The 144,179-nt window shown below is 38.8% G+C and overlaps 2 protein-coding genes across 4 annotated transcripts in view; both read right to left on the bottom strand.

Annotated features, from left to right (window-relative positions):
• Positions 1 to 4,098: 4,098 nt before the first annotated feature.
• rspo1 (R-spondin 1) lies at positions 4,099 to 66,172 on the bottom strand. Of its 3 annotated transcripts, none has more exons than XM_062064102.1 (7): positions 66,092 to 66,172; positions 65,899 to 66,014; positions 31,139 to 31,593; positions 22,945 to 23,139; positions 13,767 to 13,910; positions 11,343 to 11,552; positions 4,099 to 4,654 (listed from the first exon to the last, which is right to left on the bottom strand). In XM_062064102.1, the coding sequence occupies exons 3-7, from the start codon at positions 31,233 to 31,235 to the stop codon at positions 4,539 to 4,541; spliced, it is 762 nt and encodes a 253-aa protein (XP_061920086.1). In that variant the 5' UTR covers positions 31,236 to 31,593; positions 65,899 to 66,014; positions 66,092 to 66,172; the 3' UTR covers positions 4,099 to 4,538. The 3 variants fall into 3 exon arrangements, with proteins under 3 accessions (XP_061920086.1, XP_061920087.1, XP_061920088.1); XM_062064103.1 differs by lacking the exons at positions 65,899 to 66,014; positions 66,092 to 66,172 and adding an exon at positions 37,582 to 37,832 and having other exon boundaries at positions 31,139 to 31,311; positions 31,398 to 31,593; XM_062064104.1 differs by lacking the exons at positions 13,767 to 13,910; positions 65,899 to 66,014; positions 66,092 to 66,172 and adding an exon at positions 37,582 to 37,832.
• Positions 66,173 to 88,633: 22,461 nt separating this feature from the next.
• The window catches only part of fhl3a (four and a half LIM domains 3a), a 106,881-nt gene continuing 51,335 nt past the window's right edge, over positions 88,634 to 144,179 (bottom strand). Inside the window, exons 2-6 of the mRNA XM_062062405.1 lie at positions 101,365 to 101,541; positions 100,025 to 100,199; positions 95,383 to 95,552; positions 92,895 to 93,081; positions 88,634 to 90,882 (exon numbers count right to left, since the gene is read on the bottom strand). Coding sequence (XP_061918389.1) covers positions 90,731 to 90,882; positions 92,895 to 93,081; positions 95,383 to 95,552; positions 100,025 to 100,199; positions 101,365 to 101,520 — 840 coding nt within the window. The 5' untranslated portion in view covers positions 101,521 to 101,541 and the 3' untranslated portion in view covers positions 88,634 to 90,730. The remainder of the gene's footprint in view (positions 90,883 to 92,894; positions 93,082 to 95,382; positions 95,553 to 100,024; positions 100,200 to 101,364; positions 101,542 to 144,179) is intronic.

Consider the following 144,179-nt stretch of genomic DNA (forward strand, 5'->3'; position numbering starts at 1 on the left):
CAATTGAATAAAGGTTGAGAAGAAAATTGCATTCTGTTTTTATTTACCATTTACACAACGTGACAACTGCTTTTGGGGTTTGTACGTTTTCTTTCGAAGGAGTTCTCGCAAGCAAACGGCCGAACTCGGTTCTAAATGAGTGTGTGAGTGAAGTTGAACAATTCCTCTTTATTTGAGTTCACACTGGGAAAGAAATAGGATATACATAGTTTTGCTAATACTTATTGAAGTGTGGTCACAAGCCTTAGCATGAATGAATGAATGATGCAACCAGATACTTTAGAACAGTGGTCCCCAACCTTTTTGTACTTGAGGACCGGTCAACGCTTGAAAATGTGTCCCACGGACCAGGGGGGGTAGTAACATTTTTTTAATTGTTTTTTCTCATAAAGAAATACAATCATGTGTGCTTACGGACTGTATCCCTGCAGACTGTATTGATATATATCAGGGGTCACCAACGTGGTGCCCGCGGGCACCAGGTAGCCCGTAAGGACCAGATGAGTAGCCCGCTGGCCTGTTCTAAAAATAGCTCAAATAGCAGCACTTACCAGTGAGCTGCCTCTATTTTTTAAATTGTATTTATTTACTAGCAAGCTGGTCTCGCTTTGCCCGACATAATTCTAAGAGAGACAAAACTCAAATAGAATTTGAAAATCCAAGAAAATATTTTAAAGACTTGGTCTTCACTTGTTTAAATAAATTCATTAATTGTTTTACTTTGCTTCTTATAACTTTCAGAAAGACAATTTTAGAGAAAAAATACAACCTTAAAAATGATTTTAGGATTTTTAAACACATATACCTTTTTACCTTTTAAATTCCTTCCTCTTCTTTCCTGACAATTTAAATCAATGTTCAAGTAATTTTTTTTTTTTTTATTGTAAAGAATAATAAATACATTTTAATTTAATTCTTCATTTTAGCTTCTGTTTTTTCGACGAAGAATATTTGTGAAATATTTCTTCAAACTTATTATGATTAAAATTCCAAAAAATTATTCTGGCAAATCTAGAAAATCTGTAGAATCAAATTTAAATCTTATTTCAAAGTCTTTTGAATTTCTTTTAAAATTTTTGTTCTGGAAAATCTAGAAGAAATAATGATTTGTCTTTGTTAGAAATATAGCTTGGTCCAATTTGTTATATATTCTAACAAAGTGCAGATTGGATTTTAACCTATTTAAAAGATGTCATCAACATTCTAAAATTAATCTTAATCAGGAAAAATTACTAATGATGTTCCATAAATTCTTTTTTAAAGTTTTTCTCTTCTTTTTTTCGGTTGAATTTTGAATTTTAAAGAGTCAAAATTGAAGATAAACTATGTTTCAAAATTGAATTGTCATTTTTTTCGTGTTTTCTCCTCTTTTAAACCGTTCAATTAAGTGTAAATATCATTAATTATTAATAATAACATAGAGTTAAAGGTAAATTGAGCAAATTGGCTATTTCTGGCAATTTATTGAAGTGTGTATCAAACTGGTAGCCCTTCGCATTAATCACTACCCAAGAAGTAGCTCTTGCTTTCAAAAAGGTTGGTGACCCCTGCTCTATATTGATATATAACGTATATATTGTGGTTTTTATGTTGATTTTTTTTTTTTTTTTTTTTTTTTTTTAATTTTTTGTGCGGCCGCGGGCCGGTGGTTGGGGACCACTGCTTTAGAAAGACCACCAAGTATAAATGTTCATGACTGTGCAAAAACATCACAACCCTGTTGCCAACATGTAAGTGAGCAAAAATGTCCAGGGCCACCTAAATGAAGCCCCCGATTTTGACGGCAAAATGCAATGGTTGGTGTTCATAGTTGGTGTAGTGTTTGTGTACTCTCGCCCTCTTGGCTCTTCCCTTTTTCCTACTGCTCTGAGTGGGACTCGAACCCTGGTCGCTGGTGTGAGAGGCAAGCATGCCGACTACTGAGCTAAAAACACAGTAAATCGCACCAGAACTCTTCTTGAAGTGGGCTGGCCTCTGTTACACTCGGATAGATCTATGCATGCACAAAATTATAAAAAAAAGTGGATGATATTTTTGCATTGTTGCTATTCTGTTGGGTAAAAAGATGACTTTTTTTCCAAATGTGCTTTTTTGGGGTAGAGAGTAACAGGTCCGGTGGCCATGGATGAAGTGCTGGCTGTCCAGAGTCGGGACCCAGGGTGGACCACTCGCCTGTGCATCGGTTAGATCCACTGTGGACTGGACTCTCACTATTATGTTAGATCCACTATGGACTGGACTCTCACATTATTGTGTTAGATCCACTATGGACTGGACTCTCACACTATTATGTTAGATCCACTATGGACTGGACTCTCACTATTATGTTAGATCCACTATGGACTGGACTCTCACTATTATGTTAGATCCACTATGGACTGGACTCTCACACTATTATGATAGATCCACTATGGACTGGACTCTCACACTATTATGTTAGATCCACTATGGACTGGACTCTCACACTATTATGTTAGATCCACTATGGACTGGACTCTCACTATTATGTTAGATCTACTATGGACTGGACTCTCACTATTATGTTAGATCCACTATGGACTGGACTCTCACACTATTATGTTAGATCCACTATGGACTGGACTGTCACACTATTATGTTGGATCCACTATGGACTGGACTCTCATTAATATGTTAGATCCACTATGGACTGGACTTTCACACTATTATGTTAGATCCACTATGGACTGGACTCTCATTAATATGTTAGATCCACTATGGACTGGACTTTCACACTATTATGTCAGACACACTCAACATCCATTTCGGTCTCCCCTAGAGGGGTGGGAGGTTAGCCACATATGCGGTCCTCTCCAAGGTTTCTATTAGTCATTCACATCGCCGTCCCATTGGGGTTGTGAGTTTTTCCTTGCCCTTATGTGGGCTCTGTATCGCGGATGTCGTTGTGGCTTGTGCAGCCCTTTGAGACACTTGTGATTTAGGGCTATATAAATAAACCTTGACAAACTGTAGTTACTGACAGTGGTTCTCTGAAGTATTCCCGAGCCCACGTGGTGATATCCTTTACACACTGACGTCGCTTTTTGATGCAGTACCGGCTGAGGGATCGAATGTCACGGGCATTCTGTCAGAATAATTGTATCTAAGTTATCACAAAACTTTGTGTTTCAATGAGTTCCCGGCGAGCAGACAAAAGCTGTCTTTGATCCTACCAATCAAAAAGCTTGTAAAACTCCACTGTGTAGGATAGGAAGCGACATGAAGGTGTCGGTTTCTTTGATCTATTGTAATCCACAGGAAGATGTTGTCTTGACCCGAGATCTACAAAGCGGAGAGGAAGCAGGACCTGGCCCCCCTCCAGGCACATTTTCTTTGAACTGTTTTGTAACCAAAGGCGACGGCTGTTTATGACCCCCCGTCCTTTACAAACAGCTGTTGCCATGTAATCAGGGAAAGTCCAAATAAAAGAGGAGGCGTACAATCTATTGTCAGAGCGTGGTGGAGGACTGTACAAAGAGTACAGCCCAGAAGTTTCTCCTCAATGAGCCAAATTGAATTCTGTCTCTGTTTAATTCCTTGCTTCTTGTCTGTTTAATAGATGTCATCAGTGTTTAAACCTGACACATTCAATGTTGGTTTTCAGCCTCGTGCAGTGATTTCTCCACATTCTCTCAACCCTTTGATGATATTACGGAGCGTCGATGGTGAAATCCCTAAATTCCTTGCAATAGCTGCTTGAGAAATGTTGTTCTTAAACAATTTGCTCAGGCATTTGTTGACAAAGTGGTGACCCTCGCCCCATCCTTGTTTGTGAATGACTGAGCATTTCATGGAATCTACTTTTATACCCAATCATGGCACCCACCTGTTCCCAATTAGCCTGTTCACCTGTGGGATGTTCCAAATAAGTGTTTGGTGAGCATTCCTCAACTTTATCAGTCTTTTTTGCCACTCGTGCCAGCTTTTTCGAAACATGTCGCAGGCATCAAATTCCAAATGAGCAAATATTTGCAAAAAATAACAAAGTTTTCCAGTTCGAACATGAAATATCTTGTCTTTGCAGTCTATTCAGTTGAATATAAGTTAAAAAGGATTAGCAAATCATTGTATTCTGTTTTTATTGACCATTTACACAAGGTGACAACTTCACTGCTTTTGGGTGTTGTAGTTGTAGTATTTAGTGGCTCATTCAGCCCTTGTATCAGTATTATATTATTTAAATAATGAATATTGTAAATGTGACTGGGATGAATGGGAGTGCACCTTTAACAAATGAAGAACAATCACTAATGGTTTCCATTTCCTTTCCATTTGCTCCCACTAAAGACTTAAATGCTCTTTATGGTCTTTGCATCACCTTGAAGAGGAGAGAATCCATCCGTGGCCTCAGACGACACAAACAACGAGCGAGATTTGTTCAAATGAGACGGGAGCGCTGGGCTTCAGGTCTGCGATGCAAACACGCTGAGTCAGCATCGGCCATGGGGCTTTTGCTGTGAGTGTTTCTGTGTCGCCATCACCACGTCTGTAGGTTGACTTTGTCAAGCTTCCTCTGGAGTTTAAGTGACGGAGCTGCTTGTGATGTTAGGAATGACCGTGGTCCTGCTTTGGCCTTTTCTCACTCTTCCGCCTCTACTGCCTTTTTTGACGTCTCCTCCTGGAGAGTTCTTCTTGTCTAAAGGGGAATGGTAAAAAGAAGACAAGGTTGGACGCAAGAAAATAAGTTGCAAATCATATTTTTTATGATCATAATGATGCTTTACTTACGACTTGTCACATGTAAAAAACAAAGTGGCTACATTGGTTTGTTTATCAAAAAGTACTGACTTCCTGGGCAGTATATATATATATATATATATATATATATATATATATATATATATATATATATATATATATATATATATATATATATATATATATATGTACACTACCGTTCAAAAGTTTGGGGTCACCCAAACAATTTAGTGGAATAGCCTTCATTTCTAAGAACAAGAATAGACTGTGGAGTTTCAGATGAAAGTTCTCTTTTTCTGGCCATTTTGAGCGTTTAATTGAGCCCACAAATGTGATGCTCCAGAAAGTCAATCTGCAATGTAAATAGTCATGAACATAAAGAAAACGCATAGAATGAGAAGGTGTGTCCAAACTTTTGGCCTGTAAAAAAATATGAATAACACAGTATATATATATATATATATATATATATATATATATATATATATATATATATATATATATATATATATATATATATATATATATATATATATATATATATATATATATATATATATATATATATATATATATATGTCAGGTTCAAACACCGATGGCATCTATTAAACAGACAATAAGCAAGGAATCAGGCAGAGACAGAGTTAAATTTTACTCATGCGGAGAGTATATATTCACAAACCATGTCAGTATTAAAGCTAAAGAAATGTACAGACAAAACAGCATGTTCCCAGTAGCGATTTTCAACAGTCTAAATTCAATTTTCAAGGATGTATTCTGGACCACAATCTTCCAAAATATTATTGTTATTTACAGTGCTGACAACTGATAAATACTTGTATTTAATATTGAACAATTGTAATAATTAACACACATTTCGCTCGGACAAGGGTCGCCACATAACGACCCCGGGAGGAAACTGGAATCGAACATAAGTCTATTACTCAGGCTGCACTCATAAGTATTCCGCTTTGTTTATGCTAGGCGAAGCAGTTAGCTCCACTGACGGATGTTTGTTATGAACTTGGCTGAAGGAGCACACACGTGTGTAAGGGCTGGACAGTGTTCAGCATGTCGTCGACCACAACATGAAACTTTTGTTTACTGCTGTGCAATCATTTTTTATTGACTGTAGCCTTTGCAAAAACTTGAAACAATGAAAAAGGGACTCGACTGTCACCAAAAACGACATTGGCCATTGTTCAAACGAAGAAAACAGTAGTAGGTCCTTGCTAATGGGGGCTGGAGTTCATTACTTCTCCATCCATTTATGACAGCCCTGATTGCACCGCCTCTCCAAACAATTACGCCTGACAAATGCAAGGAGGTGTTCTCGCGTGAGACTCCTTCGAGGTACCTCACCAAAGGCGGTGCGGCACTAAATCACACATGGTTACACAAGCCCTGCCCTCTTGACTCCCACGGATCAATTCAGAGCTGCTCCACCGTCCCACCGTCACCGCGCAAGAACGATGACATACTGCTTTGCTCATCAGCAGACACCCCGCATCCCACTTGGAAGTTTTTATGAGATAGTTTATAATATTTCACTGCTAATTGTTCTGAATTCTTTCCGCGGTGAACGTTCTCATTTCTCAAAAAAACGGCGCCGTCCACTGAACAGCCGACTTCCATCCACAAAGAGTTGAATCATTTTAAACAGACAAATTCCCAAACTAAATGAAAAAGTTGTACCGATTTATAAAACTGGAGACAAACATCAGTTTATAAACTATAGACCTGTTTCCTTGTTTCCTGAATTTTCTAAAGTTATTGAAAAACTATTCAACAACAGATTGGACAATTCATTAAGAAAAGTGGAATACTCGCAGAGAACTAACACGAATACAGCACCAACATTTCAACATTGATGGCATTGAACCAGGGGTGTCAAACTCATTTTCATTGAGGGCTTTTAACAATGAGTAATATATGAATATACATGTATATATATATATATAATACATTAACAATATATTTTTTCACATAAGCTGCAAAAAAAATATTACATTTTACTTCAAAAACTGGCAGCTCAGTCACCAGAATTTTACAGTAAAAGCAGTATTTTTTTACAGCATATAAAAAAATTTCTTAAATGGAAAAACAATACTACTGTTTTTGGCAGTAAAATTTAAAAAAAAAGTTGAAAACAGAGCTACCGTTTTTTTTTTGTTTTTTTTTACCGTAAAATCTTGTTTTAATGTTTTTTTTGTTTGTTTTTTAATGTTTTAGTGTCTTACTGTATATGGAAAAAAACAGTACCAAAGTTGATTTTACGGTAAAAAAAACAAAACTCAGTCGGCGGAATTTGATTGATAATTTGTTTTGAAATCATAAGTCAAGCAGATATTTAAGTACACTATTTAGATTTATTTTAACAAAAAATATTTTTGGAATACATGATATCCATCCATCCATTTTCTACCGCTTATCCCCTTCGGGATACACCCTGGACAAGTCGCCACCTCATCGCCACCTCATCGCCACCTCAATACATGATAATATAATATTTAGATTTTGATAATATTGAATTTTAAAAGATATGCAATTGCATGCAGTGCATGATTTTTAATGTCAGAAAACATATTTAGTAAGAAAAGATTAAGTATTTTATTAACGCATATTATTTCCAGGCTTTCGTGGGCCACATAAAATAATGTGGTGGGCCAGATTTGGCCCCCGGGGCCTTGAGTTTGACACCTGTGCATTAAACAGTGTGCAGCTGCAGTGTTTATGGACTTAACAAAAGCATTTATATAATCTACATAAGAAGCTACTTAAACAGCAGAGAGGAATATACGAAGTTAGGCAAACACACGCTAAATATATCTTGCGGTGTACACCAGGGATCAACACTGGGACCAAAATTGTTCAATGACGTCACCTCCGGAACAGTCTGCTACCGCAAAAAAGCTAAGTACTATCTTTCTATCTGTGTGCTTCTAATTGTTTTACAGCTTTCTTTATCCTCTCTCAAACATATTTAGTCGTCTTATCAAACGTACAAAGCACCCACTCTCTGTCTCAAAGCCTCTCACTCAGCTAGCTAGCCGCTAAGCTAACAAAGCTAAGCGAGTCGCGGTCCAAAGCAACTACGCTCCGAAGGGGTCTGGTCCCTCACGCTGCTGCTACTCCTCGGAAGACAGCAAGAACTAGAGTCGGTGAAATAAACAACGTTAGTATGGCTCCCTGCTCTTTGTGCACCGTTCTCATGGATCGGTTGGCCCTACCAGAGGACCGTGTCCGCCAGTTAGAGCAGAGTCATTTCGTAACTTTAGATGCCACGGACATGTTTGCTAGCGTTGGCTGTGCGAGCTGACTAGCCTAGCTTGTAGCAGCCCTAAGCAGCCTACAAGCCACGGTGAACCGGTTGAGACGCATAGTAGCTTTAGCCCTTTAGCTAGACCTACACCCAAGTCTATCGGACACCACACCGTAGTCAAAGGGGGCTCCATCACCCGGAACATACAGCTTAGTAAACCAGCCACAATTAAGTGTATTCCCGGGGCCAGAGCACCTGACATTGAAGCTAGTCTTAGGGAGCTGACTCGCAACAGGCCAAGTAAACACGTACGACAGGCTAATCGCACCACTAGCTGCGCAAACATAGTTGTACACATCGGCTCCAATGACACTAGGATGAGACAGTCAAAGATTACAAAGAAGAACATAGCTCGGACTTGTAATTTCACTTTAAAGATGTCTCAAATCTCGAGTTGTATGTTGTAATATTTATATGTGCTTTGCTATGGAGTTTTTTCCCCACTCCAGACTGGGCCAGATTGTATTTTCTTACTCATCCTCCCCCAGCGTTTACCTTTCTCCCATCTTTTACGGGGCACCTTGTGGCGACCCGTCAAGGTTCCTGTTCTGTAACCCTGTACACTGTTTGTTTTTTCTAATCTTGAACGGGTTTGTGCTGAAAACTAAGTTTTGTTGTGCAATGACTATAAAGACCATACCATACCATACCATGTCTTGGCATCGAGTACTTGTCACTGACCCCTCCCTACCCCTATAACAACAAAATACTTAGTCTAGATGACTGAGCATATATTGAATTTGGATTTACTGGTAATTTACTGGTGATTTACAGGTAGGGGAGGAGACCCTGCCCCAAGTGGAGGAGTTCAAGTACCTCGGAGTCTTGTTCACGAGTGAGGGAAGAGTGGATGGTGAGATCGACAGGCGGATCGGTGCGGCGTCTTCAGTAATGCGGACGCTGTATCGATCCCTTGTGGTGAAGAAGGAGCTGAGCCGGAAGGCAAAGCTCTCAATGTAGCGGTCGATCTACGTTCCCATCCTCACCTATGGTCATGAGCTTTGGGTTATGATCGAAAGGACAAGATCACGGGTACAAGCGGCCCAAATGAGTTTCCTCCGCCGGGTGGCGGGTCTCTCCCTTAGAGATAGGGTGAGAAGCTCTGTCATCCGGGAGGAACTCAAAGTAAAGCCGCTGCTCCTCCACATGGAGAGGAGCCAGATGAGGTGGTTGGGGCATCTGGTCAGGATGCCACCCGAACGCCTCCCTAGGGAGGTGTTTAGGGCACGTCCGACTGGTAGGAGGCCACGGGGAAGACCCAGGACACGTTGGGAAGACTATGTCTCCCGGCTGGCCTGGGAACGCCTCGGGATCCCCCGGGAGGAGCTGGACGAAGTGGCTGGGGAGAGGGAAGTCTGGGCTTCCCTGCTTAGGCTGCTGCCCCCGCGACCCGACCTCGGATAAGCAGAGGAAGATGGATGGATGGATTTACTGGTAAAACCTGCCAGCAATTTGCAGTTTTTAACGTTTCATTTAGATCTTTAGTAAAGCCAAGCAGTTTTACAATTAGCATTTTCCTCCCTTACTGTCCCAAGAATGAACTGAACTGTGACCTTAAAAATTGAGGTACTGTACGTCCGAAACACTAAATGTTGCTGCTGGCCTTGCCAATTATGCAACCCCCTTGTTCTTCATGCATGTGAACAATTGCGACATCTTTCTCGTTGTTATCATTTGCACAATGTTAGATTCTTGACCCCAAATAGCTCAGATGAAAGTTTTAAAGCCTGTTTATGCCTCGCTCTGTTGAATGTCCACATTGGTGACGCGTAGTAAGTGTCGTGTCAAACAAATCTCCCAAAGCGTCATTCATTGGCTGTTGCAAAACAATAAGTTTATGATCCGAGCAGTTCCGCAGGTAACTACAAAGCAAAAGTAAATAAGCATCCAATAAATCCTGGACTGATTGTGTGGCGAATGAAGCCAAGAAGATAACCGGTGACAGAGGACTGGACGGTCCCTCGTGACAAAAGTCCATTTCCAGCCTAACTTCCTTCATCTGTTTGCCGCAATCTGCCAAGTTGATTGTTTACACGCAGAGAAGTCAAAAGCCTCGAAATTGTCTTGGCGAGCTCGGCCAAACCAAACCTAATCAGAACGCGGCCGGTCGCTGACTCAGCAGCAGGAATTCAAGCTCACTTCAGTGTACAACATGTTTATTATTGGCCTTGCAACTGCACGTACTCCATCATACCAAGAGGTGTTTCTTGGATGTTGCACCTCTCACGGAGCTAAATACAGGTAACTCCTCACCTGTTGAAAACTCATTAGACTTTGCAAGTATACTTCAGGTTGTGTCGACTCAGTGTACACAATGTTTTACAGTCCACAACATGTCTTTGGCTACCTTTATTGAGCCAACATTGGAAAAAAAACCAAGCATGCCATTATTTGTGTTGTATGAATGGCAGCAGGTGGATCCAGAGTTCCCAGCAGGCACAAGACATTGAAACAATGTTGACAACTTGTTGAATTACGTCCTGATGTTGATCAACTCAAAATGAATGTTTTTAAAGACGTTGAATCAATGTCAGGTTCTGACGTTGATTTGACCATTGAAATGTGGTCATTTTTCCAACCAATATTCTACAACACACAAACAACATTGAAACAACATACCTTTTGACAACGTTCATTCAATGTCAGGCTGTGACAGTGATTTGAGCATTGAAATTCGGTCATTTTTCTAACCAATATTCTACAACACATTGAATAAACGTTGTCAAAAAGCATGTTGTTCCAACGTTGCATTTGTGTTGTAGAATATTGGTTGGAAAAAATGACCAAATTTCAATGGTCAAACCAACGTCAGAACCCAACATTGATTAAACGTTGTAAAAAACCATGTTGTTTCAACGTTGTATTTGTGTTGTAGAATATTGGTTGGACAAATTGCCAAATTTCAATGGTCAAATCACTGTCACAGCCTGACATTGAATAAACATAACATGCTTTTTGACAACATTTATTCAATGTCAGGCTGTTACAGTGATTTGACCATTGAAATTTGGTCATTTTTCCAACCAATATTCCCCCACACAAATACAACATTGAAAAAACATGCTTTTTGATGACGTTTACGTAAACGTCGTCTCAATTTACAAATACAACTATTTTGCAACGTTGTTTGGAAGCCAGTTTTAAAGGATGTAAAATCAATGTTGTAATAACGTCACGTGCCTGCTGGGTTAATTAGGCGCCGTCTGCCAGCGAGTGGAAACGCATGTAATTGTTCTGCCCGTCACTTTGCATCACTAATGAAGTAAAATTGGACATTTTGTGTTGTAATGTAATGTGTGTTTACCTCTCACACAGGGTATCTTGGCCACCGTGCATTTTCTCCTCTCGGTCTGTGCTGCACACCTCTGAGAAGGACCCCCAGCCGAGGGGGTGGAGGACTTGCGGGGGTGCTGCCCTGGTAGCCGAACGCGAGACTGCGTCCCTTTTTTAAAGCCACACGTTTTGTTCTTCTTGGTGCACGATCCCCACTGGCTCCACTCGGCCAGTTCGCACTCTGCGTAGAAAAAACACAAATGACAATAAGTGTAAGAAATGTATTACGGAAAATAAACACAACTTTTTCAAATTCAGCCCGTCTAGCAAATACTTTCTTTTCCATGACCACAGCACTTGTTGCTAGGCAGAATTCACAAGATTCACCCGTCTGTGCCTCTAAGCCCAATCGAAAGGAATACGTTGGCATAGTCTACTGTTTCCTTGGCAACTGCCATACACAGTGGAGAATGGACAGGAGCAGTTGGCAGAGACAGGAAATGCGAAACACACACAAACACGACAAAAGTTGCTACCATTTATCTATCCGTAAAGAGATATGTTTATTCAAAGACACACTGCAAATACTGAAATCTAAGTAAGATGAAATACCTCAAATAAGGGTGATATTTGCTTATTTTCTGTCTGATAAGATCATTCTTCTCACTAAGCAGATTTTATGTTAGAGTGTTTTACTTGTTTGAAGTGTCCTAAATGATGTCAGTAAGATATTACAGCTTGTTGCTGAGATTTCATGAGCTATATTGAGTAAAACATGCTTGGAACTATTTTTGTCCAAATGTCCAAAACACACCCAGCAATGGTGCACAGGAAGGCGGGGAAGAAGAGGGGAAAAGGCGGCCAAAATGGTCAAAAGTCCCAATTCTGTCCAAAATACCTCCCCGGGTTTCAGTCCCACGAGACCCGCCGCTGGCCGCACAAGTCCCGGGATACAAAAAATGTCCAAAACGCACCCAGCAAAGTCCCACGGGAAGTGGGGGAGAAAAGTGAGAAAATTCAGCAAAAGTCCCCAAAAATGTTCAAAATACACCCAGCCGAGTCCCACAGGGAGGGGGGATGAAAGTGGGAAAAGTCGGCAAAAGTCCCAAAAATTTTCAAAATACCTACCCAGGTTGGAGTCCCACATGGAGTGCCACAAGTCTTAAGACTTGAACACTCCAACCCGGGTGTGATTTTTCAACATTTTACAGACTTTTCTCACTTTTCTCCCCGCCTTCCCGTGGGACTTTGCTGGGCGCGATTTGGACACTTTGGGCATTCTGGCCGGTGGCGGGACTTGTGGGACTCCAACCTGGGTAGGTATTTTGAACATTTTTGGGACTTTTGCCGACTTTTCCAACTTTTATCCCCCCCTCCCCTCCCCGTGGGACTCGGCTGGGTGTGTTATGGACATTTTGGGCATACATAAGATTTGATGTTAGAGTGTTTTACTTGTTTAAGGGTTTTGGTCCTAAATGATGTCAGTAAGATATTACAGCTTGTTGCTGAGATGTTATGAGCTATATTGAGTAAAACATGCTTGAAACTAGAATATCAAGTGTTGCAAAGCTGTGTCATCAACACTCACAAGTAGAAAACTACTTTTTTAAAGTCATCATTTCTTATTTCAAGCATGAAAAAAAATCATGACTTTAATTTAATTAAAACAGATGACAGCCAAATGGACTTTGCTGTTTTATTTTCAATGCAACAATAGAACATAGGTACTCATATAGTAGTACAGTTGGCACAGTACAGTAAACTGACAGTTAATATTTAAACATTTAACATTTCAAACAATTTTGAACAGAAATAGTTCATGCACATTCAGATAAATTCCTCATAATTACAATTAAAAACATTTTGTCCGGGGGCCGGGCTGTATATATGCACACTAATTGACTGAAAGAGCACGCACTTGACGCGATGATGTCATGTTATCCATGGAAAAATGCATTTTTAGAGCATATGCTTTGCCTGAGCGGCTAGGAGACCCCGAGAGTAACAAGCGCTTGCCTTATTGTCTTTCCATTAAGAACAATAAATTAGTTTTTAGTATAAGTTTGCTGCTTTCAAGAAATGTAATGCCGAGCGCATATCATTATGTCAAGATAATGGCACTAGCATTTACTTCATTTAAGAATATTTTTCAACATATTGAGCAAAAAGGTCTCTTATTTTTCTAGCAAGAAAAGTGCACTTGTTATTAGTGAGAATATACTTATTTTAAGCTATTTTTGGGTTCATTGAGGTTAGCTAATTTGACTTGTTTTGGAAAGTCTTGACAAGCCACATTTTCTTGTTCTATTGGCAGATAATTTTGCTTAGTTCAAATAAAATACCACTAATTTTTGTATTTTTTCTTGTTTTTGAACTCTGACTTTTTGCAGTGTCGTGTGGATGCATCTTGTGTAGCGAGTTTGATGATTAGGGTAAAAGGTCATAGGTCACTCACCCACACACTCCATGGTGTCGTTGGCGGTGCGCTGGCCAGCTGGGCAGCTGACGTAGCACCGGCCGCTGTTGGAGTACAAGCCCTCCTTGCATTTTGTGCAAAAATTGTGGCTGAAACAGGCGGCGCAGTTGTCCAGCTTACACTCTGGAAGACAGGAAGAGGAGGAAGTGGACCACGTGAACTCGCTCATCATTTTATGACTCAAAGGATGCAAATGTACACTGCAAAAAGTCAGTGTTCAAAAACAAGAAAAAAAGTACTAAAATGAGGGGTATTTTACTTGAACTACGAAAATTATCTACCAATAGAAGAAGAAAATGTGGCTTGTCAAGACTTTCCAAAACAAGTCAAATTAGCTAACCTCAATGAAGCCAAAAATAGCTTAAAATAAGTATATTCTCACTAATAAGTGCACTTTTCTTGGTAGACAAAAAAAGAGACCTTTTTTGCTCAATATGTTGAAAAATATTCTTAAATGAAGTAAATGCTAGTGCCATTATCTTGACATAATGATATGCACTCGGCATTACATTTCTTGAAAGCAGCAAACTTATACTAAAAACTAATTTATTGTTCTTAATGGAAAGGTAACAAGGCAAGCGCTTGTTACTCTCGGGGTCTCCTAGCCCAGTGGTTCTTAACCTTTTTTCAGTGATGTACCCCCTGTGAACATTTTTTAAATTCAAGTACCCCCTAATCAGAGCAAAGCATTTTTGGTTGAAAAAAAGAGATAAAGAAGTAAAATACAGCCCTATGTCATCAGTTTCTGATTTATTAAATTGTATAACAGTGCAAAATATTGCTCATTTGTAATGGTCTTTCTTGAACTATTTGGAAAAAAAGATAGGTTTATATTTATATTTATAAAGGATTTTTGAATTGTTGCTATTTTTAGGACATTAAAAAAAAATCTCACGTACCCCTTGGCATACCTTCAAGAACCCCCAGGGGTACGCGTACCCCCATTTGAGAACCACTGTCCTAGCCGCTCAGGCAAATCAGATGGTCTAAAAATGCATTTTTCCATCGATAACATGACATCATCGTGCCAAGTGCGTGCTCTTTCAGTCAATTAGTGCGCGAGGGATACATATATATATATATATATATATATATATATATATATATATATATATATATATATATATATATATATATATATATATATATATATATATATATATATATATATATATATATATATATATGTATATGTATATGTATATATATATATATATATATGTATATATATATATATATACATGTATATATATATATATATATATACATGTATATATATGTATATATATGTATATATATGTATATATATGTATATATATATATATATATGTATATGTATATATATATATATATATATATATATATATATATATATATATATATATATATATATATATATATATATATATATATATATATATATATATATATATATATATATATATATATATACACTACCGTTCAAAAGTTTGGGGTCACATGTAAATGTCCTTATTTTTGAAGGAAAAGCACTGTACTTTTCAATGAAGATAACTTTAAACTAGTCTTAACTTGAAAGAAATACACTCTATACATTGCTAATGTGGTAAATGACTATTCTAGCTGCAAATGTCTGCTTTTTGGTGCAATATCTACATAGGTGTATAGAGGCCCATTTCCAGCAACTATCACTCCAGTGTTCTAATGGTACAATGTGTTTGCTCATTGGCTCAGAAGGCTAATTGATGATTAGAAAACCCTTGTGCAATCATGTTCACACATCTGAAAACACTTTAGCTCGTTACAGAAGCTACAAAACTGACCTTCCTTTGAGCACATTGAGTTTCTGGAGCATCACATTTGTGGGGTCAATTAAACGCTCAAAATGGCCAGAAAAAGAGAACTTTCATCTGAAACTCCACAGTCTATTCTTGTTCTTAGAAATGAAGGCTATTCCACTAAATTGTTTGGGTGACCCCAAACTTTTGAACGGTAGTATATATATATATATATATATATATATATATATATATATATATATATATATATATATATATATATATATATATATATATATATATATATATATATATATATATATATATATATATATATATATATATATATATATACACACACACATATATATATACATCTACTGTAATTTCCGGACTATAAGCCGCACCAGCTAAATTCAGGGGAAAATACAGATCGCTCCATATATAAGCCGCACCCGACTATAAGCCGCAGAGTTTTGATGTGTAATTAGCGTAGTATATAGTGTAATTAGCATAGTATATAGTGTAATTAGCGTAGTATATAGGGGTTCCTGCTACCACGGAGGGGATTGTCGGGACAGAGATGACTGTTTGGGAACGCAAAGCGTCCCATTTATTAACAATAAATCTTTCAATCATTCAATCAAACTTTCACATCTTTGACATGGCGAACAGCATTCGTGCAGAGTACAAATAATACAACGCTGCAAAGTAATACAAAGTGCTCGCCTGTACGTTATCAAAATAAGCAGCCTACCGGTATATGAAAAGTCAGTCTTTAATCATTGTGTCATCGTCTTCCTCCTGCGTACTAAAACCACCCAAATCCTCTTCGTCGGTGTCGGAGAAGAACAGGCCGTAAATAAGCCGCACCCTTGTATAAGCCGCAGGGACCAGAACGAGGGGGAAAAGTAGCGGCTTATAGTCTGGAAATTACGGTATATATACAGCCCGGCCCCCAGCCAAATTTTTTTTTTTGGAGTTTTGAAGAATTTATCTGAATGTGCATGAACTATTTCTGTCCAAAGTAGTTTGAAAAGTCAAATGTTAAATGTTGAAATATTAAGTGTCAGTTTACTGTACTGTGCCAACTGTACTACTATATGAGTACCTATTTTCTATTGTTGCATTGAAAATAAAACAGCAAAGTCCATTTGGCTGTCATCTGTTTTAATTATGAGACACAATTGTGTCAAAGTCATGATTTTTTTTATTTTTAACGCTTGAAATAAGAAATGATGACTTTAAAAAAGTAGTTTTCTACTTGTGAGTGTTGATGACACAGCTTTGCAACACTTGATATTCTAGTTTCAAGCATGTTTTACTCAATATAGCTCATCACATCTCAGCAACAAGCTGTAATATCTTACTGACATCATTTAGGACCAAAACACTTAAAACAAGTAAAACACTCTAACATCAAATCTGCTTAGTGAGAGTAATTATCGTATCAGACAGAAAATAAGCAAATATCACCCTTATTTGAGATATTTCATCTTACTTAGATTTCAGTTGTTGCAGTGTAGTTTCAGGCATGTAGTTAGCCAGCAACATTTAAATGAGTCTCCTCAGAACACGTCAACAACTTGTTGACTTTAGTGTAATTAAAAACATCCCAAGAGTGGGGGGGGGGGGGGGGGGGGGGGGAATCACGTCTGTGTTATAGTGCCGATATGGGAACGTATTGTTGTTTTCCAGGAAAACGGCAGCGAAAGCTGGGAATCGATTGTCTTGTGTGTGCCAGTTGGCAGTTTTCCTGCCGTGGTTTTGTGTCCGCAGACCTTCCACTGCATCAGCTGCGTGTGCTTCCTTGCCAGAAGGACGGAGGATCTAAACACTGAGCCTTTCCTAAAAAAACATTTGTTTGAATTTAGATTCTGAACTCATTCCCATGTGAAAGTCGACCCTCGGCGTCGGCTCCGATGCACCAAGAAATATGACGTTAAATAAACACAATGGAGACATAAAATGTTAGAAATAATCCGCCTTTGTTTGCAGTCATAGTTTTCAAATTCCCTGTGATTATTTATTACAGACCAACAATATGTGTGATGTTGATGATAAACACCTGGCCAGTGTATGAAGGGACTTTTTACATGAGGGGCCTCCACAATGTTTAACGGGGCCACATTGAGTTGAAATAATCTGTATATTTAATACATATATTTATATATATTATATACATATATTTGTATATACATATACATATACATATATATATATATATATATATATATATATATATATATATATATATATATATATATATATATATATATATATATATAGGCCCTGAGATGGGTAGGTTGTGAGTTCAAACCCCGGCCGAGTCATACCAAAGACTATAAAAATGGGAGCCATTACCTCCCTGCTTGGCACTCAGCATCAAGGGTTGGATTTGGGGGTTGAATCACCAAAAATGATTCCTTGGGCGCAGCCACAGCTGCTGCCCACTGCTCCCCTCACCTGCCAGGGGGTGATCAAGGGTGATGGGTCAAATGCAGAGAATCATTTCTCCACACCTAGTGTGTGTGTGACAATCATTGCTACTTTAACTTTAACTTAATATATATATATATGTATACACACACATTAATATACATACACACATACAAATATACACACGTATACCAAGTAGATACACACACATACATATATGTGTGGGTATCTACTTGTGTATACGTGTGTATATATGTATGTGTGTATATATATGTATATATATATATATATATAAATGTATATATGCAAACATTATATATATATATATATATATATATATATATATATATATATATATATATATATATATATATATATATATATATATACATACACACACACACACATATACATATATATATATATACAGTATATATACATATATATACACACATACATATATACACACACGTATACATAAGTAGATACACACACACATTATATATATATATATATATATATATATATATATATATATATATATATATATATATATATATATATATATATATATATATATATATATATATATATATATATACACACATATACACATATATATGTATACACATATATATGTTCTGTGGTCTGACGAGTCCACATTTCCAAATTTTTTTGGAAACTGTGGACGTCGTGTCCTCCACACCAAAGAGGAAAAGAACCATCCGGATTGTTCTAGGCGCAAAGTGTAAAAGGCAGCATGTGTGATGGTATGGGGGTGTATTAGTGGCCAAGACATGGGTAACTTACACATCTGTGAAGGCACCATTAATGCTGAAAGGTACATACAGCTTTTGGAGCAACATATTTTGCCATCCAAGCAACGTTACCATGGACGCCCCTGCTTATTTCAGCAAGACAATGCCAAACCACATTCTGCACGCGTTACAACAGTGTGGCTTCATAGTAAAAGAGTGCGGGTACTAGACTGGCCTGCCTGTAGTCCAGACCTGTCTCCCATTGAAAAATGTGTTTGGCATTATGAAGCCTAAAATAGCAGAAGGGAGACCCCCGGACTGTTGAACAACTTAAGCTGTACATCAAGCAAGAATGGGAAAGAATTCCACTTCAAAAATGTGTCTCCTCACTTCCCAAACCTTTACTGAGTGTTGTTAAAAGGAAAGGCCATGTAACACAGTGGTGAACATGCCCCCGTGACAACTTTTTTGCAATGTGTTGCTGCCATTAAATTCTAAGTTAATGATTATTTGCAAAAGAAAAATTAAGTTTCTCAGTTTGAACATGAAATATCTTGTCTTTGCAGTCTATTCCATTGAATATAAGTTGAAAAGGATTTGTATTCTGTATTTATTTACGAATTACACAACGTGCCAACTTCACTGCTTTTGGGTTTTGTAATATTATGACATAAAAAAGTGCGATAAGAATTAACAGTACACGCTGCAAAAACTGAAATCTAAGTAAGATGAAATATTTCAAATAAGGCTGATATTTGCTTATTTTCTGTCTGATAAGATCATTCTTCTCACTAAGCAGATTTGATGTTAGAGTGTTTTACTTGTTTTAAGGGTTTTGGTCCTAAATGATGTCAGTAAGATATTACAGCTTGTTGCTGAGATGTTATGAGCTATATTGAGTAAAACATGCTTAAAACTAGAATATCAAGTGTTGCAAAGCTGTGTCATCAACACTCACAAGTAGAAAACTACTTTTTTAAAGTCATCATTTCTTACTTCAAGCATGAAAAAAAAAAAACATGACTTTGACACAATTGTGTCTCATAATTAAAACAGATGACAGCCAAATGGACTTTGCTGTTTTATTTTCAATGCAACAATAGAAGACACGTACTCATATAGTAGTACAGTTGGCACAGTACAGTAAACTGACAGTTAATATTTACATCTCTAACAATTTAACAGAAATAGTTCATGCACATTCAGATAAATTCTTCAAAATTACAATTAAAACATTTTTGGCTGGGCTGTGTATATATATATATATATATATATATATATATATATATATATATATATATATATATATATATATATATATATATATATATTCCTCGCTTACTAATTGACTGAAAGAGCACGCACTTGGCGCGATGATGTCATGTTATTGATGGAAAAATGCATTTTTAGAGCATCTGATTTGCCTGAGCGGCTAGGAGACCCCGAGAGTAACAAGATGTTGCCTTGTTGTCTTTCCATTAAGAACAATAAATTAGTTTTAGTATAAGTTTGCTGCTTTCAAGAAATGTAATGCCGAGTGCATATCATTATGTCAAGATAATGGCACTAGCGTTTACTTCATTTAAGAACATTTTTCAACATATTGAGCAAAAAGGTCTCTTTTTTTTCTACCAAGAAAAGTGCACTTGTTATTAGTGAGAATATACTTATTTTAAGCTATTTTTGGGTTCATTGAGGTTAGCTAATTTGACTTGTTTTGGAAAGTCTTGACAAGCCAAAAGTTCTTCTTCTATTGCGGGGGTCGGCAACCCGCGGCTCTAGAGCTGCATGCGGCTCTTTAGCGCCGCCCTAGTGGCTCTCTGGAGATTTTTCAAAAATGTATGAAGAATGGAAAAAGATGAGGGGAAAAAAAATCTATTTTTTTGTTTTAGTATGGTTTGTGTAGGAGGACAAACATGACACAAACCTCCCTAATTGTTATAAAGCACACTGTTTATATTAAACATGCTTCACCGATTCGAGTATTTGGCGAGCGCCGTTTTGTCCTACTAATTTTGTCGGTCCTTGAACTCACCGTATAGTTTGTTTACATGTATAACTTTCTCCGACTTTCTAGGACGTGTTTTATGCCACTTCTTTTTCTGTCTCATTTTGTCCACCACACTTTTAACGTTGTGCATGAGTGCACAAAGGTGAGTTTTGTTGATGTTATTGACTTGTGTGGAGTGCTAATCAGACATATTTGGTCACTGCATGACTGCAAGCTAATCGATGCTAACATGCTATTTAGGCTAGCTATATGTATATATTGCATCATTATGCCTCATTCGTAGCTATATTTGAGCTCATTTAGTTTACTTTAAGTCCTCTTAATTAAATGTATATCTCATGACACATGTAATATGGCTTTTAATTGTTTGCGGCTCCAGACAGATTTGTTTTTGTATTTTTGGTCCAATATGGCTCTTTCAACATTTTGGGTTGCCGACCCCTGTTCTACTGGCAGATAATTTTGCTTAGTTCAAATAAAATACCCCTCCTTTTTGTATTTTTTGTTTAGTTTTTGAACACTGACTTTTTGCAGTGCAACTTCACTGCTTTTGGGTTTTGTAATATTATGACATAAAAAAGTACGGTAAAAATTAACAGTACAGCCAACACGACTTGTGCCTTGGCACATTGGTGGAGGTGAAAGACACGAGACTATTTCCAACTCCAACATAAGTGCGTTTTGGGTCAGGGTGTTGTTCCAGTCCTCTGCTGCTTGCCCAGACATAAGCAGAACCAGACTACAGACTGATGATGCAGGATCTACTCTGCTACTAAGTACGGGAATGCTGCCTTCATAATAAAGTTTTTTTACAATAACAAAATGACATTTGATGAGTACATCAATTGGATGGACTTAAAGGCCTACTGAAAGCCACTACTAGCGACCACGCAGTCTGATAGTTTATATATCAATGATGACATCTTAACATTGCAACACATGCCAATACGGCCGGGTTAACTTAGAAAGTGACATTTTACATTTCCCGCTAAACTTCCGGTTGAAAACGTCTATGTATGATGACGTATGCGCGTGACGTCACGACGGCAACGGAAGTATTCGTACCCAATGTGTCACCATACAAACTGCTCTGTTTTCATTGAACAATTCCACAGTATTCTGGACATCTGTGCTGGTGAATCTTCTGCAATTTGTTTAATGGACAATGGAGGCTGCAAAGAAGAAAGTTGTAGGTGGGATCGGTGTATTAGCGGCAGACTACAGCAACACAATCAGGAGGTTGTGTTGTGTTTGAGCTGGATAGCAGACGCACTACCGTGAGTACAGCTTTGGCTTCCAAACATTTGATCGCTTGCCCGTACGTGTGTGTCGCTATGTGCATGTCACGTACGTAACTTTGGGGAAATATATGTTTCTTGCCGACTGATGGCGGCCGGGGTGTCGTCGAAAGCTACAACGCCCACCGCCGCTCCGTAGTTAGCTTCAATTGTTAAGCTTCGCCAAGCTGGAAATTATTAACCGTGTATTTACATGTCCATGGTTTAATAGTATTGTTGATCTTCTGTCTATCCTTCCAGTCAGGGTTTTTTTACATTTTGTTTCTATCTGCATTTGAGCCTGATGCTATCACGTTAGCTCCGTAGCTAAAGTGTGTCAACGATGTATTGTCGTGGAGATAAAAGTCACTGTGAATGTCCATTTCGCGTTCTCAACTCTCATTTTCAAGAGGATATAGTATCCCAGGTGGTTTAAAATACAAATCCGTGATCCACAATAGAAAAAGGAGAGAGTGTGGAATCCAATGAGCCAGCTTGTACCTAAGTTACGGTCAGAGCGAAAAAAGATACACCCTGCACTGCCTCTCTAGTCCTTCACTCTAACGTTCCTCATCCACGAATCTTTCATCCTCGCTCAAATTAATGGGGTAATCGTCGCTTTCTCGGTCCGAATCTCTCTCGCTCCATTGTAAACAACGGGGAATTGTGAGGAATACTAGCTCCTGTGACGTCACGCTACTTCCGCTACAGGCAAGGCTTTTTTTTATCAGCGACCAAAAGTTGCGAACTTTATCGTCGTTGTTCTCTACTAAATCCTTTCAGCAAAAATATGTCAATATCGCGAAATGATCAAGTATGACACATAGAATGGATCTGCTATCCCCGTTTAAATAAAAAAAATTCATTTCAGTAGGCCTTTAAGTCCTGGCAACACACAGTAAAGTAAAACCTCACGGTAACATCTGTTGTTGCCTCCCGGGTTCCTCATGCCAAAGTATCCCATGGGGCAGGAGGCCAGGCAAATGGCCACTTCGCTGATGTTGTTGCGCTGAAAGTAGATGAAGAGCTTGGGCCGACACTTCAGGCAGCCGTTGACCTCGGAGCAACGCTCGCAGCCTTTGGAGCAAGACGGCAGCCCCTCGCCGCTATCTGTGGAGGAACACGCAAATGACGTTTTTTTAACAACATCACATCAAGGGAGATAAATTGTTTCCAGAAAGATACTCCTTTTACGAGTAGATTTATTCACGTTAGTATTTTACTGGCATTCCCACAGACTGGGCTGTAAAAACACACGGATCAGCTCAGGGGTGTCTTTGCCACTCAACAGGGCCGTAGCTAAGGAATCTTTTTTAAACCGTACATCATATATTCTCCATCTAGTAGTTCACAGGGTTTTTGTGGCAACAACTGTGGCTGTAGGCAACCTCTGTGTTGATGCTGGGTGGCCGAATGTGCAAATGTACGAGGAAGTTAATCAGAATATCAGGAAGTTAGCCAAAAATACAAGGAAGTTAGCCAGAATACAAGGAAGTTAACCAGGCTACCAGGAAGTTAGCCAGGCAACCCGAAAGTTAACAATTAAGATGTTGTCTAAAGTTAAACAGACTACCAAGAAGTCAGACAGAACACTAGAAAGTTAGCTAAGGCTTTGGGAAGTTAGCCAAGCTACCAGGAAGTTAGCCAGGGTACCAGGGAGTTAGCCAGGCTACCACAAAGTTAACAATTAAGACTTTGTTTGAAGTTAAACAGACTATGAATAAGTCAGACAGAACACAAGAAAGTTAGCTAAGGCTTTGGGAAGTTAGCCAAGCTACCAGGAAGTTAGCCAGGGTACCAGGAAGTTAGCCAGGCTACCACAAAGTTAACAATTAAGACTTTGTTTAAAGTTAAACAGACTACCAAGAAGTCAGACAGAACACAAGAAAGTTGGATAGGGCTTTAGGAAGTTAGCCAAGCAACCTGGAAGTTAGCCAGGGTACCAGGAAGTTAGCCAGGCAACCTGAAAGCTAACAATTAAGACTTTGTTTAAAGTTAAACAGACTACCGAGAAGTGAGACAGAACACAAGAAAGTAAGTTAGGGCTTTAAGAAGTAAGCCAAGCAACCAGGAAGTTAGCTAGGGTACCAGGAAGTTAGCCAGGGTACCAGGAAGTTAGCCAGGCAACCCGAAAGCTAACAATTAAGACTTTGTTTAAAGTTAAACAGACTACAGAGAAGTGAGACGGAACACAAGAAAGTAAGTTAGGGCTTTAGGAAGTAAGCCAAGCAACCAGGAAGTTAGCCAGGGTACCAGGAAGTTAGCCAGGTTACCAGGAAGTTAGCCAGGCAACCCGAAAGCTGATTGATTGATTGATTGAGACTTTTATTAGTAGGTTGCACAGTGAAGTACATATTCCGTACAATTGACCACTAAATGGTAACACCCGAATAAGTTTTTCAACTTGTTTAAGTCGGGGTCCACTTAAATTGATTCAACTAACTAACAATTAAGACTTTGTTTAAAGTTAAACAGACTACCGAGAAGTGAGACGCAACACAAGAAAGTAAGCTAGGGCTTTAGGAAGTTAGCCAAGCAACCAGGAAGTTAGCCAGGGTACCAGGAAGTTAGCCAGGGTACCAGGAAGTTAGCCAGGCAACCCGAAAGCTAACAATTAAGACTTTGTTTAAAGTTAAAAAGACTACCGAGAAGTGAGACGGAACACAAGAAAGTTAGTTAGGGCTTTAGGAAGTTAGCCAAGCAACCAGGAATTTTTTAAACAACACAGAAATATTTTGGCAAATACTGCGTGAGGTCCTGGGATTGCTTTGAAAAAACACATTCTTCTTCCTCATTATCAGCCATTAAAAAAGAGCTCAAGAGGGAAGCACGACAATGTGAGTGACAGCATCTCGCCACAAATTAGACGAGCCGCAGAGCGCTAAACAAAGTCATGTCTTTTCTGTCTTTTTAAAAAAAACTATTATGTTCAAACAACACCCACCACTGTGGCTCGGACCGCAAAAATATTTGGCAGCTGACGGAGGACAACCAGGATCAAAACAAAGCCATTCACGCCACGTTTTACCAAGTACGACATCTTGGAGCCTGGAGGAGCACATTTTTCATTGACTCTCACTGTAAATAAACATCATGTTTAGCACTTGGATAACAATACTGCAAAATGGCACTTGTTATTGTGGTTTTCCTCATTTGTCCAAAAACCAAAGCGCCTTTTCCCCCAAAATGAATATTGTAAGTTCCAGACACCCACAAATATGAACAAAAAAACATTTTATAGATAATAATAATAGTTTTACATGTGGGAAACAATGTGAAATACAAACCCCGTTTCCATATGAGTTGGGAAATTGTGTTAGATGAAAATATAAACGGATATAGTATCCGAGGTGGTTTAAAATACAAATCCGTGATCCACAATAGAAAAAGGAGAGAGTGTGGAATCCAATGAGCCAGCTTGTACCTAAGTTACGGTCAGAGTGAAAAAAGATATGTCTTGCACTGCATTCTAGTCCGTCACTCTAACGTTCCTCATCCACAAATCTTTCATCCTCGCTCAAATTAATGGGGTAATCGTCACTTTCTCTGTCCGAATCGCTCTAGCTGCATTGAAAACAAAAGGAAAATATGAGGAGGTGATCAACTGACTACGTCACGCTACTTCCGGTACAGGCAAGGCTTTTTTTTTATCAGAGACCAAAAGTTGCGAACTTTATCGTCGTTGTTCTATACTAAATCCTTTCAGCAAAAATATGGCAATATCGCGAAATGATCAAGTATGACACATAGAATGGATCTGCTATCCCCGTTTAAATTTTAAAAAAATTATTTCAGTAGGCCTTTAATCACTGTAAGCTATATATAGTAGGTTGTCTGGAGCGGAGGACGTACTTTAATATATTGGAGATATACCCGCGGACACTGATCTCCACAATTTAAGATGACACTGGCGGCTTTTAATGAGAGAAAGACTCCCAGCAAGGCGAAGCAAGTGTGACGTCAGGCTCTCTGCAGCTTGCTTTTTGTCACGGACATGGCGCGACATAATCTAAACAGAGACTCTCAACACGAGTACAGTCTCCAATAACACCAAAAATAGATGCTAGATTTGTTGCCAAAGGAAAAAAAAAAAAGTTTTTTAAAATTCTCAACAAAGTACATTGTACAATAAGCAGCAACAATTTAAAAATAGAACAAAAACGATATTATGTAAGAGAAAAATATGTATGTTAATACTATAATAATAACAGATTTGTTTTGAATGCATACATACATTGTTTTGCCTTTTTAAAGAATATATGCATCATAGCAAATCATTTGATGATGTCATACTGACCACGCCCCTAACTACACCCCCATCACCTCAGGTATTTTGGCAATTTAGGGGAAACGCTGACATTAACAAAATGAAAATGTCTTACATTACGATCATGTTTTGTTAGAGATGTTTTGTAGTGTTAGTCTGTGATATTTGCACCTAAAGAAATGCTAGTACATCAGTTGAGGAATATGAGGGGGTGTGGGGTGGGGGGGTATTTTTCTTCATAAATTCTTTCATAACATGTTCTGGTCGAGTACCCAATTACAGAATGATTAGCAGGCTCAATATTACATTTTATTAATTAATAGGGAAGGTTAAAACATTGTCATGCAGCAATATGCAGACCATTAACTTGTACAACATGTAATTTATGGAATATCAGAAGCATTTATTCAGGTAAAAAAATTATCTGTCTAGGGTACACGTATTATTCATGAAAAATAATACGTATCTGCGATATTGCGATTAATTTTGAGTAAACTATGAACAAAATGCGATTAATCGCGATTAAATATTTTAATCGTCTGACAGCCCTAATATATGGATACACACACATATACTGTATACATACATATGTATCTGTATATATATATATATATATATATATATATATATATATATATATATATATATATATATATATATATATATATATATATATATATATATATATATATATACAGTCGCGGTCAAAGGTTTGCATACACTTGTAAAGAACATAATTATCTTAACCACAATGACCTGGAATCTGTGTGGGCGGAAATCAGATTTAAAAACGCTAAGCTGGTACTAATAGGGACTGTTTATAGACCCCCTAATCAGAGTGATTTCTATGGGGCTTTGGAGGAATGCTTGGCAGGGACAGACAACGTGGAGAAAATTATAACTGGGGATCTGAACACAGATATTCAACGCAAAGATGCGCCTGTCTTCAGATCCTTCAGCAAGTTTTGTAATCTGCACGGTCTTTCCCAGCTAATAGCGCTACCTACAAGGGTGTGTGATTCCACCCAATCAACCATAGATCATTCTCACTTCAGACCGGCCTAAAATAAAAAATAGTGGGGTCATGATCTGTGGTCTTAGCAACCACTATCTAACCTTCTGCACCCGCAAAGTAGCTAAACCTAAAGCCAATGGCCACATAACAGCCCAATCCAGATCCCTCAAAAAATACTCCAATGACAATTTCAATTTAAAATGAGATGAGTGGGACTGGTCCCCTGTGCTCGCGAGCAACCTGGTCGATGTCGCTTGGGATCGCTTCAAAACGGCGTTCCTAAAGATACTAAATGACATGGCTCCCGTGAAAACAGTCAGGATCAAAGCCCGCTCGGAACCATGGATGAATCCGGACCTATTAGCTGCCATAAAAGACAGAGACAGGAAATACTCTGAATACCAAAAATGTAAAACAGAAGTAGATAAACAACCCAATAATATCAACCTCAAATTACTCCTTTCAACTCTCAAAAAGCAATGCAATAAATTAAGAAATAAGTCAACCAACCTGACTAAATCCTTAAAAAAAAATTACATCAACAACAAAATAGAGGAAAACACGAATAAGACACGTGAGCTCTGGAAAATTCTCAACAAGCAGCTTCCTGGTTGCAGCCAGAAACTTAAAACAAGACTCACCAACATCAGCATCAAGGAGGGTGACTCGCTCATTACAGACAAAATGGAGGTAGCTAGCAGACTTAACATCTTTTTCACCAGCATAGCCGCAACTCTTGTCAACAAGCTGTCCCACCACTCTGGTCGCTTTGGTGTAGAACACATTAAAGCCTTCTACAGAAAGCTAGGAGTATCCAACGATGATTTCAAATTAGAAATGGTCACAGCTGATGAGGTGTTTAAAAAATTGAGCGCGCTCCACCCTAACAAGGCCACCGGCCTTGATAATATTCCCTCCAGATTCCTCAGGGACTCTGCCTCCATCATTGCCCCGATCATCACGCACATAATAAACCTATCAATTACACAAGGCCAAGTACCAAAAGATTTTAAGATCGCAAGAGTAACTCCCCTCTTTAAAAAAGGAAGCAAATTGGAACCTGGCAACTACCGACCTGTTTCTATTCTCAATTCCATTTCGAAAGTAATGGAGAAAATAGTTTATGAACAGGTCGATAGTTACCTTGCCACTAATAAACTCATGTACAAATTCCAATCCGGCTTCAGAACTAACCACTCCACTGACACATGCCTTCTCTATCTGAGCGCCCACATCAAACATGAGGTGGACGCGGGCAAATACTGCGGCATGGTCATGCTGGACCTTCAGAAGGCCTTTGACACCGTTAACCACGCTATACTGTTGGACAAGCTCAGAGCAATCGGATTTAACAAAACCTCATGGAGCTGGATGCAATCTTACTTGGAGGGGAGGGAGCAGGTGGTAGAGGTGAAAGGCATCGTGTGTGTCTCCCCCCCCCCCCCCCCCCTCTCTGTGAGCTGTGGAGTCCCCCAAGGCAGTATATTGGGACCTTTACTGTTCCTAATATACATAAATGACATGTCATCGGCATGCGACTGTGAATTGTTTTTGTTTGCTAATGACTCGGCCCTGCTGGTATCCGACAAGGACAAGTCACAGGTGGAGAAAATCCTCAGTGCTGAGCTCTGTAGAACTTGCACCTGGCTCGCTGACAACAAGCTATCCATACACTTGGGTAAAACTGAATCCATCCTGTTTGGGTCCCACATCAAACTTAAGAGAGTCAATGACTTCACTATAAAAGTGGGTGACATTGTTATCACCAGGAAAGATGAGGTCACCTACCTAGGTTCCATTCTCGAGGCTAATTTTTCCTGTGATAAAATGGCAACCAAGGTAATCAAAAAGGTCGACCAACGAACGAGATTTCTCTACAGAATCTCCTCTCTGGTCAACAAAAGCACCATGAGGATTCTAGCGGGAACTCTCGTTCAAACGTTTTTCGATTACGCATGCACCTCCTGGTACCCTAGCACCTCCAAAAGCCTCAAATCTAGACTCCAAACATCCCAGCACAAGCTAGTCAGATTACTTCTAGGCCTCCACCCCAGATCCCACCTCACTCCGACCCACTTCTCCAAAGTGGGCTGGCTCAGGGTGGAGGACAGAGTTAAACAACTTGCACTGAGCCTAGTCTATAAAATCTGATACCGAAGTACATGTCAAACTACTTCCTTAACGTAAATGACCGCCATAACAACACCAGGGGGAGCTCCACTAACCACGTTAAACCCAGATTCCGATCTAACAAAGGTCTTAACTCATTCTCTTTCTATGCCACATCAATGTGGAATGCACTCCCAACAGGTGTAAAAGAAAGGGCATCTCTATCCTCCTTCAAAACCGCAATAATAGTACACCTCCAGGCAACTTCAACCCTAAACTAACACCCTCCCCGGATTGTTAATAATCAAATGTAAATAATCAAATGTAGATACTTTTTCTTATGCTTTCTGATCTCTCTCTCTCTCTCTATGTCCACTACTTGCTGTACATATCCTACCAAGTCAGACCTACACTGTTTCAATGTCCATTTCTCTGTTCTCAATTGTTGATGACGGAAGCGATGATAACAACCAAACCTAACACCCCCGCCCCTCCACATCCCACACCCCTAATTGTAAATAATGTAAATAATTCAATGTGATTGTCTTGTGTGATGACTGTATTATGATGATAGTATATATGATAGTATATATCTGTATCATGAAACAATTTAAATGGACCTCGACTTAAACAAGTTGAAAAACTTATTCGGGTGTTACCATTTAGTGGTCAATTGTACGGAATATGTACTTCACTGTGCAACCTACTAATAAAAGTCTCAATCAATAAAAAAAAAAAAACCCAACCTCCGGGCTGATGGTTTTAGCTTGTCCTGAAGAATTTGGAGGTAATCCTCCTTTTTCATTGTCCCATTTACTCTCTGTAAAGCAGCAGTTCCATTGGCAGCAAAACAGGCCCAGATCTTAATACTACCACCACCATGCTTGACAGTAGGAGTGGTGTTCCTGGGATTAAAGGCCTCACCTTTTCTCCTCCAAACATATTGCTGGGTATTGTGGCCAAACAGCTACATTTTTGTTTCATCTGACCACAGAACTTTCCTCCAGAAGGTCTTATCTTTGTCCATGTGATGTCAGATGAAACAAAAATGGAACTCTTTGGCCACAATACCCAGCAATATGTTTGGAGGAGGAAAGGTGAGGCCTTTAATACCAGGAACACCACTCCTACCGTCAAGCATGGTGGTGGTAGTATTATGCTCTGGGCCTGTTTTGCCGCCAATGGAACTGGTGCTTTACAGAGAGTAAATGGGACAATGAAAAAAGGAAGATTACCTCCAAATTCTTCAGAACAACCTAAAATCAGCAGCCCGGAGGTTGGGTCTTGGGCGCAGTTGGGTGTTCCAACAGGACAATGACCCCAAACATGTTATGGTTTGACTAAGGGAGATGACGGCAACAGACACTAGCTCTAAGATTATTTTTATATATATAGCTAATATATATAATAATAATAATACAAAACCTTACAAACTAAACTAAGGAAATGGAGTGTGTGACAAAACCCAAAAGTGAGTGGTGTTAGACTATGTGTGTATTGCTCACATTTTCACTAGACCCATAATAAATTCATAAAAGAACCAAACTTCATGAATGTTTTTTGTGACCAACAAGTATGTGCTCCAATTACTACATCACAAAAGAGTAAGAGTTGTAGAAAATATATACCCAATGTGGCCCCCTAATCAAAAAGCTTGGGGACCTCTGGTCTAGAGAAGTGAGGAACTAATCTAGAGAAGGTTGGTCAAATCTGCTCACCTCGTCTATGCCGGCGGGCCTTGGAGGGCTTGACCACATCAGCATGACCCATGGAGCTTAGGAACAACATCGCCAGCACCACCACACCCAGCTGCATAGTCCCTGTTGACTTCCTGGCTGTACAGGGTCCGTTGTGGACTAGCTCGGGTGGTGGACAGGTGGCCAATCCTGTGCTACACAGGTGAATCAAACAATGGCCAGGATGCTTTTTCTCCCTGTCTTTGTGGTGGTCCTTCAGGCTAGATCTTGCTGCACCCACCAGTCTGAGCAGCGGCAGGTCCAGAGGGAAATGGAAATGGAGGTCGCCAAATCTCGGGCGCTTCAACCCATGAAGCTGCAGGGGAGGCTTCTCCGTTGTTGTCAAAGCTCATGAGCGCGTCTTTTTAACTCCAACAAAGACGTGCAGATGGACTGAAGGGTGAACACGCACTCGTGATGATAGTTTGTGCTAAAACCTGAATAGGAGGGAGAAAAGTGTCAAATAAAGAGATCGCGGACAAAAGTAAAAAATCATCATCAATGTACCTTAAATTATACACTGCAAAAAGTGAAATCTAAGTAAGATGAAATATGTCAAATAAGGGTGATATTTGCTTATTTTCTGTCTGATAAGATCATTCTTGTCACTAAGCAGATTTGATGTTAGAGTGTTTTACTTGTTTTAAGTGTTTTGGTCCTAAATGATGTCAGTAAGATATTACAGCTTGTTGCTGAGATGTTATGAGCTATATTGAGTAAAACATGCTTGAAACTAGAATATCAAGTGTTGCAAAGCTGTGTACGGAGCCCCTAAAGGGACATGGGGGAAATGTATTTTTTTCAATTGTATTTATTTTTTTAGACATGTATCTCGTGCGCATGAGATATGACAAACTTTCTCGTGCGCACGAGAAACTTTTTATAAAGTTATAAAAAAGATTTTAAAAGTTTATTTTTTTAAATTTTTTTTCATTATTTTTTAGACATGTATCTCGTGCACACGAGATACATGTCTAAAAAAAAACCCAAAAACAATTAAAAAAAAAATGTTTTTAATTCCCCCATGTCCCTTTAGGGGCTCCGTAGCTGTGTCATCAACACTCTCAAGTATAAAACTACTTTTTTAAAGTAATAATTTCTTATTTCAAGCATGAAAAAATAAAATCATGACTTTGACACAATTGTGTCTCATAATTAAAACAGATGACAGCCAAATGGACTTTGCTGTTTTATTTTCAATGCAACAATAGAAAATACGTACTCATATAGTAGTACAGTTGGCACAGTACAGTAAACTGACTATTTAAACATTTAACATGTGACATTTCAAACAATTTTGAACAGAAATAGTTCATGCACATTCAGATATATTCTTTAAAATTACAATAGTGTATTAGCGGCCGGCTGCAGCAACACCAACACGTGTTTCATTGTTTACATTCCCGAACGATGACAGTCAAGCTTTACCATAGGCCTGTGGAGAACTGGGACAACAGAGACTCTTACTAGGAGGACTTTGAGTTGGATACGCACTACCGTGAGTACGCAGCTGCGGCTTCCAAACATTTGATGGCTTGCCCGTACGTGCGTGCTGCTATGTGCATGTCACGTACGTAACTTTGGGGAAATATATGTGCTGTATGAACTTTGCGGAGGTGAACGGTACTTTGGGCTGTGGGATTGAGTGTGTTGTGCGGGTGTTTGAGTTGTATTGGCGGGTTATATGGACGGGAGGGGGGAGGTGTTTGTTATGTGGCATATTAAATATAAGCCTGGTTGTGTTGTGGCTAATAGAGTATATATATGTCTTGTGTTTATTTACTCTTGTAGTCATTCCCAGCTGAATATCAGGTCACCCCCGCCTCTCACGCTTCCACTGCCCTCTAGTCCTTCACTCTCACTTTCCTCATCCACGAATCTTTCATCCTCCCTCAAATTAATGGGGAAATCGTCGCTTTCTCGGTCCGAATCGCTCTCGCTGCTGGTGGCCATGATTGTAAACAATGTGCAGATGTGAGGAGCTCCACAACCTGTGACGTCACTCTACTTCCGCTACAGGCAAGGCTTTTTTATCAGCCACCAAAAGTTGCGAACTTTATCGTCAATGTTCTCTACTAAATCCTTTCAGCAAAAATATGGCAATATCGCAAAATGATCAAGTATGACACATAGAATGGATCTGCTATCCCCGTTTAAATAAGAAAATCTCATTTCAGTAGGCCTTTAAGACTCAAAATAAACACATCAATCAAAAGTCATCTGCGGTAAAGAGGTGAGTTTTAAGCTGTACTTTAAAAGAGTCCAGAGTGGTGGCGGACTTGATATTCAGAGGGAGCTTATTCCATAGCCTAGGTGCCATCACTGAGAAAGTACGCTCTCCCTTTGTCACCAGGTTTGACCGTGGGACCTTCAGGGTCATCTGGTTGTCAGATCTAAGGCAACGACCAAGCCTGGAGCTGGTAGGTTGGTCCAGGAGATCTTTGATGTAAGCTGGGGCGAGAGTCTTGAACCCATCCATCCATCCATTTTGTACCGCTTGTCCCTTTCGGGGTGGCGGGGGGGTGCTGGAGCCTATCTCAGCTGCATTCGGGCGGAAGGCGGGGTACACCCTGGACAAGTCGCCACCTCATCACAGGGCCAACACAGATCATTCACACATCAGGGACCATTTAGTGTTGCCAATCAACCTATCCCCAGGTGCATGTCTTTGGAGGTGGGAGGGGCCTATCCCCAGGTGCATGTCTTTGGAGGTGGGAGGAAGCCGGAGTACCCGCAGGGAACCCACGCAGTCACGGGGAGAACATGCACACTCCACACAGAAAGATCCCGAGCCAGGGATTGAACTCAGGACCTTCGTATTGTGAAGCACATGCACTAACCCCTGTGCCAAAGTCTTCAACTATACAAAGTATTTCAATGCTTGGAATCTGCGCTTTTGCAGCATATACTTGTTACTATGGTAATGTAATTAGTTACTATGGTCATCTAATTAGTTACTATGGTCATCTAATTAGTTACTATGTGTGGGGGGCGTGGCCTGAGGACCTGCAGCGAAGCGGGGTGTGCCAGGATCGGCTTCGAGATCAGTGACAGGTGTGTAGATGACACACCTGAGAGTGTTTGTCTGATCACCTGTCGCTCTGTTAAAGACAGCAGTCGGTAAGGAGAGGGGGAATGGTGGAGAGTTGACAGTCGGAGCACGAGTGAGAGTGAGAGCTGAGACTGAAGAAAACCATGCGTGTGCTCACTGGCCAGATTGAGACACGAAAGACATTTGCTGAAAAGCATGAAAGAACAGCTATTGAAAAATAAATCATTGTTCGCAAAGAAGACCCAGGCTGTCATGTCCGTCATTGGTGGTCCAGGGAACCCTGAGGAGTGAGACTTCCACACTATGGTAATCTAATTAGTTACTATGGTAATCTAAGTCACAGCAGCTCAGACGAGGCACAAAGCAGTGTGGGTGGGGAGAGTTTCCACAGAGTGTTTCCAGAGCCTGAAATGTGGGTGTCAGGGACAGACGTGGAAGGAGATTTTTACAACAAAGTTATAAACTTAGTGATATTTCAGATTAATCAGATTGTAGATGGGTTTTTTTTTACCCTTCGCGTTCATATATGACTGTTTGTTGCATTTTTGTTGCGTTTCGCTTGATTGTAAAATATGTCGATCGAGTGGGGGTGTGACATAAACTTTGTAATTGTGAAAAATGTAGACAATTGTCAAACAAATGTGCTCTGTTAAACCAGTAATGGTAACATAAGATAGCTGGTTGCGTTCATGTGATATTTTGTTGTTTTGATAAATGTTACTTTGAGTAAGTTGCAAACAGGACCCTTACTTTGAACTGCTTTGTGACCGAGGGCAACGGCTGTTTACGACCCCTCTCCCCTTAGAAACAGCTGCTGCCATGTAATCGGGGGAAGTCCAAATAAAAGAGGAGGTGTGCGACCTTTCGCCAGAGCGTGGTGGAAGACTGTACAAGGGTACAGGTCTACGCGTTTCTCCTCATTGAGCCAAATTGAATTCTGTCTCTGTTTAATTCCTTGCTTCTTGTCTGTTTAATAGATGTCATCGGTGTTTGAACCTGACACTCATAGTAAATGCTCATTTATGTAATGGAATTGCTGTCATGGGGGAAAGCAAAAGTAAACAACAAGTTTGAGTAATGTCAAGTTATAAAACCATGGCACATGGAATTAATTAAACATGGTTGTAATTATGACCTGATGGGGATATCTAGCTACTTTTAAAGGGTAATATTAGGTTAAAAAAACTAACCGAGTGGGCGTGACGCTCCTGACCGAGCCAAAACAAACAAGAACAAGATGCGGCACCTGTTTGTGACATGAAAGACAGACAATTGGCCCTCAGCGCACGCCTGGAACAAAGCTGCGAACAACAGTGAGTAACGCAACACGTGTGCCAGAAACTCTTTCATAACCTCGACGTTACTCTGCTGAGGGGCGGCTCGGGACGAGCGCTTCATTCCAGCGACCCGAGACCTCCGACTTCTTCAATGCATGAGGTCAACTTTCGTCTGTTTGTTTATTTGATTAAAAAAACAAACCTCTTTAGTGTTAATAGCCCGCTGTTGAACCTTTACGGCTCTATGAAACACAGCCCTGCAGATTAAATGGCCTCCTTTGCATGTGTGATCCATCAATTATTTAAGCCCTGAAAGGCAATCCATTGGTAACACATCCAACCTGTCTGTGACCTTCACACAGCTGCAGAACAAGGTGGTGGATGAACTCACTGGGGGTCTTCTAAGGCAGAGTTTTTCAACTAGTGTGCCGTGAGATACAGTCTGGTGTGCCGTGGGAGATAATGCAGGACGAGGACTAGCTAAACATGCTTCACTACACACCGTAGGAGGATACAATAGCTCACAATGTCAACAAACGCCATGGGTGGATCTACACCTGACATCCACTGTAATGATACCAAGTGCAGGAGATTATCTAGTCGATACTACCATATTTTTTATTGTTACAAAATATTTTTCATTTTAAAAAAAAAAAGTATATTATGTTTATAAACTCAGGAAACACGTCCCTGGACACATGAGAAATAAGAAATAAAAAAAGAAAAAAGAAATAAATTAAAAAAGAAAAAAAAAGAAAAAAGAAATATATATATATATATATATATATACATATATATATATATATACATATATATATATATATATATATATATATATATATATATATATTTCTTTTTTCTTTTTTTTTCTTTTTTAATTTATTTCTTTTTTTAAGAAATATATATATATATATATATATATATATATATATATATATATATATATATATATATATATATATATATATATATATATATATATATATATATCTTTTTTCTTTCTTTTTTTCTTTTTTAATTAATTAATTTATTTTTCTTTTTTTGTATTTATTAATTTTTTTTTTTTTTTAAATCTGCTGCAAAAATGTGAGTGTCTCAAAAGTTTAATGAAGTGAACTCACGGGCCACCAGTTGATTAGCCCAAATGATGAGTTATCCGTCAAATTGTACATTGTAAAAATAACAGTAGATTTTATGGATATATATATATATATATATATATATATATATATATATATATATATATATATATATATATATATATATATATATATATATATATATATATATATATATATATATATATATATATATATATATATATCCGTCAACTTGTACATTGTAAAAATAACAGTAGATATTATGGTAAAAAAAACCAAAAACTGGCAGCTCAGTCACCTATTTAATTTTTTTAAATATATTTTTTTTAATTTTATTTAACAGGAAAAACTCCCATTGAGATTAAAAATCTCAATGCTGTAAAAAACATTAAATTGTACAATAAAATTCTGGCGACTGAGCTGCCATTTTTTTTTTACCGTAAAATCTATATTTTTTTTACAGGGTACATAGAAAAAAAATACAATAATCAAATGCATACACAAATATGTAATATCATGAGGTGAATCCTTATACATTTTTATTCATATATATCCACTGTTACAAGTGGCCCCCTGAGGGCCCTCGATGAAAACAAGTTTGACACCCGTGAGCTACAGCAACACTTTAGTTATATAATTCACTAGCAAGCAACGCTCTTTTAGACCCCCAACCCTTGAAAGGCAATGGTCGCCTGTCGAATAATTCGGAATTTGACCAAAAGAACGGCGGAAAGGAGAAAAGAGGTGATGATAACCATAGAACCAGGAATGAACTGGATGAGAAGTTTCACACTGGTCCCTATCCTACCTGCTTTGTCTTTATTGCTATTGCACAGTGAGTCAAACCCATCAAAGATAAGGTGTTTACATACATTTTAAAGTCACAATAACAGGATATTCTCTAGGGTCGGACAAGTTACAGACCACCGATACTCCCAAACCTTCACTTCTTTTGGCCTCGCTAAAATAAACACTATTAAAAATGGATCAGCTCACCCGTGTGATAAAATCCACTCTTCAGATTCTCTCTTCACACTCTTCAGGTGTGGCTGGTTCAAGGAAAGAAAATACTTCCACTGATTACACAGCTTGCAGCAACTCTGCCATCACTGAAAATTGAACTGTTTTTTTATTTATTTTAAAGAAGCAGTATAAGGAAATAGTCCAATTGAAAAGAAAACAAAGCAATATATTCCAATTATGTCATGTCCTGCAGGGTTTGAATCCGAGTTGGAGCACTGCAGCCTCCCAACTGCTGCAAGTGGACTGTTAGCTGAGATATTTGCATCCAACGCTCTCTCAGCTGCAAAGGAAGCCACGCCCACAAAAACTCTGCACCCACATAGCAGAGAGCTGCACAAAAGCAGCAATATGTGCACTTAATGAGTCATGAGGGCGGAAAAAACAGCTTAATAACGCGTTCATGCATGTTTTTGTTGTTGTTGTTTGATCAAAAAATGCGTTTTCAGTTTTTAAGATGTGTAGCAAAGCCTGTTTTATTTATTTATTTAAATCCCCCCCACAAAACTTCATGATGTAGTGGCCACACACACAGGACTAGGGTTGTACGGTATACCGGTACTAGTATAGTATCTCGGTACTAACCAATCAAAAACGGTACTATACTCTGTTTGAAAAGCACCGGTTTGACATGACTTTGCTGGTTTTACAAGCAGAGGAGCATGTTCGGCAGCGCACAATCACAGAGTACTTACAAGCAGACACAGTGTGTAGAATGGACGCATTTTGGCTTACAAACTAACGATAAAGGTGAAGTTACAACACTGAAACGCCCTCAGGAAGAGATGCTTTAAAACATGGCTAATGTCCATCCGCAGTCGTAGCTACTTCTAAATCACCAATCCTCGTCTCCATGGCGACAAATAAAGTATTTTTTTTACAAGTAGCATTATCACTGCAGGACGAGGAATAGCTAAACATGCTTCACTACACAGCGTAGGAGGATACAATAGCTCACCGCCGTCACAATGTCAACAAACGCCTGACACCTGACATCCACTGTAATGATACCAAGTATAAGAGCGTATCTAGTCGATACTACTATGATTATATCCATATTTTTTATCGTTACAAAATATTTTTTCTTTTAAAAAAAAAAATCATATTATGTTTATAAACTCAGGAAATACGAGAACCTAAATTATGACCAATGTATGACCCTGTAACTACTTGGTATCGGATCGATACCCAAATTTGTGGTATCATCCAAAACTAATGTAAAGTATCAAACAACAGAATAATAAGTGATTATTACATTTGAACAGAAGTGTAGATAGAACATGTTGAAACAGTAAATAAGCAGATATTAACAGTAAATGAACAAGTAGATTAATAACCGATTTTTACAGCTTGTCTTTTATAATGTGTACAAAATAATAGGTGTATAAATGACACAATATGTTACTGCATACGTCCGCAGACTAATTAGGAGCCTTTGTTTGTTTACTTACTACTAAAAGACTATTTGTCTAGTATGTTCACTATTTTATTTAAGGACTAAACTTGTTCTTCAATTACAATAATAAACATATGTTTGATGTACCTGTGGAGGGGGGCGTGGCCTGCGGGCCTGCCGCGGAGCGGGTTGTGTAAGGACCGGCCTCGAAGTCAGCGGCAGGTGAGTAGACTGCCCAGCTGGGGTTTGTTATGTAATCATCTGTCGCCCTCATTAGCAGCAGCCGGAACGAGAGACGTTGTTGGAGTTGGAGCCAGAGAGAGACACACGCCCAGAGAGGAACGCATATTTCTGGAAAGCAGGCCACCCCCGGGGGTTTATGCAAAATAAAAAGACTTTGTTCAAACTGTCTACTGGGCTCCCGAAGATCTGTCGGCCAGGAGAACCCACCACAGGAGGGAAACCTCACAGTACCCTAAGATTTTTTGTTCAAATAAAGCCAATAATGACATTTTTTGTGGTTTATTTAGAAAAGTATCGAAATACATTTTGGTACCGGTACCAACATATTGGTATGGAGACAATCAGTCAAGGTTTATTTATATAGCCCTAAATCACAAGTGTCTCAAAGGGCTGCACAAGCCACAACGACATCCTCAATTCAGATCCCACATAAGGGCAAGGAAAAACTCAACCCAGTGGGATGTCAATGAGAATGACAATGAGAAACCTTGGAGAGGACTGCAGATGTGGGTGCCCCCGCCCCCCCCCCCTCACTCCCCCCCTAGGGGAGACCGGATGCAATGGACGTCGAGTGGGTCTAGCATAATATTGTGAGAGTCCAGTCCATAGTGGATCTAACATAATAGTGAGAGTCTAGTCCATAGTGGATCCAACATAATAGTGAGAGAGTCCAGTCCATAGTGGATCTAACATGATAGTGAGAGTCCAGTCCATAGTGGATCTAACATAATAGTGTGAGAGTCCAGTCCATAGTGGATCTAACATAATAGTGAGAGAGTCCAGTCCATAGTGGATCTAACATAATAGTGTGAGAGTCCAGTCCATAGTGGATCTAACATAATAGTGAGAGTCCAGTCCATAGTGGATCTAACATAATAGTGAGAGAGTCCAGTCCATAGTGGATCTAACATAATAGTGAGAGTCCAGTCCATAGTGGATCTAACATAATAGTGTGAGAGTCCAGTCCATAGTGGATCTAACATAATAGTGTGAGAGTCCAGTCCATAGTGGATCTAACATAATAGTGTGAGAGTCCAGTCCATAGTGGATCTAACATAATAGTGTGAGAGTCCAGTCCATAGTGGATCTAACATAATAGTGAGAGTCCAGTCCATAGTGGATCTAACATAATAGTGAGAGAGTCCAGTCCATAGTGGATCTAACATAATAGTGTGAGAGTCCAGTCCATAGTGGATCTAACATAATAGTGAGAGTCCAGTCCATAGTGGATCTAACATAATAGTGAGAGTCCAGTCCATAGTGGATCTAACATAATAGTGAGAGTCCAGTCCATAGTGGATCTAACATAATAGTGATAGTCCAGTCCATAGTGGATCTAACATAATAGTGAGAGTCCAGTCCATAGTGGATCTAACATAATAGTGAGAGTCCAGTCCATAGTGGATCTAACACATCAGTGAGAGTCCAGTCCATAGTGGATCTAACATAATAGTGAGTCCAGTCCATAGTGGATCTAACATAATAGTGAGAGTCCAGTCCATAGTGGATCTAACATAATAGTGTGAGAGTCCAGTCCATAGTGGATCTAACATAATAGTGTGAGAGTCCAGTCCATAGTGGATCTAACATAATAGTGTGAGAGTCCAGTCCATAGTGGATCTAACATAATAGTGAGAGGCCAGTCCATAGTGGATCTAACATAATAGTGTGAGAGTCCAGTCCATAGTGGATCTAACATAATAGTGTGAGAGTCCAGTCCATAGTGGATCTGACATAATAGTGAGTCCAGTCCATAGTGGATCTAACATAATAGTGAGAGTCCAGTCCATAGTGGATCTAACATAATAGTGTGAGAGTCCAGTCCATAGTGGATCTAACATAATAGTGAGTCCAGTCCATAGTGGATCTAACATAATAGTGAGAGTCCAGTCCATAGTGGATCTAACATAATAGTGAGAGTCCAGTCCATAGTGGATCTAACATAATAGTGAGAGTCCAGTCCATAGTGGATCTAACATAATAGTGTGAGAGTCTAGTCCATAGTGGATCTAACATAATAGTGTGAGAGTCCAGTCCATAGTGGATCTAACATAATAGTGAGTCCAGTCCATAGTGGATCTAACATAATAGTGAGAGTCCAGTCCATAGTGGATCTAACATAATAGTGTGAGAGTCCAGTCCATAGTGGATCTAACATAATAGTGTGAGAGTCCAGTCCATAGTGGATCTAACATAATAGTGAGAGTCCAGTCCATAGTGGATCTAACATAATAGTGTGAGAGTCCAGTCCATAGTGGATCTAACATAATAGTGAGAGTCCAGTCCATAGTGGATCTAACATAATAGTGTGAGAGTCCAGTCCATAGTGGATCTAACATAATAGTGTGAGAGTCCAGTCCATAGTGGATCTAACATAATAGTGAGAGTCCAGTCCATAGTGGATCTAACATAATAGTGAGAGTCCAGTCCATAGTGGATCTAACATAATAGTGTGAGAGTCCAGTCCGTAGTGGATCTAGCATAATAGTGTGAGAGTCCAGTCCATAGTGGATCTAACATAATAGTGAGAGTCCAGTCCATAGTGGATCTAACATAATAGTGAGAGAGTCCAGTCCGTAGTGGATCTAACATAATAGTGAGAGTCCAGTCCATAGTGGATCTAACATAATAGTGTGAGAGTCCAGTCCATAGTGGATCTAACATAATAGTGAGAGTCCAGTCCATAGTGGATCTAACATAATAGTGAGAGAGTCCAGTCCGTAGTGGATCTAACATAATAGTGAGAGTCCAGTCCATAGTGGATCTAACATAATAGTTTGAGAGTCCAGTCCATAGTGGATCTAACATAATAGTGAGAGTCCAGTCCATAGTGGATCTAACATAATAGTGTGAGAGTCCAGTCCATAGTGGATCTAACATAATAGTGAGAGTCCAGTCCATAGTGGATCTAACATAATAGTGAGAGAGTCCAGTCCGTAGTGGATCTAACATAATAGTGAGAGTCCAGTCCATAGTGGATCTAACATAATAGTGTGAGAGTCCAGTCCATAGTGGATCTAACATAATAGTGAGAGTCCAGTCCATAGTGGATCTAACATAATAGTGTGAGAGTCCAGTCCATAGTGGATCTAACATAATAGTGTGAGAGTCCAGTCCATAGTGGATCTAACATAATAGTGAGAGTCCAGTCCATAGTGGATCTAACATAATAGTGTGAGAGTCCAGTCCATAGTGGATCTAACATAATAGTGAGAGTCCAGTCCATAGTGGATCTAACATAATAGTGTGAGAGTCCAGTCCATAGTGGATCTAACATAATAGTGTGAGAGTCCAGTCCATAGTGGATCTAACATAATAGTGTGAGAGTCCAGTCCATAGTGGATCTAACATAATAGTGAGAGTCCAGTCCATAGTGGATCTAACATAATAGTGAGAGTACAGTCCATAGTGGATCTAACATAATAGTGAGAGTCCAGTCCATAGTGGATCTAACATAATAGTGTGAGAGTCCAGTCAATAGTGGATCTAACATAATAGTGAGAGTCCAGTCCATAGTGGATCTAACATAATAGTGAGAGAGTCCAGTCCGTAGTGGATCTAACATAATAGTGAGAGTCCAGTCCATAGTGGATCTAACATAATAGTGAGAGTCCAGTCCATAGTGGATCTAACATAATAGTGTGAGAGTCCAGTCCATAGTGGATCTAACATAATAGTGAGAGTCCAGTCCATAGTGGATCTAACATAATAGTGAGAGTCCAGTCCATAGTGGGGCCAGCATGAGACCATCCCGAGCGTAGACGGGTCAGCAACACAGAGATGTCCCCAACTGATGCACAGGTGAGTGGTCCACCCCGGGTACCGACTTTGGACAGCTATCACTTCATCCATGGCCACCGGATCTGTGCCCCCCCCTTCCACAAGGGGGAGGGGGCCAGAAAAGAAAAGAAACGGCAGATCAACTGGTCTAAAAGGGGGTCTATTTAAAGGCTAGAGTATACAAAGAGTTTTAAGATGGGACTTCTACTGAGGTAGCATCTCTAACTGCATTCCAGAGTACTGGAGCCCCAATAGAAAACGCTCTATAGCCTGCAGACTTCTTTTGGGCTCTGGGAATCACTAATCACTAGTTGTACAGGAGACAACACTACACAGGACTCATTGTAAATAAATAAAAAATATCCATCTCGGGGCGGATCAGAGGCGAAGGTTTTTCTTTCATGATGTCATCATCTCATCTGCGACTTCAAAAAGCCCCTCAAAAGCGAGCAAACAAGTGCGGGGGATGATGGATTCTTCTCTCGTTTATTGCTCATAAAGAAGCTCCGGGGACACATATTGTTGTTAGGACATCTTTCAAAAGTCACTCTTGCACAATCGGGGGACTTCAATGCCTTTTGTGGAGAATAGCAGCTTGTTTTTGGCAATAAATGAACAAGGAATCATTTGCAGCAGAGATGACGGAGCAGTCGGGGGTTAATTGTTCCACATTGTGACATTTATCAGCACCCTGCGTGAAACAACTACTGTTCCCGCTGAGACATTTATCTGGAGTATTCACTTACACCACCGCCTGTTTCTTATTCCTGCTCTTCTTGTCGCCAAGAAAAGGAAAAAAAACAACAAAAAACAAAACAAAAAAGAATCTTAAAGGCTCTTTTTGGCTGCCAGTCAAGTGTGGTGAGGCCTGCGATGACAGAAACATGGAGCAGGCAATGATGCACCAGGAGAAATGTACCAGGAGAAATGTACCAGGAGAAATGTACCAGGAGAAATGTACCAGGAGAAATGTACCAGGAGAAATGTTAATTTGTAGTCCCGCCTTCTTCTTCTGTTGTTGCTGCACTTTTGTCAAGCTTGAATGCACCTGAGATGCTGGAGATGTGTTGCTGGCAGCTGACACGCTCCAAGATGAAGGGTCTGATCTTCTGGAGGTTTGCGTGTCTTAAAACACGTGCAAACTTCATAGCTGAACTCGGGTTGTCCCGATACCAATATTTTGATATCCTGCCCCCATCATAACTGGGGGGAGGGATTTCATTAATTTTACGACACAAACATAGCGTACATCTGCTTGTGTGGGAGTGAGAGTACCAATGGCTTCGACTTTGTGGATACTTTTTGGAAAGTCTCTATTAATTTCAATTATGCAAGGTGGCCGTTATCATTAATAACTGGCGCCCGGCAGGAGGAACCGTTCTAATAACTGTATGACAGGTGCATAGCACATGTGCGATCGGTCCATGAGACTGTTTTCAGTCCCTTATTTTGCAAGGTTGTGGTTATTATTAATAACTGGTGGGAGGAGCAGGTGCATTAAGTACTATATAAACACACTGCATCAATGTGCTATTCGTTAGCAAGCGTACAGTGAGGTTTGACTTTTTGGATTATTTTGAGTAATTTTATTTTCATTCCGCGAAGAGGTGGTTATCATAAATAACTGGTGGGGGGAGAGTTAATTAACTTTACGACACAAACATAGCGTACATCTGCTTGTGTGGGAGTGAGCGTAACCAATGGCTTCGACTTTGTGGATACTTTTTGGAAAGTCTCTATTAATTTCAATTATGCAAGGGGGCGGTTATCATTAATAACTGGCACCCTGCAGGAGGACCTATTGCAATAATTATATGACAGGTGCATAGCACATGTGCGATCGGTCCATAAGACTGTTTTGATTGTATTTAGTCCTTTTATTTATTTTGCAAGGCTGCAGTTATTATCAATAACTGGTGGGAGGCGCTGGTGCATTAAGTACTATATAAACACACTGCATCAATGTGCTATTCGTTAGCAAGCGTACAGTGGGGTTTGACTTTTTGGTTTATTTTGAGTAATTTTATTTCCATTCCGCAAAGAGGTGGTTATCATAAATAACTGGTGGGGGGAGAGGGATTTCATTAATTTTACGACACAAACATAGTGTACATCTGCTTGTGCGGGAGTGAGCGTAACCATTGGCTTCGACTTTGTGGATACTTTTTGGAAAGTCTCTATTAATTTCAATTATGCAAGGTGGCGGTTATCATTAATAACTGGCGCCCGGCAGGAGGACCTATTGCAATAATTGTATGACAGGTGCATAGCACATGTGCGATCGGTCCATGAGACTGTTTTTAGTCCTTTATTTTGCAAGGTTGTGGTTATTATTAATAACTGGTGGGAGGCGCGGGTGCATTAAGTACTATATAAACACACTGCATCAATGTGCTATTCGTTAGCAAGCGTACAGTGGGGTTTGACTTTTTGGATTATTTTGAGTAATTTTGTATCCATTCCGCAAAGAGGTGGTTATCATAAATAACTGGTGGGGGGAGAGGGATTTCATTAATTTTACGACACAAACATAGCGTACATCTGCTTGTGTGGGAGTGAGCGTAACCAATGGCTTCGACTTTGTGGATACTTTTTGGAAAGTCTCTATTAATTTCTATTATGCAAGGTGGCGGTTATCATTAATAACTGGCGCCCGGCAGGAGGACCTATTGCAATAACTGTATGACAGGTGCATAGCAAATGTGCGATCAGTCCATGAGACTGTTTTTAGTCCTTTATTTTGCAAGGTTGTGGTTATTATTAATAACTGGTGGGAGGCGCGGGTGCATTAAGTACTATATAAACGCATTGCACCAATGTGCTATTCGTTAGCAAGCGTACAGTGAGGTTTGACTTTTTGGTTTATTTTGTGTAATTTTATTTCCATTCCGGAAAGAGGTGGTTATCATAAATAACTGGTGGGGGGGGAGGGATTTCATTAATTTTACGACACAAACATAGCGTGCATCTGCTTGTGCGGGAGTGAGCGTAACCAATGGCTTCGACTTTGTGGATCATTTTTGGAAGTCTCTATTAATTTCTATTATGCAAGGTGGCGGTTATCATTAATAACTGGCGCCCGGCAGGAGGACCTATTGCAATAATTGTATGACAGGTGCATAGCACATGTGCGATCGGTCCATGAGACTGTTTTTAGTACTTTATTTTGCAAGGTTGTGGTTATTATTAATAACTGGTGGGAGGAGCAGGTGCATTAAGTACTATATAAACACATTGCAACAATGTGCTATTTGTTAGCAAGCGTACAGTGAGGTTTGACTTTTTGGTTTATTTTGAGTAATTTTATTTCCATCCCGCAAAGAAGTGGTTATTCTCCCCTGAAAAAGCAGATCCATCCCATCCAACATGGCCAGAAGTGTTAGAAGCATGTTTGCCACAACCAGTAAACACAGTTTGGAGTGTCACCTTACTAGCAGCGCTGCTGGCCCTTTAAATGTGCCACTCGCTGTCAAAGCCACGTAAGCTTTATAGAAAAAGGATGCATCGTCCTCCACTTTCCACAAAACCACAAGATTTGATCTACAGACGTTGTAGTTGCTCTCCATGACTCATCTGCGGTTTAGTCCTCACGATCTGTACAAGGAAAGGTTTTATTTTCTCGGGCGTTCGCCAATGAAAGACAAATATAGAGTGCTTATGTAAAAGATCCCGATGGATATTAGAAATACCGTAAAATCCGGACGATAAGGCGCTATCTTTTTCCTATGCTTTGAAGCCTGCGGCTTATGAAATGGTGCAGCTAGTTTATGGATTTTTCTCGGCTAACCGCCATAATGTTTTTAATTTCGACTAGAGATGGCTGATAATATCGGCCGATAAATGTTTAAAATTATCGGTGTCGTTTTTTTATTATCGGTATTGTTTTATTAATTTTTTTATTTTTTTATTTTATTTTAAAAAAATTAAATCAACATAAAAAACACAAGATACACTTACAATTAGTACACCAACCCTAAAAACCTCCCTCCCCCCATTTACACTCATTCACACTAAAGTGTTGTTTCTTTCTGTTATTAATATTCTGCTTCCTACATTATATATCAATATATATCAATACAGTCTGCAAGGGATACAGTCCGTAAGCATGATATATCAATATATATCAATAGAGTCTGCAAGGGATACAGTCTGTGCTTCCTACATTATATATCAATATATATATCAATACAGCCTGCAAGGGATACAATCCGTAAGCATGATATATCAATATATATCAATACAGTCTGCAAGGGATACAGTCCGTAAGCATGATATATCAATATATATCAATACAGTCTGCAAGGGATACAGTCTGTGGTTCCTACATGATATATCAATATATATCAATACAGTCTGCAAGGGATACAGTCCGTAAGCACACATGATTGTGCGTGCTGCTGCTCCACTAATAGTACTAACCTTTAACAGTTCATTTGACTCATTTTCATTCATTACTAGTTTCTATGTAACTGTTTTTATATTGTTTTACTTTCTTTTTTAGTCAAGAAAATGTTTTTAATTTATTTCTCTTATTTTATTTTATTTTATTTTTTTTAAAAAAAGACCTTATCTTCACCATACCTGGTTGTCCAAATTAGGCATAATAATGTGTTAATTCCACAACTGTATATATCGGTATCGGTAATTAAGAGTTGGACAATATCGGAATATCGGTTATCGGCAAAGAAGACATTATCGGACATCCCTAATTTCAAGTAATAATTTTCAACGGACACTGAAGTGTGTTATTGTTTGTGCTATGGCTCCATCTTTTGGACGAGCTTACTTACATCTACAGTGGAGATGTCCGATAATGGCTTTTTTGCGGGCCGGGGTCCAGGTACTTTTTAGAGATGGTATAGTACCGAATATGCCTTATTAGTATCGCGGTACTATACTAGTACCGGTATACCGTACAACCCTAGTACACGCTAGTGCGGGGGTCGGCAACCCGCGGCTCTAGAGCCGCATGCGGCTCTTTAGCGCCGCCCTAGTGGCTCTCTGGAGATTTTTCAAAAATGTATGAAGAATGGAAAAAGATGAGGGGAAAAAAATCTATTTTTTTGTTTTAGTATGGTTTGTGTAGGAGGACAAACATGACACAAACCTCCCTAATTGTTATAAAGCACACTGTTTGTATTAAACATGCTTCACTGAGTCGAGTATTTGGCGAGCGCCGTTTTGTCGTACTAATTTTGGCGGTCCTTGAACTCACCGTATAGTTTGTTTACATGTATAACTTTCTCCGACTTTCTAGGACGTGTTTTATGCCACTTCTTTTTCTGTCTCATTTTGTCCACCAAACTTTTAACGTTGTACATGAAGGCACAAAGGTGAGTTTTGTTGATGTTATTGACTTGTGTGGAGTGCTAATCAGACATATTTGGTCACTGCATGACTGCAAGCTAATCGATGCTAACATGCTATTTAGGCTAGCTATATGTACATATTGCATCATTATGCCTCATCTGTAGCTATATTTGAGCTCATTTAGTTTACTTTAAGTCCTCTTAATTAAATGTATATCTCATGACACATGTAATATGGCTTTTAATTGTTTGCGGCTCCAGACAGATTTGTTTTTGTATTTTTGGTCCAATATGGCTCTTTCAACATTTTGGGTTGCCGACCCCTGCGCTAGTGTATACACTGCAACAACTGAAATCTAAGTAAGATGAAATATGTCAAATAAGGCTGATATTTGCTTATTTTCTGTCTGATAAGATAATTCTTCTCACTAAGCAGATTTGATGTTAGAGTGTTTTACTTGTTTTAAGTGTTTTGGTCCTAAATGATGTCAGTAAGATATTACAGCTTGTTGCTGAGGTTTGATGAGCTATATTGAGTAAAACATGCTTGAAACTAGAATATCAAGTGTTGCAAAGCTGTGTCATCAACACTCACAAGTAGAAAACTACTTTTTTAAAGTCATCATTTCTTACTTCAAGCATGGAAAAAAAAAATCAAGACTTTGACACAATTGCGTCTCATAATTAAAACAGATGACAGCCAAATGGACTTTGCTGTTTTATTTTCAATGCAACAATAGAAAATACATATTCATATAGTAGTACAGTTGGCACAGTACAGTAAACTGACAGTTAATATTTCAACATTTAACATTTGAAACAATTTTGAACAGAAATAGTTCATGCACATTCAGATAATTTCCTCAAAATGACAAAGTCCAAAACTTGTACTTGCCCTATGAGGCACTTGTGATTGTGATATATATATATATATATATATATATATATATATATATATATATATATATATATATATATATATATATATATATATATATATACATATATATATATATATATATATATATATATATATATATATTTCTTGCGCACTAATTGACTGAAAGAGCACGCACTTGGCGCGATGATGTCATGTTGTCGATGGAAAAATGCATTTTTAGAGCATATGATTTGCCTGAGCGGCTAGGAGACCCCGAGAGTAACAAGCGCTTGCCTTGTTGCCTTTCCATTAAGAACAATAAACTAGTTTTTAGTATAAGTTTGCTGCTTTTAAGAAATGTAATGCCGAGCGCATATCATTATGTCAAGATAATGGCACTAGCATTTACTTCATTTAAGAATATTTTTCAACATATTGAGCAAAAAAGGTCTCTTTTTTTTTTCTAGCAAGAAAAGTGCACTTGTTATTAGTGAGAATATACTTATTTTAAGCTATTTTTGGCTTCATTGAGGTTAGCTAATTTGACTTGTTTTGGAAAGTCTTGACAACCCAATTTTTCTTGTTCTATTGGCAGATAATTTTGCTTAGTTCAAATAAAATACCCCTCTAACTATTAACTGTTAATACTTAACATATAAATCCCATATCTTAATGCAAAGTGCTGATTTTGTAAATGCATGACAGGCCTATATTTGTGTCCAACGTGTTCTTTGGTCTTCTCCCTGAAGTCCAGCGGGGTGTAGCCGTCTTACCGTACCTGCCTGCAGCGTCAGGTGAATTGTGACATGGTTTCGCCGCTTGATGTTTGCAAGAGGTGATTTTTGTTGATGTCATACAATCTAGACAACTATTAAGGTAACAAATACATGTTTTAACAAAAAACGTAGGTTTGTATATTGTATTAAAAACATAGTAATAGATTGTGTTTGTAAAAAGTGCTACAGTGTATTAAAAAGTAAAAAATAAAATAAAAAGATAATAAAAATAAATACAAATAAAAACTAGAACGAGCACGCATATATCTAAAAAAAAGGCTCTTTTTTTAAAAAAAAGAAGGGCCTTTAAGCCTTCATCACAATTATGATGGGACAGATAATATTTTGATGCTCCATCAAACTACGAGACTGTTTCTACAACCTTTCTTCTACTTTTTTTTTTTTTTTTAACACCCAGAAATGCTTCTCCTCCCTGACAGATATTGTTTACGTTACTCACTACCACGATTGTCCTCCCACACACGCTTTGGAGCTGTCCAGGGTGTTAATCATCAGGAAACATCCTCGGCCGTGTGAAGCCATATTCTGCAAAATCAAGGTCCTCTATTTTTTGGTCTATTTCGTTAATTACGGGAGTGCTCTGCTGTTTTTAAAGACCTTCTGCAAAACAAGTAAGTCAAATATTTTTATGGCAGCAACAATGTGAGTCTTTCACTTTTTTTTAAACGACTTATATTCAATGGAATAGACTGCAAAGACAAAATATTTCATGTTTGAACTGAGAAACTGATTTTTTTTTGCAAATAATCATTAACTTAGAATTTAATGGCAGCAACACGTTGCAAAAAAGTTGTCACAGGGGCATTTTTACCACTGTGTTACATGGCCTTTCCTTTTAACAACACTCAGTAAATATTTGGGAACTGAGGAGACCACCAAATAAGCAGGGGCGTCCATGAAGAAGACATATGTTGCTCCAAAAGCTGTATGTACCTTTCAGCATTAATGGTGCCTTCACAGATGTGTAAGTTACCCATGTCTTGGCCACTAATACACCCCCATACCATCACACATGCTGCCTTTTACACTTTGCGCCTAGAACAATCCGGATGGTTCTTTTCCTCTTTGGTCCGGAGGACACGACGTCCACAGTTTGTGGACTCGTCAGACCACAGAACACTTTTCCACTTTGCATCAGTCCATCTTAGATGAGCTCGGGCCCAGCGACGCCGGCGGCGTTTCTGGGTGTTGTTGATAAAAGGCTTTGGCTTTGCATAGTAGAGTTTTAACTTGCACTTACAGATGTAGCGACCAACTGTAGTTACGGACAGTGGGTTTCTGAAGTGTTCCTGAGCCCATGTGGTGATATCCTTTACACACTGATGTCGCTTATATTTTTGTGGACTTTGAGCACTGTGGAGGAGCTAAGGATCAGCAGCAGGATGAGTTCATATTGGTGCCATTTGCGTCCACAGGAATAAGCAGTGAAGTTGTCACGTTGTGTAAATGGTAAATAAAAACTGAATACAATAATTTGCAAATCCTTTTCAACTTATATTCAATTGAATAGACTGCAAAGACAAGATACTTGACGTTTGAAATGGTAAAATGTGTTCATTTGGAATCTGTGGCCTGCAACATGTTTAAAAAAAGCTGGCACAAGTGGCAAAAAAGACTGATAAAGTTGAGGAATGCTCATCAAACACTTATTTGGAACATCCCACAGGTGAACAGGCTAATTGGGAACAGGTGGGTGCCATGATTGGCTATAAAAGTAGATTCCATGAAATGCTCAGTCATTCACAAACAAGGATGGGGCGAGGGTCACCACTTTGTCAACAAATGCCTGAGCAAATTGTTGAACAGTTTAAGAACAACCTTTCTCAACCAGCTATTGCAAGGAATTTAGGGATTTCACCATCTACACTCCGTAATATCACCAAAAGGTTCAGAGAATGTGGAGAAATCACTGCACGTAAGCAGCTAAGCCCGTGACCTTCCATCCCTCATCAACAAGTGACATCAGTGTGTAAAGGATATCACCACATTGGCTCAGGAACACTTCAGAAAACCACTGTCAGTAACTACAGTCGGTCGCTACATCTGTAAGTGCAAGTTAAAACTCTCCTGTGCAAATCCAAAGCCATGTATCAACAACACCCAGGGCTCGAGCTCATCTGTGAAGGCACCATTAATGCTGAAAGGTACATACAGCTTTTGGAGCAACATATGTTGCCATCCAAGCAACTTTTTCATGGACGCCCCTGCTTATTTCAGCAAGACAATGCCAAGCCACGTGTTACATCAACGTGGCTTCATAGTAAAAGAGTGCGGGTACTAGACTGGCCTGCCTGTAGTCCAGACCTGTCTCCCATTGAAAATGTGTGGTGCATTATGAAGCCTAAAATAGCACAAGGGAGACCCCCGGACTGTTGAACAACTTAAGCCAGGGGTGTCCAAAGTGCGGCCCGGGGGCCATTTGCGGCCCGCAGGTCATTTTTTAACGGCCCCACGGCACATTTTAAAAATACGATTGAAGAAAATAAAAAACATAAAAAGTGGTATTTAAAGAGCAAACAGGTGAAATGTAACAAGATAATGTAGCAATGTTTACTCTAATCACACAAAGCTGCCATGTTTCTTTCTTTCAAAAATAATAATGAATCAAAATCAATGTCATTATGAATTATTGACCTATTCAAGGCTCCAATTACGTCACATTAAATATTTTGAGATATTTTTGGGGGGGAAATGTTGCATATTTTGTGTTTGCCATGTAAAAAAACAAGCTGTTTTCTTTAAAGAAGGGCCTAAAACGAACAAACAAAAAACATAAACAACATTACAACTTATAAGTGACAGACAGATCTGAAGTTGATCTCCAGATTATTGTGTTAAAAGTAAACAGTCAAAAAATAAATAATTATACTTTATTTTGTAACACTTTAATGAGGAGGACCCTTTTGGATCCCCTACAATTTTAGTGTGATTAGTTTTTAAGTGTCATTGCTCAAAAAATAATAATGAATTAAAATCAATGGTGTTAGGAGTTATTGACCTTTTTAAGGCTACAATTATTATATAATCTCAAATATCCCACTTAAACATTTTATTGTGTGAAAATATTGCATATTTTGTGTTTTTTTCATTTTAAAAAAGGGTTTTCTTTGACAAAAAGAGCATACAATTTAAATCTTTAAAAAATGTTATATTGACAGACCTAATGTTGATCTGGAGAATTAAAAACTTGAATAATAACACAAATAATAATACTGAATAATGACACATTTTTTCTATTTTTTGGACCAAAACCCTTTGGGGTCTAGGATCAAGCCTGAGTGGAAGCCTAAATGTATATTTTTTATACATTATTGTATTGGTTTTTAAAATAAAAAACATCAAAATGGCCCCTGCTAGTTTTGGATTTTCAATGTGCGGCCCTCAGTGGAAAAAGTTTGGACACCCCTGACTTAAAGGCCTACTGAAATGAAATGTTTTTATTTAAACGGGGATAGCAGATCTATTCTATGTGTCATACTTGATCATTTCGCCATATTGCCATATTTTTGCTGAAAGGATTTAGTATAAAACAACGACGATAAAGATCGCAACTTTTGGTATCTGATAAAAAAAAGGCTTGCCCCTACCGGAAGTAGCGTGACGTAGTCAGTTGAACATATACGCAAAGTTCCCTATTGTTTACAATGATGGCCGCATGAAGTGAGAGAGATTCGGACCGAGAAAGCGACGATTTCCCCATTAATTTGAGCGAGGATGAAAGATTTGTGGATGAGGAAAGTGAGAGTGAAGGACTAGAGGGCAGTGGAAGCGTGAGAGGCGGGTGTGACCTGATATTCAGCTGGGAATGACTACAAGAGTAAATAAACACAAGACATATATATACTCTATTAGCCACAACACAACCAGGCTTATATTTCATATGCCACAAATTAATCCCACATTAAAACACCTAGGTGTTTGTTATGCTAGCTCCTAGCTACTAGCTACTAGCTCGAGCTAGTTATAGCTCGAGCGGGTAATATGGACGGGATCCCGTATATATAACCCGCCAATACAATTCAAACACCTGCACAACACACACACTCACTCAGCCCAAACAACCGTTCACCTAACCCAAGGTTCATAAAGCTTATATATTTAACCAAAGTTACACACGTGACACGCATGTACGGGCAAGCAATCAAATGTTTGGAAGCGCGCGGGGGTGACCTGATATTCAGTTGGGAATGACTACAACAGTAAATAAACACAAGACATATATATACTCTATTAGCCACAACACAACCAGGCTTATATTTAATATGCCACAAATTAATCCCACATAACAAACACCTAGGTGTTTGTTATGCTAGCTCCTAGCTACTAGCTCGAGCTAGTTATAGCAAGCGATCAAATGTTTGGAAGCGTACTCACGGTATCGCGTCTGCGTCTGTTAACGAAGTCAAAGTCCTCCTGGTTAGAGTCTCTGTTGTCCGAGTTCTTCGATCTTGACTGCATCTTTCGGGAATGTAAACAATGAAACACCGGCTGTGTTGTGTTGCGGACTTCCCTCGCAAAATACTCCCCTTCGCACCGACAACTTTCTTCTTTGCTTGCTCAGCTTCTTTCTCCATAATGCAATGAACAGATTGACCAACACAGATGTCCACAATACTGTGGAATAATGAGATGAAAACAGAGCTATTTCGTATTGGCTTCAATGGGGAAGCCATACCTGTGTTCTACTGGCTACGTCACGCGCATACGTCATCCTCCAAAGGCGTTTTGAACCGGAAGTTCCCCGGGAAATGTAAAATGTCACTTTATAAGTTAACCCGGCCGTATTGGCATGTGTTGCAATGTTAAGATGTCATCATTGATATATAAACTATCAGACTGCGTGGTCGCTAGTAGTGGCTTTCAGTAGGTCTTTAAACTGTACATCAAGCAAGAATGGGAAAGAATTCCACCTGGAAAGCTTAAAAAAAAAATTCTCAGTTCCCAAACGTTTACAGAGTGTTGTTAAAAGGAAAGGCCATGTAACACAGTGGTAAAAATGGCCCTCTGACAACTTTTTTGCAATGTGTTGCTGCCATTAAATTCTAAGTTCATGATTATTTGCAAAAAAAAAAAGAGTAAGTTTCTCAGTGTGAACATGAAATATGTTGTCTTTGCAGTGGAAAAAGGATTTGCAAATCATTGTATTCTGCTTTTATTGACCATTTACACAACGTGACAACTTCACTGCTTCTTCCTGTGGACGCAACTGGCACCGATATTAACTTCACTTTGCTGCAGCGCTCAAAGTCCACACAAAAAGAGTCAAAACACATGAAAGAGAAAACTAAAGAAGGAGCCAAACTTCCATTTTGATGGTCCATTTTTTTAAATGTACACTCCGGTGTATTCCCTCGAAAGAGTCGCCTGTCTTTTATTAATTGGCTGAACAAGACAGATGGAATAAACTGTCCTTTGCGAAGAAATTCTCGGGATTCCACGCTGCGGCCGACTGAATAATCGTCGCACAATGGCTTAACTAATCATCACAATGTACAAGTGGAAGATGCGTGAAGCGCCAAAGCACTTTGCATCCGAGCATGTCTTCCAAGTCGGAATAATACGTCCTCATTCGGGCTTTAAATTGCATTTCGGGGCGAGTTGGCAAGCAACTGAGCTGCGCTTTGACAACCACTCAAATCCAGTTGGATGTACTTCTTTTTTTTCTGTGCTCAAACTCGGAGCAGATGTCCAATCTGGCCCGGGGTTTTCTACACTGCAACAACTGACATCTAAGTAAGATGAAATATCTCAAATAAGGCGGATATTTGCTTATTTTCTGTCTGATAAATCTCACTAAGCAGATTTGATGTTAGAGTGTTTTACTTGTTTTAAGTGTCCTAAATGATGTCAGTAAGATATTACAGCTTGTTGCTGAGATGTTATGAGCTATATTGAGTAAAACATGCTTGAAACTAGAATATCAAGTGTTGTGTCATCAACACTCACAAGTAGAAAACTACTTTTTGAAAGTCATCATTTCTTATTTCAAGCATGAAAAAAAAAAATCATGACTTTGACACAATTGTGTCTCATAATTAAAACAGATTGTCGCCAAATGGACTGAAAATACGTACTCATTAGGGGTGTGGGAAAAAAATAGATTCGAATTTGAATCACGATTCTCACGTTGTGCGATTCAGAATCGATTCTCATTTTTAAAAAATAGATTTTTTTTTATTTTTTTTTATTTTTGTAATTATTTTTTAATTTATTTTTATTTTTTTAAATGAATGAATCCAACAAAACAATACACTGCAACACCATAACAATGCAATCCAATTCCAAAAGCAAAGCCGAGCCAGCAACACTCAGAAGTGCAATAAACACAACAATTGAGAGGAGACACAAACACCACACACAACAATTGAGAGGAGACACAAACACCACACACAACAATTGAGAGGAGACACAAACACCACACACAACAATTGAGAGGAGACACAAACACCACACACAACAATTGAGAGGAGACACAAACACCACACACAACAATTGAGAGGAGACACAAACACCACACACAACAATTGAGAGGAGACACAAACACCACACACAACAATTGAGAGGAGACACAAACACCACACACAACAATTGAGAGGAGACACAAACACCACACACAACAATTGAGAGGAGACACAAACACCACACACAACAATTGAGAGGAGACACAAACACCACACACAACAATTGAGAGGAGACACAAACACTACACACAACAATTGAGAGGAGACACAAACACCACACACAACAATTGAGAGGAGACACAAACACCACACACAACAATTGAGAGGAGACACAAACACCACACACAACAATTGAGAGGAGACACAAACACCACACACAACAATTGAGAGGAGACACAAACACCACACACAACAATTGAGAGGAGACACAAACACCACACACAACAATTGAGAGGAGACACAAACACCACACACAACAATTGAGAGGAGACACAAACACCACACACAACAATTGAGAGGAGACACAAACATGACACACAACAAAACAAAAGTAGTGACACAAAAATGAATATTATCAACAACAGTATCAATATTAGTTACAATTTCAACATAGCAGTGATTAAAAATCCCTCATTGACATTATCATTAGACATTAAAAATAAAAGAACAATAGTGTGACAGTGGCTTACACTTGCATCACATCTCATAAGCTTGACAACACACTGTGTCCAATATTTTCACAAATATAAAATAAGTCATATTTTTGCTTCATTTAATAGTTCAAACAAATGTACATTATTGCAATCAGTTGATAAAACATTGTCCTTTACAATTATAAAAGCTTTTTACAAAAATCTACTACTCAGCAGACTGGGGTAGATCCTGCTGACATCTATGTATTCCATGAATAGACAATCCTTTTGAATCGGGAAAAAAAATAGTTTTTGAATCGAGAATCGTGTTGAATTGAGAAAAAAAAAATCGATTTTGAATCGAATCGTGACCCCAAGAATCGATATTGAATCGAATCATGGGACACCCAAAGATTCACAGCCCTAGTACTCATATAGTAGTACAGTTGGCACAGTACAGTAAACTGACAGTTAATATTTAAACATTTAAGATATGACATTTCTAACAATTTTGAACAGAAATAGTTCATGCACATTCAGAGGAATTCTTCAAAATTACAATTAAAAATGTTTATTTTATATATGCGCACTAATTGACTGAAAGAGCACGCACTTGGCGCGATGATGTCATGTTGTCGATGGAAAAATGCATTTTTAGAGCATCTGATTTGCCTGAGCGGCTAGGAGACCCCGAGAGTAACAAGCACTTGCCTTGTTGTCTTTCCATTAAGAACAATAAATTAGTTTTTAGTATAAGTTTGCTGCTTTCAAGAAATGTAATGCCGAGTGCATATCATTATGCAAGATAATGGCACTAGCATTTACTTCATTTAAGAATATTTTTCAACATATTGAGCAAAAAGGTCTCCTTTTTTTTCCTACCAAGAAAAGTGCACTTGTTATTAGTGAGAATATACTGTATTTTTCCGGATAATAAGTCGCTCCGGAGTATAAGTCCCACTGGCCGAAAATGCATAATAAAGAAGGAAAAAAACATATATAAGTCACACTAGTGCAGAGGTCGGCAACCCAAAACGCTGAAAGAGCCACATTGGACCAAAAATACAAAAGACTAATCCGTCTGGAGCTGCAAAATATGAAAATCCGTATATAAGTCTTATAGTGAAGGCAACACATGACGTAAGTGTCTATATTAGCGATATTAGCCTACTATCAAAATGACTTTAAAAGTCTTATATAAGTCTTATAGTGAAGGCAACACATGACGTAAGTGTCTATATTAGCGATATTAGCCTACTATCAAAATGACTTTAAAAGTCTTATATAAGTCTTATAGTGAAGGCAACACATGACGTAAGTGTCTATATTAGCGATATTAGCCTACTATCAAAATGACTTTAAAAGTCTTATATAAGTGTTATAATGAAGGCAACACATGATGTAAGTGTCTATATTAGCTATATTAGCCTACTATCAAAATGACTATGTGTCGCAGGCTGAAGCAAATCTTCTTGACAGAAATGTAGAAATGTTATACATTTATTCTACACATTTTTACAACATTAGAAAACATTAGTAAATCAGAGGCTACTCAGAAGGTGAGATAACTCCTGGAAATGACTGGCTTAGAATGGCCTAAGGTCTAGATGTGTGGGTCCGAGTCTTGGAATCGGCAGGCTGTCTTCTTTTAATAGATTTTTACAATCTTTGGCAAGCTAGGTAATGTTTGCTGTGGTCTGGAACAACATGGCAAACAAACAACTGAAATGCAGCCAATATTACATACATATAATATGTGGTGAGACATGCAAAACTAAATTATATAGAAAGAAGATAAAAGTAAAGGATATTAAATGATCTCAAATATAGCTACAAATGAGGCATAATGATGTAATGTGTATAAACAGAGCCTAAATAGCATGTTAGCATCGATTAGCTTGCAGTCATGCAATTACCAAATATGCTTGATAAGCACTCCACCCAATTCAATAACACCAACAAAGCTTCACACACAATATAAAAGGTTTGGTGGACAAAATGAGACAAAGAATGAGTGGCATAAAATATGTCTTTCTCTGGCATCATTGAATAAAGTTATTCATGTTAACAAACTACGGTGAGTTCAAGGACCGCCAAAATTTGTAGGACAAAACGGTGCTCGCCAAATACTCTCATCAGAGAATCCTGTTTGATACAAACAGTGGGATTGATAACAATTAGGGAGGTTTGTGTCATGTTGTCCTCCTCCAGAAACCCTAATAAAAGGAAAATATTTGTTTCTATTTTCATACATTTGTGAAAAAGCTCCAGGGAGCCACAAGGATGGTGCTGAAGGTTGCAGACCCTCACACTGGAGTATCAATCACATTTTGGGGGGAATTGTTTTGGGATAAAATCCAACACCAAGAATAGACATTTGAAAGGCAATTTCAAATAAATAAAGAATAGTGAACAACGGGGCTGTTAAGTGTACGTTATATGAGGCAAATTAATTTATATTCATCTCCTTGGCAACTACATGTGCGTAATTTCACACATAAATGGCTCCAGAGTAGAAATCGCACCACACTATGAAAAAAATGCGATTCATAATCCGAAAAATACGGTACTTATTTTAAGCTATTTTTGGGTTTCATTGAGGTTAGCTAATTAGGGTCCGCCCTGTACCCTGTACAAAGGACTCCCTCAGGGAGTCCTTTGTACTGGTTACAAAGGAACCTATTGTATTTGTAAGGTTTTATTAGGGTCCGCACAGGACCTTTTCAAAAGGAATCCCAAAGGGAGTCCTTTTGCAATGGGACGAAAGGACCCTATTGAATTTGTAAGGTTTTATTATTATTATTATTATTCTTTATTATTATTCTTCCGCAGCTTTGCGCACTACTGCGCCCCCCTTAACATGCTTCAAAACTCACCAAATTTGACACACACATTCGAACTCGGGAACACTAGACTTTAGTTACAAAACCAAACCCAAAAAATCACAATTGCTCTCTAGCGCCCCCTAGAAAGAAAACTGCCTCTAACTCCCACTAGGAATGTCGTAGAGACATGAAACAAAAACCTGTATGTAGGTCTCGCTTAGACCTACTTTTCATCAATTAATTTCTTCGGGCTAAAATCTACAGGAAGTTGGCTATTTCCCCTTCAAGACAAAAAATGACTAAAAACACTCATTTTTGATTTTTGACCTCTAATTTGACCCCCTTAAAATACTTCAAAACTCACCAAACTTCTCACACACATCGGGACTGGTGGAAACTGCGATCTAAAAAAAAAACCGAACCCCAAAACTCAAAATTGTGCTCTACATAATTTTTGGAAAAAACTGACAAAAAACTGCTCCTCAGAGGAAAACTCTGACAAAACTGCTTGTAACTTCCGGTAGGAACGTCGTAGAGACATGAAAAAAATACCTCTACGTAGGTCTCATTTAGACCTACATTTCATACATTGACACCCTTCAGCAAAAATCAACAGGAAGTTTGTTATCTCCATTTCAAAACAACATTTTTGTACCAAACGGTCACCAAACATCAAACATTATCTCCTCTGAGCGCGTTTGTCGTTTCGGCTTCAAACTGCTACAGGAGAGAGATTGAACCCTTCTGATTAAAAGTTGACGACGGCGTTTTATTTAGTGCTACCGTTTTGATTTTACGAGCCTTCAAAGACCCGCAGCACTGATGCTGCTACGGTGCCAAAAATGACAACGAAACTGCGATTAGACCTTCTTTGGCCTCAATACACACAATAGCCTATAATGACAATGTGAAATGGATCCGCTGCTGTGATTTTACGCACCTTCAAAGAAAACAACCACTGTGCCGCAGCACCTAGGAAAAAAACACAGACACAACTTCCTCTAACTCCCAGTACCAATATCGTAGAGACACGAAACAAAAACCTCTATGTAGGTCTCACTCAGGACTACCACTGGACTAAAGTATTGGACACCTAGGACTAGCACCTGCCAAAAAGCGGACCCGACCAATGCTGCTTGCAGCTTTAATTATTATTATTATTATTTTACCGACCCCACAAAGAACGCTAATTTGACCCACTTAACATGCTCCAAAACTCACCAAATTTGACACACAAGTCAGAACCTGCGAAAAATTCAACAAAATAACAAAACCAAACCCCAAACATAAAAATTGAGCTCTAGCGCCCCCTAGGAAAAAAAAATAACAAACTGCCTCTAACTCCCACTAGGAAGGTCGTAGAGACATGAAACAAAAACCTGTATGTAGGACATACTTAGACCTACATTTCATAATTTTACATCCTCGGGCAAAAACCAACAGGAAGTTGGCAATTTCCCCTTCAAGACAAATTTGTACTAAAAAAACACGTTTTTGCCTCTTTGACCTCTAATTTGACCCCCTTAAAATACTTCAAAACTCACCAAAATTCGCACACACATCGGGACTGGTGGAAACTGTGATCTAAAAAAAAAACCAAATCCCAAAACTCAAAATTGTGCTCTACATAATTTTTGGAAAAAAAAGACAAAAAACTGCTCCTCAGAGGAAAAATCTGACAAAACTGCTTGTAACTTCCGGTAGGAACGTCGTAGAGACATGAAAAAAATACCTCTATGTAGGTCTCATTTAGACCTACATTTCATACATTGACACCCTTCAGCAAAAATCAACAGGAAGTTTGTTATCTCCATTTCAATACAACATTTTTGTACCAAACGGTCACCAAACATCAAACATTATCTCCTCTGAGCGCGTTTGTCGTTTCGGCTTCAAACTGCTACAGGAGAGAGATTGAACCCTTCTGATTAAAAGTTGACGACGGCGTTGTGATTAGTGCTACCGTTTTGATTTTACGCGCCTTCAAAGACCCGCAGCACAGATGCTGCTACGGTGCCAAAAATGACAACGAAACTGCGATTAGACCTTCTTTGGCCTCAATACACACAATAGCCTATAATGACAATGTGAACTCAGACACAACTTCCTCTAACTCCCAGTACCAATATCGTAGAGACACGAAACAAAAACCTCTATGTAGGTCTCACTCAGGACTACCACTGGACAAAAGTATTGGACACCTAGGACTAGCACCTGCCAGAAGGCGGACCCGACCAATGCTGCTTGCAGCTTTAATTTGACTTGTTTTGGAAAGTCTTGACAAGCCAAATTTTCTTGTTCTATTGGCAGATAATTTTGCTTAGTTCAAATAAAATAACCCTCATTTTTTTATTTTTTTGTTGTTGTTTTTGAACACTGACTTTTTGCAGTGTAGCGTCTGAAACGACTCCATTAGCCGCGATTCAATGAATACACTGCAAAAAGTCAGTGTTCAAAAACAAGAAAAAATAAATAAAAATGAGGGGTATTTTATTTGAACTAAGCAAAATGATCTGCCAATAGAAGAAGAACATTTGGCTTGTCAAGACTTTCCAAAACAAGTCAAATTAGCTAACCTCAAAGGACCCCAAAATACCTTAAAATAAGTATATTCTCACTAATAACAAGTGCACTACTATATTAGTGCGTATTTTCTATTGTTTCATTGAAAATAAAACAGCAAAGTCCATCTGTTTTAATTATGAGACACAATTGTGTCAAAGTCATGATTTTTTTTTTCATGCTTGAAATAAGAAATTATTACTTTAAAAAAGCAGTTTTAGTCTGTCCTTTGCCTTTATTTCTTTGTGGTGTACAGCTCTTTGTTTTTCAACTGTGGTTGTTTTTAAAGGGCTTTATAAATAAAGTTGGTATGGTATGGTTTTATACTTGTGAGTAGAGATGTTCGATAATGGCTTTTTTGCTGGTATCCAATATTCCGATATTGTCCAACTCCTAATTACCAATTCCGATATCAAGCGATACCGATATATACAACACATTATTATGCCTAATGTTGTTGTGATGCCCCGCTGGATGCATTAAACAATGTAACAAGGTTTTCCAAAATAAATCAACTCAAGTTATGTAAAAAAGTGCCAACATGGCACTGCCATATTTATTATTGAAGTCACAAAGTGCATTCTTTTCTTTAACATGCCTCAAAACAGTAGCTTGGAATTTGGGACATGCTCTCCCTGAGAGAGCATGAGGAGGTTGTGGTGGGCGGGGGGTGTATATTGTAGCGTCCCGGAAGAGTTAGTGCTGCAAGGGGTTCTGGGTATTTGTTGTGTTGTGTTTATGTTGTGTTACGGTGCGGATGTTCTCCCGAAATGTGTTTGTCATTCTTGTTTGGTGTGGGTTCACACATATTTGTAACAGTGTTAAAGTTGTTTATACGTCCACCCTCAGTGTGACCTGTATGGCTGTTGACCAAGTATGCCTTGCATTCACTTGTGTGTGTGAAAAGCCGTAGATATTATGTGACTGGGCCGGCACGCGAAGGCAGTGCCTTTAAGGTTTATTGGCGCTCTGTACTTCTCCCTACGGCCGTGTACACAGCGGCCTTTTAAAAAGTCATACATTTTACTTTTTGAAACCGATAATTTCCGTTACTACATTTTAAAGCATTTATCGGCTGATAATATCGGCAGTCCGATATTATCGGACATTTCTACTTGTGAGTGTTGATGACACAACACTTGATATTCTAGTTTCAAGCATGTTTTACTCAATATAGCTCATAACATCTCAGCAACAAGCTGTAATATCTTACTGACATCATTTAGGACCAAAACACTTAAAACAAGTAAAACACTCTAACATCAAATGTGCTTAGTGAGAAGAATGATCTTATCAGACAGAAAATAAGCAAATATCAGCCTTATTTGAGATATTTCATCTTACTTAGATTTCAGTTGTTGCCGTGAAGACTTGACTCTGCATGGAAGTGTTCCTCTCAACCCCAGATTGAAAAAAGGCAGGTTGTGTTGACCGCGAGCAGAGTTTGCATCAGGATTGGAAGATCAAAACGTGTGATTTGGGGAATCCGACATCCGGGCACAACAAGCTCAATGGCGCACATTTAGGGGTGTAACGGTACGTGTATTTGTATTGAACCGTGTCGGTGCGGGGGGTTCTGTTCCGTAGTGTACCGAACGAGATTCCACAGGAACATATTAAGCTAAGCTAAAGTCTTGACAAGCTGCGCCGCTTCCTTCCTTCAGCTATAGTTACATGAATCATTAGTAATGCAGCAGCCTAGTTTTGAATGGCAGGGTCCCTGCTAGCACATGTTGATAATAATACAACATTAACATCATAAATCAACTGCAGGCTTCCCAAATGCTGTAATAAATGAAGCATGAGGAGTTGACTTGAAACTGTTTAATGTTGCACTTTTTATATGTAGAAGAAAAATGTTGTCATTTTATTGAATCTGAGCAACAACTTGAGGCAGTTTAATGTTGATTAAGGTGGGCAGAATTATTATAGTGTTCCCAATGTTGAAAGGATAGAGCCATTGTTTACAAATTTGGTAAATAAATAACCAAAAAATTTATATTTTGTTGTTTTCTTACTGTACCGAAAATGAACCGAACCGTGACCTCTAAACCGAGGTACGTATCGAACCGAAATTTTTGTGTACCGTTACACCCCTATTTGACCGCAATGTCCCTTTGGGACAGAGGACCCTATTGAAATTGTAAGGTTTTATTATTATTACTTTTTTTTCTTTATTATTATTATTATACCGCTGCCTCTTTGAGCTGTAATTTGACCCCCTTAACATGCTTCAAAACTCACCATATTTGACACACACATCAGGACTGCCGAAAATTGCGATCTAATAAAAAAAACACACCCAAAACTCAAAATTGCGCTCTAGCGCCCCCTAGGAAAAACACAGACAAAACTGCCTGTAACTCCCACTAGGAATGTCGGAGAGACATGAAACAAAAACCTCTATGTAGGTCTCAATTAGACCTAGATTTCATACACTGACATCCTTCAGCAAAAATCAACAGGAAGTTTGCAATTCCCCCTTCAAAACAAAAGTTTTGTAAAAACACTCACTTTTGCCTCTTCGAGCTGTAATTTGACCCCCTTAACATGCTTCAAAACTCACCATATTTGACACACACATCAGGACTGGCAAAAATTGCGATCTAATCAAAAAACCAAACCCCAAAACTCAAAATTGCGCTCTAGCGCCCCCTAGGAAAAAACACAGACAAAACTGCCTGTAACTCCCACTAGGAATGTCGGAAAGACATTAAACAAAAACCTATATGTAGGTCTCACTTAGACCTACATTTCATAAATTGACAACCCCCAGCAAAAATCAACAGGAAGTTTGCAATTCCCCCTTCAAATCAAAAGTTTTGTAAAAACCAGTCACCTTTTTTCAAAAATGATCTCCTCTGAGCGCGTTTGTCGTGTCGGCTTCAAACTAGCACAGGAGAGAGATTGAACCCTCCTGATTAAAAGTTTTAATTACTGCTTCGGTTTGGATTTTATGTGCCGTCAAAGTCGGTCCCGTCCATCGCTGCTTGCAGCTTTAATTTAACGATTAACACAACAGTACGAGACCCGTGCCAGCGCCAGGCGGACATAGAAAGGACAGCAACAGCAAAATTTATGGGACCCTTCGGAGCCCGGGTTGCCAAATCCCCCTGCCCAGATAGTGAACGAGCACACAAAAAAGGGAGCTTGAGGGCAGCCAATCTAAAATTACATGTGCTCCGGCCCACCGTGGAGAGTGTTGTAGTTGGCGCGGGACGCAGTTGTTGTTCTTCTCCTCAGCTTAGGTCCAGCTCAAAGAGGAGCCTCATATCTCATTTTATCCCGTGTTCTTTCCATCAGAACATCAGGAAGGATAACGACAACGGAAAAGCTCATTGACACGCATTTGGCTCTCATAGCCCCTTAGCAAGGTCCTAAGTTGGTCTGAAATGACTTAAAGCTCACCTTCACAACATTTGCCAGGCCAGGTTTTCGCCATTAGTCAGTTTTCCATGGAAGGGACGGACATTCCCAGCCAGGTGGCACAAAAGTCGGTAACGTCTTCCAGCTTTCGGTCCACTCTGAAAAGACATGGCGCACCGATTGGCCTCAAAGTGCGTCTAGCGTGGGATCTCGGAAGGCACTCAAAAGTACCTACCTCAGAATAGGTCGTGAAAGTGAAATTGCCGTGAAAAGTGGTCCGCGGGGGGCAGTTGGAGTATGCGGGCTGGACTGGAATCACATTTGTAAGATGGAAAGTCATAAAAAACCTTGTCAGAGTGGTTTCTGCTAGAATAGATGTGGAGGCTGGGAAAATAACCTGATTGATTCTGACGCTGGCACACGACAAACATCAGGGTAAAAATATAGTAATTCATGAATAGCAGTAATAGTAGTTAGCGATAGCAATAATTGTTCTATTATTTTCAAACTTAGGCCATAAATAAACTTTTTGCTACATAATTACACTGCAAAAAGTCAGTGTTCAAAAACAAGAAAAAAAAATACAAAAATGAGGGGTATTTTATTTGAACTAAGCAAAATTATCTGCCAATAGAACAAGAACATTTGGCTTGTCAAGATTTTCCAAAACAAGTAAAATTAGCTAACCTCAATGAACCCAAAAATAGCTTAAAATAAGTATATTCTCACTAATAACAAGTGCACTTTTCTTGGTAGAAAAAAAAGAGACTTTTTTGCTCAATATGTTGAAAAATATTCTTAAATGAAGTACCGTAATTTCCGGACTATAAGCCGCACCTGACTATAAGCCGCACCAGCTAAATTTAGGGGAAAATACAGATTGCTCCATATATAAGCCGCACCCGACTATAAGCCGCAGGGTTTTGATGTGTAATTAGCGTAGTATATAGTGTAATTAGCGTAGTATATAGTGTAATTAGCGTAGTATATAGGGGTTCCTGCTACCACGGAGGGGATTGTCGGGACAGAGATGACAGTTTGGGAACGCAAAGCGTCCCATTTATTAACAATAAATCTTTCAATCATTCAATCAAACTTTCACATCTTTGACATGGCGAACAGCATTCGTGCAGAGTACAAATAATACAACGCTGCAAAGTAATACAAAGTGCTCGCTTGTACGTTATCAAAATAACCAGCCTACCGGTATATGAAAAGTCAGTCTTTAATCATTGTGTCATCGTCTTCCTCCTGCGTACTAAAACCACCGAAATCCTCTTCGTCGGTGTCGGAGAAGAACAGGCCGTAAATAAGCCGCACCCTTGTATAAGCCGCAGGGACCAGAACGAGGGGAAAAAGTAGCGGCTTATAGTCCGGAAATTACGGTAAATGCTAGTGCCATTATCTTGACATAATGATATGCACTCGGCATTACATTTCTTGAAAGCAGCAAACTTATACTAAAACTAATTTATTGTTCTTAATGGAAAGACAACAAGGCAAGCGCTTGTTACTCTCGGGGTCTCCTAGCCGCTCAGGCAAATCATATGCTCTAAAAATGCATTTTTCCATGGATAACATGACATCATCACGCCAAGTGCGTGCTCTTTCAGTCAATTAGTGTGCATATATACAGCCCGGCCAAAAAAATTTTAATTGTAATTTTGAGGAATTTATCTGAATGTGCATGAACTATTTCTGTTTAAAATTGTTTGAAATGTCAAATGTTTAAATATTAACTGTCAGTTTACTGTACTGTGCCAACTGTACTACTATATGAGTACCGGTTTTCTATTGTTGCATGGAAAATAAAACAGCAAAGTCCATTTGGCTGTCATCTGTTTTAATTATGAGACACAATTGTGTCAAAGTCATGATTTTTTTTTTCATGCTTGAAATAAGAAATGATGACTTTAAAAAAGTAGTTTTCTACTTGTGAGTGTTGATGACACAGCTTTGCAACACTTGATATTCTAGTTTTAAGCATGTTTTACTCAATATAGCTCATAACATCTCAGCAACAAGCTGTAATATCTTACTGACATCATTTAGGACCAAAGCACTTAAAACAAGTAAAACACTCCAACATAAAATCTGCTTAGTGAGAAGAATGATCTTATCAGACAGAAAATAAGCAAACATCACCCTTATTTGAGATATTTCATCTTACTTAGATTTCAGTTTTTGCAGTGTAGAGCCTTCTAAACATGAAATGACACCCATTTCTTGTCAATTCTGGACTTTTCCCTACACTTTGAATCCTGCAGCTTATAGAACCGTGCGGCCATAATGCAAATAGTTTTGATAAAACACAGGCAAAGGACTGGATTCTCACACTATTATGTTAGATCCACTATGGACTGGACTCTCACACTATTATGTTAGATCCACTATGGACTGGACTCTCACTATTATGTTAGATCCACTATGGACTGGACTCTCACACTATCATGTAAGATCCACTATGGACTGGACTCTCACTATTATGTTAGATCCACTATGGACTGGACTCTCACTATTATGTTAGATCCACTATGGACTGGACTCTCACTATTATGTTAGATCCACTATGGACTGGACTCTCACTATTATGTTAGATCCACTATGGACTGGACTCTCACTATTATGTTAGATCCACTATGGACTGGACTCTCACTATTATGTTAGATCCACTATGGACTGGACTCTCACTATTATGTTAGATCCACTATGGACTGGACTCTCTCACTATTTTGTTAGATCCACTATGGACTGGACTCTCACTATTATGTTAGATCCACTATGGACTGGACTCTCACACTATTATGTTAGATCTACTATGGACTGGACTCTCACACTATTATGTTAGATCCACTATGGACTGGACTCTCACTATTATGTTAGATACACTATGGATTGGACTCTCACTATTATGTTAGATCCACTATGGACTGGACTCTTACTATCATGTTAGATCCACTATGGACTGGACTCTCACTATTATGTTAGATCCACTATGGATTGGACTCTCACTATCATGTTAGATCCACTATGGACTGGACTCTCACTATTATGTTAGATCCACTATGGACTGGACTCTCACTATTATGTTAGATCCACTAAGGATTGGACTCCTTTGAGACACTTGTGATTTAGGGCTATATAAATAAACATTGATTGATTGATTGACTCTCACTATCATGTTAGATCCACTATGGACTGGACTCTCACTATCATGTTGGATCCACTATGGACTGGACTCTCACTATTATGTTGGATCCACTATGGACTGGACTCTCACTATTATGTTAGATCCACTATGGACTGGACTCTCACACTATTATGTTAGATCCACTATGGACTGGACTCTCACACTATTATGTTAGAACCACTATGGACTGGACTCTCACTATTATGTTAGATCCACTATGGACTGGACTCTCACTATTATGTTAGATCCACTATGGACTGGACTCTCACACTATTATGTTAGATCCACTATGGACTGGACTCTCACTATTATGTTAGATCCACTATGGACTGGACTCTCACACTATCATGTAAGATCCACTATGGACTGGACTCTCACTATTATGTTAGATCCACTATGGACTGGACTCTCACTATTATGTTAGATCCACTATGGACTGGACTCTCACTATTATGTTAGATCCACTATGGACTGGACTCTCACTATTATGTTAGATCCACTATGGACTGGACTCTCACTATTATGTTAGATCCACTATGGACTGGACTCTCACTATTATGTTAGATCCACTATGGACTGGACTCTCACTATTATGTTAGATCCACTATGGACTGGACTCTCACTATTATGTTAGATCCACTATGGACTGGACTCTCTCACTATTATGTTAGATCCACTATGGACTGGACTCTCACACTATTATGTTAGATCCACTATGGACTGGACTCTCACTATTATGTTAGATCCACTATGGACTGGACTCTCACTATCATCTTAGATCCATTATGGACTGGACTCCCACTATTAGACATAGCCTCAGTCACAGAAGCGCAAAAAGTATAACTAAAGTCAAAATCTTTGTGACCGACACATGGTTTCAGATCGTTTGACAAGGTTGTAAACTGTAATTAGGTTAGCTATAATTATTGAATATGATTAAAATAAGATGACTAATTCAGTGTTAATATTTGAGTGGGCCCTGGCTCTTCTCTAGTGGAAAAGTTGGACCCCGAGGTCAAAAAGGTTACGAACCCCCGGACCAGAAGACCAACCAAGACCCTTGGTGTTTGCCAACCCTCCGCCAAGATGTCCCCATCCCCGGTGGCTCGTCTTCCCATGAAAAGGAGAGTTCTCACAGAGATGAGGCGCACTGGCTTTTCCCAGAGCCCCTAGACCCTCCGCAGGCCGCCTCGGCTGCCAAGAGAGGTTCCAGGTGGTCTCCCGGCCGCGTTTGATCCTCGCTCGCCCGTGAACCTTAGACAAACCAGCCGGCCCAAATGGCCTGTGCTCGTGGGTGCTCGGGCAGGAAACAGCCGCGTCTCACTTCCCTTACGAGGCATGACCTCAGCGGTGGCAGCTGGCAGCCTCGCCGTGACACGCACCTCGCTGCCAAAGCGCCGCTCTGTTGTGCTTATCTAATTGAAGGGGCAGCAGATAGAAGACAAGCCGATGTAGAAGAGAGGACCGAGGGGCCGGTGAACACTGGCTCCATTCAAGAGAGCGCTTGGCGAGAGGCCCCAACTTTAACTTGCTGTTTACATGATTGACAATGAACACACACCATGCAGGCTTGTTAAGATGTCATTTAACCCCTCAAGCACGGGGTACCTCGGTACCGGGGGCCACAAGGCTCTGGCTAGGGATGGGGTCCGAATTCTGTACCGTATCTTTCGGGCTATAATGCGCACCTAAAATCCTTTAATTTTCTCAAAAATTGACTGTGTGCGTAATGTACAGAATAATTCTGGTTGTGCTTACCGACCTCAAGCGGACGTGACGACAGGCTGTCCTCACTCTGGTCCGCACGGACCTGTAGGGGGCGTGCCTTAAGTCCGGCTGGAAATCGGGAGAAATTTGGGAGAATGGTTGTCCCGGGAGATTTTCGGGAGAGGCACTGAAATTCGGGAGTCTCCCGGAAAATTCGGGAGGGTTGGCAAGTATGGCAGTAAATGACACCAAAACTTGAAATGTTCCATTGAGAATATAGAACATTACACACGTCGCTCCAAAATCCGTCAAAATGTTTTAGTACGACTTTGGTAAGCTATGAAGCCACACCGCTTGATGGGTTGTGGGAGCATTACGGCTATCGTAGCAAAATGGCACCCATTAGCAGACACTATCTGGCATTTTGTTTGGCAATATTATGCAAAAGCAACTTTTCTTACCTTCTGGTACCTGCTGATGTATATTTGGGATCTGCATAAGTCCTGAAAATGTGTAGTCCGTGGCAAAACCATAGTCGATAATCTTCTTTTTCTCTATCTTCTTGTTACGTGACATTCATCCTCCGCTGTTGCCATTTCTGATATAAAGTAGTGTAAAGTTCTTACTTATATCTGTCAGTAAACTCACCATGAAAGCGCTAAAACATACCGGTGTAGTGAGTTTACTGTCAGGTTCAAACACTGATGACATCTATTAAACAGACAAGAAGCAAGGAATCATGCAGAGACGGAGTTCAATTTTGCTTAATGAGGGGAGACGTATTGGGCTGCACACTCAGTTCCAGTTCCAACCTACGCTCTTAGGTACAGCCCACGTGCTCCACTATTTATTTGGGATGTCCCTGGTTACATCACTGAGGCTGTTTCTGAAGGTAATTTCAGCAGCCCCAGTTAGACACAATATATGATTATTCAGAAATGGAAATCGAATCAAATGTGTTGACACTCGTGATATCGCCCTGTCTCTGCTTTGTCTGCGTCAAAGTACTCGATGTTCGCCCTTGGCAGTCAGCAGGCCGGGTCTGGACACAAACACTGATACGAGACGACTCGCAATCCAAGATTGCAAGTTGTCCCTTTGCACAGATAGAAAAGTACAACTTCAGCACAATTGATAATAACTATAGCAACGGCCTTTAAGCATAAGAGTTGTGTGATAACTTATACATAATTATTCCAACATTTACATTATTCACCCAAGGAACTTTAGTTATTAGAGAGTTCCGGTCGGACGGTTTTTCACGGGACACATTTCCGGCCTTGTTGTTGTTGCACTAGTGAGCCACGGATGAGGAGATGATTCTCCGTTATTGACTTAATTAAAGTATGAATGTCATTAAAACAGTTAGCTCCATCTTTTGACACTTCTTCCACTCCCGTCCTTGCACACACAGGAAGACAACTTCAAAATAAGACATTTTGATTTCCATTTCTAAACACAGTGTAAAAGTCAAGTGATGTAGTTTGAATTGTTAAAATATCCATCCATCCATCCATCCATCCATCCATCTATCCATCCATTTTCTTCCGCTTATCCGAGATGGCAGCAGCCTAAGCAGGGAAGCCCAGACTTCCCTCTCCCCAGCCACTTGGTCCAGCTTCTCCCGGGGGATCCCGAGGCGTTCCCAGGCCAGCCGGGAGACGTAGTCTTCCCAACGTGTCCTGGGTCTTCCCCGTGGCCTCCTGCCGGTCGGACATGCCCTAAACACCTCCCTAGGGAGGCGTTCGGGTGGCATCCTGACCAGATGCCCCAACCACCTCATCTGGCTCCTTTCAATGCTCCAGCGGCTTTACTTTGATCTCCTCCCGGATGACAGAGCTTCTCACCCTATCTCTAAGGGAGAGACCCGCCACCCGGCGGAGGAAACTCATTTGGGCCGCTTGTACCCGTGATCTTGTCCTTTCGGTCATAACCCAAAGCTCATGACCATAGGTGAGGATGGGAACGTAGATCGACCGCTAAATTGAGAGCTTTGCCTTCCGGCTCAGCTCCTTCTTCACCACAACGGATCGATACAGCGTCCGCATTACTGAAGACGCCGCACCGATCCGCCTGACGATCTCACCATCCACTCTTCCCTCACTCGTGAACAAGACTCCTAGGTACTTGAACTCCTCCCCAACCTGGAGACGGCACTCCACCCTTTCCCGGGCGAGAACCATGGACTCGGACTTGGAGGTGCTGACTCTCATCCCAGTCGCTTCACACTCGGCTGCGAACCGATCCAGTGAGAGCTGAAGATCCTGGCCAGATGAAGCCATCAGGACCACATCGTCTGCAAAAAGCAGAGACCTAATCCTGCAGCCACCAAACCAGATCCCCTCAACGCTCTGACTGCGCCTAGAAATTCTGTACATAAAAGTTCAGAACAGAATGGGTGACAAAGGGCAGCCTTGGCGGAGTCCAACCCTCACTGGAAACGGGTCCGACTTACTGCCGGCAATGCGGACCAAGTTCTGACACTGATCATACAGGGAGTGGACCGCCACAATCAGACAGTCCGATACCCCATACTCTCTGAGCACTCCCCACACGGTCGAATGCCTTCTCCAAGTCCACAAAGCACATGTAGACTGGTTGGGCAAACTCCCATGCACCCTCCAGGACCCTGCGGATAGTATAGAGCTGGTCCACTGTTCCATGACCAGGGCGTAAACCACACTGTTCCTCCTGGATCCGAGGTTCGACTATCCAGCGTAGCCTCCTCTCCAGTACACCCGAATAGAATATGACTTTGAAAAAATGACCTGGAGCATAAATAAAGGTCATCGTGTATCAGATCTATTCTTTTTCCATACTATCACAATTAAAAAACATGCAGGTGTCCTTTTATGATCTTATTATCATCGATTGTCAGCCTCCAGATTCACTTTTCAAGCAGTTCAAGTGTTGATGCTTGGTTGCCGTGGCGATGAGCTATTGTGACACAGACCTGTAGCTTTGTTCCATTAACGTCACTTGAAGTCACGGATGTTTACACTATTCATGCAATCATTTCCTCATGCTTTTTTAAAATCATTTATCAAGCAAAAAAATAAAATAAAAAATCCAAATCCAAGTTCACCTGGAAGGACTCTCCAAGGGACTTTTCCATAATGACATGTTTTGGTTTTACTAACACCAGACCTGGCTCGCAGTGTGATGAAGTTCATGCGCGCTGCAAGCCATTAAGCACACACTCCCTCTTGCCCAAGAAACAGTCTGCGCATTCATTATTTGGAATACATTTGGTGGTCTGCTTTTGTTATCAACACTTTTGGTGATCTCACTTGTCAACGCTGGCTTCATTGAAACACTGTGAGATGATAAATACTCTGGATCCTGCACCAGGCCCTCAGAACCTACCGAAGTCTGTGAGCAGGAACTGAAAAAGCCTGCTCGGATGACAACATGTCTTCTACAAAACCCAAAAGCAGGGAAGTTGTCACCTTGTGTAAATGCTAAATAAAAACACAATACAATGATTCGCAAATCCTTTTCAACTTATATTCAATAGAATAGACTGCAAAGACAAGATATTTCATGTTCACACTGAGAAACTTTGTTCTTTTTTGTGCAAATTATCGTAACTTAGAATTTAATGGCAGCAACACATTGCAAAAAAGTTGTCACAGGGGCATGTTCACCACTGTGTTACATGGCCTTTCCTTTTAACAACACTCAGTTTTGGTTTGGGAAGTGAGGAGACACATTTTTGAAGTGGAATTCTTTCCCATTCTTGCTTGATGTACAGCTTAAGTTGTTCAACAGTCCGGGGGTCTCCCTTCTGCTATTGCAGGTGCCACACATTTTCAATGTCTGGACTACAGGCAGGCCAGTCTAGTACCCGCACTCTTTTACTATGAAGCCACGTTGATGTAACACATGGCTTGGCATTGTCTTGCTGAAATAAGCAGGGGCGTCCATGGTAACGTTGCTTGGATGGCAACATATGTTGCTCCAAAAGCTGTATGTACCTTTCAGCATTAATGGTGCCTTCACAGATGTGTAAGTTACCCATGTCTTGGCCACTAATACACCCCCATACCATCACACATGCTGCCTTTTACACTTTGCGCCTAGAACAATCCGGATGATTCGTTTCCTCTTTGGTCCGGAGGACACCACGTCCACAGTTTCCAAAAACAATTTGAAATGTGGACTCGTCAGACCACAGAACACTTTTCCACTTTGCATCAGTCCATCTTAGATGAGCTCGGGTCCAGCAAAGCTGGCGGCGTTTCTGGGTGTTGTTGATAAATGGCTTTCGCTTTGCGTAGTAGAGTTTTAACTTGCACTTACAGATGTAGCAACCAACTGTTGTTACTGACAGTGGGTTTCTGAAGTGTTCTTGAGCACATGCGGTGATATCCTTTACACACTGATGTCGCTTTTTGATGCAGTACAGCCTCAGGGATCCAAGGTCCGTAATATCATCGCTTACGTGCAGTGATTTCTCCAGATTCTCTGAACCTTTTGACGATATTACGGAGCGTAGATGGTGAAATCCCTAAATTCCTTGCAATAGCTGCTTGAGAAATGTTGTTCTTCAACTGTTCAACAATTTGCTCAGGCATTTGCTGACAAAGTGGTGACCCTCGCCCCATCCTTGTTTGTGAATGACTGAGCATTTCATGGAAGCTGCTTTTAGACCCAATCATGGCACCCACCTGTTCCCAATTAGCCTGCACACCTGTGGGATGTTCCAAATAAGTGTTTGGTGAGCATTCCTCAACTTTCTCAGTCTTTTTTGCCACTCGTGCCAGCTTTTTCGAAACATGTCGCAGGCATCAAATTCCCAATGAGCTAATATTTGCAAAAAATAACAAAGTTTTCCAGTTTCAACGTTAAATATCTTGTCTTTGCAGTCTATTCAGTTGAATGTAGGTTGAAAAGGATTATCAAATCGTTGTATTTACCACTGCTTTTGGATTTTGTACTTTGTAAACTGTTTAAGTTTGAAAGGTTTCTTGAAGTGGATCATATTAGTACATTGTTTGATTTCTTTGCTTCATCCATTCCATCATTTAATTCCACATACTGATATACTGTAGGTGTTAGGTGTTGTACGTGCGTACAAATGTTTTAAATTACATTTTTCTCTAAATCATATTTCTCAATTTCTAAATGGAACCTCAATTTACAAACTTGATGGTTGGTGGTTTATGTTATATTTAATTTATATGTTAATTAAAACTGATATTTTGGGGAAAACTTGTTGGGAAATCTTGTTGTCGTATGAACCGATAACTATAACCAATACTTATGTAGGCAGGCGGAAAACATTGATACAATGTTGATTGTACGTAGATGTCCTTTAAAACTGACTTTGAAACAACATTGCAAAATAGTTGTATTTGTATATATAGACAAGGTTGTCTAACGTTGGATCCACGTTGTTGGTTGGGGAATGACCAAAATTCAATGATAAAATCAACTTCACAACCTGACATTGAATAAATGTCGTCAACCAATATGTTGTTTCAACGTTGTATTTGTGTTGTAGAATATCGGTTAGGTTAGGATATGACCAAAATTCAATGTTCAAATCAACGTAACAACCTGACATTGAATAAACGTTGTCGGAAATCATGTTTCAACGTTGTATTTGTGTTGTAGAATATTTGTTGGGAAATGACCAAAATTCAATGGTCAAATCAACGTAACAACCTGACATTAAATAAATGTTGTCAACAAGCATGTTATTTCAACGTTGTATTTGTGTTGCTCAACATCAGGACCTCATTCAACAAGTCCTCAGCGTTGTTTTCATGTCTTGTGCCTGCTGGCATATACAGTATATACAGTATTTTACAAGATTTGTGAGGGAAAAAATGGGAAAAAGCCATAAACAACATAGGTGTCTTTTTAAAAAAAAAAAGATTCATGTTTACATTGTTTCTTATTGAGGAATGTGCTTCAATATACAAACTTTTCTATTTAAGAACCAATGAAGTTTGCAAATGGAGAGTCCGTGTGAGTATTGGCAATACTCACCTGCTATTGGATCAATACCAGCATGTGTATTGGCAATACTGACCTGCTATTGGATCAATACCAGCATGTGCCGTCTTGTCCACCACTCGTTTTAGCACATGACACTAAAGTGACAATGGAAGAAGGAAATATGCCAAAGTTTTAGATCACCTCAGTGCTTTGTTAACTTTGGTTCCTTCAGCCAGGAGAACATTAGTAAGTCAGGTCAGAGACTGGCTCATCTTCTCTTAGCCCAAAGGTGTTAGACTTACCTTCTATGTCGTTAAGTCGTGTCCATACCCATTGCAAGGTTTTTTTTCCCAGTCAAGTACAGAAAAGGACGGAGGAAATCACATTTGTTTGGAACAAAACTGAAAAACAGACAGATAAACAAACAGTTCTGTCTGTGGTGGTGCCTCAATTTTGGCGGGTTTACGTTCCGGATCGACCACAATGGTGGGGGAATTTTCATGGTGGGACTGAAAATATTGCCAAAAACTCAACACACACAAAAATGTTTTTACTATTGCGCAACCATTTGCAAGAGAAAAAACGGTTTTCTTCATTTGAAAAAACTTTTCGCAAGAAAACATACTAATTTTTGCAAGTAACAAAATAATAAAAAAAACACATTTTAATTTGAAAAAACTATTTGCAAGAAAATAAACTAATTTCTGCAAGTAAAAAATAATACTAAAAACACATTTTAATTTGAAAAAAACAATTCGCAAGAAAATAAACTAATTTCTGCAAGTAAAAAATAACACTAAAAACACAATTTCATTTGAAAAAACTATTTGCAAGAAAATAAACTAATTTCTGCAAGTAACAAAATAATACTAAAACACATTTTAATTTGAAAAAAACAATTCACAAGAAAATAAACTAATTTATGCAAGTAACAAAATAATAAAAAAAACATTTTAATTTGAAAAAACTATTTGCAAGAAAATGAACTAATTTCTGCAAGTAACAAAATAATACTAAAACACATTTTAATTTGAAAAAAACAATTCGCAAGAAAATAAACTAATTTATGCAAGTAACAAAATAATAAAAAAAACACATTTTAATTTGAAAAAACTATTTGCAAGAAAATAAACTAATTTCTGCAAGTAAAAAATAATACTAAAAACACATTTTAATTTGAAAAAACTATTTGCAAGAAAATAAACTAACTTCTGCTAGTAACAAAATAATACTAAAACACATTTTAATTTGAAAAAAAACAATTAGCAAGAAAATAAACTAATTTCTGCAAGTAACAAAATAATAAAAAAAACACATTTTAATTTGAAAAAACTATTTGCAAGAAAATAAACTAATTTCTGCAAGTAAAAAATAATACTAAAAACACATTTTCATTTGAAAAAACAATTCACAAGAAAATAAACTAATTTCTGCAAGTAACAAAATAATAAAAAAAACACATTTTAATTTGAAAAAACTATTTGCAAGAAAATAAACTAATTTCTGCAAGTAAAAAATAATACTAAAAACACATTTTCATTTGAAAAAACTATTTGCAAGAAAATAAACTAATTTATGCAAGTAATAAAATAAAAAAAAAAACGTATTTTAATTTGAAAAAAATATTTGCAAGAAAATAAACTAATTTCTGCAAGTAAAAAATAATACTAAAAACACATTTTAATTTGAAAAAACTATTTGCAAGAAAATAAACTAATTTCTGCAAGTAAAAAATAATACTAAAACACATTTTCATTTGAAAAAAACGATTCGCAAGTACTGCGATGAGGTGGCGACTTGTCCAGGGTGTACCCCGCCTTCCGCCCGAATGCAGCTGAGATAGGCTCCAGCACCCCCCCCCCCCCCCCCAAAAGGGACAAGCGGTAAGAAATGGATGGCTGGATGGATTCGCAAGTAAAATAACAAGTATCTATTTTCAAGTAGAGAAATGATCCGCAGGTATAAAAACTATTTTCCTCAATTAAAAAAAAACAATTGGCAAGTAAAAAGAAAAAACAACTATTTTCTTATGGTAGAAAAATTATTTGCAAGTATAAAAAAACAGTTTTCTTGAATTGAAAAAAGGGTTCACAAGTAAAAAAAAAACAATGTTCTGCAAAAAAAACAAAAACTATTGGCAAGTACAAAAACTATTTTGTTCAAGTAAAAAAACACACGGAGCCCCTAAAGGGACATGGGGGGAAAAATGTTTTGGGGGAGGGGGGGAATTTTAGATATGTATAGATAGTTACTCGTGCGCATGAGAAACTTTTGCGTGCGCATGAGATACATATCTAAAAAAATTTAAAAATGAGTTCCCCCCCTAAAAAATGTTCCCCCCCCCCCCCCCCCCATGTCCCTTTAGGGGCTCCGTAGTACAGAGGTTGGTATCTCGTGCGCACCACATATATATCTAAAAATAAAATTTAAAAAAAAATTCCCCCCCCCCAAATTTTTTTCCCCCCCTTGTCCCTTTAGGGGCTCCGTAAAAACAAGTCAAAAAACAAAAACAAAAAAAATAAATACTTTTCTCCAAGTAGAAAAAATATTTGCAAGTATCAAAACTTTTTTTTCTTCAACACAAGTGAAAACTTTTGGCGGTAAAGTTCCACCCTGTGCGATACACACACTTGCCATCCATCCGTCCATTTCTACCGCTTGTCCCTTATGGGGTCGCGGGGGGTGCTGGAGCCTATCCCAGCTGCACAAGAAAAACTCTTCTTCAAGTAATAAAACGATTCGCAAGTATAAAACAATTTTCTTCAAGTATAAAAAAAAACAATTTGCAGGTATATACACTATTTTCCTCAATTAAAAAAAAACGATTGGCAAGTAAAAAGAAAAAACTTTTTTTTTTCTTACGGTAAAAATAGTTTGCAAGTATAAAAAAACAGTTTTCTTGGATTGAAAAAAGGATTCGCAAGAAAAAAAAACAATTTCTGCTAATAAAAAGAGTATTAAAAAAATCAAAAACAAAACAATTTTCTGCAAGTACAATAAATATTTGCAAGTATACATTTTTTTTTCTGGAATTAAAAAATATATTTGCAAATATAAAAACTTTTTCTTCAAGTTAAAACAAGTGAACATTTTTGGCAGTAAAATTCCACCCTGTGCGATCGTCACACCTGCACTCAGAGCACCTGGAATTTGCACTCTACAGCCACAGGTGAGACAAATGCAGTGAAATTACTGCCAACACACAAACATGTTGTTACTCACGCTCAACTATTTGTAAGTAAAAAAAACACGGTTTTCTTCTATTAATAAAACGATTCTCACGTAAAAAAAACAATAACAAATCTGCAGGTAAAGAAACATTTTTTTTTTGCAAGTATCAAAACAATTTTCTTCAAGTAAGAAAACGTTTCACAAGTAAAAAAAAATAAAAACAATTCTGCAAGTAGAAAATCAATTCTCTGGAAGTAAAAACTATTTTTTTGCAAATATAAAAGCTTTTGCTTCAACACACCACACACCTGCACTCAGAGCACCTGGAATTTGCACTCTCTAATGACAGATGGGACATAAATATGGAGTGAAATTACTGCCAAAACTCCACAAACATGTTTTTACTCACGCTCAACGATTATCCATTTTCTTTAATTGCCAAAATGATTTGCAAGTTTAAAAAAAAGTCAACAATTTTATTCAATTAAAATGATAAAGTTATTGCAAGTAAAACACAAGTTTCTACAAGTAAATACATTATTTACAAATATGAAAATAATTTTCTTCAATTAAAATGACAAAGTTATTGCAAGTAAAAAATAAGTTTCGACAAGTAAATACATTATTTACAAATATAAAAATAATTTTCTTCAATTACAATGATAAAGTTATTGCAAGTAAAAAAATACGTTTCTGCAAGTAAATACATTATATACAAATATAAAGATTATTTTCTTCAATTAAAAAAACGATTCGCAAGTAAAAAAAAAAACAAAACTATTTCCTGCAAGTAAAACAATTAATTGCAACTATAAAAACAAATTTATTGCAAGTAAAAAAACGATTTGCAAGTAAAAAAAAACAAAAACAAAACAATCTTCTGCGATTAAAAAAAATATTTGCAAGTATACAAATAATCACAAAAAACAAAACATTATGAAAATAAGATACATAGCCTATAAACTAAATAAAAAACGTATAAATACATGATTTCATTACAAACAAAAAAAAGTGTTGTGAACATAAATAATTTCCTAAATTGCATGGATTTATTTTGGGATTATTATAACATTTGTTTTTAGATACTTTTTTACTGGCATATATAAACATGAGGTGTGTTTAGGCTGCCCTCCTCTGGACACATTCTGTACTGCACGCACTGAAATCCTCTCCAAGTTGACATCATGCCATACTTTTTGAATTTTATTATCTTCCAACCCTAACCTAACACCTTCCCCCCACCACATCCCACCTCCCCGGATTGTAAATAATCAAATGTATATAATTGTATAACTTGTATGATGACTGTATTATGCTGAGTATATATTTGTATCATCAATTGATTAACGTGTGAATAACATAAATACAGTCTATTATACAGCATTATTCACACGTGAATAATATAAATACAGTCTATTATACAGCATTATTCACATGTGAATAATATAAATACAGTCTATTATACAGCATTATTCACATGTGAATAATATAAATACAGTCTATTATACAGCATTATTCACACGTGAATAATATAAATACAGTATTATACAGCATTATTCACATGTGAATAAGTTGAAATACTTATTCGGATGTTACCATTTAGTGGTCAATTGTACGGAATATGTACTGTACTGTTTCATATCATGTATTCTCTTCCTTTGCAATCTACCAGAGGTGTGGACTCGAGTCACATGACTTGGACTCGAGTCAGACTCGAGTCATGAATTTGATGACTGGACTTGACAAAATGTAAAGAGACTTGCAACTCGACTTCGACTTTAACATCAATGACTTGTGACTTCACTTGGACTTGAGCCTTTTGACTTGACAAGACTTGCTACTTTCCCCAAAACCTAAAGCTTAAAAAGTTATTTGGGAGCGCTCCGTAGCTTTCATTTTGTACGTGTCTGTCTATCAGCGTGTGTGTGCCTATCAGCGTGTGTGTGTCTATCAGCGTGTGTGTGTGTCTATCAGCGTGTGTGTGTCTATCAGCGTGTGTGTGTCTATCAGCGTGTGTGTGCCTATCAGCGTGTGTGTGTCTATCAGCGTGTGTGCTGCCTGTCAGCGTGTGTGTGTCTATCAGCGTGTTGTGTCTATCAGCGTGTGTGTGTCTATCAGCGTGTGTGTGTCTATCAGCGTGTTGTGTCTATCAGCGTGTGTGTGTCTATCAGCGTGTGTGTGTCTATCAGCGTGTTGTGTCTATCAGCGTGTGTGTGTCTATCAGCGTGTGTGTGTCTATCAGCGTGTGTGCTGCGTGTCAGCGTGTGTGCTCTCAGTACAACAGCCAATCAAATGAGATCTACCTTGTTTTCATCCCACAGCATTCAGCCAATCAAATTGCAGGACAACCAATGAACAAGAGTTGTCAAACAACGCGCCAGTGAGAAAGATTTATACCAAAGTTGGTTTCGTTCGGGTATAAAAACTACGACTTGGTCAACGAATAGCCGTATGCAAATCACGCAGTTGGAATATTACAGACGGAGACGCAACAACTTCCAACTTCGTTCGACATTTGAAGTTGCACAAAGAAGGGTAAGTTTTGAATGTAAGATAACGTTTATTGGCTAAGTAACATGACTTTTATTTGCTGTGTAGTTAAATGAGTGAGGCTGTAAACTCACTGCTAACGTCATAACCATAGACATCTTATAAGTAGACGCAGCATGGAGCGCTACTGCCTACTGGCGCAGACGAGACGCGGGGCCGCCATCTTGGAGTGGTGATCCGCTCCACTCAGTGCAATTCATTTAGCAGGAGCAATGAACTGTCAACGCATTTAATTCATTTGACCTCACTGAATACCACTCATTTTCACGAGCTTTTTTGTCATACGTGTAGCTATGATAACGGACACATGTTTTATTATTCATAGTTTGCTTAACAGTAATAGAATATTCTATACGCTATAAGTGATCAGACGTCCGAGATTAAAACTGGGAATATAATCCCAGAGAAGGGGGGAAAAACGGTCAGCTATTTTTAAATTGAAGAAACAATATGACGAGGTTATATATACATGCTACATAAACAATGTATGAATACATTAGATATCTATATATCTTACAGACTGTATCTCTGTTGCTGCAGCAGCAGAGAGTTTATTCTGTCTTGACACTTTGTATTGATATTTTGTATTACATTCTTCCCTTAAATTATCATGTTTACAGTGATTGTTTTATATGTATTTTTTATGTATGTCACTTTGGATAAAAGCGTCTGCCAAATACTTAAACATAAACAAATATATAAACACCTAAAAGTCTTTATATCAGCTAAAACCACCAATCTGTTTCACTAGATTCAGAATAAAACCAAATTCTGTTTTACCCAACAATGTTAGTATTTGAATATTGTTACTTGAAGACTTATTCTTGGTTACAATTATACTGTTAAGAAAGTATTGTCTTATGTTTTGCCTAAAATGAGAATGCATCATAATCAGTGGTGGCTGGTGAATTTTGTTTTAGGTGGAGCTGAAAGTTTGTAAACCAAACCCCTGTAGGGGCGTCATCCTCCCCCAGAAGATTTATTTGTGATTTTCACATACAAATATTGAAGATCTTTGGTCCTTTTCAACTCTGTGGTAATGTTATTTTCATAAAATACAACCAATAGTACATTAATGTTAAATCTTACTTGTGAAAAGTAATCTCCCGATTCCTATTTTCAACAGTCCGCTCATTTGAGCAGGAAAACGCTGAACACCATCTTTGTTTTCTACCTGTCAACTGTCAGTTTAGGCTGCTCGCCGGCTCCTCATCACCACTTCAAGATGCAAATTGCTCGCGTCACAGCAACCAATATTGCATCTACTTATAAGATGTTTATGGTTATAACGTCATTTCAAACACGGCAATCTGTTGCGACCACTGCAGTTCGCTACCTTATTCATACTTTTTGTCAAGTGATTTTTTAAGCAGGGTTGCATGAGGTACCTACACTTAACGTTCTGTTAGTCAATGTATCACACAGAGTAACGTAATGTTAGACAGCGGTCAGCAGCACCGCGTATTTTAGCCACCTACAAAAAGACAAACATAGTCAAATAAAGGTCAGTTAAAATGTATACTATATTAAGAATATGTGTACATATTGCATAGGGCCCTGACATCTAAAAAGTACAACTCTGTTCATTGTTATGTTCATGTATTTGTTATGTTTTTCATGTGTACGCACACATCAACACACATACAGTATGAGATGAGATCAATGAGATCAGGTAAGAACAGGATATAAACTGCAGTGGAACAAGTTACAATGCAATATGCCATGGAGATACAATGTTAACACTTTTGTACAAATAAGTACAGTTGCACTTGTTTTTGCAAATGTGTTTATTCTGTAAAGGAATGAGTTAAATGTTTAAAATGACTGGTTAATAGTGCTATTATGAATTGCAATGTCAGTACTATTTTCTTTCCTGCTATTTCAAATGCACTTGTTTTAATAAATAAATACAGCGGTTTAAAAGCATACACAATCTGTGTAAATATATTAGTCTGTGGTCAAAAGGACTTGAAAGGACTCGAAACTCAAAATGCAGGACTTGGGACTTGACTTGAGACTTTCCAGTCTTGACTTTGGACTTGACTCGGGACTTGCCTGTCTTGACTCGGGACTTGACTCGAGACTTGAGGGCAAAGACTTGAGACTTACTTGTGACTTGCAAAGCAATGACTTGGTCCCACCTCTGCAATCTACTAATAAAAGTTTCAATCAGTCAAAGTTCACAGCATCCATGCAGACTGGGGATGCAGTGCGGGGTCGTGTAATAAAACATTTGACCACAAGAGGGAGCCATACATACATTATTAAACAGTCCCCAGTGTTACTTTATCAGAAAAGTGTGCGTTAAACCAACACAAAACATAAACATGTAGATATTAGAGACACTTGTAATAATTAAAACATCATTTCTGAAAAAAAAATAAAAAATACATAGTTAGCTGAAGGTTTTACATTTGAAGTCATACTCAACTTGAACTATATAGGAATGTTCACAATGATGATAAAAGTATAGAATAGAATAGAATAGAAAGTACTTTATTGATCCTTCAATTCAGCACCACAGTTCACTCACAATAGACAATAAACACTTGGGTATTTTTTACATGTGAATAATATAAATACAGTCTATTATACAGCATTATTCACATGTGAATAACATAAATACAGTCTATTATACAGCATTATTCACATGTGAATAATATAAATACAGTCTATTATTCAGCATTATTCACATGTGAATAACATAAATACAGTCTATTATACAGCATTATTCACATGTGAATAATATAAATACCGTCTATTATACAGCATTATTCACATGTGAATAATATAAATACCGTCTATTATACAGCATTATTCACATGTGAATAATATAAATACCGTCTATTATACAGTATTATTCACATGTGAATAACATAAATACAGTCTATTATACAGCATTAATCACATGTGAATAATATAAATACAGTCTATTATACAGCATTATTCACATGTGAATAATATAAATACCGTCTATTATACAGCATTATTCACATGTGAATAATATAAATACAGTCTATTATACAGCATTATTCACATGTGAATAATATAAATACAGTCTATTATACAGCATTATTCACATGTGAATAACATAAATACAGTCTATTATACAGCATTATTCACATGTGAATAACATAAATACAGTCTATTATACAGCATTATTCACATGTGAATAATATAAATACAGTCTATTATTCAGCATTATTCACATGTGAATAACATAAATACAGTCTATTATACAGCATTATTCACATGTGAATAATATAAATACAGTCTATTATACAGCATTATTCACATGTGAATAACATAAATACAGTCTATTGTACAGCATTATTCACATGTGAATATTATAAATACAGTCTATTATGTCATTTAAAATAAATATAATCCTTTGCTATGGAATAATACACTTTGGAAAATTGCCCTATGATGTTTTAATTTCGTAAATTTTTTGGATATTCTCTTTTTTTTGTTTTGTTTCTTTTATGACAAATGCTTCCACATTAGACTGTTAGGGTTGTGTAGCGCCACCTGTTGGTTTGTGTTTGCACACACACGCCAGCCTGCAAGTGTCACTGTCACTGCAAAGCACAAGGTACTAAAATGTTAGCTCCATGCTAATGTTAGCATCCGACCCTGCTGACCTCTGGTCAATAATGCTGCGATTGCTAAACCCCCAGACCCCCCCAGACCCCCCAAGACCCCCCAAGACCCCCCCAAGACCCACCCAGCCAGCCAGCCAGCAGACCCCTTTTGCTGAACGTGTGGTGGAGCAACTCCAGATGTGAACATCCTCCTTCCTCTCTCCCACACTTCCTCCTCCTCCTCCTCCTCCTCCTCCTCCCCCCAAGCAGCTTTGACTTTTCCATTTCCTTTTTTGGTGAAAAAATCCAAACGAGCAGCAGGGAGTTTCACCAACAGGAGTGTGCATCTGTTATTCTATGTGTGTGTGTGTGTGTGTGTGTGTGTGTGTGTGTGTGTGTGTGTGTGTGTGTGTGTGTGTGTGTGTGTGTGTGTGTGTGTGTGTGTGTGTGTGTGTGCTCCATCAAAGTGGTGAAACTGTCGACTCAGCATAAACACGACAGTATGTGTGTGTGTGTGTGTTTGGACACTTGAGTGAGTTTGTTGTGGCTTTAACTCCACAACACTCACACACACACACACACACACACACACACACACACACACACACACACACACACACACACACACACACACACACACACACACACACACACACACACACACACACACACACACACACACACACACACACACACACACTCACACACACACACTCACACACACACACACACACACATAAACATAATCTTGTATTTCTTACCTTCTTGAGACCACACTCTTTCTTATTTTACGGGAATTTAGTAATGCTTTTTGAAGCAGCACATTTTCAACACAGAATTTTTACACACCGAATTTTTTTTACACTGAATTTATATACACGGAAATTTTCAGCACTGAATTTTTTAGCACTGATTTTTTTTTACACAGAATTTTTCAGCAATGATTTTTTTTTTTACACTGAATTGTTATGGTGACTTTTTTTTACAGTGAATTTTTGCCCAATTCATTTTTACACTGACTTATTTTGCAGTGAATTTTTTTACACTGAATTTGTACACACTGAATTGTTTTACCGTGAATTTCTTACACTGAATTTATATACACTGAATTTTTTAGCACTAAATTTCTTTACACAGAATTTTTCAGCAATGATTTTTTTTTTTACACTGAATTGTTTTATGGTGACTTTTTTTTTACAGTGAATTTTTGCACAGTTAATTTTTACACTGACTTATTTTGCAGTGAATTTTTTTACACTGAATTGTTTTATGGCGAACATTTTTACGGTGAATTTTTATACAATTACTTTTTACACACACTTATTTTGGGGTGAATTTTTATACAATTATTTTTTTTTTACCATGAATGTTTTTACACTGAATTTTTACACACTGAATTGTTTTACTGTGAATTTTTTTGCACTGAATTTTTTACACTGAATTTTTATGAACTGAATTTTTTTTTTTACACTGAATTTTTTAGCACTGGATTTTTCAGCAATTATTTTTTTTACACCGAAATTTTACACTGAATTGTTTTATGGTGACTTGTTTTTACAGTGAATGTTTGTACAATTTATTTTTAAACACTGACTTATTTTGCAGTGACTTTTTTTTACGCTGAATTTTTACACATTCATTACTCATTGGTTTAAAAAAAAGTAACTTAGATATTGGGTTTCACTATGTAAAGCGCTTTGAGTCACTAGAGAAAAGCGCTATATAAATATAATTCACTTCACTTCACTTCACTTCACTTCACTTACACACTGAATTGTTTTATGGTGAATTTTTTTACAGTGAATTTTTATACAATTACTATTTACACACATTTATTTTGCGGTGAATTTTTATACTTTTTTTTTTTTTTTTACAGTGAATTTTTTTACACTGAAATTTTTACACTGAATTTTTAAACACTGAATTGTTTTACCGTGATATTTATTTTTTGCACGGAATTTTTTTAACACTGAATTGTTTTATGGTGACTTATTTTACAGTTAATTTTTATACAATTACTATTTACACAGTTATTTTGTGGTGAATTTGTATACAATTTTTTTTTTTTACAGTACATCTTTTTACACTGAATTTTTATACACTGAATTGTTTTACCGTGAATTTTTTTACACTGAAATTTTACATTGAATTGTTTTATGGTGACTTTTTTTTTTTTTACAGTGAATTTTTGTACAATTAATTTTTACACACTGACTTATTTTGCAGTGAATTTTTTTGCAGTGATTTTTTTTACACTGAATTATTTTATGCTGAATTTTTTTACAGTGAATTTTTATACAATTAATATTTACACACACTTATTTTGCGGTGAATTTTTATACAATTTTTTTTTTTACAGTGAATTTTTTTACACTGAAGTTTTTACACTGAATTGTTTTACCGTGATTTTTTTGCACTGAATTTTTTACATTGAATTGTTTTATGGTGACTTTTTTTTTTTTTTTTTTAAATAATTTTTATACAATTAATTTTTTTACACTGAATTTTTTTTACAGTGACTTTTCATACATTGAATTTTAAAACATTATTTTCTTTTAACATAAAAATTCAGTTACATAAATTCAGTGTAAAAAAAAAAAAAAGCTTTTGTAATAAAGACCCAAATTAACCTCCATAAATTTGAACTTAGGAGGCGTATTTTCACAGGAAAATGAGTTAAAGTTTCACTTTCCACCACTTCAGGGTTTTTGTACGTTTTATTCAAAAGACTAGAAGACTTTTTCCTTCCCAACGTGAAAATCAGTTCTGACCTCCTGAAAGATATTTCAGTTGAAGAACACAAGACAGACGGCAATAATCTTTTCCTCCCTTTATTATCCACCGACACACAAAACTCGCCATCATTGAAGCATGAACATTTACAATAACATCAAACCCTTAAAACGGCTCCATGGCGTTTCTCTCTTCTTCTTCTTTATTTAAAAAAGCACATTTGCCAACTCTGACTCACCAGCATCAAAGCTGAAATGATGAAATACATACATACATATATATATATATGTATATATATATTGTAATACTTTTGTCACATTTGTTACAGTAAAATATGAAAAAAGAGAGACAAAAATAGGACAAATACACAAAAAGAAAGTAAAACATGCATACTCTGACATAACAAATTAAAAGGAGCATATTTAGGATTATACTTGCTGTAGAAAATTGTAGAAAAGGCTCCGGACCAACAGGGGGCAGCATAGTACCAGCATGTGTTTTTAAGTATAAGAGCAAGCTAACTGGACCTGAAATTTGACGAACAGAACTTGGCCACTTATATGTAGAATCAACAAATATGAATAGTCGTCCATTCGCACGTTTCAGTGTTTTGTTTTGCACTCTTTTGACTCCCCAGCACCTCTAGAGGGACACACTGGTATTGCAGGGCGAGCGCCAGCATGCTTCAAAAGGTTCCCAAAGCAAAAACGGTGATAAGAGCGAGTTGAATTAATAAGGCAGAATAATTTAAATGAAAAAAAAGGAAAGATAAATGACAAAAAAAGTGGTTTTGTGCCGTGTTTTTTTTTTTTTTTTGTATTTTGTGAATTTTATGTGCATGCAACTTGTTAGCATCTTAATAGTCCAAAAGTGCAAATTTACTTTAATGATCATGACAATAATATCTTATAAAGGGTTTACAAATGGTAAAAAAAAACATTTTATGTTACAGCTTTATTCTAAAATGGAATAATTAATTTTTGTCCTCAAAATTCTACACACAATACCCCATAATGACAGTGTTGGGGGAGGGGTGGGGAAAAAAATGTTCACAGATTTTTGCAAATTAATTACAAATATTTAAAAGTAATCCAAAAACGTTTTGGCATTGTCATTATGGGGTATTGTGTGTCGAATTTTGAGGACAAAAAGGAATTATTCCATTTTGGAATAAGGCTGTAACATAAGATGTAACAAAACATTACTAACCTAGTTATTAACCCATTTGGAAACCATTTATAAAGGTACGCGTATAACGGGTTTAGAGATAGTTTATAAGTAGGTTTGTAATGCTGTTAAACACTTTTAAAAAGATTAATAAATATTATTAACTACTTATTAAAAGTAGCTATTTTATTTGAGCTATATGGTAATATAAACCTGATCATAAGGCTAATAGCAATATACAGTGAATCCAGAAAATGGAATAATTAATTGTTGTCCTCAAAATTGGACGCACAATACCCCATGACAGTGTGAAAAAAAAAAAGGTTTTCTTTTTCAGAGATTTTTGCAAATTTATGAACATTTAAAAGTAATCCAAAAACTACACTTTTTTTTTACACATTTTATGTTACAGCCTTATTCCACAATGGAATAATTCATTTTTGTCCTCCAAATTCGACACACAATACCCCATATTGACAGTGTGACGCATTAACAAGTAAGTTAATAAACAACTTATACACCCTTTATAAGGCTAATTATTATAAAGCTGGTAATATTTGTTTTCTCCCCTACAAAATAGTAACATTTGGGTGTGTTGCTATAATGTAAACGCCTTGGTCAAGATGCACGTATAAAGATGATGGTGGCGATGTGTGACAGAATGCAATTGCCAAAACAAAAATAAAAACAATGATGATGATGATGATGATGAAAGCTTGGTCCAAACAGCACAAGGAAGTTTGTGTGGTTTTTGCGTGAGTTTTCCCGTGTTACCTCCAAGACTTTGGCTCCTGCAGGAGAAAAAAGTCTGACGGGAGGCGGATGTTTATAGGCTGTTGTGGCAGTCGCGGCACAGGATGCGCTCGCCGTCGGGGAAGAAGCCGGCGCCCACCAGCGACACGGAGCACTGGGAGCAGGTGAAGCACGGCTGATGCCACTGGCGCTCCTCGAAGGAGATGTACTTGCCCCCCCCCAAACCTGCCAATAAAGAAGAGAAGAGAAGAGTAGCACTGGTAATTAATTATAATAGTAATAATGATGACACAGATTATCTTTATTGCTAATAATAACATTGATAGTCTTGTTATTCACATATATGAAACAAGAAGCTAATGCAATTGATCTTTAACGCACCTATAATTACTGAATATGTAAATAATATTTGTCATGATTTTTATGGGCCTGCTCGCGATACGAGCGCCCACTCACCAACGCTGTGGGGACACCTCAAGGTAGTATCTTGCCTGTTATCTGTATCGAGCATGCTAATAGGACCCTTGCAGTTCTCTGCTCCGGCCCTAATAAAATAAAATATATTAAAATAAATAAATAAAATAAATACAATTAAATAAAAAAAAGTACAATGAAATGAAATAATAAATAAAATAAAACACAATAAAATTAAATTAAAAGAAATACAATGAATACAAATAAATACAATGAAATGAAAAAACAATTTTAAAAAAAGAAATAAATAAAATGACGTCAAATAAAATACAATAAATAAAATACAATTAAAATAAATAAAATGAAATAAAAATAAATAAAATGAAATGAAATGAAAATTTTTTTTTAAAAATAAAATAAATTAAATACAATAAATTAAATTGAAATAAATACAATTAAATAAAAAATAAATACAATGAAATTAAATAACACTTTTTAATTAACAAAAAAATAAATAAAATGACGTCAAATTAAATACAATAAATATAATTAAATTAAAAGAAATAAAAAGAAATAAAATTAAATGAAATAAAAAATTTAAAAAAGAAATAATGAAATTAAGTAAAATAAAAAAAATAAAAAATTAAATTAAATTAAAAGAAATACAATTAAATAAAAATAAATACAATGAAATGAAAGAAAAAAATTTGAATAAGAAAAAAATAAATAAAATGAAGTAAAAATAATAATAAAATACAATAAAATAAAAATAAATACAATTAAATAAAAAATAAATTGTTGAAATGAAATAAAAAAATTAAAAAGAAAGAAAGAAAGAAATGAAATTAAGTAAAATAAAAAATAAAATACAATTAAAAGAAATACAATTAAATAAAAATAAATACAATGAAATGAAATAAACATTTTAAAAAAGAACAAATAAATAAATACAATCAAGTAAAATAAAATAAAATTAAACTAAATTAAATTAAAAGAAAAACTCTTTCACATTGCCATGATGATAGCTGAAATGTTGGAACCCATTTCCTTAGTGTATCAGCATATTGAGAAGGAAATAAGCACTGACACTTCCCATATACACATACCTGTAGGTCTTATTTGTCTGAAATATATTTTGCCCGTTAGCCTGTATGTCGATGTGTCATTGACTGTAATGCTAAGCATTACACGAGGAGCTAAACACCATCACACTAAGCATTGGTTGCAGGAACATACTAGCTTTGTTAGACAAGATCATACACTGTATTGGACAATATAGTTTACACACCAAATGTCCATTTCCATTTATTACAAGTAATAAGAACACCTAAATGCCTGACTTACCTATCAAGGAAGAAATTAGCAAGTTTGGCGTCAGATGAAAAAATCTTCTCCATCTTTCAAAGGCTGGTTTTGTTCCTGGCTTTGTCATGAATACGTTGAGAATGGTAACTTTTAGATTGACTAAGGTCTGACATGTTTAGTAACTTTACCGGTGGCAGTAGCTAGACGAAGATGGCGGTGTGTAACTGGCAACCTGGACACTCAGACTTTCTAATTGGTCAAAAGGTGAAGGGCGGGGCATCGAAATGAAAACCAGATTTCGGGGCTGTAAATCTGATTTTGAAATGAGCATATCCTGGCTGAACTACTGTTATGAGTTATAGAGGTATTGGAAAATAACATGCTTTATTAATGCCTTTTGACATATCAGGGCCATTTAATGATGACTTGACATGACATTATTACATATGGCTCCTTTAATCTAGACCCACCGCATTCCTTCTCCCCTGAATTGAGAAAATGTGTTGTTTGTTCCTTGCCTGTGATTGGTTTGCTGCAGGCCTCGCACTTCTTGGCGTAGAGGCTGCCGAAGCACTTGAGGCAGTACGGGTTCTCGTCCCGCGAGGTGAAGTGTTGGCCGGCCAGCTGCGTTTTACAGCTGCTGCACACGAAACACTCCTTGTGCCACGGCTCGTCCCGGTAGGTCACGCCACCTTTGGCCAGGGTCTGCAAGGAGGAGGGCAAACCTTTCCTGAGCGGCCAAATCAAGCAATGGGCCACATTTATTCTGGCAAACAGATACATTGTTCAAATTCATCTTCCAGTTAAAAGATACTTTATAAAATTAGTGCGTAGGGTTGTACGGTATACCGGTACTAGTATAGTATCGTAGTACTAATCAATCAAAAACGGTACTATACTCTATTTAAAAAGTACCGGGTTCCAATTTTTTAATTTTTTTTATTTTTTAACGGGCGTGACGGCGCGTCGTCACGTCGTGACATTGCTGGTTTTACGAGCAGAGGAGCATGTTCGGCAGCGCACAAACACAGAGTACTTACAAGCAGACACAGTGTATAGACAGAAAAGCGCCGACCTCAGCGCCTCGACCGGCAGCGCCGACCTCAGCGCCTCGACCGGCAGCGCCGACCTCAGCACCTCGGCGGGCAGCGCCGGCCTCAGCACTTTTGCCAGCAGCGCCAGCTTCAGCACTTTAGCCAGCACATGCTTCTGCACCTCAGCCACCTCCTCGTCTCCGGCTCTGACGACATCGCCCTCTTCGTCTCCGGCTTCGACGACATCATCCTCCTCGTCTCCTGCATTGTCGCTCCCGCGACTTCCGGCACAGGCGCGCACACGGTGGCCAGTGCATAGACAATTTTGGAGCCAACAGCAGCGACGCCCAGGTCATGGGCGTGGTACTCGCGTCCGCCTTTCCGTCGGCCTAGAGGGTGGCTATTCATTGACTGTTCGACTCGCCGGCTGCAGTGGTTTGGACGCCACTCGCGTCCGCCTTTCCGTCGGCCTAGAGGGTGGCTATTCATTGACTGTTCGACTCGCCGGCTGCAGCGGCGGTCTACTCGCCGCCGCCACCAGACTCGTCCCCGATAGTTTCGGGGACACTTGGGCCGGCGACCCACCACCACCAGTTCTCCCCTCCGCCCTCCCTTGTCTCTTGATTTTGTTGTTCTGTTGTCAGTCTTGGGACATATGGAATCTGTCCATAAGGGGGGGTTGTGTCACGGCGCGGGCTCGAACCCACTTTTCCCCGGCAGCTGGGACTGCCAGCACCTCCACTGGCAGCGCACCGAGACACGCCCCTGCTCGTGCTGGCCGCGTCAGGCCACATGCCGGCAAGGCTGTGGGCGATCGGCAATCTGCACACCTGGGACTGATGAGGGCGAGCTGTATAAGGACCAGTGGACCCAAGGATCCTGGCGGGAACTTAGTTATCTTTTGTGTATCGTAAGCCGACACCAGCTTTATGCTCTCTGTTTCTCTCTGATGTCCTTGTTGTCCTCCTGCAGTGTTTTCCCAAGTGTTACCCGTTGTGATCTCTTGTCGTTCCCCTGTGGATTTGGACTGCCTTCCTCGTTCCTCGACCCCCTTGCCTGGACACGGACCTTGTCGCTTCTCTCCTGCCCTCGACCGCTTGCCTGCTCACGGACTGCCCTCCTGCTTTGTCCCTTCTCTCGCTCTACTCAACACTTGGTAACACTTCAGCTAACCATCATCGGCGGTCACTCGAACGAGTATGACGATCCTCCTAGTAGGGGTGTATCCCTTTGTGGAGGATGCCTGTGCGTGACTTTGTATTATGTGGGGAGACTGGTGCACAGACAGTCACCACACGATCCTTGACAGAATCGGGTCAGGGTCCAGTGGCATGGAGTCCAAGACGACCGGGGACCCTTTTCTGCTGCAGCCTTCTCCCGCCATCGCAGTCGTTGTGGTAGTTCTTACATCTACTGTCTTCCGCCTGCTCCGCCGTTGAGGTCTTCACCGTATCCCTGGCTCGGGGGCAGTCAAGTACTAGGCCTTTGCCAATGGCCACCTGGGGTGACGGTAGTAAAGGGGTTAACCTCCTAGTGCCCCAAGACCCCATAGAGGAGCCTCCACTGCCCGATGCACTTTAACGTCATACCCAGGACACCCATGGACTAACCATACACATAGCCACACACACACACACACACACACACAAACACACACACACACACACACACACACTCTTGGGTTTTGTCACACACTCTATTCTGTAGTTTTAGTTAGTATTGTTTATTATTATGATATATATTGGCTATATGTATAATAAATCATAGAACTTTACTGCCCCCTGGTGTCTGTGCCGTCAACTCCTCCTCTGTCAAACATAACACACACACACTAGGTGTGGTGAAATTTGTCCTCTGCATTTGAACACTCCTTGATGATACACGCGCACACTTTATGCGAAATGTTTGGAACCGGAGTGACACCAGATTGGACCGAGCCCCTTTGTGTCTTCCTGCGGATGCGTTCACTGACCTTTTTACAGCGAGTGCAGCGCGGCGCAAACTTGTCCTCGTAGCACGGCACGCAGTAGTGCTCGTCCTTCTCGGGGATGAAGGACTTGGAGCCGATGGGCTGCTCGCAGGCGTGGCAGGTGAAGCAGCCCTCGTGCCACGTGGACCCCGCGTACTCCAGCTTCCTGCTACCTGTGGCGGTAGCACAAAAATCTTATTTGTCTTGCGGTGCTTTTACAGGACCGTTTGCATAGCGCACAAATGCATAAAAAGCCATTTTCGATTTATTGCTCATTTATGTGAAGTCCTAACACCACAAGCCCCACATTGGGTTACCGCTGTTGGAAACTGGCGACAGTCCGCACAGGATGGATTCATGCCTTTTTCCCTCGCCGTGTCACTGAACAATCCATCTTCTCACACTTTTTTTTTCACTTTACAGTACTTGCCGGTTTGCTCGGTGATGACGCTGCGGTTTTAGGGCCAGGTCTACTTTTTTGTGCAAATCAGGACTATTATGTATGGAAGATGTACCAGCAGTTCAGTACTGCAGCAGTGGAAAGAAGAACATGCAGCACCACAAACATGAGGTACACATAATGTGTACTAGGGGTCAGCGACCCAATGTGTTGAAAGAGCCATATTGGACCAAAATTACAAAAAAATACTTTAAAAGCCTTACATAAGTGTTATAATGAAGGCAACACATGATGTAAGTGTCTATATTAGCTATATTAGCCTACTATCAAAATGACTTTAAAAGTATTATATAAGTGTTATAATGAAGACAACACATGATGTAAGTGTCTATATTAGTTATATTAGCCTATTATCAAAATGACTTTAAAAGCCGTGTATAAGTCTATAATGAAGGCAACACATGATGTAAGTGTCTATATTAGCCTACTATCAAAAGGAATTTAAAAGTCTTATATAAGTGTTATAATGAAAACAACACATGGTGTAAGTGTCTATATTAGCCTACTATCATAATGACTTTAAAAGTCTAATATAAGTGTTATAATGAAGGCAACACATGATGTAAGTGTCTATATTAGCTATATTAGCCTACTATCAAAATGAATTTAAAAGTCTAATATAAGTGTTATAATGAAGGCAACACATGATGTAAGTGTCTATATTAGCTATATTAGCCTACTATCAAAATGACTTTAAAAGCCGTGTATAAGTCTATAATGAAGGCAACACATGATGTAAGTGTCTATATTAGCTATATTAGCCTACTATCAAAATGACTTTAAAAGTATTATATAAGTGTTATAATGAAGGCAACACATGATGTAAGTGTCTATATTAGTTATATTAGCCTATTATCAAAATGACTTTAAAAGCCGTGTATAAGTCTATAATGAAGGCAACACATGATGTAAGTGTCTATATTAGCCTACTATCAAAAGGAATTTAAAAGTCTTATATAAGTGTTATAATGAAAACAACACATGGTGTAAGTGTCTATATTAGCCTACTATCATAATGAATTTAAAAGTCTTATATAAGTGTTATAATGAAAACAACACATGGTGTAAGTGTCTATATTAGCCTACTATCAAAATGAATTTAAAAGTCTAATATAAGTGTTATAATGAAGGCAACACATGATGTAAGTGTCTATATTAGCTATATTAGCCTACTATCAAAATGACTTTAAAAGCCGTGTATAAGTCTATAATGAAGGCAACACATGATGTAAGTGTCTATATTAGTTATATTAGCCTACTATCAAAAGGAATTTAAAAGTCATATATAAGTGTTATAATGAAAACAACACATGGTGTAAGTGTCTATATTAGCCTACTATCAAAATGAATTTAAAAGTCTTATATAAGTGTTATAATGAAGGCAACACATGATGTAAGTGTCTGTATTAGCTATATTAGCCTACTATCATAATGACTTTAAAAGTCTTATATAAGTGTTATAATGAAGACAACACATGATGTAAGTGTCTATATTAGCTACATTAGCCTACTATCAAAATGAATTTAAAAATGTTACATAAGTGTTATAATGAAGACAACACATGATGTAAGTGTCTATATTAGCTATATTAGCCTACTATCAAAATGACTTTAAAAGTCTTATATAAGTGTTATAATGAAGACAACACATGATGTAAGTGTCTATATTAGCTATATTAGCCTACTATCAAAATGACTTTAAAAGTCTTATATAAGTGTTATAATGAAGACAACACATGATGTAAGTGTCTATATTAGCTATATTAGCCTACTATCAAAATGAATTTAAAAATGTTACATAAGTGTTATAATGAAGACAACACATGATGTAAGTGTCTATATTAGCTATATTAGCCTACTATCAAAATGACTTTAAAAGTCTTATATAAGTGTTATAATGAAGACAACACATGATGTAAGTGTCTATATTAGCTACATTAGCCTGCTATCAAAATGAATTTAAAAATGTTATATAAGTGTTATAATGAAGACAACACATGATGTAAGTGTCTATATTAGCTACATTAGCCTACTATCAAAATGACTTTAAAAGTCTTATATAAGTGTTATAATGAAGACAACACATGATGTAAGTGTCTATATTAGCTACATTAGCCTACTATCAAAATGAATTTAAAAATGTTATATAAGTGTTATAATGAAGACAACACATGATGTAAGTGTCTATATTAGCTACATTAGCCTACTATCAAAATGACTTTAAAAGTCTTATATAAGTGTTATAATGAAGACAACACATGATGTAAGTGTCTATATTAGCTATATTAGCCTACTATCAAAATGAATTTAAAAATGTTATATAAGTGTTATAATGAAGACAACACATGATGTAAGTGTCTATATTAGCTACATTAGCCTACTATCAAAATGACTTTAAAAGTCTTATATAAGTGTTATAATGAAGACAACACATGATGTAAGTGTCTATATTAGCTACATTAGCCTACTATCAAAATGAATTTAAAAATGTTATATAAGTGTTATAATGAAGACAACACATGATGTAAGTGTCTATATTAGCTACATTAGCCTACTATCAAAATGACTTTAAAAGTCTTATATAAGTGTTATAATGAAGACAACACATGATGTAAGTGTCTATATTAGCTATATTAGCCTACTATCAAAATGAATTTAAAAATGTTATATAAGTGTTATAATGAAGACAACACATGATGTAAGTGTCTATATTAGCTACATTAGCCTACTATCAAAATGACTTTAAAAGTCTTATATAAGTGTTATAATGAAGACAACACATGATGTAAGTGTCTATATTAGCTATATTAGCCTACTATCAAAATGAATTTAAAAGTCTTATATAAGTGTTATAATGAAGACAACACATGATGTAAGTGTCTATATTAGCTACATTAGCCTACTATCAAAATGAATTTAAAAATGTTATATAAGTGTTATAATGAAGACAACACATGATGTAAGTGTCTATATTAGCTACATTAGCCTACTATCAAAATGAATTTAAAAATGTTATATAAGTGTTATAATGAAGACAACACATGATGTAAGTGTCTATATTAGCTACATTAGCCTACTATCAAAATGACTTTAAAAGTCTTATATAAGTGTTATAATGAAGACAACACATGATGTAAGTGTCTATATTAGCTACATTAGCCTACTATCAAAATGAATTTAAAAATGTTATATAAGTGTTATAATGAAGACAACACATGATGTAAGTGTCTATATTAGCTACATTAGCCTACTATCAAAATGAATTTAAAAATGTTATATAAGTGTTATAATGAAGACAACACATGATGTAAGTGTTTATATTAGCTACATTAGCCTACTATCAAAATGACTTTAAAAGTCTTATATAAGTGTTATAATGAAGACAACACATGATGTAAGTGTCTATATTAGCTACATTAGCCTACTATTAAAATGACTTTAAAAGTCTTATATAAGTGTTATAATGAAGACAACACATGATGTAAGTGTCTATATTAGCTATATTAGCCTACTATCAAAATGACTTTAAAAGTCTTATATAAGTGTTATAATGAAGACAACACATGATGTAAGTGTCTATATTAGCTACATTAGCCTACTATCAAAATGAATTTAAAAATGTTATATAAGTGTTATAATGAAGACAACACATGACGTAAGTGTCTATATTAGCTACATTAGCCTACTATCAAAATGACTTTAAAAGTCTTATATAAGTGTTATAATGAAGACAACACATGATGTAAGTGTCTATATTAGCTATATTAGCCTACTATCAAAATGACTTTAAAAGTCTTATATAAGTGTTATAATGAAGGCAACACATGATGTAAGTGTCTATATTAGCTACATTAGCCTACTATCAAAATGACTTTAAAAGTCTTATATAAGTGTTATAATGAAGACAACACATAATGTAAGTGTCTATATTAGCTATATTATCCTACTATCAAAATGACTTTAAAAGTCTTATATAAGTGTTATAATGAAGGCAACACATGATGTCAGTGTCTATATTAGCCTACTATCAAAAGGACTTTAAAAGTCTTATAATGAAGGCAACACATGACGTAAGTGTCTATATTAGCTATATTAGCCTACTATTATTTGTAATATTTTGGGATATGTCATGCATGAAAAGCAGAGCAGAAGATGATGGCGTCCCAGGATCAAAGGACCACTCACCCGGCATGACGATCTTGTCGCAGGCGACACATTTGGAGGAGAACTCGTTGCAGTAGCAGTCGTTACAGAGCAGCGCCTCCTCCTGGTTGGTGAAGGGCTCGTCCGCCAGGGAGCGGTCGCAGCGGAAACAGCGGAAACAGTGCTCGTGGTAGTGGCGGTCCTCGTAGAACAGCTCCTGGTGGAACAGGAACAGGATGCTCGGTTCCACTTTATAACGAGGGTAGTCACCTCATAAAAATCCTCATAATCTTTCCAGAGCTGCTAGCATTTATTGGTGGCATTATTGTGCACGTTCATGTTTCCTGCTACTGTTGTTCAAAGGGCTCACAACTTCTCTTGTTGCCTTATTTGTATTTGACCACTACTGTTTTCTGTTTATTTGTTACTGACTGTGGCAGGACACCTCTGCCTCTGTTTCACTTTATGTTGCTGGTAAATAATATGCTTGTAGTAGTAGGCTAAAGTTAAATGATTTAGTATGCACTAATTAAAGGGGCAGAGCTTTAAGAGACATTTTAGCTTTTATATTTTATAAGATATATTTTTTGTAAGAACCACAATTAATAAATATATTTCAGGGAATAACTTATTGTTCAAATTTGTATATAAATATGTACATAAAGTGTTGTAATTATATTGTAAAATGGATGGATGGATGGACGTTTAAAACAAAACTGTTATTATTAATTAGTAAGTATACATTTTTTGAGCCTTTTTAGAGAAAATCATATCATTGTAGTAAATTATGCAAATTACTGGATGATGTCGTGGTGGCCACGCCCATAGCCACGCCCCCACCGGTATCTTGGCAGTTTATGGGAAACACTGCACTTATATATACATATATATGCATGTACATATATACATATACATATATACACACACACACATACACACACCTACACATATACATATAAATATGTATATACATATATATACACATACATATGTATGCTTGTATACATACAAATACACACACACACACATATATACACATAAATTCACCTACATACATATACACATACATACACACATATAAAAAAAACATAAAATTAAAATAAAATAAATAAAAATAAACAAGAGGCCTGGTCGCCAACACTGCCCAACGCCACCAAACCCCGCAACCCATCCCGCACCCCCCCGCCCCCCAATATCGCCAAATGATCAAGTATGACACATAGAATGGATCTGCTATTCCCGTTTGAATAAAAAAATGTCATTTCAGTAGGCCTTTAAGATGCCGGGGGATGATGGCTGCGTTATGTTACATTCATGCATTTCAGGCGCCATCATCCGGGAGTACATTTTTGGGGGGCGTGCAAATGAAAACAAACTCCTACCCTGGCGTCATGGCCAATCAGCTCCTTGCACTCGTCACAGGTGTTGGAGAAGAGGCTGTCGTAACAGGGGATGCAGTAGGGGCTGCTGTCCGACTGGATGTACTTGCGGCCGTACAAGGACTCCTTGCAATTGTCGCAGTCGAAGCGGTCGGCCATGGTCTTGCTGTGCTTGTCAGCCTGCAGGTGCCAAAAAGGAGAGTCTTTTAAAGTGCTGACCACTTTTGCTTTGGCTTATTAGTGATTCCCAGAGACCCCCCAAACAAGTCTGCGGGTTATAGAGCGTTTTCTATTGGGGCTCCAGTACTCTGGAATGTTCTAGCAGTAACAGTTAGAGATGCTACCTCAGTAGAAGTCCCATCTTAAAACTCATTTGTATACTCTAGCCTTTAAATAGACCCCCTTTTTAGACCAGTTGATCTGCCGTTTCTTTTCTGCTCTGCCCCCCTCTCCTTCATGGAGAGGGGGGCCACAGATTCGGTGACCACAGATGAGGAGCTAGCTGTCCAGGGTCGGGACCCAGCGTGGACCACTCATCTGTGCATTGGTTGGGGACGTCGCTGTGCTGCTGACCTGTCTCCTCTCGGGATGGTCTCCTGCGGGCCCCACTATGGACTGGACTCTCACTATTATGTTAGATCCACTATGGACTGGACTCTCACTATTATGTTAGATCCACTATGGACTGGACTCTCACTATTATGTTAGATCCACTATGGACTGGACTCTTACACTATTATGTTAGATCCACTATGGACTGGACTCTCACACTATTATGTTAGATCCACTATGGACTGGACTCTCACACTATTATGTTAGATCCACTATGGACTGGACTCTCACTATTATGTTAGATCCACTATGGACTGGACTCTCACTATTATGTTAGATCCACTATGGACTGGACTCTCACACTATTATGTTAGATCCACTATGGACTGGACTCTCACACTATTATGTTAGATCCACTATGGACTGGACTCTCACTATTATGTTAGATCCACTATGGACTGGACTCTTACACTATTATGTTAGATCCACTATGGACTGGACTCTCACTATTATGTTAGATCCACTATGGACTGGACTCTCACTATTATGTTAGATCCACTATGGACTGGACTCTCACTATTATGTTAGATCCACTATGGACTGGACTCTCACTATTATGTTAGATCCACTATGGACTGGACTCTCACTATTATGTTAGATCCACTATGGACTGGACTCTCACTATTATGTTAGATCCACTATGGACTGGACTCTCACTATTATGTTAGATCCACTATGGACTGGACTCTCTCACTATTATGTTAGATCCACTATGGACTGGACTCTCACACTATTAAGGTTTCTCATGGTTATCCCATTGGGTTGAGTTTTTCCTTGCCCTGATGTGGGATCTGAGCCGATGATGTCGTTGTGGCTTGTATAGCCCTTTGAGTCTCGTGATTTAGGGCTATATAAGTAAACTTTGATTGATTGATTTAGTAGAAAAAGGGAAGACAAAAGGATGAATGCAAGCCTAGTCCAGTAGGTACTGGTAGAAATAAATTCTCATTTTTTTTTTCCTTGAAAACAGGTTACAGTTTTATTTGTGTTACATACATGTTTGTGTGTGAGTAACAACACTTGGGAGGTCAACATAGACTCCATTCATTTTGAAGAGGGTTTAAAGACACGTTTTTTTTCATTGATTCAGCAACTAAATGAAAAACAGAAATTTATGGAGGAAACTTATTGGTTTGAATAAATAAAGTTTTATTCACGGAACACTTTTGCACTTTGCGTCAATTCATCTTAGATGAGCTCGGGCCCAGCGAAGCCGGCGGCGTTTCTGGGTGTTGTTGATAAATGGCTCTCGCTTTGCATAGTAGAGTTTTAACTTGCACTTGCAGATGTAGCGACCAACTGTAGTTACTGACAGCGGTGTTCTGAAGTGTTCCTGAGCCCATGTGGTGATATCCTTTACACACTGATGTCGCTTTTTGATGCAGTACTGCCTGAGGGATGGAAGGTCATAGGCATTGCCGCTTAATTGCAGTGATTTTTCCAGATTCTCTGAAAGTTTTGATGATATTACGGAGCGTAGATGGTGAAATCCCTCAATTCCTTGCAATAGCTGCTTGAGAAATGTTGTTCTTAAACAATTTGCTCAGGCATTTGTTGACAAAGTGGTGACCCTCACCCGTCCTTGTTTGTGAATGACTGAGCATTTCACGGAAGCTGCTTTTATACCCAATCATGGCACCCACCCGTTCCCAATTAGCCTGTTCACCTGTGGAAGTCTTTGATGAGCATTCCTCGACTTTCTCAGTCTTTTTTGCCACTTGTGCCAGTTTTTTTGAAACACGTTGCAGGCATCAAATTCCAAATGAGCTAATATTTGCAAAAAATGAGCAAAGTTGACCAGTTTGAACGTTAAATATCTTGTCTTTGCAGTCTATTCAATTGAATATAAGTTGAAAAGGATTTGTTGTATTCTCTTTTTATTTACCATTTACACAACGTGACAACTTCACTGCTTTTGGGGTTTGTACTTATTCTACGAATTTCTCCCTCCTCAGTGACATAGATATGGTCTGCAAAACATTGTAATCATATTGTTTTTGAAGTTATTCTGTGATTCCCGCTCCGAAAAAGAAAGGTTTTAGATGTGCTGAAATGAAAAGAGAGTGGGAAAGAGACAGAGGAGGACGCAGAACTCAGCGATGTTATCAGAGCCCGGACCTCCGAGCAGATCCACCACAAAGCCCGTCCTGTCAAGTGGAAGTGCTTACACACAAGCGGCGTGTGTTAGGTCTAAAAACACAGTAATTGTGCACTTGGCGCACTACCACCGTGCCGAACAATGGTGTAAGAAGAGTGTGGCGACAGTATCGGCTTGACTAAACATTACGGCACCACTGGAGCACAGCCCGGCGATAAGTGACAAAAGGAAGTCATGGCCTGCTCGCTCCTTCCCACAGCAGCAGTGACGATAACCACTTAGAGGGCTTTAGGATCAAGAGAGCACACACACACACACACACACACACACACACACACACACACACACACACACACACACACACACACACACACACACACACACACACACACACACACACACACACACACACACACACACACACACACACACACACGCACACACACAGGCAGCCTACCTGAACATGTCACATTGTCTATGCAATCACTCTTCCTGCCGGTTACTAATAAGAACCGGAAATATGCAAAATAATCCACAAAGTCAAAGTCAAAGCACGCGTGTTCATGCACGACGTTTCATGTAATCAATGTGTTTCTTCCTCTTGTCAGTCATTAAAAAACAAAAACAAAACAAAAACGCCATTTTGCACAGTAGAGATAAGTGGAAAGATGCAAAATAATCCACAAAGTCAAAGTCAAAGCACGCTCGCTCATGCACGACGTTTCATGTAATCAATGTGTTTCTTCCTCTTGTCAGTTATTTAAAAAAAACAACAACAACAAAAAACGCCATTTTGCACAGTAGAAATAAATGGAAAGATGCAAAATAATCCACAAAGGCAAAGCACGCTTGTTCATTCACAAGCACCTCTGCGCGGCTGTAGACGTTTCATGTAATCAACGTGTTTCTTCCTCTTGTCAGTTATTTAAAAAAACGAACAAAAAAACAAACAAACACCATTTTGTTCAGAAGAAATAAGCAGAAAGATGCAAAATAATCCACAAAAACAAAGCACGCTTGTTCATGCACGAGCACCTCTGCGTGGATGTAGTTGTTTCATGTAATCAATGTGTTTCTTCCTCTCGTCAGTTATTTAAAAAAAACAAGAACAAAAAAAACGCCATTTTGCACACAAGAAATAGGCAGAAAGATGCAAAATAATCCACAAAGGCAAAGCACGCTTGTTCATGCACGAGCACCTCTGTGCGAATGTAGACGTTTCATGTATTCAATGTGTTTCGTCCTCTTGTCAGTTATTTTTAAAAAAAAACGCCATTTTGCACAATAGAAATAAGGAGAAAGATGCAAAATAATCTACAAAGTCAAAGTCAAAGCACACTTGCTCATGCACGATCACCTGTGTGCGGATGTAGACGTTTCATGTATTCAATGTGTTTCTTCCTCTCGTCAGTTATTAAAAAAAACAAAAAAACAACGCCATTTGGAAGAATAAATAAGCAGAAAGATGCAAAATAATCCACAAAGTCAAAGCACGCTTGTTCATGCACAAGCACCTCTGTGCGAATGTAGACGTTTCATGTAATCAATGTGTTTCTTCCTCTCATCTGTTATAAAAAAAACCCCACCATTTTGCACAGTAGAAATAAGCAGAAAAAAGCAAAATAATCCACAAAGTCAAAGCACGCTTGTTCATGCACAAGCACCAGTGTGCGGAGGTAGACGTTTCATGTAATCAATGTGTTACTTCCTCTTGTCAGTTATTTTAAAAAAAATAACTGTGCCATTTTGCACAGTAGAAATAAGCAGAAAGATGCAAAATAATCCACAAAGTCAAAATCAAAGCACACTTGCTCATGTACGAGCACCTGTGTGCTGATGTAGATGTTTCATTTAATCAATGTGTTTCTTCCTCTTGTCAGTTATTTTAAAAAAAACAAAAAAAAACACCATTTTGCTCAGTAGAAATAAGGAGAAAGATGCAAAATAATCCACAAAGGCAAAGCACGCTTGTTCATGTACGAGCACCTGTGTGCGAATGTAGACGTTTCATCTAATCAATGTGTTTCTTCCTCTCGTCAGTTATAAAAAAAAAAACAAAAAAAACAACAACACCATTTTGCACAGTACAAATAAGCAGAAAGATGCAAAATAATCCACAAAGTCAAAGCACGCTTGTTCATGCACGAACACCTCAGTGCGAATGTAGACATTTCTCATCCGGAAAAAACAACAACGCCAAACAAACAAAACTGTCCCGTGAAAAAGTGTCCGACCGGAACTCTCTAATAACTAAAGTTCCTTGGGTGAATAATGTAAAGTCACTACACCGGTATGTTTTAGTGCTTTCATGGCGAGTTTACTGACAGATATAAGTAAGAACTTGACACTACTTTATATCAGAAATGGCAACAGTGGAGGATGAATGTCACATAACAAGAAGATAGAGAAAAAGAAGAAGCTTATCGACGACGGACTACAAAGGCGGACACGCGCAACTTTTTCTGGACTTATGCGGATCCCAAATACAGATCAGCAGGTACCAGAATGTAAGAAAAGTTGCTTTTGCATAATATTAGAAAAGAATAGAATAGCATAGAAAGTACTTTGTTGATCCCTGGGGGAAATTCAGCACCACAGTTCGCTCACAATAGACAATAAACACTTAGGTATTTTTTACATGTGAATACAGCTCGGTTGGTAGAGCGGCCGTGCCAGCAACTTGAGGGTTCCAGGTTCGATCCCCGCTTCCGCCATCCTGGTCACTGCCGTTGTGTCCTTGGGCAAGACACTTTACCCACCTGCTCCCAGTGCCACCCACACTGGTTTAAATGTAACTTAGATATTGGGTTTCACGATGTAAAGCGCTTTGAGTCACTAGAGAAAAAGCGCTGTATAAATATAATTCACTTCACTTCACTTCACATGTGAATAACATAAATACAGTCTATTATACAGCATTATTCACATATGAATAATATAAATACAGTCTATTATACAGCATTATTCACATGTGAATAACATAAATACAGTCTATTATACAACATTATTCACATGTGAATAACATAAATGCAGTCTATTATACAGCATTATTCACATGTGAATAACATAAATAAAGTGTATTATACAGTATTATTCACATGTGAACAATATAAATACAGTCTATTATACAGCATTATTCACATGTGAATAACATAAATACAGTCTATTATACAGCATTATTCACACGTGAATAATATAAATACAGTCTATTATACAGCATTATTCACATGTGAGTAATATAAATACAGTCTATTATACAGTATTATTCACATGTGAATAACATAAATACAGTCTATTATACAGCATTATTCACATGTAAACAATATAAATACAGTCTATTACACAGCATTATTCACATGTGAATAACATAAATACAGTCTATTATACAGCATTATTCACATATGAATAATATAAATACAGTCTATTATACAGCATTATTCACATGTGAATAACATAAATACAGTCTATTATACAACATTATTCACATGTGAATAACATAAATGCAGTCTATTATACAGCATTATTCACATGTGAATAACATAAATAAAGTGTATTATACAGTATTATTCACATGTGAACAATATAAATACAGTCTATTATACAGCATTATTCACATGTGAATAACATAAATACAGTCTATTATACAGCATTATTCACACGTGAATAATATAAATACAGTCTATTATACAGCATTATTCACATGTAAACAATATAAATACAGTCTATTACACAGCATTATTCACATGTGAATAATATAAATACAGTCTATTATACAGCATTATTCACATGTGAACAATATAAATACAGTCTATTACACAGCATTATTCACATGTGAATAATATAAATACAGTCTATTACACAGCATTATTCACATGTGAATAATATAAATACAGTCTATTATACAGCATTATTCACATGTGAATAACATAAATACAGTCTATTATACAGCATTATTCACATGTGAACAATATAAATACAGTCTATTGTACATCATTACTCAAATGTGAACCATATAAATACATTATACATTTACAGTACATGTATTGCGAAACAAAACGCCGGATAATATGTCTTATCTTATACACACACCATAATAATACTCCTAAGTTGAAGCACAGAACAATCCATCAAGTGGTGTGGCTTCATAGCTTACCAAAGTCGTACCGAAACATTTTGATACATTTTTTATATGTTCTATATTTTCAATGGAACATATCAAATGTTGGCGTTGTTTACTTGAGTCATATTGTGAGTCTGCACGTATCTCTTATGTGTGGCTGCCATCTACTGGTCACACTTATCATTTCACCATGTGCCAAATAAAATAGCTTCGAGGTCGGTGAGCACAACCAAAATGATTCCGTACATTAGGCGCGGCGGGTTATAAGGCCCACTTTGAGAAAATGAACGGATTTGATGTGCGCCTTATAGTCTGAAAAATAGGGTATTCATTAAGAGCGACATCGCAGTGGGCACCTGGAGCTTCGGTATTCAGCTTTTGTTTTTGAAACACTCAAGTCATGCACATTGGACACTCCATCCATCAGGACACATCCCAGCTGCTCAGTCGCAGACGCACGTAATCGTGACGTCAACATGAGCTCAACACAACATTAGGGCCAAATGGAACACTGTGTTGGCGGCGCCGCCAGCTGCAGCAGGTACGTGTTCGCCAGGTAAAGATGAGCTCAACACAACATTGGGGCCAAATGGAACACTGTGTTGGCAGCGCCGCCAGCTGCAGCAGGTACGTGCTCGCCAGGTAAAGATGAGCTCAACACAACATTAGGGCCAAATGGAACACTGTGTTGGCAGCGCCGCCAGCTGCAGCAGGTACGTGCTCGCCAGGTAAACATGAGCTCAACACAACATTGGGGCCAAATGGAACACTGTGTTGGCAGCGCCGCCAGCTGCAGCAGGTACGTGCTCGCCAGGTAAAGATGAGCTCAACACAACATTGGGGCCAAATGGAACACTGTGTTGGCAGCGCCACCAGCTGCAGCAGGTACGTGCTCGCCAGGTAAAGATGAGCTCAACACAACATTAGGGCCAAATGGAACACTGTGTTGGCAGCGCCGCCAGCTGCAGCAGGTACGTGCTCGCCAGGTAAAGATGAGCTCAACACAACATTGGGGCCAAATGGAACACTGTGTTGGCAGCGCCGCCAGCTGCAGCAGGTACGTGCTCGCCAGGTAAAGATGAGCTCAACACAACATTGGGGCCAAATGGAACACTGTGTTGGCAGCGCCGCCAGCTGCAGCAGGTACGTGCTCGCCAGGTAAAGATGAGCTCAACACAACATTGGGGCCAAATGGAACACTGTGTTGGCAGCGCCGCCAGCTGCAGCAGGTACGTGCTCGCCAGGTAAAGATGAGCTCAACACAACATTGGGGCCAAATGGAACACTGTGTTGGCAGCGCCGCCAGCTGCAGCAGGTACGTGCTCGCCAGGTAAAGATGAGCTCAACACAACATTAGGGCCAAATGGAACACTGTGTTGGCAGCGCCGCCAGCTGCAGCAGGTACGTGCTCGCCAGGTAAACATGAGCTCAACACAACATTGGGGCCAAATGGAACACTGTGTTGGCAGCGCCGCCAGCTGCAGCAGGTACGTGCTCGCCAGGTAAAGATGAGCTCAACACAACATTGGGGCCAAATGGAACACTGTGTTGGCAGCGCCGCCAGCTGCAGCAGGTACGTGCTCGCCAGGTAAAGATGAGCTCAACACAACATTAGGGCCAAATGGAACACTGTGTTGGCAGCGCCGCCAGCTGCAGCAGGTACGTGCTCGCCAGGTAAAGATGAGCTCAACACAACATTGGGGCCAAATGGAACACTGTGTTGGCAGCGCCGCCAGCTGCAGCAGGTACGTGCTCGCCAGGTGTGGAAACAACACAGAATTGCACGAGTGTGTAAAATATGTGCTGACAAATCATGTTGGCTGTCAATTTTTAAAAAGCTATCACTGCAAAAACTGAAATATGTCAAATAAGGCTGATATTTGCTTATTTTCTGTCTGATAAGATCATTCTTCTCACAAGCAGATTTGATGTTAGAGTGTTTTACTTGTTTTAAGGGGTTTGGTCCAAAATCAGGGGTGTCCAAACTTTTTCCATTGAGGGCCACACGGAAAAATTAAAGCATGCGGCGGCCATTTTGATATTTTTCATTTTCAAATCATAACAAAATATATAAATATAAAGGGTCTCAGTCATAAAATGTTAAAAATAAGTCACATTATTATTATTTTTTTTTATTTAACGCTTACAGTTAGGGATGTCCGATAATGGCTTTTTGCCGATATCCGATATTCCGATATTGTCCAACTCTTTAATTACCGATACCGATATCAACCGATATATGCAGTCGTGGAATTAACACATTATTATGCCTAATTTGGACAACCAGGTATGGTGAAGATAAGGTACTTTTAAAAAAAATAAAATAAAATAAGATAACTAAATTAAAAACATTTTCTTGACTAAAAAAGAAAGTACAACAATATAAAAACAGTTACATAGAAACTAGTAATTAATGACAAGGAGTAAAATGAAGTGTTAAAGGTTAGTACTATTAGTGGAGCAGCAGCACGCACAATCATGTGTGCTTACGGACTGTATCCCTTGCAGACTGTATTGATATATATTGATATATAATGTAGGAAGCAGAATATTAATAACAGAAAGAAATGGGGGGAGGGAGGTTTTTTGGGTTGGTGCACTAATTCTAAGTGTATCTTGTGTTTTTTATGTTGATTTAATTTAAAAAAAAAAAAAAAAAAAATAAAAAAAAAATAAACGATACAGATAATAAAAAAAACCGATACCGATAATTTCCGATATTACATTTTAACGCATTTATCGTCCAATAATATCGGCAGGCCGATATTATCGGACATCCCTACTTACGGTAAATCTCTATATCAACTTCAGGTTGATATAACATTAAAAAAAAGGTTTTATGCTTTTTCTGTCAAAGACAACAATAAAAGTGAAATATGCAGTATTTTCCCCACCGCCCAAAACATTCAGAAAGCAATGTTTGATGGGAAGTCATTGAAGCCCTAAAAAGATCAATAATGCAGGACACCTTTGATTTTAATTAATTATTATTTTTGATTAATCACAGTGAAAAGATCAATAAAATCCCATTAAATATATTTGGGATCCAAAAGGTCCCCCACTCAGAACGTGATACATTTTTATCATATTTTTTTTTACTTTCAACACTTAAATTACGAGATCAACTTCAGATATATCTGTCCATTTTACGTTCGAACTATTATTTTGTTTGTTTTATGCTCTTAGGTCAAAGAAAACATTCTTTTTATATGGCAACCACACAATATATGCAATATTTTCCACATAAAACATTTTAAAGTGAAATATTTGAAGTAATTGGAGCCTTGAATAGATCAATAATTGATTATAGCATTTAATTTTAAAAAAAAAAAAAAAAAATTTTGAGCAATGGCAAAAAAAGCAAAATAAAGAAAGACAAAAGAAAAACAAACAGCCTGCATGGCAGCTTTGTGTCAACATTGCAGCTGTTCCTCGTTAGATTCCACCCCATTCCACTTTTTTTAATGTTAATTTTTAATTTTTGCAATAGCATTTCCAGAATATGTGGCGGGCCGCTAAACAATTAGCTGTGGGCCGCAAATGGCCCCCGGGCCGCACTTTGGACACCCCTGTCCTAAATGATGTCAGTAAGATATTACAGCTTGTTGCTGAGATGTTATGAGCTATATTGAGTAAAACATGCTTGAAACTAGAATATCAAGTGTTGCAAAGCTGTGTCATCAACACTCACAAGTAGAGTGGGGCGGTATAGCTCGGTTGGTAGAGCGGCCGTGCCAGCAACTTGAGGGTTGCAGGTTCGATCCCCGCTTCCGCCATCCTAGTCACTGCCGTTGTGTCCTTGGGCAAGACACTTTACCCACCTGCTCCCAGTGCCACCCACACTGGTTTGAATGTAACTTAGATATTGGGTTTCACTATGTAAAGCGCTTTGAGTCACTTGAGAAAAAGCGCTATATAAATGTAATTCACTTCACTTCACTAGAGATGTCCGATAATATCGGACTGCTGATATTATCGGCCGATAAATGCTTTAAAATGTGATATCGGAAATTATCGGTATCGGTTTCAAAAAGTAAAATGTATGACTTTTTAAAAGGCCGTTGTGTACACGGCCGTAGGGAGAAGTACAGAGCGCCAATAAACCTTGAAGGCACTGCCTTTGCGTGCCGGCCAAGTCACATAATATCTACGGCTTTTCACACACACAAGTGAATGCAAGGCATACTTGGTCAACAGCCATACAGGTCACACTGAGGGTGGACGTATAAACAACTTTAACACTGTTACAAATATGTGTGAACCCACACCAAACAAGAATGACAAACACATTTCGGGAGAACATCCGCACCGTAACGCAACATAAACACAACACAACAAATACCCAGAACCCCTTGCAGCACTAAGTCTTCCAGGACACTACAATATACAGGGAGAGCATGTCCCAAATTCCAAGCTGCTGTTTTGAGGCATGTTAAAAAAAAAGAATGCACTTTGTGACTTCAATAATAAATATGGCAGTGCCATGTTGGCACTTTTTTTCCATAACTTGAGTTGATTTATTTTGGAAAACCTTGTTACATTGTTTAATGCATCCAGCGGGGCGTCACAACAACATTAGGCATAATAATGTGTTGTATATATCGGTATCGGTTGATATCGGAATCGCTAATTAAGAGTTGGACAATATCGGATATCGGCAAAAAAGCCATTATCGGACATCTCTAAAAAAAACAAAAAAAGCAATGACTTGTGTGTTGATTGGGAACACTTGGTAATGGTTATGTGCAGTAAATCTTTTCACTTAATGTGTGTTCAATTTGTGTTGGACGTCTTAGATGAAGAGAGCAGTTATGATTTTGGTTTGCAGAGTAAACAACTAAAAACTAAGGTTGTGGGCTTTGTTTTCTCTAAATGCATACATTTGTCTAAATATGGCCAAGGACACGCATTATTGTGCTTCTCCTGCACGTCGTCTTCATCACTAAAGGAAACATCTCATCTGCGGGAGACAATTCCTCTGCCATTTTCAAGTGTACAATTATTGTGTTTTGACACACAACACCGTCGTCATGTGAGATGAGAGCATGATTTTGCTAAGTAGTTTCAATGACCCGCCTTATGTTGACTCTGATTGGCCAGTTTTTAATGTTTGGCCCTAACCTTAGCCAATTGTGACTCATCACACAAACACCAACCAATCATCACAGATTGTCTCCATGTGTATAAATGTTCTCATTCATCCAGCTCATTGTGTTTTATACATTTGAAAAAAAACTGGATTCACAGTCCATTGTCACTCTTTGGAGCTTTGATGTAAGCTACCTGGCTACATGGGTCTAAAATTAGCTAACGGACCACAAAAATGGCATTGTTGGCTTTATTTTAACCAAAAATCTTAGGGTACATTAAACATGTTTATTATTGTAATTTAGTCCTTAAATAAAATAGTGAACATACTAGACAGCTTGTCTTTTATTAGTAAGTAAACAAACGAAGACTCCTAATTAGTCTATGCAGTAACATATTGTGTCATTTATACACCTATTATTTTGTACACATTATTAAGGACAAGCGGTAGAAAATGAGTTATTAATCTACTTGTTCATTAACTGTTAATATCTTGCTTATTTTCTCTATTAACATGTTCTATCTACACTTCTGTTCAAATGTAATAATCACCTATTCTTCTCTTATTTGATACTTTACATTAGTTTTGGATGATACCACAAATATGGTTATCGATCCGATACCAAGTAGTTACAGGATCATACATTGGTCATAATTTAAGTCCTCATGTGTCCAGAGACGTATTTCCCGAGTTTATGAACATAATATGCATTTTTTTTTAAATAAAAAATGATTTTGTGATGCTGAAAATGATCACATAGTAGTATCGACTAGATACTCGCCTGTACTTGGTATCATTACAGTGGATGTCAGGTGTAGATCCACCCATGGCATTTGTTTACATTGTGACGCCGGTGAGCTATTGTATAATAGATTTTATTTGTAAAAAGCACTTTACATTGAGTAAACAACCTCAAAGTGCTAGTGTATTAAAAAAAAATTAAAAGATAATAAAAAATAAAGAAAAATAAAAACTAGAACAGCCAAATAGCTAAAACTAGTATGCATATATCTAAAAAAAAAAAGGCCTTTTTAAAAAGAAGGGTTTTTAAGCCTTTTTTAAAAGCATCCACAGTCTGTGGTGCCCTCAGGTGGTCAGGGAGAGCGTTGTTCTTGCTGGGGGATCCCGACAAGAAGTGCGTTGCAGTAGTTTAGCCTACGTCTAGATCAGGGGTCACCAACCTTTTTGAACCCAAGAGCTACTTCTTGGGTAGTGATTAATGCGAAGGGCTACCAGTTTGATACACACTTAAATAAATTGCCAGAAATAGCCAATTTGCTCAATTTACCTTTAAATCTATGTTATTATTATTAATTAATGATATTTTTTTTTGTGGAAACACTGATCATCTTAATGATTTCTCACAATAAATATATATAGAAACAGATAAATATCAATATGCAACACTTTATTTTTATATTTTCTCTAAGTGCACATTTTTCAAATTGAACATTTTCAAATGATCACTTCTAAGACAGTCTTGTGAAATCACAATATCCCATTTTAACTGGCTAGCCACTATCATTTATTAACAAATCATGAGTTACTTTGCACCATGTTTGTACAAATAATAACTCATGTAAAATACAAAAGTCAACTCCAATTTTTAAATAAATCATGTCACATTTTGAACTGGACCCAAAATCTGTTATCTGTTTCTTTGTCAGTTAGCGAAGACCAAGTCTTTCAAATATTTTCTTGGATTTTCAAATTCTATTTGAGTTTTGTCTCTCTTAGAATTAAAAATGTCGAGCAAAGCGAGACCAGCTTGCTAGTAAATAAATACAATTTTAAAAATCGAGGCAGCTCACTGGTAAGTGCTGCTATTTGAGCTATTTTTAGAACAGGCCAGTGGGCTACTCATCTGGTCCTTACGGGCTACCTGGTGCCCGCGGGCACCGCGTTGGTGACCCCTGATATACATCAATTGCCATCTGACGACCCTGCAGATGGCAATTAACTTTTGGCTACAATATGGCACATTAAAATGTTCTATGTTCATTAATGTGCATTAAAGTACTATGACAAATGGTGACTTCCTATCAGGAGTTGCAATATACAACCTATAAACAAGCTCATTGGTGTGTTTAGTGGGACAGGCAAAAGTGAAGTTGGACATATAAATTAATTCATGTTCTGTGCGGCCCGGTAGCAAATGCGTCCCGGACCGGTACCGGTGGTTGGGGACCACAGGCTTAGAAGGTTTGTGTTCCTGTGACAGTTTAAGCAGCATCAGAACAACACATACCTGGAAAGGATCATCAAGGCTATTCCCCAGATTGGATGATTTCCTCATGAGAGCACTTTCTTAAAGCCTTGGCTTGTTTTGACGGTCTTGGGAGAGATGTGGCTTTCAGCAAGAATAACTAACAATCATGTAAGATTAAGTATCAGTGAACTCACTCCAGCACAGATGGGAACGTTATACCCCGCAGATCCGACAGCCTGATACACAAATATGTATTACTTCAGAAAACTGGGACCCCGGGGGTCACGTAGTGTTTCCATTATGGAGTACCAGGGGCCGGAGTGGCCGACGTGGGGGTTAAATGAACTCCCGATGGCAGATACTTTCCCCCCCCAAAAAAAAGAGAAAGAAGGGGAGGGGGGATGCATGACGTCAGTGTTGTGACCCCTGAGGCCCAGGACGTGACTGCGAGGAGAGAAGGATCTGGGTCAGAGTGAACGGAGGATTCCAGGCCTCACAGGGGTTGTTTTTTTGGATCTCCTACTGTATGGTAATGTTGGAGAGTATGCTGAAGAAAGTTACACTGTTTACTCAATGCCTCATGTCCGAAAAGGAGCAGGAAGAAGCAGATCTTCAATCCTCCCCACTACTCCGAGTCTGTGTTTAACATAGTAGAACCTCAACTTAGAGAGTCTTGACATAAGAATTGTCTATTAGCTTATTGTTGTGCTTTAAAGGCCGACTGAAAGGAATTTTTATTTATTTAAACGGGAATAGCAGGTCCATTCTATGTGTCATACTTGATCATTTCGCGATATTGCCATATTTTTGCTGAAAGGATTTAGTAGAGAAAATCGACGATAAAGTTCGCAACTTTTGCTCGCTGATAAAAAAAGCCTTGCCTGTAGCGGAAGTAGCGTGACGTCACAGGAGCTAGTATTCCTCACAATTCCCCGTTGTTTACAATGGAGCGAGAGAGATTCGGAGCGACAAAGCGACGATTACCCCATTAATTTGAGCGAGGATGAAAGATTCGTGGATGAGGAATGTGAGAGTGAAGGACTAGAATGCAGTGCAGGACGCATGTTTTTTCGCTCTGACCGTAACTTAGGTACAAGCTGGCTCATTGGATTCCACACTCTCTCCTTTTTCTATTGTGTATCACGGATTTGTATTTTAAACCACCTGGGATACTATATCCTCTTGGAAATGAGAGTCGAGAACGCCAAATGGACATTCACAGTAACTTTTATCTCCACGACAATACATCGGTGACACACTTAGCTACTGAGCTAACGTGCTAGCATCTGGCTCAAATGCAGATAGAAACAAAATAAATAAACCCCTGACTGGAAGGATAGACAGAAGATCAACAATACTATTAAACCATGTACATGTAACTACACGGTTAAAAATTCTCAGCCTGGTAAGGCTTAACAATGCTGTTGCTAACGACGCTAAGGCTAATTTAGCAACTTAGCAACCGGACCTCACAGAACTATGATAAAACATTAGCGCTCCACCTACGCCAGCCAGCCCTCATCTTCCCATCAACACCCGTGCTCACCTGCGTTCCAGCGATCGACGGCGCGACGAAGGACTTCATCCGTGGGTTTGGCGGCAAGCATCGGCTAGGCGTCTTCTATCAGGGTAAGTAGACCTTGTTGTGTTGCTGTAAGTATTGTACTTAGCCGCTAATACACCGATCGATCCCACCTACAACTTTCTTCTTTGCAGCCTCCATTGTTCATTAAACAAATTGCAAAAGATTCACCAACACAGATGTCCACAATACTGTGGAATTTTGTCCAAGAAAACAAGAGGTTTTTATATCGGATCGATGGGGTACAACCACTTCCGTGGATTTTGTGACGTCACGCGCATAAATCATATCCAAAGGAGATTTTCAACCGGAAGTCTGTAAGTAAACTGTTTAACTTGTTTATGTAACTCAATATTAAGGTGGAAAGTGTTTAAGTTTGGTACTAAGATGTTTATTGAAAAACGATTTTTGTACACTGTTTCAATGGATGTTTTGAGGACTTAAAATGGCTGCCAGTCGTGTATTTCCACCATCGAAATAGTTTCAACACTCAGAAGTATTTGTTTGATGATAGTACTGTATATTTGTGTGAAGCTAATATTTACATATTGTGTATTAAATTACAGTATGTTAATTGAATCACATAGCTTATACATTTGACATTGTGTGTATTTCAGTCTAAAAAAAATTAAAAATAACAGTCCAGTGCAAGACAAAAGTAAAGATAGGAAAAGACAAAGCAAGATCAACAACAATAAAGAGCCTAAATGGATTAATCTGCTTTGGAACTTTATTAGACGTCTTGGATTGTTTGTTAGCTGTCTGCCTGTGTGTGTAGTTAGTATGTTCCAATAGCAGCAGAAGTGCACTTTTTGGAGAGCTGTATTATTTTCAGTTTTGTGCCCAAGGGACTGATTTTATTTAACACTATATTATTATTTATACACCTATAGTGATCACAGAGACAGGTTGTTTTTGTGTTACTGTATATATTTGTTTTTCTGAAAAATCCCACTTAATATACTTTGGGTAACAACAGTCAATATTTATTTATTTTAATTTTTTAGGGGGGTAACAGTCAATATATTATTTTTTTATTTTATTTTATTTTTTTCTTATAGAATAAAAGTGAGCTTTTGTTAAACCAAATATTGTGTTTTTTTTCATATACAACAACCTATCTGGATTCGATAAGAGAATCGATAAGGAATCAATTCGATAAGAGGATTCGATAATGGGCTCAAACTCGATAATTTCTTATCAAACATCATCCCTATACAGCAGGGGTCACCAACGCAGTGCCCGCGGGCACCAGGTAGCCCGTAAGGACCAGATGAGTAGCCCGCTGGCCTGTTCTAAAAATAGCTCAAATAGCAGCACTTACCAGTGAGCTGCCTCTATTTTTTAAATTGTATTTATTTACTAGCAAGCTGGTCTCGCTTTGCCCGACATTTTTAATTCTAAGAGAGACAAAACTCAAATAGAATTTGAATATCCAAGAAAATATTTTAAAGACTTGGTCTTCACTTGTTTAAATAAATTCATACATTTTTTTACTTTGCTTCTTATAACTTTCAGAAAGACAATTTTAGAGAAAAAATACAACCTTAAAAATGATTTTAGGATTTTTAAACACATATACCTTTTTACCTTTTAAATTCCTTCCTCTTCTTTCCTGACAATTTAAATCAATGTTCAAGTAAAAAAAATGTTTTATTGTAAAGAATAATAAATACATTTTAATTTAATTCTTCATTTTAGCTTCTGTTTTTTCGATGAAGAATATTTGTGAAATATTTCTTCAAACTTATTATGATTAAAATTCCAAAAAATTATTCTGGCAAATCTAGAAAATCTGTAGAATCAAATTTAAATCTTATTTCAAAGTCTTTTGAATTTCTTTTAAAATTTTTGTTCTGGAAAATCTAGAAGAAATAATGATTTGTCTTTGTTAGAAATATAGCTTGGTCCAATTTGTTATATATTCTAACAAAGTGCAGATTGGATTTTAACCTATTTAAAACATGTCATCAAAATTCTGAAATTAATCTTAATCAGGAAAAATGACTAATGATGTTCCATGAATTATTTTTTAAATTTTTTCAAAAAGATTCGAATTAGCTAGTTTTTCTCTTGTTTTTTTGGTTGAATTTTGAATTTTAAAGAGTCGAAATTGAAGATAAACTATGTTTCAAAATTTAATTGTCATTTTTTTCGTGTTTTCTCCTCTTTTAAACCGTTCAATTAAGTGTAAATATCATTAATTATTAATAATAACATAGAGTTAAAGGTAAATTGAGCCAATTGGCTATTTCTGGCAATTTATTGAAGTGTGTATCAAACTGGTAGCCCTTGGCATTTATCACTACCCAAGAAGTAGCTCTTGCTTTCAAAAAGGTTGGTGACCCCTGCTCTACAGTAATGAAAAGTGATTGTAGAGTAGTAGTCGTAGGCTGCGAGAGCTTTCCCGGCAGAGTCTGATCTCCTTCACATCCAGTGACTCAGAACATTGCCGCAGGTCGACGGGAACTCTGCTAAATACCACAGCTGTGACTGGACTTCAAGGAAAGCAGAAGTTGTCCACTTAGGATGAAGGACATTGTGCAGAGTTGAACTATTACAGCATTGCACCACCAAAATGGAGAATTCCATTCTCGGCAGCGATTCCTCCGGGAGTTCATTTGAGATGGAAATCCAAATATTGAATGCAGCTATACGGGCCAGACGTGTTTGGACATTGATTAGTCCGCTTATTGGCCACGCTTGATTGAATTAACTGGGAATTCAAGGTCCCGAGAAAGTCAGTCACATTAAGAAACTTGACATGAAGATCTTTGTTTACAAGAAGGTTCTCTTAATTGAATTTTAGCGAAGGCACGCCCACGCTTCATGTTTTCAGCCTTTTCTCCTTGAGCACATGTTGCACTTTGGCCTCGCCGCTGCGGCTTCTGGAAACCGCAGAAACCCTCGGCGTGTTATTCTTTCCTCGCAACTCTTTAATTTAGCGATGAACCTCGCGACTTCCCGGCTTTTATTTGTTTTCAAATATCCGCCTGCGAGATAGAGGAGGAATGCCAAGGCCGGGATTAGACTAGTCATCACAATCCTTTCCTAATTGGCAAACAAGGACAAGTTCAGGGCCATTTGGAAGACACTACAAAGGCCTTCTGGCGGGTTCTAGGAAGCGGACTGCACGCTGTTGCCGGGCAACATAGCCACGAGCTTCTGGGCCGGCCCTACAGATGTCCTGTCCGGTCTGGTCCGGTCTTAATCCCCAGCCCAAACTCTTCTTACGCTCCGCTTGAGTCCCAATGAAGAGTGTTTACTCCCTGCAGGGAAGCTCATTCCTCATTCCCTACTGTCTCGTACAAATAATCAATTGAGGGGGAAAAAGAGTGTTTAACAAGGACGAGACAAAGCATTTGACATCCTGTTATAACAACGCAGAGATCATCTTGACCGCAGCAGGCTTGACTGAGTCTTGTGAAAAGAAAACCACTGCAGTGCACAGTGTCGTCCCTCGGGATTCCAAACAGGAAAGACAGAATGATTTGTATTTATATGGAATAAATTCTCCTAAATTACTATTACTATAGAATAGTGTTGTCCCGATACCAAAATATATTTCAATACATTTCGCTACTTTTCTAAATAAAGGGGATCACAAAAAATGGCATTATTGGCTTAATTTGAACAAAAAATCTTAGGGTACATTAAACATGTTTATTATTGCAATTTAGTCCTTAATAAAATAGTGAACATACTAGACAACTTGTCTTTTAGTAGTAAGTAAACAAACAAAGACTTCTAATTAGTCTGCAACATATTGTGTCATTTATACACCTATTATTTTGTACACATTATTAAGGACAAGTGGTAGGAAATTAATTATTAATCTACTCGTTCATTTACTGTTAATATCTGCTTACTTTGTCTTTTAACATGTTCTATGTAAACTTCTGTTCAAATGTAATAATCACTTATTCTTCTCTTGTTTGGATGCTTTACATTAGTTTTGGATGATACCACAAATTTAGGTATCGATCCGATATCAAGTAGATACAGCACTGTTTCCCACACATTAATTTATTTGTGGCGGCCCGCCACAAAAGAATTACGTCCGCCACAAATAAATAAATAAAAATTAAAAAATTTTTTTTTTTTTTTTTTTTTTTTGTCCTGTCCAGCTTCTCAGGCAAATCATATAGTTGATGTAGATGCCCATATAGGCTGTTCACATTTACTTTACAACAGAGAAGTGTAGGATACTTCTCTTGTTGCCTTATTTCTATTTGACCACTACTGTTTTCTGTTTATTTGTTACTGACTGTGGCAGGACACCTCTGCCTCTGTTTCACTTTATGTTGCTGGTAAATAATATGCTTGTAGTAGTAGGCTAAAGTTAAATTATTTAGTATGCACTAATTAAAGGGGCAGAGCTTTAAGAGACATTTTAGCTTTTATATTTTATAAGATATATTTTTTGTAAGAACCACAATTAATAAATATATTTCAGTGAATAACTTATTGTTCAAATCTGTATATAAATATGTACATAAAGTGTTGTAATTATATTGTAAAATGGATGAATGGATAGACGTTTAAAACAAAACTGTTATTATTCATTAGTAAGTATACATTTTTTGAGCCTTTTTAGAGAAAATCATATCATTGTAGTAAATTATGCAAATTACTTGATGATGTCATGTTGACCACGCCCATAGCCACGCCCAAAGCCACGCCCCCACCGCCACGTGTATCTTGGCAGTTTATGGGAAACACTGTTTCATAATTTAAGTTCTCATGTGTCCAGGGAACTATTTCCTGAGTTTATAAACATAATATACATGTTTTAAAAACAAAAGAAGATGTTGTGATGCAAAAAAATATCGATGCAAATGTTTTTTTTTTACTTTTTAACTGCTTTTTATCTAACAAATTGTTCTTAGGGTAATTTGTATTTGCTTTTTCAATGTGTACTTTACTTCTGTTTTAAATGTTATTTTTTAGTCTGTCCTTTGCCTCTATTTCTCTATGGTGTACAGCCCTTTGTTCTTCCACTGTGGTTGTTTTTAAAAAATGCTTTATAAATAGAGTTGTTATGGTATGGTATGGTAATCATAGTAGTATCGACTAGCCATTTATCAACAACACCCAGAAACGCCAGCGGCTTCGCTGGGCCCGAGCTCATCTAAGATGGACTGAAGCAAAGTGTAAAAGTGTTCTGTGGTCTGACAGAGTCCACATTTCAAATTGTTTTTGGAAACTGTGGAAAATCGTGTCCTCCGGACCAAAGAGTAAAAGAACCATCCGGACTGTTCTAGGCGTAAAGTTCAAATTAATTAATAAATCAATTAATTAATCGTTGCAGCCCAAGTCTAAATAGTAGCATGATTAAATATACTATCCACAAACAAGCAACACAAACTGCCTAAAATCCTCTAATAGTCATAATCCGTGGTCATTTTAAATGGCGTTCTTTGTTTTCTTCCCACTACAGTCTTAAATTCCAAGTGACAATTCTGTGTCGACCAATCAATAGACCGCCGACTGTTAAGACCGGACTACTGCAACCAGTACACTCTTCACAATAATAATAATAATAATACCTGGGATTTATATAGCGCTTTTCTAAGTAATCAAAGTTGCTTTACATGTTAAAAACCCATCATTCATTCACACCTGGTGGTGGTAAGCTACTTTCGTACCCACAGCTGCCCTGGGGTAGACTGACGGAAGCGTGACAAAGGTAAATGCCTACATTGAAGTAGGGCTGGGCGATATATGGAATATCCTGGATATATTGCAAGTTTGATATAGAAAATGACTATATGTTGATATTGGAGTATACATTCTCACACAGTTGCTTTTAGCTGCTGGCATTACACTACAGGCTCTTCTTACTCTTTCTTGTCTCTCCTTCTCACGGAGACATAAAACAAGCGCACCTTCTTACATACGTCACATACTGTCACGTGTGCAACGTCATACGCCCTCGCCGAGCAGAGAGGTAGCGGCATGGGTAAAGTTGGGTAAATAATTAATTCCCAAGAAAAACAGCAGGGGGTCCATCGTCTGGCGGTGGTTTGGCTTCAAGCGGGAAGATGTTGAACAGACAACCGTAATATGTCAAGTATGCGGCAAAAGCCTTGCTACAAAAAGTAGCACCACTGCTAATTTGTAGCATCATTTGAAAAGTCACTGAAGAGTGCTTGAAACTCCGCATGTCAACATCTCCGGCCGGTGCCACACCCACAAAATGCCTGAGCAACCATTTCTACATCAACACCGTATGAAAAAAATAGTCTCCAACAGAAGGAGATAACGTCCGCAGGAACCTACCACATAGTGAAGGACATACACTATTTGATTTCCTATTATGCAGCTCATTTTTATTTGACACTTATTGAAATATCTTGTGTGACATCATGCACAAAAGTGCACTTTATTTGTTTTAAACTATTGTAGTGGCGTTCTGTACAAAAAGTGCACTTTAATTTAGTGTTGTTTTGATATGTCATCTTAGTGACATCATGCACAAAAGTGCACTTGATTTGTTTTAAAATGTCTCTGACAATCTTGCACTTTCCGTTTGGGAAATGACATGAATGTTTGTGTCACTGCTTAATAACTATCAGGTTCAAACATTGATGACATCTATTAAACAAGACAAGAAGCAAGGAATTAAACAGAGACAGAATTAAATTTGGCTCAATTGAGGAGAGACGTCTGGACTGTACTCTTTACAGTCTCACCACACTCTGACGAAAGATTGTACGCCTCCTCTTTTAATTTGGACTGTCCCTGATTACATGGCAACAGCTGTTTCTAAGGCACGGGGGTTGTAAACAGGTGATGCCTTTGATTAAAACAGTTCTGGATGGGAGTCTGGTCTTGCTTCCTCTCCGCTTTGTAGTTCTCGGGTCAAGACAATATCTTTCTGTTGATTACAATACCTCAAAGAAACAGAACACCTTCATGTTGCTTCCCATCCTATACAGTGGAGTTTTACAAGCCTTCTTCTTGGTAGGATCAGAGACAGCTTTTGTCTTCTCGCCAGGAACTTGTGGCAACCCAAAGTTTTGTGATAACTTAGATACAATTGTTCTGACAATAACTGTTGAATAAATACACTTTTGCTCAATTGACTTAGTTGTGATTTCCCTCTCTGCATGAAAGTTTAAAAGTAGCATATATTAATGCAGTATGAAGAAGAATGTTTTAATGTAGACACATAGAATCATCATACTGCTGTGATTATATGCATCAAGTGTTCATTCAAGGCTAAGACAAAATATGGAGATATATATGGTATATGGTGACATGGCCCAGCCCTACAGTGAAGGTCCATAAACAACAGCTGAGAGTTCTCATTGTGAGGTTTGCCTTTTCATGATTTAAAATGCTTCAAAAGCCTTTCCATCACCTTGATCCGCCTGGATGTCTTGGCAGCCCATGGACTCCTTTTTGAACAGACCCTTCCAGTACGCAACTTTTATTTCCTATTTGACGCCCGACGGAGGAACTCTCGCCACACCGGCCAGGAAAGCGAGGAAGGGGGTAAATCAAGGCTTAAAACTTAAGGCGAGTCCTAAATCCCACGTGAATGCAAAAGGCGCAGAGACGGGAGGATAAACACATGCCATCACTTTTGTCTGCCGCCTGGACATCTTCCAGGCACAGTCAAGCTCCTTGGCTGACTTTTAGCTGGGTAAAAAGTTCAGCGCTGGACACTCGAGTATATCATTTGAGGGCCTAAAAAATCAAGCATGATGTCAACAACAAAAAAAACCCTTCATGGGCTTGAAAGGGATCCTGGTGGAGACGTTCCCCGGTCTTATTTATTCAAGACCGTGGTAGATGTTCCGTGTGGCGAGGAACGGGCCAAGTCAAGTGCATGGAGTGCAGCAGGAGATTTGAATGGTTCAGAAGGTGTGTCCATGACTCAGCGTCCGAGGGTGGATGTTATTCTCCAGGAGACCGCTAACCTGCTCCGTTTAGCAGTCACCAAGAGGACTAAATGGACGTCGGCGTGACAAATGCCTCGCACGGACGTCCACTGGAGCTCGCCAGGCCACAAAGATGAAAGTCAAAGCATTGGTCAAAAGGTTTGGTGGAGGCGTGCTGCTCCTTGTTCCAGAGGACTGCACTCCATTATTTCACCATGAATGAATGCTGCCATGCATTCATCAACATATGTTCTTACTAAAACTATGACAACATCCGTCCAGCCATCCATCTTCTTCCGCTTATCCGAGGTCAGAAGCCTAAGCAGGGAAGACCAGACTTCCCTCTCCCCAGCCACTTGGTCCAGCTCCTCCCGGGGGATCCCAGGCCAGCCGGGAGACATAGTCTTCCCAACGTGTCCTGGGTCTTCCCCATGGCCTCCTACCGGTCGGACGTGCCCTAAACACCTCCCTAGGGAGGCGTTCGGGTGGCATCCTGACCAGATGCCCCAACCACCTCATCTGGCTCCTCTCCATGTGGAGGAGCAGCGGCTTTACTTTGATCTCCCCCCGGATGGCAGAGCTTCTCACCCTATCTCTAAGGGAGAGACCTGCCACCCGGCGGAGGAAACTCATTTCGTCCAATTGTACCCGTGTGTGGGGAGGCGTGGCCGGCAGACCGACAGCAAGGCGGGGCACGCCAGGCCCGACCCCGAGATGGTGGCGAAAAGGCGTGGCCGCCTCCCAGTGTGTAAAAGGGCGGCAGCCGAGAATGACGGGGGAGAAGGAAAGGAGAAACCAGGACGTGCAGGGCGAGAGCGAGCAAGAGCAAGAGGCAGACGACGGGGTGTTGAAAAGCAAGCAGAAGAGCGAGCAGGTGGAGGCGGAGCTGAAAAGTGACCCGACGAAAGACGAAGATTTATTGCAATAATAAAACAAAGTCACAATCTGTTCGCTGTCATGTCCATCTTTGGTGGTCAGTGGAACCTGGACGGAGGAAGTCTGTCACACCGTGATCTTGTCCTTTCGGTCATAACCCAAAGCTCATGACCATAGGTGAGGATGGGAACGTAGATCGAGCGGTAAATTGAGAGCTTTGCCTTCCGGCTCAGCTCCTTCTTCACCACAACCGATCGATACAGCGTCCGCATTACTGAAGACGCCGCACCGATTCGCCTGTCGATCTCACCATCCACTCTTCCCTCACTGGTGAGCAAGACTCCCAGGTACTTCAACTCCTCCACTTGGGGCGGAGTCTCCTCCCCAACCCGGAGATGGCACTCCACCCTTTTCCGGGCGAGAACCATGGACTCGGACTTGGAAGTGCTGATTCCCATCCCAGTCGCTTCACACTCGGCTGCGAACCGATCCAGTGAGAGTTGAAGATCCTGGCCAGATGAAGCCATCAGGACCACGTCAGAGACCTAATCCTGCAGCCACCAAACCAGATCCCCTCAACGCCTTGACTGCGCCTAGAAAATTCTGACCATAAAAGTTCAGAACAGAATGGGTGACAAAAAGCAGCCTTGGCGGAGTCCAACCCTCACTGGAAACGTGTCCGACTTACTGCCGGCAATGCGGACCAAGCTCTGAAACTGATCGTACAGGGAGCGGACCGCCATCACGACCACTATGACAACATGTTAACGCTTATTGAAAGCTACGGTTTGGACTTTTGTCTTACATAATCATGATGACGTAGCGTTTTTAACATGACCAGAAATGACTCGACCGTATGGCAATACATCACACAACACCCGCAATGTGATTCATCAACACCCATCACCGTTATAGGAGCACTATTCTGCGTTTTATTTTGCAGGTTTGAAAAGGATGTTCAAAGAAACTTAAGGTCCCTGGACACCTGAGGACTTTGAATATGACCAATTAACTACTTATGTTTGACCGGTAACTACTTGGTATCGGATTGATACACAAATTTGTGGTATCATCCAAAACTAATGTAAAGTATCTAACAAGAGAAAAATAAGTGATTGTTACATTTGAACAGAAGTGTAGATAGAACATGTTGAAACAGAAAGTAAGCAGATATTAACAGTAAATGAACAAATAGATTAATAATACATTTTTACAGCTTGTCCCTCATAATGTTGACAAAATAATAGAATGGAAAATGACACAATATGACTAATTAGGAGTCTTTGTTTGTTTACTTACTACTAAAGGACAAGTTGTCTAGTATGTTCACTACTTTATTTAAGGACTAAATGACAATAATAAACATATGTTTCATGGACCCTAAGACTTTTTGTTAAAATAAAGTCAATAATGACATTTTTTGTGGTCCCCTTTATTTAGAAAAGTACTGAAATACATTTTGGTACCGGTACCAGAATATTGGTATCAGGACAACACTATCATCATGTATGCAACATTTTGAGCAAAGAACCAGCATTAAATGTCATGTAGGCCAGTCTTTCCAACCATTGTGCTGTGAGATACAGTCTGCTGTGCCCTGGGAGATGATGTCATTTCACCTATTTGGGTTCAAAATATGTTTGCCAACCAGTAATTATAGTCTGCAAATTATGTGCCGTTGTTGAGTGTCGGTGCTGTCTAGAGGTCGGCAGCGTAACCATGTAATACTCTTCCATATCGGTAGGTCGTGTGAGACGACGATTGTTTGTTGTGATCATAATATGCAAACGACAGCGGGAGGCAGCATGCAGGTAAAAAGGTGTCTAATGCTAAAACCAAAAATAAACAAAAGGTGAGTGCCCCTAAGAAAAGTCATTGAAGCTCGGGGAACGAAACTAAAACTGAAAAGGCGACAAAGTACACAAAAACAAAATGCTGGACGACAGCAAAGACTTACTGTGGAGCAAAGATGGCGTCCACAATGTACATCTGAACATGACGTGACAATCAACATTGTCCGCACAAAGAAGGATAAAAACAACTGAAATATTTTGATTGCTAAAACAAAGTAGATGCAGGAAATATCGCTCAAAGGAAGACATGAAACTGCTACAGGAAAATAACCAAAAAAAGAGAAAAAGCCACCAAAATAGGAGCGCAAGACAAGAAGTAAAACACTACACACAGGAAAACAGCAAAATGGTCCAAATAAGTCAGGGGGTGATGTGACAGGTGGTGACAGTACACCTACTTTGAGACAAGAGCTATAGTGATGGTTATGCTTTAAAGTCATATCCAACAATTGTGACAACTTTTTACTGTCAACTGAGTTTGGTTTTTGAAAGATTTCTCCTGGTGGTGTGCCTCCGCATTTGTACAACGCAAAAAATGTGCCTTGGCTCAAAAAGGGTTGAAAAACACGGATGAAGACCACAAGGAAGTGTTTTACATTTAGAAGAAAAAAAATCACAATGAATTATTAATGCGCCTTATAATCTTTTGTATGAAAATTGCCCCGGAAAGACTATTAGCAGTGACTCAAAACTTGATCCAGTTCTTCAGCAAAATGAATGTCTTCTTCCTTGGCCCATGTACCTGTACCTCGTCTTCTACAAGCTTCAGTGGGATCGTCTTATTGCGCGAACGGAACTTTTGACTGTAAATTACAATAGTGGCTTGGAGGACATGCTCTCTCACGTGTAATACAGAAATCCCCAAAGTTATACAACTATTAGACTAGGGATGTAACAAATACTGGTCTTTATCGTAAACGGTGGTCAAATTCCAGATGTTAGTAGTACTTTGGGTTGTCCCCATACCATTTTTTTGGTACCGGTACCAAAACGTATTTTGATACTTTCCCACCACATAAACATTTCATATTTGGCTTTATTTAACAGAAAATATTGTGATACAGTAAACATATGTTTCTTATTGCAATAAAAACAACTATTTTGGCATTGGAAAATAGTGAACATACTGGTCAACTTCTCTTTAGTGGCTAGTAGGCAAACAGATTACAAAGGCTCATTTAGAATTATGAGGGACAAGCAGCAGAAAATAGATTATTCATTTACTTGTTTACTGTGTGAATGCTCCAATATATGCTTTTCTACACCAACATTCATCTATTTATTCCACATTTTTCATCCGATTCAAAGCGTTCCAACTTCAAACTGTTCAGCCTATTCGGGCATCGCTGGCTTTCCCTTGACAAATTCCAAAAAGTCCCAGATTTCCCAGAATTCCAGGTTTTTCCGGGACATTTTTCCCATTCAAAATGAATTGGCCATTTTTCAAACTTCCACCATTTCCACATTTTTCAACCTATTCAAACCAATCTACCTTCAACATATTTCACTCATCCTGGAACTTCAAACTATCATTTTTCCAAGTTTCAAAAAAAATTCCAGCAATGCCCAGAAATCCAGTTTTTTCAAACCCTTTTTTCACTCTTTTATCTGTCAACTACTCCTTCCGCATTTTTCAACCCACTTCAACCGTCAAAACATTCCTCTTAATCAGCACGAAAAACGGAGTTGTTTTTGAACTTGAAAAATTCCCAATTTTCCCGAAATTCCAGGGATTCCATAACACCAATCCTCAGTTAAAAATGTTACGACTTGAACATTTCTCGACCGATTAGAAAAATGACAACACCAACCATTCACAAGATTCTAGTTTTTTTTAGCATTTTCAAAAAACTCCCGCTTTTCCCAAAATTTTCAGGAAGTTCCCAGTGAAATGAATTGGAAATTTTTCCAAGAACCACAATTCCTACATTTTTCAACCTATTCAAACCAATCCAACATCAACATATTCCACTCATCCTGGACATACAAACTATCATTTTTCCAAGTTTCAAAAAAAATTCCAGCAATGCCCAGAAATCCAGTTTTTTCAAACCCTTTTCTCACCCTTTTTTCTGTCAACTACTAATTCCAAATTTTTCAACCCACTTCAACCGTCAAAACATTCCTCTTAATCAGGACAAAAAACAAAGTTGTTTTTTGAACTGGAAAAATTCCCGGTTTTCCCGAAATTCCAGGTATTCCATAACACCAATTCTCAGTTAAAAATGTTACTACTTCAACATTTCTCGACCGATTTGAAAAATTACAACACCAACCATTCACAACTCATTCACAACATTTAAGTTTTTTATCATTTTCAAAAAACTCCCACTTTTACCCAAATTTCCAGGAAGTTCCCATTGAAATGAATTGGACATTTTTCCAAGAACCACAATTCCTACATTTTTCAAACTATTCAAACCAATCCAACATCAACATATTCCACTCACCCTGGACAAACGTACAAACTATCATTTTTCCAAGTTCAAAAAAAATTCCAGCAATGCCCAGAAATCCCGATTTTTCAAACCCTTTTTTCACCCTTTTTTCTGTCAACTACTAATTCCAAAAATTCAACCCACTTCAACCGTCAAAACATTCCTCTTAATCAGTCAAAACACGGAGTTGTTTTTTGAACAGGAAAAATTCCCAGTTTTCCCGAAATTCCAGGAATTCCATAATAGAGGAGTAGTTAAAAATGTTACTAATTCAACATTTCGTGACCGATTTGAAAAATTACAACACCAACCATTCACAACATTCAAGGTTTTTAGCATTTTCAAAAAACTCCTGCTTTTTTCCCCAAATTTCCAGGAAGTTCCCATTGAAATGAATTGGAAATTTTTCCAAGAACCACAATTCCTACATTTTTCAACCTATTCAAACCATTCCAACATCAACACATTCCACTCATTCTGAACATTCAAACTAACATTTTCCCAAGTTCCAAACCAAATTCAGATTTTCCTGGAAATTTAAACTCTTCAACATTCAAACCATTCCAACATTCAAACTCTTCTTACATTCATACTACATTCTGTCAGCCTTTCACTTCAACTTCAGTATTGAAGCATTCACACGCCATTCCTTCAGCAATTGCTTCATCTAGTTTACTGTTAATATCTGCTTACTTTCTGTTTTAACATGTTCTATCTACACTTCTGTTAAAAGAGTTTAAATGACTTTTTAGCGCTTCCACAGAGTCTACTGACAGATATAAGTTAGAACTGTATGCTACTTAGTATTAGAATCGGCAACAGCAGAGGATGAATTCCACACAACAAGAAGAAGGAGAAAAACAAGGAACTTATTAACTACGGCGGGAACTACAATGGCAGACACGCGCACATTTTCGGGAGTTATGCAGATCCCAAATACACATCAGCAGGTACCAGAAGGTAAGAAAAGTTGGTTTTGCATAAATTGCGAAACAAAATGGAAGATAATGTCTGCTAACAGGTGCCATTTTGTGGGCCTTATACACACACCATAATAATACTCGTATGTTGAAGCACAGTACGTCTGACTATGATGGCCGTAATGCTAAATAAATCTTTCTACAAAGTTAACTTGTAGCATTATTGTGAGTACATAACAGAAATAGAGCCTATTACTCTTGACAGAATCAATGACCTGGTTGTTGTTGGGCGTCAAGGTTTCTCGCCTGTGGGGCTGGACTAGCTTTAGGACCAGACGCTAAAACACAAAACCCGTTATTGTCGCTGAGCGTTTAAATATCGCCTACCGTGGGAGTGGGAGATGACAGAGAGATCAAATGAGGGCCAAACGTCGTAAACACAACAGACGTCAATAACCGCCAGCAGATGGGAAAACACCCCTTCTTTGTAGTTTGTTCTAACAAAGTAAGCTAATATTAGGCTAACAGAACAAGTGTCTGTTTGAAAAGGACAGCAAAAGTCTGCACTAATTCAGTCGTACAAAACCACAAACCAGTGAAATTGGCACTTTGTGTAAATCGTAAATAAAAAGAGGAGACAAGATACTTAATGTTCGTACTGGTAAACATTGTTATTTTCTTCATTTGGAATTTGATGCCTGCAACATGTTTTAAAAAAGCTGGCACACAAAGACTGATAAAGTTGAGGAATGCTCATCAAACACTTATTTGGAACATCCCACAGGTGAACAGGCTAATTGGGAACAGGTGGGTGCCATGATTGGGTATAAAAGTAGATTCCATGAAATGCTCAGTCATTCACAAACAAGGATGGGGCGAGGGTCACCACTTTGTCAACAAATGCCTGAGCAAATTGTTGAACAGTTTAAGAAAAACCTTTCTCAAGCAGCTATTGCAAGGAATTTAGGGATTTCACCATCTATGGTCTGTAATATCATCAAAAGGTTCAGGGAATCTGGAGAAATCACTGCACATAAGCGGCAATGCCCGCGATCTCCGATCCCTGCATCAAAAAACCACATCAGTGTGTAATGGATATCACCACATGGGCTCAGGAACACTTGAGAAAACCACTGTCAGTAACTACAGTTGGTCGCTACATCTGTAAGTGCAAGTTAAAACTCTACTATGCAAAGTCAAAGCCATTTATCAACAACACCCAGAAACGCCGCCGGCTTCGCTGGGCCCGAGCTCATCTATGATGGCCTGATACAAAGTGGAAAAGTGTTCTGTGGTCTGACGAGTCCACATTTCAAATAGTTTTTGGAAACTGTGGACGTCGTGTCCTCCGGACCAAAGAGGAAAAGAACCATCCGGACTGTAATAGGTGCAAAGTGTAAAAGGCAGCATGTGTGATGGTATGGGGGTGTATTAGTGGCCAAGACATGGGTAACTTACACATCTGTGAAGGCACCATTAATGCTGAAAGGTACATACAGCTTTTGGAGCAACATATGTTGCCATCCAAGCAACATTATCATGGACGCCCCTGCTTATTTCAGCAAGACAATGCCAAGCCACGTGTTCCAACAGCGTAGCTTCATAGTAAAAGAGTGCGGGTACTAGACTGGCCTGCGTGTAGTGCAGACATGTCTCCCATTGAACATGTGTTTGGCATTATGAAGCCTGCAATAGCAGAAGGGAGACCCCCGGACTGTTGAACAACTTAAGCTGTACATCAAGCAAGAATGGGAAAGAATTCCACTTCAAAAATGTGTCTCCTCACTTCCCAAACCAAAACTGAGTGTTGTTCAAAGGAAAGGCCATGTAACACAGTGGTGAACATGCCCCTGTGACAACTTTTTTGCAATGTGTTGCTGCCATTAAATTCTAAGTTAATGATTATTTGCAAAAAAAAATACTAGTTTTTCAGTTCAAACATGAAATATGTTGTCTTTGCAGTCTATTCAATTGAATAGAAGTTGAAAAGGATTTGTTGTATTGTGTTTTTATTCACGAATTACACAACGTGACAACTTCACTGCTTTTGTACATGAAATATAAGTCTGCCATGTCCTTGATGACGTGTTAGCACAATGTCTAAACTATATAGTTCTTGTTAAACCACCATGGAGGAATTTGGGATCTGTGGAAGGAGTTTATTTTTGTACCGTTGTGTGCGGATAGCGACATACGACATTTTTGGCCTACATCTGGAAAAAAACAAAAAAACGCTGCCATGCGTTAGTTAGGGCCTCACATCTGCTTTGCATTGGAGAAAGTAAGCAGCGGACTCTTGTGTGCCTTCCAGTTGTGGAGAGTCACTTCCTGTTGTGGAGAGTCACTTCCTGTTGTGGAGAGTCACTTCCTGTTGTGGAGAGTCACTTCCTGTTGTGGAGAGTCACTTCCAGTTGTGGAGAGTCACTTCCTGTTGTGGAGAGTCACTTCCTGTTGTGGAGAGTCACTTCCTGTTGTGGAGAGTCACTTCCAGTTGTGGAGAGTCACTTCCTGTTGTGGAGAGTCACTTCCTGTTGTGGAGAGTCACTTCCTGTTGTGGAGAGTCACTTCCAGTTGTGGAGAGTCACTTCCTGGACAATGCAAGGTGGGATTTTTTTCCCCCTCCTTCAACTTCTGGTATAGGTTTAGATGACAGTGAGAGGACTGGGGAATAGGTAAGACGTACATTTGGTGACAGCCTGCTAACTGGTGTGTGAGAGGGTCAATAATGGGGTTGCTAACACTTATGGTCAAGAACTTGAAATATAAAATACTGTAAAAGCTTTTACTTTGTTTTGTTGCCTGCTTTTCAAAGGTCTTTAAAATATTTTATTATAGTTCATTCAGCAATAAACTTGGTCTGCGCTCAGTTCAGTACTCTGGTTCAAAGAAAACATTCAAACAATACTTGGGGTCTAATCTTGCAGGTGATCTACTAAGACTGTGTGCGCAATTAGACTTAGACTTAGTCTTAGACTTAGACTGACTTAGACTTAACTGGCTCAAATTAATGGGGTAATCGTCGCTTTCTCGGTCCGAATCGCTCTCGCTGCTGGTGTAAACAATGTGCAGATGTGAGGAGCTCCACAACCTGTGACGTCACGCTACTTTCAACCTGTGACGTCACGCTACTTTCAACCTGTGACGTCACGCTACTTTCAACCTGTGACGTCACGCTACTTTCAACATGTGACGTCACGCTACTTTCAACCTGTGACGTCACGCTACTTTCAACATGTGACGTCACGCTACTTTCAACCTGTGACGTCACGCTACTTTCAACATGTGACGTCACGCTACTTTCAACCTGTGACGTCACGCTACTTTCAACCTGTGACGTCACGCTACTTTCAACCTGTGACGTCACGCTACTTTCAACCTGTGACGTCACGCTACTTTCAACATGTGACGTCACGCTACTTTCAACCTGTGACGTCACGCTACTTTCAACCTGTGACGTCACGCTACTTTCAACCTGTGATGTCACGCTACTTTCAACATGTGACGTCACGCTACTTTCAACCTGTGACGTCACGCTACTTTCAACATGTGACGTCACGCTACTTTCAACCTGTGACGTCACGCTACTTTCAACCTGTGACGTCACGCTACTTTCAACCTGCGACGTCACGCTACTTTCAACCTGTGACGTCACGCTACTTTCAACCTGCGACGTCACGCTACTTTCAACCTGTGATGTCACGCTACTTTCAACCTGTGACGTCACGCTACTTTCAACATGTGACGTCACGCTACTTTCAACCTGTGACGTCACGCTACTTTCAACCTGTGACGTCACGCTACTTTCAACCTGTGACGTCACGCTACTTTCAACCTGTGACGTCACGCTACTTTCAACCTGTGACGTCACGCTACTTTCAACCTGTGACGTCACGCTACTTTCAACATGTGACGTCACGCTACTTTCAACCTGTGACGTCACGCTACTTTCAACATGTGACGTCACGCTACTTTCAACCTGTGACGTCACGCTACTTTCAACCTGTGACGTCACGCTACTTTCAACCTGTGACGTCACGCTACTTTCAACCTGTGACGTCACGCTACTTTCAACATGTGACGTCACGCTACTTTCAACCTGTGACGTCACGCTACTTTCAACCTGTGACGTCACGCTACTTTCAACCTGTGACGTCACGCTACTTTCAACCTGTGACGTCACGCTACTTTCAACATGTGACGTCACGCTACTTTCAACCTGTGACGTCACGCTACTTTCAACCTGTGACGTCACGCTACTTTCAACCTGTGATGTCACGCTACTTTCAACATGTGACGTCACGCTACTTTCAACCTGTGACGTCACGCTACTTTCAACATGTGACGTCACGCTACTTTCAACCTGTGACGTCACGCTACTTTCAACCTGTGACGTCACGCTACTTTCAACCTGCGACGTCACGCTACTTTCAACCTGTGACGTCACGCTACTTTCAACCTGCGACGTCACGCTACTTTCAACCTGTGATGTCACGCTACTTTCAACCTGTGACGTCACGCTACTTTCAACATGTGACGTCACGCTACTTTCAACCTGTGACGTCACGCTACTTTCAACCTGTGACGTCACGCTACTTTCAACCTGCGACGTCACGCTACTTTCAACCTGTGACGTCACGCTACTTTCAACCTGTGACGTCACGCTACTTTCAACATGTGACGTCACGCTACTTTCAACCTGTGACGTCACGCTACTTTCAACATGTGACGTCACGCTACTTTCAACCTGTGACGTCACGCTACTTTCAACATGTGACGTCACGCTACTTTCAACCTGTGACGTCACGCTACTTTCAACCTGTGACGTCACGCTACTTTCAACCTGTGACGTCACGCTACTTTCAACATGTGACGTCACGCTACTTTCAACCTGTGACGTCACGCTACTTTCAACCTGTGACGTCACGCTACTTTCAACCTGTGACGTCACGCTACTTTCAACCTGTGACGTCACGCTACTTCCAACCTGTGACGTCACGCTACTTTCAACCTGTGACGTCACGCTACTTTCAACCTGTGATGTCACGCTACTTTCAACCTGTGACGTCACGCTACTTTCAACATGTGACGTCACGCTACTTTCAACATGTGACGTCACGCTACTTTCAACCTGTGACGTCACGCTACTTTCAACCTGTGACGTCACGCTACTTTCAACCTGTGACGTCACGCTACTTTCAACATGTGACGTCACGCTACTTCCAACCTGTGACGTCACGCTACTTTCAACCTGTGACGTCACGCTACTTTCAACCTGTGACGTCACGCTACTTTCAACCTGTGACGTCACGCTACTTTCAACCTGTGACGTCACGCTACTTTCAACCTGTGACGTCACGCTACTTTCAACCTGTGACGTCACGCTACTTTCAACCTGTGACGTCACGCTACTTTCAACCTGTGACGTCACGCTACTTTCAACCTGTGACGTCACGCTACTTTCAACCTGTGACGTCACGCTACTTTCAACCTGTGACGTCACGCTACTTTCAACCTGTGACGTCACGCTACTTTCAACCTGTGACGTCACGCTACTTTCAACCTGTGATGTCACGCTACTTTCAACCTGTGACGTCACGCTACTTTCAACATGTGACGTCACGCTACTTTCAACATGTGACGTCACGCTACTTTCAACCTGTGACGTCACGCTACTTTCAACCTGTGACGTCACGCTACTTTCAACCTGTGACGTCACGCTACTTTCAACCTGTGACGTCACGCTACTTCCAACCTGTGACGTCACGCTACTTTCAACCTGTGACGTCACGCTACTTTCAACCTGTGACGTCACGCTACTTCCAACCTGTGACGTCACGCTACTTTCAACCTGTGACGTCACGCTACTTTCAACCTGTGATGTCACGCTACTTTCAACCTGTGACGTCACGCTACTTTCAACCTGTGACGTCACGCTACTTTCAACCTGTGATGTCACGCTACTTTCAACCTGTGACGTCACGCTACTTTCAACCTGTGACGTCACGCTACTTTCAACCTGTGACGTCACGCTACTTTCAACATGTGACGTCACGCTACTTTCAACATGTGACGTCACGCTACTTTCAACCTGTGACGTCACGCTACTTTCAACCTGTGACGTCACGCTACTTTCAACATGTGACGTCACGCTACTTTCAACATGTGACGTCACGCTACTTTCAACCTGTGACGTCACGCTACTTTCAACCTGTGACGTCACGCTACTTTCAACCTGTGACGTCACGCTACTTTCAACCTGTGACGTCACGCTACTTCCAACCTGTGACGTCACGCTACTTTCAACCTGTGACGTCACGCTACTTTCAACATGTGACGTCACGCTACTTTCAACCTGTGACGTCACGCTACTTTCAACCTGTGACGTCACGCTACTTTCAACCTGTGACGTCACGCTACTTTCAACCTGTGACGTCACGCTACTTTCAACCTGTGACGTCACGCTACTTTCAACCTGTGACGTCACGCTACTTTCAACCTGTGACGTCACGCTACTTTCAACCTGTGACGTCACGCTACTTTCAACCTGTGACGTCACGCTACTTTCAACATGTGACGTCACGCTACTTTCAACATGTGACGTCACGCTACTTTCAACATGTGACGTCACGCTACTTTCAACCTGTGACGTCACGCTACTTTCAACATGTGACGTCACGCTACTTCCGCTACAGGCAAGGCTTTTTTATCAGCGAGCAAAAGTTGCCAACTTTATCGTCGATGTTCTCTACTAAATCCTTTCAGCAAAAATATGATCAAGTATGACACATAGAATGGACCTGCTATCCCCGTTTAAATAAGAACATTTCATTTCAGTAGGCCTCTAAATAGTGCCTCTGATTAGACACAGGTGAGCGTCCCGAACACCAGAGGCAGGTGAAAACAATAAGCTGCCATGGCAACCAAACCAAACTCAGAAGTGTCACTAACAGGAAGTAAAAGAGTCCAAAACTAACAAAAACATGATCCAGAGCACAGATCCTGACAATAACATATTGCACGTACAGTTCATACAGGTTTTATGATGACTAATAAACCCTGGAACAGACCACTGTACTATGTCCAATACTTCCTACTAGGAAATGTGCTGTTTCCTGGAAAAAACTAAAGAAATTCACCGTGCTAATCTGAGAGATCTGCAACAACACCATCATGTATGGCATCAGTGTCAAGGCCAGCTGTCAGACGCCAGGCATTCCTGTCATTCTTGCAGGTGGTCGCTCGACTGCTGCTGAGTCGGCACAATGAGGTCAGCGCATGAAGGGGCGGGGCCAAGGTTTCACTCAGCCGTCTAACGGGGTGCCACACTGCAATTATCTATAACTCCTCCAGACTTGCGGCTCGTGGCTGCAGACCCTGGAGGTCAATGCCTGCAGACCCTGGAGGTCAATGCCTGCAGACCCTGGAGGTCAATGCCTGCAGACCCTGGAGGTCAATGCCTGCAGACCCTGGAGGTCAATGCCTGCAGACCCTGGAGGTCAATGCCTGCAGACCCTGGAGGTCAATGCCTGCAGACCCTGGAGGTCAATGCCTGCAGACCCTGGAGGTCAATGCCTGCGTAGGACGGCTCATTTTCTCTTCTTAAAGCCACATTTGTGGGACCTTTACAGCAGTGGTCCTCAACCACCTGTGACACATTTGCTGCAGCACACAAACATGAACCACGTTACCTCCGAGTTAACTTGTGCCACAAGAACACAGCAGCAAGCTTGTCACTACATGTTTAATACAACTCCCCGTAGGAAGGCACCCTTTTTTATATACTTGTCACATGGGTCTGGGGTTGTCGCGATACCAATATTTTGGTACCGGTACCGGTACCAAACTATATTTCGATACTTTTCGAAATAAAGGGAACCACAAAAAAGTGCATTATTGGCTTTATTTGAACAAAAAACCTTAACATATGTTTATTATTGCAATGAAAGAACAATTTAGTCCTTAAATAAAATGTTGAACATACTAGACAACTTGTCTTTTAGTAGTAAGTAAACAAACAAAGACTCCTAATTAGTCTATGCAGTAACATATTGTGTCATTTATACACCTATTATTTTCTACACATTATGAGGGACAAGCTGTAAAAGTGGATTATTCATCTACTTGTTCATTTACATTTTAACATGTTCTATCTACTACACTTCTGTTCAAATGTAATAAACACTTAATAATAATAACTTAAAAATGGAGTCCAAATCATTAAGGACAAGTGGTAGAAAATGTATTATTAATCCATTATCAAAATGTATTTAGATACATTTTAATACTTTTCTAAATAAAGGGGACCACAAAAATTGGCAGTATTGGCTTTATTTTAACCAAAAATCTTAGGGTGTTTTCTTTTAGTAGTAAGTAAACAAACAAAGACTCCTAATTAGTCTGCTGACGTATGCAGTAACATATTGTGTCATTTATACACCTATTATTTTATACACATTATGAGGGACAAGCTGTAAAAAATGATTATTAATCTACTTGTTCATTTACTGTTAATATCTGCTTATTTTCTGTTTCAACATGTTCTATCTACACTTCTGTTCAAATGTAATAATCACTTAATAATAATAACTTAAAAATGAAGTCCAAATTATTTAGAAAAAGTATTATTAATCCATTATCAAAATGTATTTCGATACGTTTTAATACTTTTCTAAATAAGGGGGACCACAAAAATTGGCATTATTAGCTTTATTTTAACCAAAAATCTTAGGTTAAATTAAACATATGTTTTGTTTTAGTAGTAAGTAAACAAACAAAGACTCCTAATTACAAACCCCGTTTCCATATGAGTTGGGAAATGGTGTTAGATGTAAATATAAACGGAATACAATGATTTGCAAATCCTTTTCAAGCCATATTCAGTTGAATATGCTACAAAGACAACATATTTCATGTTCAAACTCATAAACTTTTTTTTTTGTTGCAAATAATCATTAACTTTACAATTTGATGGCAGCAACACGTGACAAAGAAGTTGGGAAAGGTGGCAATAAATACTGATAAAGTTGAGGAATGCTCATCAAACACTTATTTGGAACATCCCACAGGTGTGCAGGCTAATTGGGAACAGGTGGGTGCCATGATTGGCTATAAAAGTAGATTCCATGAAATGCTCAGTCATTCACAAACAAGGATGGGGCGAGGGTCACCACTTTGTCAACAAATGCCTGAGCAAATTGTTGAACAGTTTAAGAACAACCTTTCTCAAGCAGCTATTGCAAGGAATTGAGGGATTTCACCATCTACGCTCCGTAATATCATCAAAGGGTTGAGAGAATGTGGAGAAATCACTGCAGGTAAGCAGCTAAGCCTGTGACCTTCCATCCCTCAGGCTGTACTGCATCAACAAGCCACATCAGTGTGTAAAGGATATCACCACATGGAACACTTCAGAAACCCACTGTCAGTAACTACAGTTGGTCGCTACATCTGTAAGTGCAAGTTAAAACTCTCCTATGCAAGGCAAAAAGTGTTTATCAACAACACCCAGAAACGCCGTCGGCTTCGCTGGCCCTGAGCTCATCTAAGATGGACTGATACAAAGTGGAAAAGTGTTCTGTGGTCTGACGAGTCCACATTTCAAATTGTTTTTGGAAACTGTGGACGTCGTGTCCTCCGGACCAAAGAGGAAAAGAACCATCCGGATTGTTGTAGGCGCAAAGTGTAAAAGGCAGCATGTGTGATGGTATGGGGGTGTATTAGTGCCCAAGACATGGGTAACTTACACATCTGTGAAGGCACCATTAATGCTGAAAGGTACATACAGCTTTTGGAGCAACATATGTTGCCATCCAAGCAACGTTATCATGGACGCCCCTGCTTATTTCAGCAAGACGATGCCAAGCCACGTGTTACATCAACGTGGCTTCATAGTAAAAGAGTGCGGGTACTAGACTGGCCTGCCTGTAGTCCAGACATTGAAAATGTGTGGCACCTGCAATGTGAGAAGGGAGACCCCCGGACTGTTGAACAACTTAAGCTGTACATCAAGCAAGAATGGGAAAGAATTCCACTTCAAAAATGTGTCTCCTCACTTCCCAAACCAAAACTGAGTGTTGTTCAAAGGAAAGGCCATGTAACACAGTGGTAAAAATGCCCCTGTGACAACTTTTTTTGCAATGTGTTGCTGCCATTAAATTCTAAGTTAATTATTATTTGAAAAAAAAATGAGGCTTCTCAGTGTGAACATGAAATATCTTATCTTTGCAGTCTATTCCATTGAATAGAAGTTGAAAAGGATTTGTTGTATTGTGTTTTTATTGAGCATTTGCACAAGGTGACAACTTCACTGCTTTTGTGTTTTGTACTACAAGCTCAACTCAAGAGGCCTCACTGCAGTCGCTCTCCTGTTTCCAGTCAATCCTAGACAAAGAGTTCATAAGCAGCGAAAGAAAGTAATTGTTGGCTCCGCAAAGCCCAAAAGTCACCTGCCAAAACGCGCAGCCGACAGATGACTACCTTCAAAGTCATTTCCGTTTTTTCTTCCGCCCACCTCTTTGGTAGGCGCATCTCCGTGGCAACGTGTAAATACTGTCCTTACACCGTCATAAACCTCTTCTTTTTTTAAAAATCTCATTTCCCAGCTAGGTACTTGGCCTTGGCACACTTTATACGGGATGGTGATGTGCAAACGTGCCGTGCCATGAAAAACAAGCAGAAAGCCGACACGTCAACACATCACCACAAAGCTGGGATTCCTACTCAGGGATGGCCGAAGACAAATAAACGTGTCACTTTTAACAACGCAGGCTGTTAAACCTACACTTTTGTGTGTGAATGTGCTGTAAAACTGAAACATCCCTGAGTTCAACTTCCAGATCATCACAACTAAAGGCCGAGTATTTTCTGTAGGAGCGGAATATATGAGCACTTTTAACAACACACGCGAGTTAGTAACGTTGACACACCAACCGTTACATCGTCCACCATGGGGCTTGATAGCAAAAACAGCAGTTGGAAGGATGAAGGATGGCGGGCGGGGGACAATGCAGGAAGAACATCCACACACACACACACACACACACACACTCACACACACACACACACACACACACACACACACTCACACACACACACACACACACACACACACGCACACACACGCACACACACTCACACACACACACACTCACAGGCAGCCCACCTGAACATGTCACATTGCCAATGCAATCACTCTTCCTGCCGGTTACTAATAATAACCGGAAATATGCAAAATAATCCACAAAGTCAAAGCACGCGTGTTCATGCACGACGTTTCATGTAATCAATGTGTTTCTTCCTCTTGTCAGTCATTTAAAAAAACAAAACAAAAAAAAAAAAGACGCCATTTTGCACAGTAGAAATAAGTGGAAATATGCAAAATAATCCACAAAGTCAAAGTCAAAGCACGCTTGTTCATGCACGACGTTTCATGTAATAAATGTGTTTCTTCCTCTTATCAGTTATTTAAAAAACAAACAAACAAAAAACCCCACATCTTGCACAGTAGAAATAAACAGAAATATGCAAAATAATCCACAAAGTCAAAGTCACAGCATGTTTGTTCATGCACGACGTTTCATGTAATCAATGTATCAATGTGTGAGTTTCTTTCTCTTGTCAGTCATTACAAAAAAATTTTTTTTTAAAAACACGCCATTTTGCACAGTAGAAATAAGTGGAAATATGCAAAATAATCCACAAAGTCAAAGTCAAAGTACGCTTGTTCATGCATAACGTTTCGTGTAATCAATGTGTTTCTTCCTCTTGTCAGTCATTTAAAAAAAAAAAAAAAAACACGCCATTTTGCACAGTAGAAATAAGTGGAAATATGCAAAATAATCCACAAAGTCAAAGTCAAAGCACGCTTGTTCATGCACGACGTTTCATGTAATCAAGGTATCAATGTGTAAATTTATTTCTCTTGTCAGTCGTAAAAAATATAAAATAAATAAAATAAAACACGCTATTTAGCGCAGTAGAAATAAGTGGAAATATGCAAAATAATCCACTAAATCAAAGTCAAAGCACGCTTGTTCATGCATGACGTTTCATGTAATCAATGTGTTTCTTCCTCTTTTCAGTCATTTAAAAAAAAAAAAAAAAATGAATAAAACACGCCATTTTGCACAGTAGAAATAAGTGGAAATATGCAAAATAATCCACAAAGTCAAAGTCAAAGCACGCTTGTTCATGCACGACGTTTCATGTAATCAAGGTATCAATGTGTAAATTTCTTTCTCTTGTCAGTCATAAAAAATACAAAATAAATCAAATAAAACACGCCATTTAGCGCAGTAGAAATAAGTGGAAATATGCAAAATAATCCACTAAATCAAAGTCAAAGCACGCTTGTTCATGCACGACGTTTCATGTAATCAATGTGTTTCTTCCTCTTGTCAGTCATTAAAAAAAAAAAAAAAAAATGAATAAACCACGCCATTTTGCACAGTAGAAATAAGTGGAAATATGCAAAATAATCCACCAAAGTCAAAGTCAAAGCACGCTTGTTCATGCACGACGTTTCATGTAATCAATGTGTTTCTTCCTCTTATGAGTTATTTAAAAAACAAACAAAAAAAACCCCAACATTTTGCACAGTAGAAATAAACAGAAATATGCAAAATAATCCACAAAGTCAGAGTCACAGCATGTTTGTTCATGCACGACGTTTCATGTAATCAATGTATCAATGTGTAGGTTTCTTTCTCTTGTCAGTCATTACAAAAATTTAAAAAAAATAAAACACGCCATTTTGCACAGTAGAAATAAGTGGAAATATGCAAAATAATCCACAAAGTCAAAGTCAAAGCACGCTTGTTCATGCACGACATTTCATGTAATCAAGGTATCAATGTGTAAGTTTCTTTCTCTTGTCGGACATAAAAAAAATAAAATAAAACACGCCATTTAGCGCAGTAGAAATAAGTGAAAATATGCAAAATAATCCACTAAGTCAAAGTCAAAGCACGCTTGTTCATGCACGACGTTTCATGTAATCAATGTGTTTCTTCCTCTTGTCAGTCATTTAAAAAAAAAAAAAAATAAATAAATAAAACACGCCATTTTGCACAGTAGAAATAAGTGGAAATATGCAAAATAATCCACAAAGTCAAAGTCAAGGCACGCTTGTTCA

This window comes from Entelurus aequoreus, linkage group LG11, assembly GCF_033978785.1.
Source record: "Entelurus aequoreus isolate RoL-2023_Sb linkage group LG11, RoL_Eaeq_v1.1, whole genome shotgun sequence".
NCBI classification, from domain to species: Eukaryota; Metazoa; Chordata; class Actinopteri; order Syngnathiformes; family Syngnathidae; genus Entelurus; species Entelurus aequoreus.

Bases quoted from the DNA above. Each gene is read 5' to 3' on its own strand.
- rspo1 (XM_062064102.1), bottom strand. From the start codon at position 31,235: ATGCAGCTGGGTGTGGTGGTGCTGGCGATGTTGTTCCTAAGCTCCATG. The intron at 23,140-31,138 runs GTGAGCAGATTT...GTTCCTCCACAG, and splicing joins GGCCCGCCGGCATAGACGAG to ATAGCGGCGAGGGGCTGCCG. The intron at 11,553-13,766 runs GTGAGTGACCTA...TTTTCTACGCAG, and splicing joins CGACACCATGGAGTGTGTGG to AGTGCGAACTGGCCGAGTGG.